This window comes from Heterocephalus glaber, unplaced genomic scaffold, assembly GCF_053883595.1.
Source record: "Heterocephalus glaber isolate CG9 unplaced genomic scaffold, H.glaber_assembly_v1.0 deba00001644, whole genome shotgun sequence".
Lineage (NCBI taxonomy): Eukaryota > Metazoa > Chordata > Mammalia > Rodentia > Bathyergidae > Heterocephalus > Heterocephalus glaber.
In genome coordinates, this window is record NW_028258397.1 from 1 (window position 1) to 109,273 (window position 109,273).

At 49.7% G+C, this 109,273-nt stretch overlaps 2 protein-coding genes and 2 pseudogenes across 3 annotated transcripts; 1 reads left to right on the plus strand and 3 right to left on the minus strand.

The window, feature by feature from the left end:
* The first annotated feature begins 1,142 nt into the window (after nucleotides 1-1,142).
* LOC147822379 (endonuclease 8-like 1 pseudogene) lies at nucleotides 1,143-2,493 on the plus strand (annotated as a pseudogene).
* Nucleotides 2,494-4,743: 2,250 nt separating this feature from the next.
* Nucleotides 4,744-7,340, minus strand: LOC147822380 (sperm motility kinase 3A-like; annotated as a pseudogene).
* Nucleotides 7,341-9,459: 2,119 nt separating this feature from the next.
* Nucleotides 9,460-11,746, minus strand: LOC147822381 (histone H1.10-like). The gene has a single exon (XM_087196925.1). The coding sequence runs from the start codon at nucleotides 10,464-10,466 to the stop codon at nucleotides 9,864-9,866; it is 603 nt and encodes a 200-aa protein (XP_087053051.1). The 5' UTR covers nucleotides 10,467-11,746; the 3' UTR covers nucleotides 9,460-9,863.
* A 13,642-nt stretch (nucleotides 11,747-25,388) lies between these two features.
* Rab7a (RAB7A, member RAS oncogene family) lies at nucleotides 25,389-84,510 on the minus strand. 2 transcript variants are annotated; one of them, XM_087196923.1, is made up of 6 exons: nucleotides 84,290-84,510; nucleotides 37,569-37,629; nucleotides 35,566-35,692; nucleotides 29,398-29,616; nucleotides 28,696-28,824; nucleotides 25,389-26,759 (listed from the first exon to the last, which is right to left on the minus strand). In XM_087196923.1, the coding sequence occupies exons 2-6, from the start codon at nucleotides 37,619-37,621 to the stop codon at nucleotides 26,664-26,666; spliced, it is 624 nt and encodes a 207-aa protein (XP_087053049.1). In that variant the 5' UTR covers nucleotides 37,622-37,629; nucleotides 84,290-84,510; the 3' UTR covers nucleotides 25,389-26,663. The 2 variants fall into 2 exon arrangements, with proteins under 2 accessions (XP_087053049.1, XP_087053050.1); XM_087196924.1 differs by lacking the exon at nucleotides 84,290-84,510 and adding an exon at nucleotides 57,563-57,699.
* Nucleotides 84,511-109,273: the final 24,763 nt, after the last annotated feature.

Genomic DNA, 109,273 nt, shown 5'->3' on the forward strand with positions numbered 1-109,273 from the left:
GCAGTTGGAGTTGATGAGGTTCTCATGTGGTCATTGGCATCCAGGGAGAGAAAACAGGGCAAGAGTACTTCCTGGAAAGGAGCTTTTGAATTCTATGTGGCATACCCACACAAGGGAGCTTCCCCACTACTAATTTGTATTAAATGACCCCAAAAAGTCAGGGGAAGGCATTCATACCCCCTCCCCAGATAATCTCTGGGTCAGGATATTTCAGTGTACATGGAAACTGGGTCTCCTCCTTCTGGGGAAGTTCCACAGCCTCACATCCAAGGCACTGATCTTTGCTCAGCCTTGCTTGTCTATGGAACAGTTCTCTGATAGGAGGTCCCCCTGCAAGATTCCCTGCTTGTGACAGTATTGGATGGCAACTCTGATGTCTTGACATATCCCCCTCTCTCCAGGCTAGGTCCTCTGGCATCCTTTGGTTCCCACTCCAGAGGATGTGTTGCCACAGGTCTCCCCTCGTCACATACTCTAGGCTGGCAGGGCTACGATTGAAGGACTCACTGTGAACTCCAGGGCTAGGCGGGGAAGACATGCTGGGAGCTGCAGGCCTGTGGATGGGAATGTGTTGCTGGGACCCTCCTGCCATTCTGTCCTCTCCAGGCTAAGTCCTCTGGCATCCTGTGTTTTACAGTCCAGTGAATGTGTTGCCACAAGTTTTCCCCCATTGCGTACTCTCAGACATATCCGGGATGATGACATTGAATCCGCCTCTCCATCATCATCCTCGTCCACATGCACAGGCTTCACCTGGGTCCTGAATTCCAGCCCCTGGAGTTCCTGCTTCTGCACCAGCAGGAAGGTGGCCATCTCCTCGTTGTGTTGCTTTCTCCTTATCTGGTTCATGACATTTAGTGGGTTGAATCAGATCCCGGCTCTAAGGATTGAAAATTGCCGTCTTTTGGTTTGTAGGGAGAAGCTGAGGAGGACTGTGTGGTGGTCCACCCCTGAGCTGCCAGTGCTGAAGCACCTGCTGCATTGTTGGCCGCATCCCGCGACTGGAGTTGAGGAGGTTCCTCATGAGGTCTTTGGTATCCAGGTAGACACAGTAGGGGCAAGAGAACTTCCGGGAAGGATCTTATAAATTCAATTTGGCATCCCCATAAAAGGGGAGCTTCCTAGTTACCAATTCCCATAAAATGACCCCAAACATCCAGGTGAGGGCCTTCACATGTCTTGCTCAAGATCATCTCTGGAGCCTAATATTTCTGCATCCTTGGAAACACAGTCTCCTCCTCCCCAGGGAATATGCACAACCTCACCCCTAAGTCACTGATCTAGCCTCTGCTGATGTTTTCTCCTGGGGGATTCATTCCTGGGTAGGAGATGCCAGTGTCAGTGGCAGGCTCACTGGCACCCTTGCTGCTAAGGAGCATTGAAAAAGGCATGACCTGTGCAGGATGATGAAATTTCCTCTGCATCCCCATCATGATCCTAGTGCACATCCACAGGCTTCACCTGGGTCCTGAAGCCTAGCCCCCAGCGTGCCTGGCTCTGTACACGTGGGAAGGTGGGGCTTGGTAGCCCTCTTCCTCCTGGTGGGTGTCTGCTGAGTGGGCTGAGCATCTCTCACTCCTGTGCCTGCTAGAGAGGCCCAGAGTCGGGCAGGGGAGGCCTGGGCGTGGCAGGCCTGAGAACCAGGGCAACAGTGTGGTGTCTGCTGAGCTGGAGACAGGACTGTGGAGAGACACCCCATCCTCCCAAGGGGGAGCTGGGCTGGCTCAGGTGTCATCTCGCCAGAGATACATGTACCAACAACATGGCATTGGTGCCCGGGGGGGAAGATGATGACAACCAGTCATCCAGAGCTTTGGCCACTGGGACCCCGCGAGCAAGTAGCAGCCAGACCTCGGGCCCTGTGTCCGCCTGGAGAATGAATAGTTCAGAGAACACGTGCTGTGAAACCCGGCAGACGAGGCCTTCAACCGGTCCATCTGGCCCTCCCGGACCAGTGGTTCTTCAATGGCCTTGGCAACTACCTTGGAGCAGAGATCCTGTTGCAGCTGAGGATCCCTCCCTTTGAGAAGGCGTGCACAGTCCTGGAGGCCCTGCAGGGACACCAGCCAAGCCCGGAGCTCACTCTGAGCCAGAAGATCAGGGTTAAGCTGCAGAACCTGGACGTGCTGGAACTGTGCCACTCAGTGCCCAAGGAAGTGGTCCAGCTGGGGAGCAAAGGCTATGGGCGGAGCACAGAGAGGAAGTCTTCTCTGCCTTCAGAGCCTGGCTGCAGTGCTATAGCATGCCGGGCATGAGCTCCCTGCTGGACCGGAATGGCCACACCATCTGATTCCAGGGGGATCCTGGGCCCCTGGCCCACAATGGGGCCAGGTCCTGAAAAAAGAAATCCCAGGAAACCAGCCAGCACCTGTGGACGGAATGGAGCACCTTCCACCTCCAATCAAGGCCCCTCCTAAGATGCCAAGGGCCCAGAGACACCTTCCTGAGATGACTGCAGCCCGGCAGCCTGAGAGGTCAGGGGCGTGGCCTTGACAGGGATATTGGTACCTGGCCTCTTCCTGACTCTCTGCTTCCCAGGTGCTAGGAGGTGAGGGGCTTCCTCCTCCAACACTCCTGCCACGAAGTGCTGTGCTGCCCCAAGCGCACAGTGACCCTGGACAGAAACCTCTGCTGATGAATGTCAGGTGTCCTGCCACAGCCTGGAAAGCTATGAACACAGCCCTCTTGGTGCCAATGCTGCCTCTCCTGGTTTGATGCCCTAGCCTGTCTTCCTCGCTAGATGACAGCACGACTGAGAGCTTGGGGGATCCAGACTGGAATCCCAGCTCTACCCTGCTCTGGCTGTGGAAATCTCGGACTTCACTTTATCCCTCCATAATTCACGCTCCTCGTGCATAAAATCCCTGAGATCCTGACAGCAGGAAGAGGAAGAGCAGCACTGGGCACTGAGCACTCTCCGAGGATCACAAGTGTCACTGTGCTGAAGCTCTGCTGACTGTGCTGGTCACACGGCAGAGCTGTTTCTGGGTATTGGCACTGGATCGATCCTCAGCCAGCTGCTCTGGGGCAGAAGCTGCCTCAACTTGATCCCTTGCCTGTCTCCATGTTCTTCAATCCTGTGGCTCCCTCTTGCTGTCACACGCAGAAGCCCTCAGCATTGGCCCTGCACCACTGGTGTCTGTAGTGCCTGAACCATTGTCCTGGCTCTGAGTGTCCCCAACATCTGTGCCATGAACAAATCTCTACAGTGCTGATGGTGCATGGGGAAAAGACAGGCCGAGTTTGAGAGAAGTCCTGGAAGCAGACTGCCTTGGGCTGGGGCCAACCGTGTCCTCAGTGACAGAGGAGGAGGTGGGGAGGCCACAGAGATGTTAGCTATGGGGCTCGGGGCCTAGGACCAGGTCCGTTGGGCTGTGCTGATGTCTGGCCCAGGATGCTCCGTGGGTGGAACTGGGATGATGTGGAGACGCTGTCACACACCTGTCTGGTGACTGGGCAGGGGCATCTCCTACCATGAACTCAGTGGACAGAGGATCAGTGTGGCCTCTGCATATTCCTGGGCTGCTCATGGCATGGCCGAGTCTAGGCTTCTGCATGGGGACTGGGGGAACAGCACAGTGTCCCCATCCACAGAACAGGCAGTACTGCCTCTCTTCACCTGGGCTCAATGTCCTTCCAGTGCCAACTCGGCGGCTTCTTGATGGAAGCCCTCACATGCGGACATGCCAGGAGGTGAGCAGAGAGAAGCTCCAGGCCATGGAGGTCTGTGGGATAAAGTCACAGCTGTGCTCAACGAAGCCCACGCTCACCCGGCCCCCACATCTACCTGCACCCAGTTGGGAGGCTGTGGTCTGGGGGCTCCAAGGTGCCCGGCACTCCCTGGTCCTAGGGGAGCCTCCCTGGGGCACAGGGACACAAGTCAGGGAATCCCCCTCCTGCTGCTGCTCTGTCTTCCTCCCACTGAATCTCAGCTCCTGATGCCCACACAGCCTTCTGTGCTGCACACTCCCCTCCCTCCCACAGGATGCATGGGTGTCCTTGACCTCTCCTTTCCCTCCAGCTCCCTAGACAGGGCTGCAGGGTGACTCACCATGGCTTCCTCCTTCGTGGCTGATCCCCCATGAGCAGGATCGCCACGTCTACGGAGTCACTTCTCAAGGATCTGTACTAAAAATGCAAGGAGATGTGTGAAATGGACACATACCAGACATGTGGAAACATCAGATGCTATTGTTGGCTGTGGTCACCCCCACCCTCCTCTGCATTAGACCCCACAGCAAGTCCTCCTGTCCATCTGAGACTCTTCCCTATGACCATGACCCCTCCATCCCTCTGCCTTCCTCTCCTCCCTGACAATTGAAAAGACATCATCAGGACACAGCCCACTCACAGGAAGCTCTTGAACCTCCCTCCCTCCTTGAGGGTTGTCTGGGTCTCTGCTGGGTACTACTTACATTGGGGCCACCTTGTGTCGATGGTGCCCTGAGGGTGGCAGGCAGCAGCAGCACAGGGCTCTCAGGCAGCCTCTGATGGTCCTCTTCAGAGCCTTCCAGCATCGCCTCCCTCTGCTGCTAGGGGTGGAAGTGGGGCTGGAGCTAGAGGAGGAAGCCCCAGGGCCAGGCTGGCAGAACACCCTGGGCGCGGACAGGGATAGGCTGGCAGGACATGCCAGGAGTTGGGGTCCTGGGGATGGGAATGGGTGGCTGGGAGTCTCCGCCACCCTGCCTTCCTGGGGGCTTCACCCCAGGAAATAAGAGCCCCGTGCAGGTGACAGATCCGCTGGCACTCCTCCGGGGGATGTGAGATGAGGGTGCAGGAGCTGTTGAGGGTGATGCTATTTCCTCTTTAGCTGTATCCTCATCCTCAGGGTGCATACACATTGTTCACACAGATCCTTAAGTGCGGCCCCTGGAGTGCCTGGCTCTGCAACAGCAGGAATGTGGCCATCTCTTTGTTGCATGCCTTTCTCCTCACTGAGTCAATGACCTTCAGCGGGTTAAATCCCATCCTGTCCATCAGGTGGAGGAGTTGCATTTTGACAGGGACAAGGAGCTCAGGAGGACTGGGGGGTGGGACACCTTGGAGCCACTGGTGCTGTAGCACCTCCTGCACTGTTGGCCACATCCTGGGGATGGAGTCCAGGAGGTTCCTCATGAGATCTTGTGGATCCCGGGAGATGGACTGGGGGCAAGAGTACCTCCCAGATAGCATAGCTCAGATTATCTGCTTTATCCCCATTAAAGGGGAGCTCCCCGTGAGCACTTCGTATAAAAATGATGCCAAGGGCCCAAACATCCAGGGGAGAGCCTTCATACCTCCCATGCAAGAGCCACTCTGGGGCACAGTACTTCAGAGTGCCAGGAACCCCGGCCACCTCCTGCCCGGGGAGGAACCGGAGCCCCGCCCCAAAGTCACAGATTTTGGCATGATCTTGGTAGTCGATTAAAACATTTGGTGGTATAGCCCTGAGCCGCCCGTGTTGTGGCACCTACTGTAGGGTTGCCCACATCCTGGGTCTGGAGATAATGAGGTTCTTCGTGAGATTTTTGGCATCCAGGGAGCGAGAATAGGGGCAAGATAACCTCCTGGATAGGATGTTTTTTATTTTTATGTGGTATCCCCATCAAAGGGGAGCTGCCCCGTGAGAAGTTCATAGAGGATGATGCCGAGAGCCTTCATACCTCCCATGCAAGAGCCGCTCTGGGGCACAGTATTTCAGAGTGCCAGGAACCCCAGCCACCTCCTTCCCAGGGAGGAACGGGAACCCCACCCCAAAGTCACAGATTTTGGCATGACCTTGGGAGTTGATCAAAACATTGTGGGGTTTGAGGTCCCCGTGTACAATTCCCTGGGCATGACAATAATCCACGGCTCCCATGATATCCCGAAATATCCCTCGGGCCTCCTCCTCCGGCAGCCTGTGGTTTTCAGTCCTGAGGATCCGTTGCTGCAGGTTTCCCCCCCTGTCACATACTCTAGGACCAGGTATACTTTGTCCTCAGTTTCAATGACCTCCAGTAGCTGTACGATGTTAGGGTACTGAAGGTCCTTCAGGATCCCCACCTCCGATGTAATGCAGGCTGCTGGCATCGTTGCCTTCTCTAACTCCTTCACAGCGACCAGCATCCCTGTGCCACAGGAAGATCCTACCAAAGCTGCCTTGGGCAAAGGGGCCCAGCACCTCATAGTTTTCCTGGAGGTGGTGACTGCTGGAGCTGGTCGTGAGGCCCAGCCAAGATGTTCCCTCACGACACGCACCACCCACACTACACATCTCGATGGAAACAGAAGCTCCACTCTCCACACCACCAACCCGATCACCAAATCACCGCCAACACTCGCCGTCCAACTCCTACGTCACCCACAAGCGATCCACCTGAGCCTCGGCCTTATATAGCTAACAACTGTGACCTCACACTGGCTCCTGTGAGGTAGCGTTACCAATGGGCCCAGGCAGATCTGGCCACACCCCCCAGGGCCACCTCACTCTTGCCCACAAAGACCCTTTGTTTGTCATAAAAAAGGTTACACAGTCCTTGCTTGTGTGGGTTATGGAGATCGACACGTAAGTTTTGAAAAATGAAAATCTGTAGGATGCTCCAAAATCCTTTTCCTTTCTGCTGAGAATCTGTAATAGCTTTTGTTTTTAGAGATCTCATGATGTCTATGCTCAACATATCCAATTCCTTTTTCTTTAAATTCTTACTGGTCTCAGAGTGATGCTACAATTTCATTGCCATTAGAATAATGTAGTGTTCTGTTTATGAAACCTGTCGAGGCACATTAATGCCTATGAAGCTGACAGGAAGATACCTATCATAATCACTTCCCCCCAAAGACAAGAGCAAGAGACTGGGATGCAGGGTCAAAAGCTGATTCCAGCCAGCTTCTGCACAGAGCAGCATGCCACAGGGTGCATGAGGCTCAGGTCAAACCAAGGTTTCCTTTGACTCCCAGTGTGAATGGTGTCACCCACAGGTGCTTTGGGGGAAAGTGGTCACCTCAGGACAGCTGGGAAGCAAAGAGAAAGAAAGCGGGGGCTGGGGTCCCATTGTCTTCCCCAAGGACGTGCCCGCATTGACCTGCTTCCCCTAGCTAGGCTCCACCTCCTAAAGGCTCTCCCACCTCCCATCAGCTGGGATTTTACCAAGCTTTGGCCACCTGGGGCCCTTTGGGATCCAAATTTGGGTTGGCAGGCTGGGGAGATTTGGCTAGGGAGGGACATGAAGCAGGTTGGGGGCACAAACCCCAGGGATCACAGGCAGTCTTGGGGAGCTAACAGGCAGAAAGGGGCAGTGTCTCTTCTCAGCCCCCTCTGAACCTCCAAACACCCCAGGGGCTGGTCAGAAAGCGATTTCCAGCTCTCAGGGCACCATACCCCCCCACCCCCCCCACCCCCCCCCGAGCACCAAGGAGCAGAGCCCCACCCCCACCCCCGCACCAAGGAAGTGAGCCACTTGGGCTCCAGCAGCACCCCCACCACAGCTGTGCCATTACTTGGATCCACACTGCAGAGTTGCAGGGGTCATAAAGAACATTGTTTTGAGCTCCAGATGACAGAGCAGAAGTGAACATCAGAGAGGGCCTCTCTGAGGCTCCTTGATGAAAGTTAAGGCCCACTGGAAAAGTGAGTCCGAAAGAATATCCCTGCAATATGGGCACACCAGACCACCTTAGTTGGGGGAGCAGTGGTGTGGACCAGAGCAGTGTGACTGCAAGCAGATCCCAGCCAGGGCTCCGCCCCGCCCCCATAGGCTGGGGCACACTGGCCCAAGCCAAGCGCACCTGGAAAAGACCTGCACAGGTGCACAAGCAACAGCCAGAGGCTCACCCTAATACCACTGATATGTGCATGAGACCCTAGCCAGAAGCTTGCTCACACAACAGGAACTGGGGTACAAAGCCCCCAGCCAAAGGCCCTCCCAGACAACAGGTACATAGGGGCCTTAGCCAGAGGCACACCTAGATACCACCCTAAGTGTACACAGGCCCCAGCCAGAAGCCCACCCAGATAACAGGTCAGCTCAGAGATCCAGAAGGCCGCCACTGAACCCAGGAATTAGTGTGCTGGTGGGCAGCCAGGAAAAGGCAGCTCAGTGGCTTGCTGAGAATTGAAAACCACTGGGTGAGCAAAAAGTTGCCTCAACAAGGGCACAGCAGGCTGCATCTGTTGAAATGAGAAGACTCGTAAATAAGTCTCAAAACCAGACTTCCAGATCACCTAAGGCAACCCCAAAGGGCAACAAGATGGAATAATCTGATACTCAACCACCTGGACTCCCTGAACTGGCAACAAAAGAGAATCTGGAAGAAAAAAAAACAGAGAGAGAGAGAGAGAGATTTCCAGGCCAGACCCCTGCAACTGTGATTCAGACAACTTGGGGTGCCCAGCAGTGCACACTGAAGGGGTTCTGGTTTGGGGCTGCATGGCGTGTTGCTAGGCCATAGCAGTTACCTCTAGAATCCTGGCTGGCCCTCTGGCCCATGGGCTGCTGGTAGCCTATTGTCTGTTCCCACAGGCATCGAGGGCCACGGATGGCACAGTAGCCTGGCAGCAGAACACTGGGCACATTGCCCCTCAGTGGCAACTGTGAGTCACTGAGCCTGTCACAGGGCTGGCTGGGGACTTGGTCTCAGTCTCTAGCCTGGGCCTATCTTTGTGCAGGGACCCCTGCCCACCAGGGCTCTCCTGGCTCCTCAGCACCTCTGACCTTCTGCCAACACAGCACTGATGGCCGAGGGGTGTGTCTGTGTTCCCTAGAGGCTTGGGCAGGGGGACCCTGGGGACAGGGCAGGCCATGCAGACAGGACACTGAGCCCCAACAAGCTGTGAAGAGTCTTTAAGACAGAGCGGAGTGGCCGCTGGGCCAGGACTGAAGGGCCTTCCCCTGGCTCCATACTTGTGCATCCCTCACTGAACCCTCACCCGAGCTCTCCCCAAGCTGGAGTGTCGAATCCACAGCTACTGTTCTAGAACCTTCTCTGGCTCTCATTGGCCCCAGAGCCTGCCTAGTTTTACAGTTGCCCCTTCCTAGGATACATCAGAATAGACCGCTGAGTGTTCCGGTCTCAACAGCAGTTCTGCCTGCGGGACACCTAAGGCCCCTCATTCTCTCCGGAAGCTTTCAGTCCTCAGTCCCATCTGCTGCACAGGGTGGGACCTTGACAGTGGCAATATCAAGTCTCACCAGAGTTAGAGGCCACTCTGGTAGTGAGACTCTTAAGGGCTGCCCCGCTGGATGGTGTCCTAGTAGATTTTGGCCCGTCGACCTTAGAAGCCCCCAACCCACACTGTGGCTTTGGGACCTGTGCAGGGGTAGCTGTTCTTCCTGGGGACTGAACCGACCAAGCCTGCTTCCCCTCGCGGACATTGCGCAGCGCCCTCATCCTAGGTCCTCTTGGCAGCCCTCACCCTACAGGTACCACCTCTTCCAGAAAGGTCCTGGCCCCCGGCCCCGAATCCTCCCTCAACGACTTCGAAGAAAACGACGGCGGGGCGAAGATTTAAACAATTTATTGCGCCCTGCAGACCCAAGGGATGGAGGGAGGCGCCGCACAGCACCGCGCACAGCCCGATTGTTTCTCGCTGGTCGCTCACTCAGAAGCCGGGAGCAGGGCCAGGCGGCAGCCACATCCCCACCAACCAAACGCCCCGCCCAGGAGGCAGGCGCGGCCTCGGCCATTGGCGCCCAGGGTACGGTAACCATGGCGACGGCCGTTGCCAAGGGCGAGAGCCAATGGAGGCATGGCCAGAGCTGTTTCAAAAATCTAAAGCAAACAACAAAAACGCTGTCGTTGGGGGAGGGGAGAAGGCGGGCGCGCGGGGGGGCGGGGGGTTCGGGCCAGGCCGGCGTGCGATTCGAACACGCATGGGTGGAGGGGCCGAGAGGCTGAGGGGGCGGTCACTTGCGCCCCTTGGGCACTTTGGGCACGCTGGGCTTGGCCGCTTTCTTCACCTTCTTGCCCGCGGCAGCCGCTGCCTTCGTAGCCTTGCCCCCTTTGTCTTTGGCGGCGCCCGCCTTGCGCGCGCACTTGCCGGGCTTCCTGTCCGCGCGCCGCGCCCCGCTCCCACCCGGGGCAGGGGCCGGCTTCCCGGCCTTGTGAGCAGCGGGCGGCAGCGCAGGGGTGGTCGTAGAGGTCCCGCGCCGCTCCCCGCCACCCTCTAGCTTCTTGCGATTGAGCTTGAACGAGCCGTTGGCGCCCGTACCCTTCACCTGCAGCAGCGTGTCGTTCTGCACCAGCGCCTTGATCGAGTACTTCAGGTACGTGCGCCCATTCTGCTGGTCGAACCAGGCAACCTTGCGGGCCTCCGCGTAGATCCGGGCCAGCGATGAGCCACCGCGCTCGCCCAGCCTGCGGATCGTCTCCACAACCAGCTGGCTGTACTTGCCCGGCTGGTTCTTCTTGCTGCTCTTCTGCTTCTTGGCCGCGGCCGGCGCTGCCGCTTTCCGGGCCGGCCCGTCAGCCGAGGTGAGTGGTAGGGCCTTCTCGAGTTCTACCGACATGGTAGCGAGAGGATTGGTGGCGGGCGGCGCGTGGAAGCCGGGGGGCCGCGCCGGGAAGAGGAAGGCCAGGGGCCGCGGCGGCGGCTCCGGGCGGGAGCGGCCGCGGCCGGGGCTAGGGCCGGGCGGCAGGGCTGGGCGGGGTCGGGCGGCGCGGCAAGCGGGAAACAGGACGCGATCCCGGCCGAGTGAGGGGTCCGGGCCGAGCGCGCACAGCCGAAGTCACCACTGCCGTTAGAGCTTGCTGGGAATGCGAGCCGCGCTCTGGCGACGCGGGCGCTCCGCTCCGCTTTTTATTCGTCCACGGCGGACCGCGTTGAGAACAACAACAGCCTGGTCCGGGGGCCGGCGCCAACTTGTGCTTCCTGGAGTCCCTTCCCGGGCCCCAGGCTCCACGGGCTGCACCTCCTCGGTGCCGCTGCGCCCTTCGCCGCGCGCCCTGGATGGAACCGAGCCCGCGGCACGGCGGAGGGCCGGCCTACGCCCAGGACAGGCCCGACCGAGGGCTGCGGAGACTTGCGCCCAGGGTTACGGGGGCGCCGGTGGAGAGGGCGCCCCGTTTGGGAGCCGATAACGCGAGCCTCCAGGGAGCTTCCGAATCCCGAAACGGCGCGGACGGCAGCCAAGAGCGCGCCCCAGGCACCCGACCCCTGGCCAAGACTGCGGGGCCCCCGGCCTACCCACCGGACGGGCTTTAATTTGCCCGAACTAACACAGGGCGCGCCCTCGCGTGGTCGGCTGGGTGACGAGCAGGGTGCGGGGTCTTCGCGGGGTTCGCCCTCGGTGGAGGGGACCACGACTGCACTACGGCGCCCTGTGGGTGCGGCACGGAGACCTTGTGTGGGACTGTATGATTCCAAATTCAATTACTCCCCTAGTCTCTATTGTATTTAAAAATTAATGGTTAAAATGTGCTTGTTAGTTCTGGGACAATAGATAAAATCTGTAGCAAAACAAAGTTCCTAAGTAAATTACTCAACCCCTTGTTTGTCTGGAGAACGAATGTTCCCGGGCCCACTGTCGGTAGAACAATCCATCAGTGTGTCTGCCGACCATCAGTACGTGAGGGTCGTGACCATATGGTCGTGACCATTAGTGTGTGTGTCTGCTGACCGTCAGTACATGACAGTCGACCACTAACCTTTGTTCTTTTTTTTCGTAAATCTACATGTTAACCTCCCCCTCAACCCCCTATAAAACAGCCTCGGACTCTGAGCCAGTGCCTCTCTAAGCTGTTTTGCTTTGGGAGGGCCGTCTGGCCAGACTAATAAAGGTCTGTTTCACTTTCCAACTTGTCCGGTGTGTTCCTTCCCGGGTGTTCGTCGCTGCAGTCAGCTCCTCGGAGCGGTTGGTAAGGCCCTCGGTCTTACACTTGGACGCCACACGGGAGATGGGGACGACCACAGGCGTCTTTCTTAGGACATGGCCTCGCCACTTCCTCATGCTCCAAGAGCCCCATTTTGTGATGGGTCAGTGGTAGCCACCATCCGTCCCTCCAAAGCCACCGGGGGCCCGCGGTGGGCAAGTGTGGAGTTGCGGGGGTTGAGGGGCTCTTAGTTGCCGAGCGCGCCCTCCGCCTCTCGTCCACGCGGGAAGAAGAGCGGTGAAGGGAGCTGGCCATCAGGCCTCCTGGGATCATGCAAGTCCGGGGCCCTTGAGGTCTGTTGGTTCCAGCACTGGGTCAGGGGCGTTGCCCTCCACTTCGGGAAGCTGAGAGGAGATCCTTCTGGACAAATGAACTTAGGGTGCAGTACTACAGGGAGGCCTTGGCAGGGGTGCCAGTCGCACCATCTCCTGTATGATTGAGGGGCAGGGCAGGCTCCCAGTGTCCCTTTAGCCTTGTTGGGGAGCCTCAGGGCTTGACTTCCAGTAAACCATTCTTGATAGGGAATCCTGGTCCTGGGGCGAGGGAAGCGCTTCTACAGGCAGGGAAAGCAAGTGAGGCCGCCAAAGAGGGTGGGTAGGCACACTGGGGGCCCTCTGATGAGCCCTGGCACCCCTCCTCAGTTGCCCCCTCAGAGATGGGTGAGGCTGCCTGGGAGGCAGCCAGCAGCAGGATCTGTTTGGTTATAGAGGAGTCTGCACCCAGGGCTCTTGTCTAGGAAGCAGGACCATGGGGCGGGCCCTGTGCGGAGAGGCAGGGGAACTTGGGGGCCTCAGGCCCCAAGCCAGGGGGACCAGAGACCATCTGGATTTCCCAACAGCCAGGGAATGGACCCTGGAGCTGGCACTTGGGAGCAGAAAGGGTCTTGAGAGGCTTCACAGCTGGCAAAGAGTCCTGAAAACACAGGGTTTTTCTGGGCCAGTCGTCACGGGGGCTGCAGGGCAGGAGAGGCCAGGGCTGGGCCCACGGAGCTGTGGTTCCAGGGCACAGTTGCCATGCAGTGCTGGGCGAAGTGGAGCCACCTTCCCCCAGGGAGGTGACCGTGGTGGACACATCTGAGTGTCCCAGGGTGTCGAGAGATGTGCTTGGAACACTGTCATACAGACTGAAATGTGTCCAGCCACCACAGGGAGAGGGGGTGGCTGGAAATGTGAGTGCAGAGGCTTTGCAGTCCTCTGTCCAGGATACACTCCCCGGCCACCGCTGGGTCAAAAAGGGCCACATTTTTCCACACTCTAGCAGGGGGCACCCTGCTGGAGACTGAGGAACAAAGGTCAGAGAGGAAAGAGAAGCCTGGTGTGGCTTGTGGCTTGGAAGTGAGGAATTTCAAGCCAGATGGGCTGGCCCTTCACCGTCATGCTCGCGTGGCCGTGCTGCCATGTGACCCCAGCTGGACCCTGTTCCACCTAGAGGTTTACAAAACCTAGAAGATCCCAAGAAGGAAAACCAGGACTCCTGTTAGCAGAAGAGCATCCTGGGAAAGTTACACAGGCCTGTCTCCCATTAGTACCCTCAGTCCAAGGCATGGATGTTTTTCTTAACGAATGTCCTTAATGTTGCTTTTCAGAAGTAATGCCCCACAAACTACCCTGAGGAGCATTCGTGGGTGACACAGGGACAGCCTGACTTCATTACAATACCGGCATCTCTGCCATTGTTCCTGGCTCGCTCAGAAGTGTGGAGTCTGTTCGGATGATGCCTGTGCACCAGGTCCCTTGTTCTACAAGTGAGGACACCTTTGGATCGGTGTGACCCAGGGTCTAATGACAACTTCAGACAGATGTCCTGAGATTCCCTGAAGCTGTCTGAAGATTGGGCCGAGGGACCCAGCCTCCAGCCCCCCTCAGTGAGGAGAAAGAGAGGACACAGTGGGGCAGGAGACACATGCAGGCAGCATGGCCCCAGCTTTGGTGGCCACGCTAGCTTTGTGGCTCAGGGCCCAGGGGCACTGCCTTTGGGATTTGGGAGCTGAGTAGTCTCATCCCTCTGGTATCATTCTGCACATGGCGACATTGAGGCCTGAGGGAGGCAGGGGGGGACCATAACTTGGGCTGGGGTCCTGCCAGCCTTCAGGGACATTGAACACCACACTGCTGATAGCCTCATCCCGTGCCATCCCAAGGGACCCAGAAGAAAAAAGCATACAGAAGTGCCCCAGGCATAGCCCAGACCAGCACCAGAGGTGCCCCTGTGCCAGGCCAGCCAGTTGGGGACAATGGGGGCGCTGTGGCTGGGGCCTTTTCTGCTGAGCCTGGGACTTTGACACTATCCATGGGCCAATGACTGAGAGAGGGTGACTCCTGGTACCAGCTGCTTCCTCCCATGGGCATTGGGATGCTGCGAACTGTCACCACATGTTTTGACCAAAGACGTGGATCCATGCCCCTACTTTCTGTCCTCTGATCTCTCCTCCAGCCCAGTGATTCTTGCCTGCCCACTCCAAGCCACTCCCCTTATCCCTCCCTGCCACCTGCTGCCCACTCTCCCCATGCCACCCCCGCATCCCTGCCCCCACCCCATAGCCTCTGCACCCATGTCCATGGCGGGGGTGCAGTTGGCTCCTCCAGTGCCTAAGGTGCTTCTGAGACTCAGGTGGACCCAGCTTGTCTTTCTTCAGCCACCTGAACCCATTTGTCTGTGACTCACCTGCTGTCACTTGCACTCTGCACAGGCCCTGCCCTTGACCTCAGTGGCCCTGCCTGCACCCTGTGTGGTGTGCAGGTGGCCAGGACACACACCACTCTCAGGAACAAGGCTGGGTCTTCCCTGCTCTCTGTTGTGCCCCCAACACTGGGCTGTGTGGATGAGTGACAAGTGTGTGGTCACACCTCTGACCCGCACCCAGCCTGGCCTCCGGCAGCAGGCTTATTTTACCAGCATTTCTTTAAGGTCATGACTGAGGTACAACAGTAACTCTCCAAGGGCCTGGGATTTAGCTCAGTGTTTCCAGCGCCTGCCTTGAAAGTGCAAGGTCCTGAGTTCAATCCCCGGTACCAAAAAAAAACTCTCCACCTTGAAGCTATAGGAACTACAAGGGGCATCAGGACATGATCTAATTGCTGGTCCTGTTTCCCCCCATCCCAATAGAACATCAAAACTCCCTTTTTGTGCAAATACATACATGTATTATTTTCCTATTGATTTTTTTTGGGGGGGGGTACTGGGGATCAAACTCAGGACCTTGCGCTTGCAAGGCAGGCAGTGGGACCACTGAGCTAAATCCCCAGCCCTTATATGTATTATTTTAACCTTCATCACTATCCCTAGCTAGCCTATACACATTTTGCTAATTCTACTTGGAAGGACTGGGGCTTGTTGTTGTTGTTGTTGTTGTTGTTATTTATTTATTTAATTTTTTGGGTTTGTTTTGGTACAGGGGATCGAACTCGGGTCCTTGTGCTTGCGCAGCAGGCGGCGAAACTACTGAGCTAAATCCCCGGCCCATTGCTTTGTTTTTTGAGACAGTCTCACTAGGTAGTTCAGGCTGGTCTCGAACTCACTACGTATTCCAGGCTGGGCGCAAAATCTAGTGATCATCCTGCCCCAGCCTCCCAGGTGCTGACGGATGTTTTTTCTCCCAGTTGCTGCAGTCCTCTCTTGGATTCACCTGCTGTTGTCCTGCAGTGTTATCAATAAACTCTTCCCTCTCTGTCCCTTGACGATTGGTGAGCTCTTTCTACCCACAGCACCAGCCCCTGCCCATCTGCCTCCCCCATCGCACTCACAAACCCCCTTGCGCCCGACTCAACCTCTACCCCGTTTTTTTTTTTGGTATCGGGGATCGAACTCAGGACCTTGCACTTGCAAGTCAGGCACCAGAACCACGGAGCTAAATCCCCAGCCCCTACCCCGCTTTTTTTAACCCTTTTGCTGCCAGCCAGCCATCACCACTGGGATGGGGATCTGAGGGACCCTCCAGTGTCACACTGGGCTTCTGTACTGAAGACATGGCCTCAAGGGAGATGAGGAGCCACCAGAAAGAGACCCAGCCTGGCAGAGAAGGACCCACACGGCGGGTAACAGGGGAGGAAGCCACCTACATCCGCAAGTCCAGGGCCCATGTGCCCCATGGGCTGTTACATCTATGAAGGGGTACGTTGGGGGGCATTGCCCACCGGGCATCTTAAGGCCTGGGCAGGAACCCGAGGGCCATGGGGGACTGAAAGGAGGAGGGGACAGGTCAGGTGCCTTACTGCCACCCCCAGTTCATTCAGGGGGAAGGTACAGGCCTGCCTGTGGGGCAATATCAGTCTTTCTCAGGCTTGAAACAAAAGTGGAGCAGCCTGGCCTGGGTGGGACGAGGGTGGCTGGACTGGGATTCAGATTGGAGTGGACAGGAAGTAGATTCAGTGTAAAGGGGAGCCGGGAAATTCACTGCCTTTAAGATGCAAATGAAATGCATTGCAAACCCTGCAGGGGCCGCTGTTCGAGCTCAGGCCCTGGGCCTCCCTGCATCTGGGCAGCACTTTTGGGGTCTTAGGTGCCCAGAGAGCCCAGGAACACCCTGCCCTTGCCTCAGTGCCCCTGCCTGTGCCCTGTGTGGTCTGCAGGCGACCAGGACACAAAGTGGCCCCTGCCTTGCTTTGCCCTGGAAGTCACCCCTTGGTGGTCGGTGACAGGGTGCCGTTGGGGGCCCTGACATCTTCCCTGGTGCCTGTGTCCCACCTAGAGTCTGTGCCAACTTCTATCACTGCCATCACAATCACCAGCCTTCTGTGGGCTCTTGCAACTGACAGAGTCGCAACAGCTGAAGGATCAACAAACTCCTGGGCCCTTAACCTGTTACTCATTTGATTGTTTTGAGACAGGGTCTCACTTTGTAGTTCAGGCTTCCTAGAACTCACCAGGCAGCCCAGGCTGGCTTAACTTGTTAGCCATTAAATGTACAGTTTGTGTTTTCTGCTGAGGTAATCAGACTTAAGAGCAGTTTCTGGGTTAAAACCTGTGGCTCTGCTCAAGCCCAATAGGTAACTAAAAGGAGAACAAAGCTTGACCTTCATTTTGTAAAATTCTGGGTCAAATTCTTCTCAGTTCCACATGTTAGACATGTTAGACAGGTAGGAACTATGTATCCAAAAGTTGGCGAAACCCGACCTCCCGGCACACACCTGTAATCCCAACACTCTGGGAGACTAAGGCAGGAGGATCACAAACTCAAGCCCAGCCAGGATAGCTCAGTGACTGTGAGATCTGTCCCTTGGGATGTAGCTCAGTGGGAAGGCCCTGGGTTCAATCTCAAGCACAGACAGAAAAAAACAGTCGGCCAAACAAAGCTTATTGGACCTAAATTTACCTAGCCTATCTCAAGAGGCAGGTCACCAAGACAAGAGGAACTAACGTAATCCTCAGGATTCAGAGGGACATTGGATCACCAGCCAGTTCCAGGCCCTTTCCCCTTAGAGGGACTGGACTGTCCTGAACTCGAGTCACCTGGGTCCCGGGACAAGCAGAGCCTCACACGACCTACACAGGCACACAGGCACAAGCATTTCCTGGGGACAAAATCCCCACCTCCAGCCCCTTGATGCCTCCAGAACCAGGAACCAGCACTGAGACAGGGACTAAGCGCCCCTGCCGCCTGGGCACCCCTCAACCTGGGCCCTCCTCTTTCAGGGTAGCCTGCCAGGCTCCACTGAGCCGCTCAGGCCGGCCTGCCCCACTTTCTCTTGCTCTCCCTTGCTAAGGAGCAGCTACATCCTTGTCCTCTCATTTCCCATTCACAGCTCTTCCTGCCAAGCCAAGCTTCCGTTCTGATTTCCATTGTCTCTAATAAAACAAGGACCCGGGACAAGGAGTATTATACACAGATGAGCTAGGTAGAAATATTACAGCCAGTCTGACAGGGCTAGGTCCTCCAGAGGGTCAGGACAGAGGTGAAACACCACAGCTGCACAGGAGACACGTGGGCTGCAAACCAGGCCTCGGATAACAACAGTGGGCCTAGTGAAGCCGAGACAGACATCGGCCACCCCGGTGGGTGACCAGAGACCTCTGGACCCAGCACTTCCTAGGAGAATCTCTTTCTTTCCATCCACGCTTGTTCCGTGACTTGTTTCCCAGTGGGACACCGTTACCTAAGTGGCTGTACTTGGAACCTTATTGGTCAGGGCTGTGGCCCACGTTGTACCCACGTGGTTTCACCCTATAAAACTCCTCTGTAAAGTGGGGTCCCGGGGCTACCCACCCAGGTCCCCCCTGCCCCTCAGGAGCTTTCCTTAGCTATGCCTTCCTACTCTCAACCTCCATTGTTCCTAGGACTCATTCTTTGATTTCTAGAAAACAAGAACTCGGCGTATCATACAGTTAACAGGCTGGGAGATAGAATATTTCATATTTCATCTCTGGTATTTCTTGTAACAGAGGGACTGACCTGGGACTTCAGACACCCTTGAGACCTGGCTTTCTAACTTCATCTCCCACTGGAAGCCCCTGCCAAGGTTCTGTCCCAGGCCCGGCCACCCATCCTTAGCCCCTGGGGTTTGCCTGTGAACCTGGAAGTCCCCTGGCCTGCTGGACCTCCCAGCTCTGGAACTGTACACCACAAAGTTTTGCTCAGGAGTGAGGGGTGGGGGGACTCTCCCTCGAGAACCCCAATGCCAGGAGAGCCATCTTTTGGTGGACCCTGTGGAGCGGAGCCTGGCCTGGCTGCCTCTGGACCACAGCCTGCTCACCATCTCCTTACTTTGGGGCCCAGGGCCTCCTAGGACCCCCACTGCACCCCTCACCCTCATGAGGCCCTGCCTGGCCCCTGAGGGGCCCTCAGTTTGCCCCCCAGCCTTGCCCCTGCCCACAGGAAGGGGTCCAAGGGTCTTGGCAGGTGAGGTCAGGCCTGTTTCCGGCTACTGACTGTTGAGTCTGACATCTCTGCTCCAGCCCTTAGGGAGCTGAGATGAGATGGAGGTGGAGAGGCCACCTTGGAAGAGGCTCCAGCCGCCAGGGTGACACCTAATGCTGGACAGTGGGGCCAACACCCTGTGTCCACTGGGGCCCAACCACAGTCAAGGGAGTTGCCTGCCTCACCTGCAGACCAAAGAGGAAAGGGAGGAAGCAGCTGAGGCAGGGCAGCCCCTAAAGCAGAGCTGGCAGCGGGCGGTGAGGTGCATCTCCATTTTCTAGGCAAGGAAACTGAGACTTGAGAGAAACTGGGCAACATCTCCAATGACACCAGCCAGGAACAGGGACACACAACCATTTTAGGGTGCACCCGGCTGCCTGTGGTGCACCCCCCCTTTGCCATCCCTAAGCTAGTCATCATGACTCCTTTTCACCTAAACTTTCTCCAGCTGAATTTTCTTTCCTGCTAAGATGTCCCCCACCCCAGATCTCGGCCATCTTGAGAAACAGTGGTGGAGACTCTGCTCTGCAGACTTGACTTTTTATTTGTGAAAGAGAAGGAAGACAAAGCAACCCCCACTAAGCAATACTAAAGCTGGCAGAAAATGACCCTCAGAAACATCCCCTCCCTTCCTTCCCTTGTGACCAGGCTGCTCTTTTTGCAAGAGGTGGCCCTGGGGTAGTGATTCAGAGGCATCTTGGGGTGCAATGCCAGGATCCTTGAGGCCTGTTATGTCCACCCCATGCCTTTGAACCCTTTTCCATGAAGAGGTTCAAAGAAGAGGCAGGGCTGTGCCGGGCCTGTGGATTTTTGCTCCAAGTCTGATGCCCAGCTCAGCACTTTTCCCCACAAACCCCTTTCCTGCATCTGTCCAGGTTGCAGGAGGCCAGGGACAGCGCTGGGCAGGTGCAGGGCTTGGAGAAGCCACGGGGTGTGGTTGACACCACCCGCCTCGGAGCTTCTGCTGCTTTAGCATGAGAAGCCTTCGCAGCATGTTGTCCCTCGACAGCGCCCCAGGATCCGCAGCCGGTGGCCAGGACCCCAAGCAGGGCCGAGCACCTCTTAAGCGCCACCAGGCCCCTCTGCGCATGGGCCCCGCACAGTTGCGGTGGCCTCTTGGTGGCCCTGCTGCTGCCACACTTGGCAAACGTTTCTTTGTTACCTCTCTGCCCGACCCGCTCACCCAACTTTCCACCCTGAGCCCCCAGGCCGGCTGCACTGCTGCTCGGCTTCGCGGGCCTGTCCCTGCTTCCCGGCCTCCTGCCGCGTCGTCCCCACAGCGCTCGGGGTTTGCGCCTTCGCCCCTCCGCCGCCCCTCGCCGAGCAGTGGTCGTTTGCCCCAGTGTCACGAGGTCTGGGAACCCGAGCCCCACAGGTCAGAGCCACAGGCGCCCAGGGTGAAGAGTGGGACACAAAAATTAAAGCCAGGTGACACGGGCCTGACGAGGGTCGGATCAGGAAGCGCGGGCAGCGTGGCCGGGCGCCGGCGCCCAGGAAGCGACTCTGTGGCCCGGGGTGAACAACGACCCGGGTGTCTCACAGCTCGGGGTGGGGGCTGGGGCGGGCCTGGAGCACGAGGTTGCTCCCAAGACCCCGGGGAAGGCCGCGGTGGCTCCCGGCGGCCTGGACCAGGGCCCTGCGGTTAAGAGCTGCCCCGCTGCTGTGGCCTCGCCACCCACTACCGCACAGGGACGCTGCCTGACCAAGCTGCTCGGGTGCTGGGTGCGGCCCTTAGGGCGGTGGGTGCGGCCCTTAGGGCCCTTAGGCACCAGCGCAGCCCCACCCAACCGCCCCTGCCCTGAGGGCCCCGCCCCGCCCCTCGTCTCCATGGAGACTGCAAGCTCTTTTTCCAGTGGCTGCTCACGCGGCTGTCCGCGCACTTTCCGCCCATCGGGGTTTGCTAGAATTTCCCCCTGTGCAGGTTTTTTGGAGGTCCAGAGTCCCAAGGGACGATCCACGGCAGTTAAATATTTTTTTGGCCAGGAATGGTGCCGCACACCCACCCATAATCCCAGCACTCCGTGCCAGAAGTAGGAGGATCTCCAGGAGTTCAAGGCCAGCCTGGGCTTCGTGAAGATACCCTGTCTCAAAGAAACAAAAAATAAAATAGGGCGTGGCAACACATGTCTGTGACCCCAATATTCTGGGAGGCTGAGGCAGGAGGATGGCAAATTCAAATTCAGCCTAGGGATTTTAGAAAAATTAAGAAGGCTAGGGATGTGGTTCAGTGCAAGGGCCCTGCCTTCCATCCCCTCTGCCACACATTTTTTTTTTAAATGCCCTTTTTGCCAACTCCCTGGACACCCCACCTCCATATGTGGCTGAGACAGCTGTTCCCAGGGCTGTGTGGCGCGGCTCTGTGCCCTCTTGCGGGCGGGCCCTCTCTTCCTCCGCGGTCTTCACGTCCGCTGGAGAACCTGCTCGGCACCGACGAGCAGCGGCTGCCACACCAGCACATACACCGGGTCGTTTTCCGGGCCTCTCCCCACTCTGTGCCGTCTCTACCCTCTATGGCCAGCAGGGTGCGCTCTGGCTTCCCGTAACTTTTCGCCCCAGGCCTGGCGCTCCCCCTAGCTCCACTGAGGAGAATAGCAAGGCTGTGGACAGAGGCCAGGCCACCATCACAGCCCTGGCAGGGACCCAGGTCCCCACGTGGCCTGGACAGCTGCAGCGACGTCGCGGGCCCCTCCTTGGCCAGTTTATGCCTTCACTAGTGCTCAGCTCAGGAGCCCCATTTTTCCACGAGCCTTTGCCTCCTGCTTCCCAAAAGGATAAAAGAGTCATAACTTCCTCCAGTAACCATATTCATAGACTTGCAGGAGGGGTCCATCGAGAAGAATCCTTCCATGAGCTGCAGACCTTTATTTTTTATTTATTTTTTAGTACCGGGGATCGAACTCGGGTCCTTGTGCTTGCGCAGCAGGCAGCGAAACCACTGAGCTAAATCCCTGGCCCAAACAGTGGTGGAAGACATTTATTACCTAATTTTCTTTTGGGGGGGGGGCGGTACGAGGGATTGAACTCGGGACCTTGCGCTTGTGAGGCAGGCGGTAGAACCACTGAGCTAAATCTCCAGCCCTGCAGACTTTTATTAAGACAGAAGGAGCCAGGGATTTAGCTCAGTGGTTCCAGCGTCTGCCTCAAAAGCACAAGGTCCTGAGTTCGATTCCCAGTACCCCCCCCCCCCGAAAAGGAAGCTAGGAGAGCGGTGCCAACCTGTCACCCCAGCACTTGGGAGGCTGAGGCAGGAGGATCTCAAATTCAAGGCCAGCTTGTGCTATACACAGTGAGACCCTGTCTCAAAATTTAAATCTCATTATTACATGTACCTCCCGTGGGAGGTACATCCCACGTGGGAGGCCCTGGGTTTCATCCCCAGCACCGAAAACCAAATCAAGCCAAGACCTCTTCCCAGACCAGTGCCCTTGGAAGCTCTGAAAGTGGTGCCCAGTTGGGGAGTTTCCTGGAGCTCAGGGGTCTGGGTGCTGTGGTCTGAACACGAAGTGTCCCCCAAAGGGGGTGCGATGCCCCGTGCAGCAGGGCTGGAAGGTGGCTGAATCACAGGGACTCTGGCCTCGTCCATGACAGCCAGCAGTGGGCACACAGCTGAGTGGGCCTACCCCTGGGGACCACATCTGGCCCTGCCCCTTGCTCTCGGCTGATGGCCCTGAGGTGAGCAGTGCTCCTCCATCCCGATGTCCCTGCCTCAGGGCCAGCTCCTGGGCACCAGCTCCCTGGGCCTCCCACAGGATGGCAGGCAGCTTTCCCATCACCCCTTCAGGAGGCAGAAGCTGGCAGGAGATGCAGGCAGGTGTTCTCAGAGTACTGTGGCCAGAGAAATTCCCAGCCCTGTCCTCATCCCCCACAACCATCACACTCTGCAGCAGATGGCAGAGCAGTCAGAGCACAGCCCTGGACCCCAGTGCACACCCGACCCGGGCTCAAACCCATGGCCGCTGGCACTGCAGGGAGGACGTCTGGGGTGAGGGGACAGTTGTGGGGCACAGAGGCCGGGGAAGGCAGAGCCTGCCTACAGCAGGAAACAGAGCTAGGCCCTGGGCAGTGCGGAGACAGCTGGGTTTTGGTGAGGCTAAGCCTAAATTCAGGTTCAAATCATCTTTGACCTTCTTACAGGATTTAACCCCAGCATGCTCTACCACTGAGCTACATCTCCAGCTTTTTTCTTTTTTTTTTTTTGAGACAGGGTCTCCCTCTAATTCTGGTTGGCCTTGAACTCATTATGTAGCTCAGGTTGGCCTTGAACTCATGGAGATCCTCCTCCCTCAGCCTCCCCCGAGTGCTGGGATTATAGGTGTGTGCCACCATGCCCAGCCAGCTTTATTCCTTTTTGGGGGGGTGGGTACCAGGGATCGAACTCGGGACGTTGCACTTGCAAGGAAGGTGCCGGAACCACTGAGCTAAATCCCCAGCCCTATTCTTTTTGATGCTCTTGTAAATGAAATTTTTTTGGATTGCTTATGGTTTGTGTAGAAGTGCAACTGACTTGTGGGTGGATTTTATAACTGCAACTTTGTTGAATTAGTTTAACTCTAACAGGTTGGGTTTTTTCCCCCTCTTTTTTACAGTCCTAGGAATGGAACCCAGGGCCTTATGGGTGCTAGCAAGTGCTCTATCACTCAGCTACACCCCTGCCCCGCATCCCAGCCCTCAGTGTTTTCTATGAAACACTGTCATCCATGATAGATACGTTCACCTCTTCCTTTCCAGTCTGGATGCCTTTGCCTTTCCCTTCTAGAAGGCCCAGTAGTATGTTGAATGGAGGCAGCAAAGCAAGCATCCTTGCCTTTTTCCTGATCTTACGGTGGAGAGTTTTCACTGTAATTAAAATGTTATCTCTGAAGTAGGCATGGTGTGTATGTACCCTGTAATCCCAGCACCAGGGGGGCTGAGGCAGGAGGATTGCCGCCAAGTTGAAGGCCAGCCTGGGTTATACATGAGTTCAAGACCAGCCTGGACTACATGAGCTTTGGTCAAAAAAAAACAAACAAAAAAACCAACAAACTTTGAAGATTTCATATGTTGAGGACATTTCCTTTGATCATAAAAGGCTGTTGGATTTTGTGAAATGCCTTTCTTGCATTAATGGAGAATGTGTTTATCCCCTGTGAATGTGATGGGTCCTACCGTGGGGAGCTGCCTGGCTTCTCAGAAATGAACACCCTTGGCTGTGCTGTAAGGGACCTAACAGGGTTTGGTGCTCTCCCCAGTAATCCTGGTCCCTGCCACTCACTGGGGCTCCAGCCAAACCATGTGTCCCCAGGGCTGGTGGCGGCTTGGTGCAGGGCAGTCAGTGATGGGGGCCCTTCAAATGCTGCTTGCCCCCCAAGGAGGCAGCATGTCTGCCATGGCCCAGGAAGAATTCCTTCCTCTGAGGGGGGCGGGAGGGGGTGTGCCAGGCTGACCCTCCGTTACCCCCTCCCCAGCATTATCCAACGGGTGTGAAGCTCAGGAGCAAAGGGAATCACAGGGAAGTGGTAGCAGTGGTGCTGGCACTAGCCTGCCCCTTGAGCAGGCTTCCCCGACTGTGCTCAGGACCCAATGGGCTACTCTGGTGTCAAATTTGTAGCAATCCTCCTGCCTCAGCCTCCTGAGTGCTGGCTTCAAGCTGGCTAACCCAGGAGCCAGGTGGGGAAGGTTCGGCTCCTCCGTGAGCCATCAGTAGGAGACATTCAGGAAGGCAATGGCAGGGTGGGGGTTCTCCTCTGGGTTTCTCAGAAGCCAGCTGTCTGGCTTGGACTTGGTACACTACCTCAGTTTGCGAATGCATACAAGGCAGTGAGTCATACAAGATACAGAGAGGGCTGTCTTCAGCCTCTGTAAGGGCCTTACAAGCCTAAGATACTCGGGGCAGTTTATTTGGACCAGTCAGACTCTGGCTACATCTTAGAATGACCTGGATATTTTTCTTTCTTCCTGGCAGTAGGGATTGAACCCAGTGCCTTTGGACAGAGCTACCTCCTGAGCCCATTATTTTTAAATTTGGGGACAGGGTCTCATTATTTGTACTGGCTGGGCCTCAAACTCCTGGGGTCAAGCAATACTCCTGCCTCAGCCTGAGTAGCTGGGACTACAAATGGTACCACAGCAACAGGCAGGAGAGTTATTTTTCAAAGACAGAGATAGGAGCCTCAGAAGAGGATACAGCAAAGGGAGTAAAGGGGGACATGAAGAGCTAGGTTAGTGGGTGCTTCTGCAAAACCTAGAGGGACCTGCCAGGTGACCCACCAGCACTTTCCTGAAATCACTCGGTGGCATCTGATCAGGTCCACCTGGTGGCTTACACACATAGGGGTCAGGAGCTTTGCTCTACTTTCCTGCCACATGACACCCGAGTGTTAGCTACAGGTGACAACGACACCCATAGGGTAGACTTGGGCTGCGGCCACCAGCACTTTCTGCTGCTCCTCAAAAGGGATGAGGCTGGGCCGGGGATTTAGCTCAGTGGTTCCACTGCTCGCCTCACAAGCGCAAGGACCTGAGTTCGATCCCTGGTACCCCAAAAAAAATAAAAGGGGGATGAGGCTGTCTCCACTCAGGTTCTCACACCTAGTCCCGTGATTAGAAACCGCCCCCACACCTCAGGCAGCACAGAGCGCCACACAAGCCCAGTGACATGGGCCCTCCGTGTGCCGGTGCAGTGAGGGTCAGCAGGAAGGAAGAACACAACACGGTAGAGGCGGCTTGCTTTGTTCTTGTTAAATTTTATTGGCATTGCGTTCATCTCTTTACAGAAGAACTCAGCCTGCACCTAGCACGTAGACCTCTGGAAAGGTGAGGGGTGTGCTCTGGGCAGGGCTCCGGGCAGGCTGCCCGGGGCGGGGGCAGAGCTGTGGGTGAACCCGAGGCAGGGGCGTGGGGGGCAGTGCAGGCCAAGGAGGGACAGGCCAAGGTCTGCAGGGAGTGCCTTCTAGGACAGGGGGAGGACACCGGGACAGATGGCCGGTCCTTGCCTGGTCCTTGGCTTGGAGAGGGGAGGCTGATCTAACAGGAGTTCTTGTGTGAAGCGGGAAAAGAAAGAACTGAAAAGGGAGAGTGACCTTCAATTTCTGAAAGGACAGCCAGGGATCCATTGCACGTACTGCTGGATTATGCAAATCAACCTTGGGGAAAACTGAGACCCAGAGGGAGCCAGGCTGCTCCCCCAGAGGTGCCAGCTTTCCGGCTTGAGTCTCTGAGAAGAGGCACGCATCGCTCAAGTCTGCTGTACACAATACTGCTGATAGCTGGATGTTGCATCCAGGTCGCCAACCCTGCCATCCGGAAGGGGTCCGACCCTCCACCTTCCACGCCTGCATCACAGGACTTCAACACGTCATCCAAGGGTTTCTTACACTAATTTATACATTTTAATTGGTTGCATATATTAACATGTACTATAAGATTCTTTTCTAAGAAGCATTACATAATAAATGGATACTGTAAAAAGATCTGATTAGTTAAAAGTAACAAGCATTAACAGATACATACAAAACTCAGCCTGATCGACTGGGTGCATTGGGATGAGCAGGGGCACCAGCCTTCCCAAGGGGCCTTCGGGGACATGGGGTCAGGGCGGGTAAAAAGACCACAAGACCGTTAAAAAAAATCAGGCAACTAATTAGACACAGATCAACTGTAAACAGTTCTCTCTCCAGTGGACAACAAGCCTACGCTTCCCATGCTGACTGCGCACCAGAACGGTTTCTACAGTAGCCGGCCTGCCTGCTGCCAGGCTCGTGGAGGGCGGCGGACCTGTGGGCCATCAAGGCATGGGCTGGCGCACGTGCGTGCGTGTCTGTGCGTGCGTATGTGTGTGTTCGTGTGCGTGTGTGTGTGTGTGTGTGTGTGTGTGGAGGGTGGGGCGGGGTTCCTTTTGGCAGCTGGCTGTGAGAGATCGATGTCTGTTGAGAAGAGGGGCTGTGTTGAAGGCCTAAGTGTGTTCTTGGTTCTGAAGGACTCTGTGCTCAGCGCCCACTGCCCCTCAGCAGCTGCAGCTCTCGGCCGAGGGCTTGGCCCGGTCATTCTTGTCCAGTTTGATGGGTTCGGGGAATTCATTGTACAGCTCCACCTCTGTCTCCTGCAGTGGGAGGGGGGAGTAGGGGAGCGGTTATTAGGGCCTGAAGGACGGTGATGGAAGGCCACCCTCGGAGGGCAGCAAGAGGTGCCCGCTGCATGGGAGATGCTGGCAGCACTCCCTGGATGGCGCGGGGCTGCCAGGACTTCAGCAGACTTCACAGTGGTCTGCACTCCCTGGGTGACAAGGCCGGGGCACCGGCTGCCCCGCCACGCTCCAACCTCGCACTTGTCTTTCCGGGCCACCAGTTTTCTTTTTCTCCAAAGGCTAAGGAGAGGTCTGCCTCTCAAACGCCCCCATGTGCGGAGCTGTGCTCTGTGCCTGGCTTTGGAGGGAGAGCAGCAGGGGCTGTTTGCAGTTGAGGGCTCTCTATTGCTGGGCTGTGGCCCAGGGCAGAGTGCTGGCCCAGTGTGCACAGGGCCCTGGGCTCCATCCCCAGCCTGCAGCAGAAGAACTGCCGAGAAAGAACTGTTCACCTGCTATAAAGTGTACAGCACAGCAGTTTCAGGTACTTACAAACTGGGCAGCCATCGCCACCGTCAGTCCAGAACATTCATCACCCCAAAGAGCAGCCTCTCCCCACCCAGCCCTGGCCCTGGCAGTCACTCAGCTACTTCCTACCCCACAAGTTTCCTCTTCTGACCTGCCGTTTGACTTCAGTGCAGGGGCACAGAGCCCAGGGCTCCTCCAGCCATCCAAGTCTCAGGCCTAGACATTTCTTTAAATGGTACTGTACAGCATAAGGTCTCTGAACTGTCCTTTCTGTTCAGCATCCTGTTATACCACTTCTCAGCTCTTTCCTTCTTACGAGTGAATAATATTTTAGTGGACAAATCTTTGTTTCTTTTTTTTTTTGGCTCTTGACATACTCTGGATTGACCTTGAACTTAGTACGTGGCCCAGGGTGGCCTTCAACTCTCCGTGATCCTCCTGCCTCAGCCTCCTCAGAGCTGGAATGAGAGGTGTGAGACTCCACACCTGGCTTAGACCATGTTTATTTACTTATTAGTTGGTGGACATTCGTTTCTACTTTCTGACCATGACAGATAGCATCGTTTTGCATTCCTCTGGTAGATAGGAGTGTAACACAAAAGGCAAAGGACCTGAAAGCATAAAATCTTACTGGAGGGTGTAATACAGCACCTAAAATAACAGCTGCTGGGGGCAGGGTGACTGCGTCCCCTGAAGTTCCACACCAAAGCCTTGCGCCATTGCGCCTGTGTCTGGGCCACATGGTGGGTCCCCAGAGGGTGCTGTCCTCAGTGTGACCGTTCCTTAGACACATGTAGTCCTGTGTCTCCTGGCGAGGGCTTCCTTTGTCCCTAGACGGAACTCTTCTTCCCAAGGCTTCTGGTCTGCAGGATGCCCCCCACCCCTCCCCACTAAACCAGGGCTTCCTGCTGGTGGCAGACCCTGCCTTGCCCTTCACAGCCCACCTGCTCCTCCAGCGCTCACCTCACCCACCACGTGTGGTGATGCCACAAGCCCACCTTCAGGTGCTACAGTCCCCAGCAGAGCTGCTCCACCCACACCACCTTTGTCACACCTGTGGTCACAGTCACTGTTGGGAAGAAGGCTGGCCGGGGCTCCGGGACCTGGATTCCTTGCCAACATTTCCCTAGATTCCTTTCCTGCCTGTGTCGCTCACTTAACTGTTCCCAGGGGAAAGCGACGTGCCGTCTGAGTTGAAGCAGCTCAGAGGAGACAGCAGCTCAGAGGAAATGAAAGCCCCAATAGTGTGACTGACTGCAGAGCTGAGACACGGAAGCCACCATCTGTCACCTCCCCACAACACGGGAAGAAATCGGGACACTGCAGACACACGATGGTCTCAGCCACAGTTTGTGTCTTCCACAGGATCTCAGAGTGGGGGCGCTCCCAGGAACGCAGCGGAGCTCACCGTCACCCCAGGAGGGTGGCAGAGACAGCCAGGACCTACCTGCTTGAGCGCATTCCGTGCAATCGTCTGGAACGCCTGCTCCACATTGATGGCCTCCTTGGCACTGGTCTCAAAGTAGGGAATGTTGTTTTTGCTGTAGCACCAGGCTTGTGCCCTCTTCGTGGCCACCTGGAAGAGGAAGTGGGGCCGAATGTGCTGTAACACAGGTGGCTGCACTAACTCAGGAACAAGGCTGGGGGGACCCCAGACCTGCCCTGGCCACCTGACACCTGCAGGCCAGCTCAGACCTCTGGCCGAGGCTCCCTTATAGCCACTTGAGAGGGAGCATGGAGCCAGCTGGGAGAAACATGGCCTAGGGTTTGCAGCCTCCCCATTACTCCTGCCTCATCCATCACCTGCACCACACGCTCTGGTGCCAGTGCTCTGTAGCTCCTGCCCCTCACACTTCGCTGTCCCTGCCCAGGACTAAGTCTTGGTGGATGGCTGAAAGGGTGCTGTTACCAACGTAAGTGCCCATCCCCACAAGGACACGCACCCGAGGTGCACAAGAGCTGCTGCCCACACCTGAGCAACCTCCTGCACACAAGAGACCCTGGCTGCAGGTAACAAATCAAATCTCCTCCTCCCAAGTGCAGAAAGGGGCTCCAGCTCCGAGAGCAAGAGGGCAGCCAAAGCCACCAGGGATGGGACCTTCCAGCCAAACCCCTAACACACCCAGCGTCTTCGGTCCTTGGCACTTACTTGTCTGTTTTCGAGGTCGATCTTGTTCCCCAGCACGACAAAGGGGAAGTTCTCTGGGTCCCGGGGGCTGGCCTGGATGAGGAACTCATCTCTCCAGCTGTCCAGGGTCTTGAACGTGTTGGGAGCTGTCACATCAAACACCAGCACGCAGCAATCCGCGCCTCGGTAGAAGGCCACGCCGAGGGACTGGAACCTTTCCTGACCGGCCGTGTCCCATATCTGCGAGAGAAGGGCAGCGGCTCCTGGGGACACGGGCAGGGCGCCCTGCTGGTATTGGGAATGCACCAGTGGGATGCGCAGGCTGTGGCGCCACCTGAGACAGGGACTCCAGAACTCAGAATGGGGCTTAGGGCTGCAGTGCCCAGAGCACCCCTGCATTCCAGACTGAGTCCAGGTCTATGAGGCGGCAGGGAGCTCATCTCTGAGCCACTAGAAAGGTTTTCATACTTTTTCAGTGTTGACAATAAAAACCAAAGCATGGCACGGCATGGCAATGGCATGGATTAGTAAAGCCACATCCCCAGTGTAGACATTTCCAAGGCTTCCTCCCTCAGCCTCGAGAGTAAGTAGCTGGGATTATGAGCATGCGCCGTGAAGTGCTCACACGGGAAGATATTCTCTGGGCAGGAGAGGACTTGCCTATACGCTCAGCCACTCGTGAGGCTAGGGCAGGAAGACGGCAGGTTCTAGGCCACCTCAGGCAACTGAGTGGGACCCTCCCTCAAAACCAAAAATCAAAAGTAATGGGGGTGTAGCTCATCCCTAGGGTGAGTTTGTCCTCCAATACTGCAGAACAAAACAAACTTAAACTGAACAAGCACCATGACAGAAAGAGAGGGAGAAGGAGAGAAAGAACTGCAGCACACACAGCGAAGATGAACACCAGGTCCCACTGGCCCACTGAAGGCTGTCGCCCTCGAGGCCATGCTAGGTTCAAGAGGGAGGCTGGCACTGGGTTCGGAGACTCACACTGTAACTCCAGCACCCGGCACAGGTGATGCAGAAGGGTCAACTTAGTGCAGGTCAGTATGAAGGCCCTGGGTTCAATCCAAAGAACCACCATAATAGAGGGCTGGGGGAGGGGACGACAAAGGTTTTCTTTTTTGGTACCGGGGATCGAACTCAGGACCTTGCATTTTCGAGGCAGACGTTGGAAACACTGAGCTAAATCCCTGGCCCTAGAAAACAAAGTTTGATTTCTGCAGTACCGGGGATTGAACCCAGGGCCTGCACAATGAGGGACAAGCCCAGATCTTTTTCTATTTTTTATTTTGAGGCAGGGTCTCACTAAGTCTCTTAAGTTTCCCAGGCTGCACTGGAACTTGCAATTGTCCTGCCTCAGCCTCCCCAAAAGCCAGGATTATAGGTATGTGCCATCACATCTGGCTCAAAAGCTTTAAAAACAAAACTTGAGGCCTGGAGATTTAGCTCAGTGGTTTTGCCACCTGCTGTGCAAGCACAAGGACCCGAGTTCCATCACCAGTACCAAAATAACCAAAAAACAAAACAACAAACCTTGAATCCATACTCGAACATATTAAAATACACACACACACACGCACGCACGCACGCACGCATGCACGCACGCACACAGAGACTTCATTAGGGAAGTAAGTGTCATGCAAACATCTGGGAAGTAACTAAGCAAAAGCCAAAACCAAAGTCAAACAGAAGCCCCCACTCCCCGGTCTTTAGGGCTCATGCTGCCCGCAGTGCCAAGTGGTGGCCTTTCCTGCCCCCTCTCTGCATGTCTTCATCCTGCAGGATACATGCCACTCTCCTGAGGCTTGGCCCAGATTCATTCCTGCTTTTAGAAGAATACTGCCGCCCATCGTCTATGCTTATGAACAGCTCAGGATGAACAGGTATGCACAGCACTCTTCTATCACCAATGGCTTTTGCCAGGAGTCCTGGGAACGAGACCCCAGGGCTTTGCTAGAGCTCCACCCCCAGCCCTTTCCATTTTGACAGGCTGGTCTTGAACTCAAGACCCTACCTTAGCCTCCCTCGAGGCAGGGATTCCAGGGATATATCATGTGGCTTCCTCTAGACAGTACCCCTAGACTGGCATCACTGAGAACTCTGCCCTCCCAGGAGGACCCATGGTTATATGGAATTCAGATACACAGAGAAGGCCAAGGAACAGCTAAGAAATAAGCTGAAACACTGAGGGGCTCTTCCCAGCAATTTCCAAAGTTAATTGAATTTCAAATTTATCAATGTAAGTCTCTAAGCTGCCCAGGCTGTGCTGGAACTTGCAATGTCCTGCCTCAGCCTCCCCAAAAGCCAGGATTATAGGCATGTGCCACCACACCTTTGTCTGACTGGTCTTTTACGTTTAAAAACATTTTTTTCCTTTTTTCCCAGTACCGGGGATCAAACTCAGGACCTTGCACTTTCGAGGTAGGCACAGCACTACTGAACTAAATCGCCAGACCAACAGGTTTTTTTTCAAATTTTTATTTATTTATTTTTTATTTTTGGGGTACCGGGGATAGAACTCAGGTCCTTGCGCTTGCGAGGCAGGCGACGGAACCACTGGGCTAAATCCCCCGCCCCAGACCAACATTTTAAATATTTTAACAGAAACATTTTATTTTCTATATTCAAAACTATTCTGTACATTTATCTACTCACTACTTTGATGTGACAAAACAAACTTCTGAGTATGGCACTGGGCACGGAGCGCCACGCAGGCCTGGCCTAAGCACACTCTCTGGCACCGTGCTGTGTTCCCTGCCCCGAGGTGACCAGCTGGTGCCGACACCATCCAGGGTTCAGGGTCACCTTCTCCCTCCTTCCTCCCCAGAAGTCAATGGCCCCGGGGGACAGCTTATTCACGGCTCTCCTCGCAGCTGCCCTCTGCTCACGGGCGCTATAAGGCCCAACACGCTGTGCGTACCCACCCCAGCTGGCAGCCAAGAGCACCCTTCTGTCACTCCTTGCCTGCCCAAGGGGACTCCAGGCCACGGCCAGGACCGTGACACTGTGATACTGCCCCTCGGCTCTGGGACCCACTCTCCTCCCTACCCACCCCACCGTTCAGGGGCTCCTCAGGACCCAGCGGCTGGCCACCAGCACTGCCGCCCGCCATCCCCAAGGCTGCTTGTCACCTGGGTCTGTCTGCACACTCCTGCTCTGTGCTCCGTCCGCATTCTTTGGCAGTCTTGTTGTTCAGATGTTTAATGTGGGTTACGACCCATGTTCAACCTTTTATGATTGGTGTTTTCTCAATTCTAAGTGCCAGAGGTCTGCTGGCCTAGCGTGACAAGGCCCTGGGTTCAAGCCTCTGCTTCTCTCCCCACTCCATGCCAAAGGTTAAAAAAAAAAATCTATTTTTAGTCAGGCGCAGTGACACATGCCTGCTATGCTAGTATTCTGGGAGGCTGAGGCAAGAGGATCACAAGTTTTAGTCCCACCTGTGCAATTTAGCAATGCCCTGTCTCAACACAAAAAGGGCAGGGATATAGCTCAGGGCAAAGGCCCTGTGCTCAATTCCAGGTACTAAGAAATAAGAGCCTGAGATTCAACCAACTGCAGATCGTGATGCAGTCACACACATGCCGTTTTTCTTTGTTACTCATTACAGTACATGCACAATGTACTGTGCCCACTATTTACCTAAGGTCAGGTCTTGTGAACCAGTATATGCACAGGAGGCTGTGTCCGGATGAGCATACCAGGTCAGTTAAGGGACTTGAGTGCCTGCAGGGATGCCATGGGGACCCAGGGACCAACTACAGTAGTTTGGAAGTTACACACCTACCTTCCTTCCGTTTTTTTTCATTTTTGCAGTCCTGGGGATTGAACCGGGGCCTTCACAGTGAGTTACATCTCTAGCCCTTTTCAGTTTTCCTTTTGCGTCAAGGTCTTGTGACCTCCTGCTTTAGCCTCTCAAAATGCTGGAACTGCAGACACGTAGCACTGCACCCGGTTTTGTGTGTGTGTGTGTGTGGGTGGGCCTCACACATGCTAAGCAAGTGCTCTTCAAGTGAGACATACCCCCAGCTCAGCAAATTATACTTGTGTTTCTTGAGACAGGGGCCTGAACTCACTAAGTAGCCCATGATGGTCTCAAACCCAGGATCCTCCTGCTTCAGCATCCCAAGTGCAGAGATTACAGGCTGTATGTGCACCCCCACTTGGCTGCAAACCCTTACATACAGAGCACAGTAATGAACAACAGGCACCATGCTATGCAGCACTCTAGCATTTATTCATCCTGGGTGACACAAGAGACTGGATCTTGGTTATTTCTTTAAATGAAAACCACTAAATTACCAGGGAGGATCTGCTGGTCTTCTTCATAACACCTGTTTTCTAAAAGCCCTTAAAAAGCATGTGGAGGGGCAGGGGATTTTAGCTCAGTGCTTTTGCCACCTGCTGCGCAAGCGCAAGGACCCTTGGGCAATACCTGACACCAAAAAAACTCAAGCATGTGGAGATCCCTTGAGATCTCAGATGATAGCTGGGCATAGGCTGAGGAAGATCACAAATTCAAGGCCAATCTGGGCAACCTCAGTGAGACCTCTCAAAAAAAAAAAAATTAAAATTAACAAATAAAAAGAGGCTGGTGTGGTGGTGCATGCCTGTAATCACAGCACTCGGGAGGCTAAGGCAGGAAGATCGATGTGTGAGGCCAGCCTGGACTACACAGTGAGTTCAAGAACAGCCTGAACTACATAGTGAGACCCTGTCTCAAAAAAGAAAAACGACCCAAAACCTGGGGTGATGCCTTGCCCAGAGACGATGGTTTTCTCGTTTCCTGTCTGAGCCCGGCTGCAGCCTCTCCAAGGCCCATGGTCCAAGGCATAGGGCCTCGAGGTGGCTGGGCAGCACAGGGCCAGGCAGGAATCCCCCAGAGCACCCAGCTCAGCAGGGCCACGGTGCACAGGACCCAACTCCCAAGCTCTGCTGTCGGAGACGGAGGGCATCCTGCTCCCTCTGTGGCCTAACTTCTGTCTCTAGATCGGTCACCTGTCCTTTCCCTCTCTAGCTGCTCTTAGGGATTGTGCCTTTGATCTTCTGCAATTTTAAGTTTTCTCCTAGGACATTTGCTTGGCTCTGAGAGTTTACTATGTTTCTTTGGCTGTGTGTAATCCAGAGGCTAACTGTTGATTATGTTTATTTCAGTAGTCGTTTTTCGGTCCTTGAAGATGTTTTTTCATATCCTCATTTTATAGTGTCTTTTCCCACTGAAGACTTCCCTCCAGAGGTCTTTGTCATTATGAACATTTCTCCTGGCATACATTTCCTCATTAGCTGTACGCATGTCTTCCCTAGTTTCGGGGTGTCCCTACAGAGTTGTCTTTGCTATGTTAAACTCTTCAGACAGATTTCCATTCCTGGCAGAGTATGAACTATGGAGAGTGGGACCACGAATCCTTCTATGAGAGGGCAAAGCCCCCAACCTGTGGGTCCATAAGCCTTGTCCACCTCCTCAGCCTGAGAGACCCAGCCCTGCCTTCCGAGCCTCCCAAGGGCTGGGTGGGTGGGCAACTTAGCAGTGCAGCAAGGTCCTGGCTCCAACCCCCAGCGCCACAAAAAACGGATAAAAACTGAAGACATTTTGGAACACAGGCAGGAAGGCGTAAGATGCCAGATTTAGCAAAAACCAAAACCTCAAACCCAGGACAAACTACAACAACAAATAAACCCAGGAAGCCCAGTGAAATCTGAATTTCACAAAAACCATCACCAAATTTTAGTATGCCTTATATGAAGTTCTAATTTAGGGCTGAGGTGTGGCTCAGTGGTACAATTCCTTGTTTTTAATGGTGCTGGGAGTGGAATCTAGAACCTCAAGCACACCAGAAATGTGCTCTACCACTGAGGTACATCTGCAGCCTGAGGCAGTACAGTTCCAACTCTGCATGCAGGAGCCCTTGGGTCCATTCTTGGTGTCACAAAGGGCGGGTGAGGGGTGGGGTGTAAACTTAACCCAGGTGTCTGGTGTATGTGTTTGATAATTCTTTTTGGGTTTTGGTACTGGGCATCGAACTTGGGTCCTTACGCTTGCGCAGCAGGTGGCAAAACCACTGAGCTAAATCCCCGGCCCATGTGTTTGATAATTCTGCCCACAGCCAACTACCCACAAATACAACCGTGAGGTCTGAGAGCGGGGAAGGAAAACACCGAGATAGCGAGCAAGGCGGGAGGCAGGCCTACCTGCATGGTGACTAGTCTGTCATCCACCATCACCTCCTTGGTCAGGAAGTCTGCTCCTATTGTGGCTTTGTACTGGTTACTGAATTTCTTGTTCACATACTGGTTCATAAGTGATGTCTTGCCGACCCTGAAATTGGAGAAAAACCACAAGTCTGAGCCAAACAGGAAGGGGGTGAAACAGACCTGGACATGTGCAACTTTATAAGGAACCTGCTGGTCCTGAAAGAGGAGGAGGAACTGTCCTCACCAGCCGGGCAGTGCCAGCAAATGCCAGCAGCACCCGAGATCCGCTGCACTTTCTCCTGGGTAAAAACACAGTGTGGAGGTGGAGCTCAGCGGAGAGCCCTGGCTTAGCATGGCAAGGCCCCAGCAGGTGGGGCCCAGCACTAGGGGGAAAAAAGAAAATAGTCTTGATGTGTGCCAGATGCTGAGAAGTTCTGGTACAGGCTACTCAGTGGTAGAACCTAGTATTATTCTTTTCCCTTCCAGAAGGAAGTCAGCAAATCACTCCTTCTAAAAGAAGCTGCAGTAATAAGATCTCTCCACTATTCCAAAAATATCCCTGCAGTCTGGAGTGCATCTCTCTTTGGTGGCTGTTACTCAGCTCGATGCACTGAGGCCAGGAGGAGGATGCTGCCCTGGAGCTGGAAATGCAACCTGGAGAAAACACCCAGCGGTGTCATCGGAGAGAGTCTGCTGCAAGGCAACACTCCTCCCAAGGGCCCCCACCCCGCCAAGCTCATAGGCGATGGTGGACGGCCTTTTCCTGGCCAAGGCCAGGGCAGCCTGAAGAAAAGACAGGAGCCCCTGAGCCAACAGCACCATCTGTGTCCCTCAGAGGGACAGGTCACCTTCATTCACAGGGTCCCTGGACAGACAGCGCCACAGCAACTCACTCTACGCAGACCAGAGCAGCCAGGAGGGCAAGAGTGAACGCTGCGACAGAAGCTGTAATGGGATGGGGCCGGCTCATTCTCTTCAGGCCCGTCTGGCAATGCAGGCCAAAGCAAAGTATCTGTCCGTCCTGGGCGGGGGCACGGACACGGGACAGGACAGGATGGGACGGGGCACTTCAACCCCACCCCAGTGATCTGGGGCTGGGCAAAGGCTAGCTTATTAAAGGGGCCTCAAGTAGTTCATATAAGCCCACCAAAAAAGAAAAATCACTCACTTCTTGAAAGAAAGGGTGGGAACTTTGAGACACAAGGGCAAACCTGTCTACATTTTTATTATTTTGAAGATGGGGTCTTGCTATGCTGCCCAGGAAGGTCCTGAGTTCCTGGGTTCAAGTGACCGCCTCAGCCTCCTGAGTAGCTGGAACTACACGTGTGTGTATACAAGATCCAGCTTATTACTGTTTGTTTGTTTGTTTATTTATTGGGTACCGGGGATTGAACTGGGGTCCTTGCACTTGTGCAGCAGGCAGCAAAACCACGGAGCTAAATCCCCGGCCCTTATTACTGTTATTTTAAATATGTATGCCTCCAATGAACTAAAGCTATCCTGAGTCATGTCAGACACCAAGTCTGAAAAGCCTACCAGTCAGTTGCTCAAGAGTTAGTGCAGATCGAAAAGTAGCAGCCAGGTCCTCCTCCACAGGCCTGACCAGGCACAGGAGGCAATGCACCAGACACCCGCCCTGGAGGAGAGCCAGAGGCAACCAACCCCTCTGCAGCAGTGGCAATGCATGGGCATGAGCAGCCTCCCGGGGTTGAGCAACTTGGAGCAAAGGGGCTTCATGAAAATGCCCACATCAGCTGAGTGCAGTCAGCCACCTGTTCCCTAGCAATCATACTATAAAAGCCATGTAGCCTATGAAGACTGCACAGTAAGAGACCATTCATACTTCTCTCTGTACCCCAACAGCAGGAGAAGAAGAGCCCAGAGCAGGACACAGTGATGTCTACACCAGCCCAGGGATGGAGGGAACGTGGCGGGGAGATCCCCGGGAGTGAGGCTCAGCTCTAAGCCAACATGATGGCTCAAATACAGGTGACACTTACCCCGAATCGCCCAGGATGATAACCTTCAGTAACACTTTCTTCCTCGAGGTCATCCTTCAAACTGCAGGAGAAAGGAGAAAGCACAGTGAGCAAAGACCACCAGGAGGAAATGCCCCTTGGCACAGCTCCAGGCCCTCAGGACCCTTCTGATAAAGGGCCCATCCCCAGAACTTGGGACCAGAGAGCCCGGCAAGTGTGGGAGGGGAAGGAGGGGGAGGAGGAAGGCTGCATTTTCCCATTCGATCACTTGGTGGGCTCAGCAATTAGAATCAAAGCTCCAAGCTTCTCTGGCAGCTCCAGGATCTGCGAAGCACCTGTGAGGCACGGTGTGGCAGAGGAAACCACTGGATCTGAACCGTGGCCTCTCCCTGTTCCCTACCCTGCTAGGCTACGTCACTCCCCAGCACAAGCAGCACACATGCCATCCTTACACTGTTCTTGTCTGTCCTCTCTGTGAGGACAGGGTCATTCCCTGGGGCACGCTCGCTGCCAACAAAAGAACACTTATGTGCGGACTCTGTGGATGAACAACGCTGAAGCTGCAGCTAGGCAGATTCCTCTTTGCAGAAACTGGCAGCCTTCCCTGTCCGAGCACAGTGCCGCTCTCTTCCAGCATGGGCCATGTCAGTCTATGGACTCAAGGAAAGTGGTCTCGCCCTGTGTCTTCTATCACCAGAGCCTGCATGTTGGCTGACTAGAATCTGGTAAGCAGCTGGGAAGTATTGGCTGCTAATATTTTTAAATGTGCCTAAAGCAGAGATGAATAAAGATGGAACTAAGCCCAACAGACAATGGGGAAGAAGCAGCAGATCACAGGGTTGAGGCCAAAAAACTGAGCCTCACCTCTTTTCCTGACACCTGCTCTTTCCCAGCAGGTGGCATTGTCCCCAAGATTATGGACTGACAGGACATGTTAGACCCCACTGATCCCACTGTTGTCCTGCAGGCCAGGGAGGGTCAGGTAAGGGCCCTGTGCCTGGAAGTGACCTCCACAGCTTCCAAATCCATCTCTGGCTATGGGGACGGGACAGTGTGGGAAAGGGAGCCAGGCCTCGTGACCACCCATGAAGGTGATGCTGTCTCAATGCCCAAGGCTGGGAGCCAGGGCTGGCCCAGGAAGACACTGCATCTCAGCTGCCTGGCTTTGCCCAGACAGCTCCTCATGGGTAGGGGCAGCAGAAAACGGCCTCAATCTTTTTTGGTCCTAGCTGGGCAGTGAGGCAGAGGCTGTACCCATACCCAAGCCCCTAATTGTATGTGGAGCCTCACTGCCCCCTCCTCCCCAGGGACTGCATTGACCAACGCGTGTAGGTTCTGTCACCCACTCACTGCAAGCTGGAGGCCACACATGGCGCCAGCGCGAGGTCCAGAGCCAAAGATGGGCAAACTGCAGAGATGAGCAACTCTACAAGCTTTGATGAAGAACACGCATGAGCTCGCCACCCAGTGTGTGGGGAGGCTCCGCATCACCTGTCACCAATGTTCCTGGCACGCTGACGCTGCTGGCTAAGGCTCCAGAGAAGGGAGGACTGCTCCTCTGCCTCTGCACTCTGCACTCCCACAGGACCCGTCCCTGCCTGTTTCTTTCCTGAGTCCCGGCCCTCACAGCCCACCAGCAATACCCATACAGCACCAAACATGGCTGACCCTCCTGTGCAGGGGACGTGCCACCCCAGACCACTTTCCTCACCTGTGAACCCCAGCAACATTGATCCCAGAAACTCTGAGGACGCCCAGGTCCTCCAGATCCTGCTACAGCAGGAACCCATGACAATGTTCCTCGTTTAAAACAGACGAGGGAGTGGGCCCCCATGAAGAACACCGTGACCTGCCTGTGGGGTCTGCAGGTGGTGCCTGGCAGCAGATGGCCCACGCTCCAGGAGACTAGAGGCCCCAAGACCTGACCCAGGCCCCTCCCAAGTAAGCAAGTCCTCCACAGAGCTCCATGGACTCCCACGACGGATGCCGCCAGCACAGCAAGGGCACCTCGCCCCATGCAGCACACACGGACCCCTGGGTGCTGTGCCAACCGGGAGACAGAGACTGCCAGACACAGGGCGCTGAGTCTGCCTGGACCAGAGGGAAACAGCTAGAAAGCGAACCAAAGGCTACATTTTCAGGCTGGCCCGAGGTTTCTGTCCACCAGGGCACACAGATGCAGCTCGGGAACGGAGTTACTGAGTTGAACTTCAACATCTTACAGACCTCTGCTAACTCACTTCTTGAAGAATGTTCCAATTTTTACTGCACTCATCACTGTAGTGGTTCACTGGGGTACAAGGATTAAATGACAGAAATTATTATTCTACTGTGATGAAGAAAATCTGAATAAAGGAAGACATTTTTTAAGTAGGAAACCTTAGGGCCGGGGATTTAGCTTAGTGGTTTCACCGCCTGCTGCGCAAGCGCAAGGACCCAAGTTCGATCCCCGGTACCAAAAAAAGAAACTTTAGTGTAATGAGGTGAACTCTCCCCTATTAAAAAAAATTTAAAAAAAATTCTATCGGGCCAGGGATTTAGCTCAGTGGTTTCGGTGCATGCTACGCAGGTGCAAGGACCCGAGTTCGATCCCCAGTACCAAAAAAAAAAAAAAAAAAATTCTAGCAGCTGAGCAAGGTGGCAGGCCCCTGTTACCCTAGCATTATGGGAAGCTGAGGCAGAAGGACAGAAAGTTTAAGGCCAAGCTGGGCATGGTGGCACACACCTATAATCCTGGCACTCAGAAGGCTAAGGCAGGAGGACTGCCTCAAATTCCAATGCCAGCCTGGGCTACATAGTGAGTTCGAGGTCAGCCAGAACTACATAATGAGACACTGTCTCAAAAAAATAAAAGTTCAAGGCCAACCTGGAAAGGGGGTGGGAGTGGGAGCTGGCAGTGAAGCTTGGTGGCAGAGCGCTGGCCTAGGGTGCGTGAGGCCCTTGGCTCACTCCTTACTCCTCGAAGAAAAAAAATAAATCTAAGGGGTTTTAATTTAATGAAGTAGCTCTAACTGTACTCATAACTGTATTCAAAATGGATGTATAGTAAGCCCCCTCTTTTCTTCCCCACCACAGACAGTAATGGCAAGGGATTTGCCCTAATTGTCTTAGAAAGTATGTTACAGAAGCAAGCTGGACATGATGGTACCCACTTCTAGTCCCAGCTACTGAGGAGGCTGAGACAGGAGGATCACTAGAGCCCAGGAATTTGAGATCAGCTTGGACAATATAGTGAGAGCCTGTCTCAAAAAAAAAAACAAAAAAAAAAACCAAAGCAAAACAAAACAACACAGTATACATAGTGTGAGGTGGGAATAAGATTAAATAGATTAGTGAAAGAGACTTCAGAAATTTAAAAATTTTTCTTTTCAGTGCTGGTGATTTAGTCCAGGGACTCATCCGAGCTAGGTAAGTGCTCTATCACTGGCTACATCCTTAGCCCTTTTCATGTTGGCCTTAATATTGAGATCTTTCTGCCTCAGCCTCCTGGGTATAGCTAGAATTTCAGGTATGTGCCACCATGGCTGGCTAGAAATGAATAATTTTGACAAATACACCATTATAAGATTCAGGTAAAAAATGGACAGTTCACCAAGTGGTGAGAGCCAGAAAATTTCAGTGAGAATTAAGATCCCTATACTTCATCTTTTTTTTTTGTACCGGGGATCAAACTCGGGACCTTGCGCTTGCGAGGCAGTCGGTGGAACCACTGAGCTAAATCCCCAGCCCTATACTTTATCTTTCAAAAAAAGATTTGCAAAGGAGTTTTTAAAGATTTAAACATAAAAATGGTTATAAATGAACTGAAAGGGATACACAAGTCCTAGCAAGTTTATCTGGGTAGTAGAATTACGAATGGTTGTTTCCTCATACAACATGAGCTTACTGCAACTTTTTGAGGGGGAGGGTGTTTTTGTTTTTTTTTTCCGGTACTGGGCATCAAACTCAGGACCTTGTGCTTGCAAGGCAGGTGCGGTGCCACTGAGCTACATTCCCAGCCCTGAGGGGGAGGTTTTTTAAGACAGGGTCTTGCTATGTAGTTCAGCCTGGTCTTGAACTATGTAGCTCAGGCTGTCGAATTTGTGGTAATCTTCCTGCCTCAGCCTCCTCGGTTCCAGGATTACAGCTGTGCCCCACCATGTCCCACCCTTACCACAACTTTTAGAGCAGCACGTTACTTTTTTTAGACAGAGTCTTGCAGTGTAGTCCAGGCTGGCCTTGAACTCACCTCGAAGCCTAGACTAATACTGAACAGGCAATGATCCTCCTGCCTCAGCCTCCCAGGTGTTGGGATGACAGGCCTGTGCCACCATGGCTGGTGAGAGGAACATTACTTTTACAATCAAAAAGCTGTCAAGCTAATTTTTTCAAGTAAGACAAACTGCCCCAAAGCAGACCCACTCTAGGGCCTGCTAAGCACCTGGGAGCTGATGCAAATGGCACTGAGCAGCAGGCTGGAGGAATCCCACATCTCATTCACCAGGACACCCATAGTTTGAAACTAGAGAAGTTCAGGGCTCTGTTAGTACTTCATGTTCTCCAGGATTAAGAACCAGGCTCTTGTTTATAGAAGAGCGCTACGAAACAAACCCAAACCCAAACCTAACTAAATAAACACATATAACTTCTCCACAGGAGGCAGCCCAAGCAGAGGTGACTACACAATATCCATTGGCAATTTCTGCTTCTGTTACCCACTTCTTGGCTTTTCGTTTGTTGGTTTTTGAGATAGGGTCTCCCTATGTAGATCACACTGGCCTCAAAGTAGCTGCAATCCTCCTGCATGCTCCACCATGCCCAGCTACTTTTTTGTTGTTGTTCTGGGGGATCGAACTCAGGACCCTGGACTTGCCAGGCAGGTGCTATGCTGCTGAGCTACATCCCCCCCACCCCCCAACCGCCACCCTTGTTATACATTTCTATTACCACTTTCAGGGATGTCCCGGGACATTATCATTTAAAATCCTACCATGCTGGGGCCAGGGATTTAGGTCAGTGGTTCCTACCACCTGCCTCGCAAGAGTTCTATCCCTGGTACCAAATAAATAAAATAAAATAGTAAAGTAAAGTAAAAGTAAAAAGTAAAGTAAAATAAAATAAAATAAATAAAATCCTACCACGCTGAGATTTCTAACTGGCAAACAGCTCTCCAAAGCACAGACCACTTCCCCTGGAGGAGTATGCGGCAGGCTGAGCAGAAAAGAAGGGAGGGTTTCTCCAGGCCTGACAAACTTCTGTGGCAACTGTATTTTGGATTAAGGCTTGATAATCATCTCTGGCTATCTCTGATAATCAGACTCTGGGCTAGAGAGTGAACAAGACTGTTTTGCTACCATAGAAATTTGAAGTTACAAACATGTAGCACATACCAGGTGTGGTGGCACACACACTTGTAATCCCACCACTCAGGAGGCTGAGGCAGGAGGATTGCCACCAGTTCAAGGCCAGCCTGGAGAGTACAGCAAGACCCTGTCTCAAAACAAAACAAAATCTATCATAGACCTAACAAGGAGATCTAAGTAAAAAATGTTTATGAATTTGATAAAAACAGGAAGTTCCTATGATCAGTTTGAGAATGAATCAGAGGAAGAGATAATACAACTATGTGTGTGAGCTCCAGTCCTAGAGGAACTCAGGTGACTTGTTCACAGATGGAGCCCCCAGCCAATGCAACTCAAGTGGCAGCAGGAGCAGCTGGACCCCCCAGAGGCGCCATGACGGGGCAGGAGGTGAACCCAAAGCGATCTCAACACCACTGTCCACAGGAGGGTAGGCAGGAGATGCAGAGAACCAGGAAATCACAGATACCAGGCTTGCACGGTGCCCTCGGGAATCCAGATGACAAGTGAAGGAAGACAAGAGCTGTGTACCTCAGGGAACTCTGTCCCCAGCTGCCCCTCCTGGTGCCACTCCTCTAGGAAATGAGGGTCCTGACACTCAATGCCACGGGGCGGGGAGGTTAGGGTGTCACACATCCACTAAGTGTGAGGTTGCAGATGGCCACTTTAACCCCCAAGGGTTAGCATATCCAGGAAAAAACTACTTGGGCAGGAACACGATGGGTTGATGTGAAAATAAAAATGGCTTAAAATTTCTATGCCCAAAGGAAAGGCAAGAAAAACAGTATCACGCACACCTTGAGATCATGCCCAAGCTTAAACAGCACATCATTTCTCTTATATGAGAAACCCAAAATACAGCTTTTAAAAACAAAAGACAATAGGAAACAGGGAGCTAGATCTTTTGCAAATGGGAAGGGGATGGGGAAGTGTGGTAATGGGGACCTAAAAAAGAATCAAGATCTGCTAAGTACTGTACAGGTACTTTCTCCCTAAGATTTCGAATGTAAACATTACTACTATTTGCAAACATTTACTAAAAAAAATTTAAAAGAATAAAGATAGTATTAAATTTAAAAAAAGACAGAGACTATCATTAAATAATGGGAAGCTATAGAATTAAAACTCAAAGGTCCCAAGTTCAATCCCCGGTACCTAAACAAAGCAAAACAAAATTGAAGTCATAAAGTCAACCATCAGCAAAACTGTTCCAATGATTACAAAAATGAGACAAACCGGAGATGCCTGCCAGCAGCAAATGCAGGTGCTGTGCAAGGACATGAAGAAGAACAAAAATGTGGGCTGCAGAGCAATATACTAAAGGGGACAAGAGACAGGGGGCTCATTCTGGGGAGGAGGGCAGAGCCAGCTCAAAACACTCAGAAGGCAGAAGGAGCAACTGGTCAGGACCAGCGAGTCTACCTCTAAACATGCAACAGTTAAACAGTGATTTCAGCAATTCGGCCATGCGTACTTTTCTTTTTTGGACAAAGTCTTGCTATTTTCTCCAGGCTGGCTTTGAAATTGTGACCCTCTTGTCTATGTCACCCAAGTGGCTGGATTACAGGTGTGCACACCTGCTTACCTGTTTGTTTTGTTTTTTTGTATTACAGGAGTTTGAGCCCAAGGGCTCACACATTCTGCCACTGAGCCACATCCTCAGCCCTTTTATTTTGAGACAGGTTCTCATAAAGTCACCCAGGCTGACCTCAGGCCTTTGCCTCAGCCTCCAGAGTAGCACGGATCACAGGTGTGTGCCCCCACACTGCTCCCCTGCTCCCCATAACCAGCCTTAGCCTTGTTCCTATTACTCTGCTCTCCCCTAGGTCACTGCTGGGCCCAGAGCCTTCCATGCTTGTGTGTGGTCAATCCCTAACTTCCCTTCATCCAACACAACTACTTTAGAAGTCAAACACTCCGGGGTCTGTCTGTGAGCCCCACACCTTCCTTCCAGCAGTCTCTACTCCACTGCTTTGCACTGCCCTGGGCACCAGATGATCCACACCCGCCCTGGGCCACTCGACCAGCCCGGGAGAGGGGGGTTGGTGTGAGAAGGGTCCCCTTCAGGGATGGTCCTCTGCCACATGGCCCACAGGCAGCACAAGACTGGGGTAAGATGATGTCCCCCTCTGCGGCGGTTCCTGAGTCAGGTCCTCCCCCAGAGCTCTGCTGCTCCTCTGTGTGATTCTATGGAATGACCCCCCACCTCAGGTACTGAAATCTATGCCAGTAGAAATCAAGAGAAATAGCATCAAGTGCACCAAGTCAAACCTTGCTGTGAGCAGGACATACTACATCTATGTCACTGTTTACTGGGGAGGTCCCTGTGGGGAGGAAAGCACGGCAAGTCTTCCCAGCAAAGGCCCGTGGGCAGGATGGAGGGAGAGCCTGATAACTCGAGGGCCACATCACAAGATCCTAAAGCCACCAAGCAATGAGGAGCCCGCCCTGTGGAGGGTGACAGGTGGGAGTGTCTCAGGTATGGAGCCATCACCCTGCTGGGTGGTGAGGAGGCCACTTCTGCTTCACCGCTGTGCCAGAGGAGTGTGGAGGGGAGGGAGGCTGGGGTGCTTCCGGGGCAAAGTCAACGTGGACAGCAGTGAGCAGTGGGCTGATCCAAGTGGGTGGGAAGTGGGAACACCACAGACCAAGAGGGGGCCACGGAACCCTGAAAAACAGCCAGGTGGTTTTGGGGAGGGATTATTTAATTTTAGACATGCTACATTTTAGCCTGTGCTCGCCATCAGTGGTTTTGGTTAATGGTCCGTCAGTGTCTGGCAAATAAATCGGTATTCACATACTCCAGGAGGGGTGAGAGGAGTGATAAAGGGCCCCAGAGCCATTGTGGGTGGAGCTATCTGTGACCTGCAAGGGTGGAACCAGCCCAAAGAGGGAGCCTCCTCTCAGGGGCACATCTGTGGCCGGGGCAGGAGCGGGGATTGTGGCATTCCTTGCCTGCTGAAGCTGAGCGTGCTGTGAGAAGTTCAAGAGCCGCTGCTTTTGTGGAGGACTCAAGGATCTGGTAGGGAACACTTACAAATGCGTACTCAAGTGTTTCCACACTACCACATACAGGAATTCCCAGACTATGGAGAATCTCATCACCTGGGGTGATCGAGCAGCTGCATCTATATTTATTTATTTATTTATTTATTTATTTTATTTAGGTACCGGAGATCGAACTCGGGTCTTTGCGCTTGCGTAGCAGGCAGCGAAACCACTGAGCTAAATCCCCGGCCCATGCATCTACTTTTAAAGATACAGACGTATTTAGTTGTATCTTCAGTGTCACTGTAACAGAGGGAATGGTTATTTGGGCTATGATTTTACAACTGAAGCCTAATGCCTATGCTAAACTGGGAAAGCTAGCATTCAGTAGACAGGGAACAATACAGAAGGCAACACAAAGCAGGCCCCGCCTTCTAGAGGTACACTGGTGGGCCAGACGACCTCATCAAGGCACAGGGCAGCACAAGCACTACCAGCAGCGCTTCCCAAGGGTCCCTAAATGCTACACCGCAACACTGAGCCATGGTCCCTGCAATGCCTGAGGAGGACTGGGGCTTCTCAGGCAGTCAGAATCAGTGGAGACATTTTACTTGTTGTTAATCCTTACAAGCTTCAGAGCAGCCCTCGGGAAGCACTGTGGGAAATGTTAAAGGGACTGGGATAAAAAAGAACAGACTGGGAGGGTCAGGTCAGAGAGCAAGAGGTTAGAGTATGGGGGCCTGGACCAAGGAGACAGCTGGGACACAGGAACAGGGCCTGAGGGTATGGGCCACCAATGCCTGAGCTAGCAAACAAAAGCCATGAACAGTCAGACCTGACAACCTTTCTCCAGCAGACTCCACCCACAGCCCCAAAAGCCTCGGCTCAGGGGAGCAAGCCACTCCTCCCTGGGGTCCACCCACGTTGCACCCTGACAGCTGCTCACTTGGGAGGGGGAGGTCCCCTGCCACACCCCAAACCACACCCCAGGCGCTTGTTGCTCTCACTACCCACTCACCTGGGGTCACCCAAGTCAGGAGTGGGGCAGCTGGGAGGAGAAGCACTACCCCTGCTGCCCTCATTACAGATGTCACCTTAGGTTACTACTTCCAGCAGGGCCTGCTGCAGGCAGTGGCTTGGTAAACCACTGCACAGAGGGGGCGCACACACCAGAGGCCAAAGGAGGGACAATGGCACGTGGTGGTCCTCTTCTATTTACACGCAGGCTTCTAGGTCTCTGCCAGGCAGGGGTCACTTCTAGGCATAACTGAGGGCAGAGAGCCTTAGTTTCCTCTTGGGATTCAAACAGATTTTAGGCCTCCTGTCCATTACGACAGTCACACACACCACAGTAAGTAAGAAAAGCTGGGTGCACAGCGGGAGTAACAAGTATTGCCCTGCTCTCACTTAAAAAGACTGAAACATAGGTCAGATCCAAAGGGTCACCCAAAGTCTCCTGTGTTCAGAAGTGGGGCCTGATTAGAAGAGAAGAGTGACTCGGGGCGTGGCCCGGAAGGGTCTGCTTTTGTCCCTGGCTCCTCCCTTTGCTCTGCTTCCTGACTGCCCTAAGTTGAGCAGCTTTCTTCCACCAGGCTCTCCTCCATGCAGTTTCTGCCTAGGAGTCAGCATATCACCAACTAAACCCTCTGAAGCTGTGAGCCAAAAATAAACCTCTCTGCCTTTTAAATTGTGGGTGTTAGTGTTTTATTCCAGCAACAAGAAAGTGGACTAATTATTTTTGTTTTTTAATGCTGGGGTTGAACCCAGGCCCTTGAGCATGCCAGGCAGGCACTCTGCCACTGAACTCCGGCACCAGCCAGAAACCTTGTGCTCAGCAAGCAGCCGTGATCCTTCAACAGTAAAGGGCTGAGCAGGTAAAAATCCAGAAAGCTCATACAAGGCACTCTCCCTCTCCCTCTCCTCACCACATCCCAATGAATTCTGTCAGCAGTCCCATGTCCTCCAACTGTAAGACAACAGGGGCAAACTGCGAGTGTTCTGCTCTCATGACAGAGTAGCCTGTGGGACTGCATAACCTTTGTTCCTTTTTCTCCAGCCCCACTGTGATTAAAATGTGAGTTAATGGATGGAGATGCTTGTTAGTCTAGGGATGCTAGATAGGGATCTGTAACAGACCTAGAGTCCCAGAGTAAACTACTCAACTCTGTTTATCCGGAACTGATATTCCAGGCACCACAATTGTTAGAACAAGCTGCAGATGTCTGCTGACCATCAATATGTGACAGTCGACCACTAACCTTTGTCCCCTTTTCTTTAATATGTTAACTTCCCCCTCAACCCCCTATAAAAACAGCCTCGGATTCTGAGCCAGTGCCTCTCTAAGCTATTTTGCTTTGGGAGTGCCGTCTGGCCAGACTAATAAAGGTCTGTTTTCCAACTAGTCCGGTGTGTTCCTTCCCGGGTGTTCTTCGCTGTAGTCAGCTCCTTGGAGCGTTTGGTGAGGCTCTTGGTCTTACATTCTGAAGGCACCGCTGGGATTCCTGGGTGTGCTTCAATAGTCAGCTCCTCGGAGCGTTTGGTAAGGCCCTCAGTCTTACAAGCCCAGTATCAGAAGGTATCACCACTTTGGTAGTTACTCAGCACCGGGAGGCCTTACCGCTGTGAGAATAGTGCTGTCCCCTCAGTGGCAGCTCAAAGAGTGTATGTGGTGCCAGCCCTTTGGCACACTGCTTGTGAGGAAGTAAAGGGGCAGGGCAGCAGACAGAAAGCCTAGCTACCCATCTGGCACCTGCCTGTGCTCCCAGGGAGAAGTGTTCTGGAAATCACAGTGGTTGTTCATTTGGCCTCAGCTCAAGTGCCAATTTCTCCCTTAGACTGAAGACACACAAAGGAAAGAAAGGTAGCCTCTTCCAAGGCCACATGCAAACACCCAGGCAGTCGGGCTCCAGCAACTGTGCTCTGAAATGATGCCTTTCTATGAGGACCCTTCTCTAGCATTCAGACACTCAGGGGCCAGGCCAGGTTCTAGTCCAGTTCTGCTGGACCATCTCATTCAAAGATGCTTGAGGATCAGAGGCTGTGACATCACCACAGCCTGCCGAGGGACTGCTCCCAAACTCTCAGGCTAAATGGTTGTATGGACCACTGGGAAAAGAAGCATGGCCAGAAATCACCAACAAGGCAACTGAAAGCCTACTCTTTGGCAGTGGGCTGTGGCACTGGTTCAAATCCCATCTCAAACACATGCAGCTGTGGGAGCATCCTGCTCTCCTGTGAAAGTCATGGGCCCTCTACAAATAAGGCCCAGAAGGCTCCTGGTGGCTCACCTGGCACAAGAAATGTATTTCATGAGTGGCTGTGTTACAAAAGGGTTAGGGTTAGAATCTCACTCCTGTGGTCTCTTGTGCTAAGTGTGACCTCTGCTGTCCTCCAGGTTAACACCCGAGGACACCTATTCCGCCTCCCCGTGTCAGTGACACCCTAATACACAGCACACGTTCATCCGTGCACTGCCCAAAGCCAGGCCACGATCAGCACAATGCACTGCATTCACAGGAGAGCAAAACCTGAGGTGGCTCAGGGGTCGTCTAAGACCCCTGTCAAATGAGAAAGATGCAAGACCTTTATGACCCCTAACTGGCCACGACCAGAAGCATAAAGCAGCACTGAACGCATGGCAATGGGTCACTCAAGTTCCAATTTGAATTCTGCCACTGGCACAGGCCCCCAAGGGCACGGGTGATGCTCCCATGATCCTACCTACCTGAGGCTAGCACCACAGCTGGCCTGATACCCCTCCCACAGCTCCAATCCCATGCTCCATTTAAATGCTGGTGCCGCTGCTGCAGTCACTGATACAACCTAGTTGTGAACACACCTAAGTACCCAAAAGTGATGGCTACTATGCTGCTGGACGTCGGGGAGGAGCCATAGACTATGCAGTTGAATACTTTCTTACACCAAAACAGGCCACCTTAATTCTCTCTAAGCTGATAAATACAACATTCTGTTTTGTGGCTTTGCAAATGTTAAACTGGAAACCTCATTGGGCAGATTTAGTGGCTACTTCACAACTCCCAGAGAGGACAAAGGGACCGATGTTAATCCTAGGAATTTACAAACACAGGCTAATTGTAGGACAGAACCTAAGCACTTTAAACTCAACCAGAACAGACCCTCAGCAGTCACTCGATCTCAGCTCTTCACTGTCCCGACACTTGGTCCACAGGACTGACACAGGGCCCAGTTTCTGCCCAGTGACCATAAGCGGCCCACCTCCTGAGCAGGGCTTGTTCCCAGACAACTCCAGCTGCAAAATGCCACCACTCTCTAGCTCTTCTAGATGCTCTGCTGTTCCGTGAGGCAACCTGTGGTACATAATCGAACTGTACAGTAAGCACATAGCAGCACAACTGTGACCATGTCCAGGAGACACTGAGCTATTTGTTCCCATCAATGAATGTCCGAGGTCCATTCATTATCTGTGAAAGTTCGCAACTCAAATGTTGTAAGTCGGGGACTTGTTGCAGTGAGCCACTGTGGCAGTGTACAGAATAAACAATTACTCGGAGACTTAGTTCAAGCACTGTGAGGGGCAGAGGGGCTACTCAACTGAGAGGACCCAGAGTTAGGGAGACTCCCAGGAGTAGGACCAAAGCTGAGAACTCTCATGGTTTTATTGAGGATATTAGTGAAAGCAGCTTGGGCAAGGCGCTATCTCAAGGCTAGGCAGTTTTTTTGGGGAAAGGAGTAGAACAACAGCCAGAAACAACATGCCTCACTAATCTAAACTTGTCTAACCATTCACTCCTCACAGAGCCTGCGGGGGGCTTTTGCCCTGCAGTTTAACCGTTTGCTCCTCAGCTGCCAAGTTCCGCGTATTTCCCCTTCTTTTGTTTTACAGGATCAAGGATGGGGAGGAAGAGAGAAATACAGTGTAGATGGGTATTGAGGAAGGTCACATGGGGAACTTACTGTGTATATACACATATAAACACACACTGCAAACTTTAAAACTGAAAATTGCCAAGAATAGATTTTCAGGGCCGGGGATTTAGCCCAGTGGTTTCGTTGCTGGCTGCACAAGGGCAAGGACCCAAGGTCAATGCCTGGTACCAAAAAAAAAAGAACACATTTTCAGTGTTCTCACAACAAAAAAAGGTAAGTAAAGGGTAAGCATGCTAAATAGCTTGAGGCAGCTGTTCTACAAGGCACTCACAGCAACATCATGCTGTACACCATAAGCAGATTTCATTTTCACTATTTTGGGGTTTGTGTTTATAGTCTTTGGGATTGGATAATCCAGGGGTGCTCTATCACTTGAGTTATATTCTTAGCTCTTGTTTTATTCTATTATTTTGAGGCAGGCTCTCATTAAATTGCCCAGGCTGGCCTCAAACTTGTGATCTTCCTGCCTCAGTCACCTGAGGAGCTAGAATTACAGGCATGTGCCACAGCACTCAGTTTTACTTGTTATTTTTTAAAAGCTAAGCGGTGGGTGTGGCAGTGCACACCTATAATTACAGAACTCTGGGAGGCTGAGGCAGGAGGATCCCCAATTAGAGCCCAGTCTGGTATTTAAAAGCATTTAGTTCAAAAGTGGTCCAGGGCCGGGAATGTAGCTCAGCAGTGCAGCACCTGCCCGGCAAGTGAGAGGCCTTGGGTTCAATTCCAGGTACCAAAAAAGAAAAGTGAAAAAAAAAAAAGGGGTCCAGCTAGAAGACTGTTTCTTTGTTTCTTCGGAAGGGAAGACTTGGATATCTGGATGTCTTTCAGAAAGAGAAAGATGGGATCTGTCCCCCTTTTTTCATAATCATATGGACTGGCTCCAGGCGCTTGTGCAGTGACACAGCCAGCCCGAGATTTGCCCTCCTAAATATGTTTTTCGTAAGTTGTTAACACCAGTTCTTTAGCTACATGCATTCGCTTTATTTTTTTTTTTGGAGACATGGTCTTGTGAGGTAGTCCAGGACTCTCCTGTCTCAGCCCTGCAACACCACCCCTGAATCTATACATTCAGTTGACAGCAAACAGAGCCATGAACCATGGAAACCAAGGGCAGAGATGAAGACCCTACATCAGAGAGCTGGCTGACAGGGCACACTGAATATGAGCAACAGGCGACTGCCCAACTGCCCGGACAAGCTCCTCCACCCTCTTCCTCACACCTGGAGGCTGGAGTGAGTGCCTCGAGAAAGGTCACACACGTGAATTTCTGCTAGGAAAGGCAGAGACTGAAAAAATACTGTAAACCAAAAAAACATATAAAGAGCACTCAAACTCAGTAAGGAAAAATGATAAAAGGGCACAAGAGTTAACAATCCTGATGCTTCACCAAAGAATGAGCATAAGAAAGGCCCTGCCGTGTGTGTTATCACTCACAGGGGAACCGGGAATCAAAGCTTTGCAACACCGTCACACACCTACGAGATAGGCACAAACTGCACCACTCCATATGCTGTGGGGTGTGCAAAACAGTAACCCATTTAGAAGCCAGACATGCATTGTTTCAGGCTGGTGAAAACGTTCTCTAATTATACAGTGCTGATCATTACATAAATGTGCATGGATACTAAAAAACACTGAAGTACACACTTCAAATGGGCAAACTTTACGGTAGACAAACTGTTTCAACTTTTTAGACTAAGTTACACATACACCTCACACCTGCCCTCTCAACTGGCCTCTGAAGTATCAAGGAAGCCAAGGGCACAGCCAGATAGACCAGTGCACTTGTGTAGATGGCAGCTTTTACCTAAAACCCAGTGGCGAGAATTAGCCTGGATGGCCATCTGCAGAGGAAGGCCGGGTGGCCTGTGGCTGCACAGTGAGACACCTCTGGGGTGAGGGCGGAAAGGCGCGAAGGTAGACCTAAGGATGATGATGTGGGAGAGCCCAGACCAGCCCACAGTACACACAGGGGTCCCCTTTGCACGAGTGTCAGGAAACACAAACCAGGAAGCACAGCAGTGGTCACCAAGGGAGGTGTGCAGAAGGGCAGCAGGCAGGAAGTGGAATCACAAAGGAACCAGGACACTCTGGGGACAATGAGTTTGTCCACATTCTCTTTACTGTGGTGACAGCTTCATAGATACACGCAAAAGCCGAAACTCTAAGTGCCTGTGACTACCTTCATACAATCATGAAAGTTATCATGTATTACACTAACAGTGAGACAACTGTACATTAGAAAGTACACCTGTATCTCCAGCACTCTGGCACGCTAAGGCAGAAGGAACACCACAAGTTCGAGGCCAGCCTGGGCTACATAGTGAGCTCAAAGGCAGCCTGAACTACAGAGTGGGACCCTGCCTCAAAAAAAAAAAAAAGAGGGAGAAAAAGAAAAAGCACCTCTTAAGAAATCTTTTCAAAAACATATAATACGCTGGGGCCGGGCAGGGGATTTAGCTCAGTGGCTCTGTGGCTGCCTCCAAGTGCAAGGTCCAGAGTTCAATCCCTGGTACCAAAAAAAATAATTATAATTATAATAAAATATATATATATATGTGTATATATATATACATATATATATATATATATATATATACTGTGCACCCCTGTAATCCTGTAGGCAGTCAGATAGGAGTGGTGGAGGGTGCCTGGGTAGCCTTGGAGAGCAGAATCTTCCACCCTGGAAACAAAGAAACTTCCCTCTTTCCATATGCGAGGAGTGCCCTAAAATTAAGGAGACCCAAACTTTTCCCACCCCAAGAGGGCAGGAACGCCCTAAGGCAATGGTGAACCTCTGAGTGCCAAACTGCAACCCACATCCACTTATCACAAAGTGCCAACACTGCAACTAAGCCCGATTACAGGTGTTTCACTTTAGAAACAACAACTCTACATTAATATCTTTTGTCTTAGAGGAAAAACAAATAATACAGGTGTTACAGGTGTGCCACCACTGCCCTCCTGTGAGGGGCCTGGCTCTCCCTTTTTGGCTGTCTTTCCCAATACAATGAACTCTACCTTCTCTAAAACAAAGACTTTGCCATTGTGTGGTCTCTCACTATTCAAGCTGGGCAGGTCGAGTGAAATCTCCTTAGGGTCCCAAGGATCAGGAAAATTTGGGTTACAATCCCAGCCACTTGGGAGGCTGAAGCAGGAGGATCACAAGTTCAAGGTCCTCCAGGGCAAGTTGGTGAGGCCTGTGTCTCAAAATTTAAAATGAGCGCTGAGGGGCCGGGGATTTAGCTCAGTGGTTCCACCGCTTCCCTCACAGGCACAAGGTCCTGAGTTCGATTCCTGGTACCAAAAAAATGAGTGCTGAGCCGGGGATTTAGCTCAGTGGCACCTCACCTGCCTAGCAAGCACAAGGTCTTGAGTTCAATCCCCAGTACCGGAAAAAAACAAAACAAAACAACAACAACAAAAATGAGTGCTGGGCAAGGTGGTGCATCCCTATAATCCCAACACTCAGGATGTGAGGAGCCAAACCTAGAATTTATATGTCCTGTTGGGACAGTTAGCTTGGCCTTGGGAAGAACACTTACCTAGCATGCCCCAGGCCGTGTATATCTACCCTGGCCTTTTCAATGATAACAACATAAAAGGGAGAGCAGAGACCACATTTACAACACTGATGTACAGTGAGTGGGCCCTTGACTTAGGAACTCGATTGATTCCCAAGGACTGAAGTTGGTTAAGTCAATACAGCTGAGACCTGAAACCTGGATGTTTACACACTACAGACAACAAGAGTGGATGAATCTTCCATTAACCAAGTTAGAATTAACCCCAGTTGTTCATTTGTCAGGCCAGTTGTAACTTGAATGTCCACTGTATTTACATGTATGGATTTACAGGTAAAGCACTGTGCTGCCTAATTCACTTTGTGTAGGCCAATCTAAAAGGTAGATAAACCAGGTGTGGTGGTGCACACCATCTCCTTGGGAGATGGAGGCAGGAGGATCTCAAGTTTATAGCCAGTCCTTGCAACCAAGGGAGATCCAATCTCTAAAGAAACTAAAAGGGGCTGGTGATTTAGCTCAGTACAGAAAGGAAAAGAAAGAAAGGAGGGCCAGGGATTTAGCTCAGTGGTTTTGCCGCCTGCTGAGCGAGCACAAGGGCCCTGGGTTCAATCACCAGTACCAAAAACAACAACAACAAAAAAAACAGAAAGAAAGGAGGAAAAGGAGGGAGAGGAAAAGACAAAAAAAAAGAAAGAAAAAAGGAAAAGCAAAGAGAAAGAAAGGAAGAAATAAAAAGGTAGGGAGAACAAATACATAGGTAAGATGTTAACTATTAAAATTATGTAGGAAGATGTACCTCATAGCAAGAGGACTGTGAATTCGAGTCCATCCTGGGCAATTCAGCAATCACTCTAGGTTTACATTTTCAGGAAAACACTTTGAGAGATGGCTGCCTCAGACCACCTAACTTTAACCAGCAAACATGCCTTGAGCCAAACCTTCCAAAGCACCAACTCCTTAGGGTGCCCTTAGCCAGGAACAAGGTTATCATTCCTGCCTACTCAGGAGGACAGAGGAAGTTTCACTTCTCTTTCAGACTCAAGTGGCCTTGTGTCTTTGTGTAATTACTTCCAAGGGCTGTTTTTCGGAGGGGGGGGGCTGCAGGAAGTTAAGAAAAAAGAGGCTTAAGAATGAATAAATAATATGATCTGCTCCTGTGTTGAGAGAGGGAACTTGAAAGGGGAATGGAACAATTTGGTAAACATTACTTACAAAGATTAGGGAGAGCAGCGAGAGAGAAACTAACAGGCAAAGAGGATCAAAAGTTTGACCCCAGCTGGGCAATTTAGTGACTTGGTGAGACCCTGATTCAAAATAAAATGGGCTGAGGCTGTAGCTCATTGTCCTGGGTTTGAGCCCCAGTGCTGCAAAAAATATGTGCATGTACACACACACACATATACATACACATGTACATAAATTACATGAGCTAGGGCTGGCTGTGGTGACACATGCCTGTAAACTCTGGGAGGCTGAGGCAAGAGGATTGCAAGTTTGAGCCTAGCTGAGCCAATTTAGTAACTTAACAAGATCCTGTCCCAAAAACACACCAAATAGCTGGGTGTGGTGGTGCACTTGGGAGGCTGAGGCAGGAGGATCACTGAGAGTTCGAGGCCAGCCTGGCCTACATAGGGAGCTCAAGGCCAGCCTGAACTACACAGTGAGACCTCTCAAAAACCAAAGCAAGGGCTGGGGATTTAGCTCAGTGGTTTTGCCGCCTGCTGTGCAGGCGCAAGGACCTGAATTTGATCCCCGGTACCCCAAAAAACAAACAAACAAACAAACAAAAAACAAAGACATGGAGCCAAGGGCAGGGGCAGGTAACAGGCCCACTAGAGGGCAGCCGTGAGAACACTACATGCTCGATTTCCTTCAGCAGCGTCTAAACTCTCATTCCCATTATGAGTTCCACACTCAAAATGAGGTCTGTGCAGTCAGCCCGTCCTCATAATTTAAAACTGCTATTATTTTTAAAACAATTTACAGATTGACAGCTATGGCTTGAGGGGACGTGTCTCCCTTTTAAAGAAGAACTCTTACAGAGAACTAAGTTGCGATGATCTAAACAAAGGACTCTAGCTTGGAGGTCAAGTGGATTTGCAGTGCCAGGCCCCGACACACAGGCCTACCCAGAGGCCAGTGACCTTAGATTTCACAGAGATTCATTTCCCAAGCACCTGCACCAGGCAAACTGCTCAAGACACAAAGATGACTAAGAGATTCTCCCTTTTTGAGCTTGGTCTAGCTACTGTGGGAGCAAATATGGAGACTAAGCATGTGGTGTTATAAGATAGTCAAGGTTTTCTAAGAGTGGGATGTGGGCAACAGAAAAGGCTCTGGGGGAAAATAAATGTGTGTGCGTGTGTGTATGTTGCCATAGTTGAACTTCTTAAATTAATGAGCAACTGAACTCAAAAGAAATCAACACAAAACAGGGGACTGCGGGCCAGGGATTTAGCTCAGTGGTTTCGCCGCCTGCTGTGCAAGCGCAAGGACCCGAGTTCGATCCCGGGTCCAAAAAAAAAAAAGAGGGGACTGGAGGCGACCAGGAACCTGGCCCCAATCTAAGGTGAGGGCTTAGAGACCACGCTCCAAAGAGGGAGGGCTCAGCGCTAGTTGGCCGGCTGTGGTTCACAGTCTGTCTTCTAGGTGGAGGAATCCATCAGAAAAGAGTGTGCCTGTTTTCCTGAAGCTCTGGTAAGATAAAAACCTCGCACTGTGCATTTGATCTTGGTGTTTCACCTGCCGTGGTCGCTGGATGAACTGCTTCACTGTCACACACAGGCTTAACAATGAAGGAACAACCTGACCTTTCAGCCAGTACATCTGAGTATTCAGACCTTAGTACCCTAAATTGTGAAGCTGAGGTACAGAAATTAGCAACAAGGATGATCTGGGACAGAACCTGTCTCTGGGAAAAAGTGACTCTATTAATGCTGGGCGTTAGGGTTCTCTAGAGGAAAAAGAACAGGAGATTACATATGAAGAGGTTTATGTTGAGGAACTGGCTCGAATGACTGTGGAGGCTGAAAGGTCCCACGATCTACAGTCAGAAGGTCTGCCTGGTCCTCACCAGAAGTGCCAGAGTGTGAGTGTAAGTTTCCGATGAGACCCAAGTGCCAGAGAACACAGAAGTCTCAGCTCAAAGACACCCTCCTGCTCGGCCTTTTGTGCGATCAATCAGGCCTCTGTGAGAGGAGGCCACCCAGAGCAAAGGGCAGCTGACTGGACTTGGGATACCTGTTCAAATACCCACCTCATGCAGAAACACCCTCACACTCAGCCAGAGGCTGGCAAGGTGCACACAAGATGACAGGCAAGCCTCACCGAGCTCACCCAGGTTATGGTCAGGTAATCCAAGGTGCTATAATCCTCAGGCACAAGCCAAGCTCTTCAGGCTGGGGAGGAACCGCAAGGACAGAAGGTTGAGCTGCACAAACTCTGCTTCTGTACAATTGCACTACTGTAAACTAGGTTTAAAGGGACTCAAAAACCATTCTCACACTTGTGCTTGTGAGGACTGGGCTACACAGAGGACCACCCCAACTCCAAGAACAGCCCGCACAGCTTCCTTCAGGGGCCACTGCTAAGCACTGAGCTGATGACACCGAACGGCAATGGTGACCCATGGAAAGGGACTGTCGTTCTCCCCAACACTGCTCCTGTGCACACTGGTTTACTCAACTGTGCCCCCCTCCCCAGCAAGTCCACTTGCTTTTCAAGTTCTCGGTTTCCCCAGAGCTACTGGACAATCTTGACTAACTACTCAACCACACCTCAACAGCCACAGCTCATCGCCACACGACATCAGCTTGGCATTTGCGAGGAGGAATTTAAGGAGGGAGAACACTTCCCGTCTCAATTTCCTCTTTTATAAAACCAAGGAGCTGCAGGGTAGAGACTCCTTTGAGTGTCCATAAGGCTGACATCAAGTTCTAGTTTGTTTATTGCTTAACCAAAGTTTGAGGTGCTTTTGCAACCAGAAGGCCCTTGGATTTTGTTTCTTTGTGGCAACACCCTCATTTCAAATGAATTTTCAAAGGAAACAGTAGAGCTTTGGGCCAGGGATTTAGCTCAGTGGTTCTGGCACCTACCTCACAAGTGCAAGGTCCCAAGTTTGATCCCTGGTACAAAAAAAAAAAAAAAAAAAAAAAAAATATATATATATATATATATATATATATTCTACAAACTGATTCTACACAGCCAGGTGTATTGGCGCACGCCTGTAATCCCAGCACTTGGAAGGAAGGCTGAGGCAGGAGGATCACTGTGAGTTCAAGGCCAGCCTGGGCTACATAGTGAGTTTAAGACCAGTCTGAACTATAAAGTGAGACCCTGTCTCAAAAAACCAAACCAAAACCCAAATAATGAACAAAAATCAAACCTAATTGATTCTAAATACATATAAGTTATAATGAATAGTTGAGATATATTACACAATGCAGAATGAGAAAATCAGCTAATTAACATATGTATAAAACCTCAGAAAAATAAATACTACAACCATCGATCTCACTTCTAGGTAGAATCTAAGCAGAACTCACAGAAGCAGAAAGTAGGATGGTGGATACTACAGGTATGGGGGCGCTGCTGGCCAAAGGATACAAAGTTTCCGATGGACGGGTGGGGAAGTTTTCAGGTCTTCTGCACAGCATGATAACTACAGTCAAAATGCCCAAGAGAAGGACCTGGGATTTAGTTCAGTGGTTCCAGTGCCTGCCTCCAAAGCGCAAGGTCTGGAGTTCGATCCTCAGTACCAAAAAAAAAAAAAATGCCCAAGAGAACCAATTTCATTTTGAAGAGAAAGAAGACCTCGACTCCATGAATCCTGACATCAAAGGTGGGAAACAGGACATATGTGGGCTCAAACAGCCTTGGGAGACCGGCAGGCAGTAAGTGCAGGCTGCCGTACACCTCTGTCCAGGGAAGGGGGGCAAACAAAGGTGGCACAGGATCCAGTATGAGGCACCAGGCGCCAGGGCCACGCTGCTCTCTAGTACGTCCTATGGGAGCTCCAGGGGCCTGGCGCGTCTGGGGCGGGGGCGGGGGGCGGACTCCTATGCCCCACGTGGGGCGACCCGCACTGCAGCTTCCCTTGGACACCGCCAAGGCTGCTGCTCCTGTCTTTTCATCCCTGTTCCTGGGGAAGGGGGAGGTCCTTAGTCAACCACTGTTTCTTCCAAATCTTAAAGCTGATGCTCCAGAAAACTGGATGCGGGTATTTCGCTACTTAGCATCCTCCTTACAAAGCCCTCAGTATGAACACTGTGTAGTATAATCTGAAAAATTAAACTAGAAAGAACTCTTTTCAGGCATATAGCCCCAGCATAGACCACTCGGGAACACCAGGGATTAAGCCATCATAGCATCGCAGGGCTTGTGCTAAAGAGACTCTTGTTGCACTTAGCAGTGGCCCCAAAGTTCAACAGCAATGGCACTGGTAATTCAAATAGCCAAGGAGAAGCACGCACAGCACTCTCTTCAAGTGGAAAGGTCAAAGCTCTCAACTTAGTAAGGAAAGGGAAACAATCACAGGCTGAGGCTGGTAAGATGTCAGCAAGAGTAAATCTTCTAGGGGCCGGGGATTTAGCTCAGTGGCACCGCACATACCTTAAAAGCACAAGGTCCTGAGTTCGATACTGGTACCAAAAAATAAAAGAGAGGTAAATCTTCTATTTGTGAAAATGTGAAGAAGAAAAAAGAAGCAGGTGGGTGCTCGGGTTTTTGTCTGCTATTTCTGGTGGTGCTGGGAATTGAACCCAGAAACTTGTGCATACTGGGCAAAAGCTACTCAGTCCAAGCTCACACTATTTCCTGTTGCACTTTGTCTTACTTTCCTATTGCTGAGATGCAATCCCCAACATCCACAGCTTACAGGAAGACAGGTTTATTTTGGCTCAGTGGTCACAGTCCATGGTGAGCTTGCTCCAAAGAAACATCATAGCAGAGGGGCAGAGTAGAGAGCCAGGGAGGGAGTGCACCCTCCAGGCCACACCACCATTACCTGCCTTCCCCCACCAGGCCCCACTTCTCAAAGCAAGTCAGCTAGACCACCCCTAAAACTCTTCAAAACCCTAGCTATAAGCTCATGGTGCTTGCGGGGGAGGCATCTAGAGCAAATACCTAACTCACCTCAAACTGCAAAAGTTCTATCCGAAGGACATGATTAATGCTCAGTTAATTAAAGTGGGAAAGACATTCAACTTTAGCCATGCATGACTGTGTGTGGCTGTAACTCAACACTCTGGAAGGTTGATGCAGGAGAACCACAAATTTGAGCTCAGTCTGGGCAACTTAGTGAGACCTTGTCTTAAAAATACATATAATATATCCCAGCATCAGAAAGCTGAGGAAGGAAGATCTCTACAAGTTCAAGGCCAGCCTGGGCTACACAGTGAGTTTAAAGTTGGCCTAAACTACACAGCAAGACTCTGTTTCAAAAAACAAAACAGGGCCGGGGACGTAGCTCAGAGGCATGTCACCTGCCTGGCAAGCACCAGAGGATGAGTTCAATTCCCAGTACCAAAAAAAAAAGGAGGGGAGGAGGTTAGGGATGGAGCTCAGTGTGAAAGTCTTAGGTTCAATTCTAGTACTGCCCCTCAAAAGACGTGGAAGAGATGAACAGAAATTTGTCCGTGGAAGAGATGAACAGAAAATGTGCTTCAACCAACAGCAACATACCAGAAAGCACTACACAAAACGTCAGACACTTCTGAATGATAAGATTAAGTTTTGGGAAATGTGCCATTAGGCAACTTCTTCCTTGTGTAAAGATCATCAGGTGTGCTTACACAACCAAGGCGGTTACACAGTCACCAGTCAATAGACTCTTCCGAGATCTCCCCTGTCATAAACGCAGCCCATTGTTGACAAAAACATCATTATACGGCACAGGACAAGATGGGGTCCTTCAGGGTTTTCGGAATCCACACACCTCTGTGGAGAAGCGGGACTACAGTGCTGTGTTGTGCTTCCATGATTCATACTCTTTCACTCCTGTCTTTCTGTTCAGAGACTGTACTCCAGATCTCCTTTAGCTCTCTGTCCATGGTTTCCTTTAGTTCTTTAATTATATGAAGACAGTTGATTTCGTGTCTTTGTCTAGGAATCCCATTACCTGGACTTCCTCACAGATGCAGAAATTCCCTGAGGGGATCATACTCTCCTGTTGTGCGTTCTGTCATGCTGGGACATGGATGCTCTGAGTTGAATGCGGTACTCTGGAAATCTGGAAATTTGAAGTCTCCTACTTTTCTGAGTGCTCCTTACTGCTTGTTGTGCACTCACAGCTGAGCACTGGCTCAAAAGTAACAAACAGCCTCTCCTTCACAGAGCTCTCCCGGTTGCTGTAGTGTCCAACAGGCTATGGAGTCCCAAAATAGTCCATGTTGATCACTCTTCCAGCTCAATCTGGCAGAAAGACTGATCTTTCCGCCTCCCTATTCTGCCCTTTCGCCCTTCTGCCCTCCCAGTCTGGAGTGCTAATTCATTTTTTTGTTGTTGTTTTTTGGTACCGGGGATCGAACTCGGGTCCTTGCGCTTGCGCAGCAGGCGGCAAAACAGCTGAGCTAAATCCCCGGCCCTGGAGTGCTAATTTAAATGGCCTGTTGTAATGTCAGGGCCTTGACCCAATCAGCCAGTTCCCATATCACCTCTAAGGGCCAGGGATTTAGCGCAGTGGTTCCGGCACCTGCCTTGCAAGCGCAAGGTCCCAAGTTCAATCCCCGGTACCAAAAAAAAAAAAACCCATAACACCTCTAATTCTCTCAGCACAAAACGCCAGACCTGTGCATTCCCAGCGGACAAACAGTCACAATCAGTTTCCTAACCTCCTTAAATGTCTTGTAAGCACACAACACTACACAGGAAAAGGATTTGAAATGTGTTCAGAGCAATCAAAGCAGACTCAATCCATCAAACCAGTGGATCTTGGGTGTAGGCACTGTTGAAAATACTGAAGTGAAATGTCATCCCAGCACTCTGGGGAAGACAGGAAGATCAAAAGTTCAAGCCCAACTTGGGCAAAAGTGATTTATACCCCCCCACACACACACAAAAGAGCTCCAAGGAAGAGACAGAATTTACGTCACGGGGTTTTTGGTGTTGTTATTACTTATTTTGTTTTTAAATTTTCCCATACTGGAGATTTGCCCAGGCTGGGCTCAAACTTGTAATCCTCCTGCTTCGGCCTCTCAAGTGGCTGGGATCACAGGTGTGCACCACCACCCCCGGAAAGGTTCTTTATTCTAGAAATAATCCCCACTGTTCTGAAGTCGCAGGTGGAGTTAATACTTCTAATTCTGTGTCCAGCACACATCAGAATTTTGATTTTTTACTGAACTATTTAATTTCCTTTGTTTTACTAGAAGCACATGGGGGAGAGAGTACAAAGAATGCTATCCGCAGGGAAAGTACAACAGTATGTTCTCTAATCTCTCTCTAAAAAACACGCCTTTCTTGGGATGACTGATTTCTAGCAGCAGGGTAAAACTAGGACTTAGCACGGCTGGTGATAATGGCAGTTCTCACTCTAACCCCAAGGGAGGGACCAGTCTGCGACTTGTGCAAAAGCCAACTCTGGCGAGTGGCACAGTGGACACTGACATGGAGTGATGCCCATGCTCGCTCCCCACCCCACCCCCACCCCCAGCACCGTGGGCCCACAGTGGGCCTCACCCCAGAGCTTCAGAGCACATCAGACTTGAAACCCTCTGCTGTACTTGCTGTGGCACCTCAGGCAGGACAGTCTTCCTCAAACATCACCTTCTTGTCACCTCCTCTAAGTATCCAAGGGCAGATCACCGGGACAAAAATGCCTTACTGTGAAAACTTAACAAAGCGCTCTGCCTTCCACCACATCACGGCCCCTCCCATCCAGGCTCCCAAAAGATAACACACAGGAAAGCACCAAGCCCCTGAAGCCATCTGAGAAGCCAGGCTTCTATGCTTTCTCACCCGGCCCCAGCTCTCCCCTCACCACTGTCACTGTTGGATGGTGGCACACACCTGTGGGCCCAACCACTTAGGAGGCTGAGGCAGGACGACTGTAAATTTGAGGGCAACCTGGGCAACTTAGGGAGAGCCTCCATCAAAACAAGAGAGAAAAAGGGGTGGGTATGTAGCTTGGAGGTAGAGCACTAGCCTGTTAAACAGATGCCCTGAGCTAAATCCTCAGTCCTGCCAAAAACAGACACATACACTTCTCGCTTGGAGAGGTGGATGCCAGGTTATGTCACACTCCCATATGTGGACAGTCACAGATCCACCTCTCCCCTTCCAAACACATGCTCTTAAAAAAGCAAAAGCTGTGTGCGGTGGTACACATCTGTAATCCAGAACTCAGGAGGCTGAGGCAAGAGGATTGCCATGAGTCAATTCAAGGCCAGCCTGGGCTACACAGTAAATTCGAGGCCAGCCTGAATTACATAGCAAGACCTTATCTCAAAAAAAGAAAAAGTGCATGTATTGGGGGATTCCCCCACTAACATCCAAAACACAACTTTTGGGTGCAGCTGACTTACACACTTATCATCAGTGAACATTCCAATGTATATATACTGATGTGTGTCTGTGGCTGGGACTGGCGACTGAACCCAAGGCTTCAATAGCAGGCAAATTCTCTATCGCTAATCTATATTCTCAGGCATTTAAAAAAAAAAGTTTTGGGGCCAGGGATTTAGCTCAGTGGCACCACACCTGCCTTGCAAGCGCAAGGTCCTGAGTCTGATCCGCAGTACCAAAAAAAAAAAATTTTTTTTAACCCAGGTGTAGTGGTGCACACCTGAAATCCCAGCATTTCAGGCTGAGGCAGGAGGATCACACACTGAGTTCAAGGCCAGCCTGGGCTATATAACAAGACATTGTTTCAAAGAAACAAAAAACTGAACCAAGCTTTTTAATAAATGGACTCAATAGACGTCTACAGACTATTTCACCCCACAAAATCAGAATATGCATTCTTTTCAGCTGCACACGGGTCATTTTCCAAAACAGACCACATACTAGCTCAGAGAACATGTTTAAGTACATGCAAAGGAACTGAAGTTATCCCGTGTATCTTATCAGACCACAGTGCAATTACACTGGAGATCAATAGCATATGAAACTGCAAGAACTTCACAAACACATAGAAACTGAATAACACTCTCCTGAACAACCAATGGGTCAGAGGAAATTAAAGAAATTAAGACAGTTTTTAAAAATAAATGATAATGCCAATACAACATAAAGAAATCTATGAGACAATGAAAGCAGTTCTACAAGGGAAATTCATAGCAGTGAATGCTCACACTAGGAAAACACAGCAAGCTCAAATAAACAACCTAATGCTGAATCTTAAGCTCCGAGAAGAACAGCAAGACAAACCCAAAGCTCGTACAAGGGAGGAAATTATGAAGATCATAGCAGAAATCAATGCAATGGAGACTAAGAAAACGATACAAAAATCAATGAATCAAAGAGTTGGTTTTTTGAAAGAATAAATAAAATTGATAAACCCTTAGCCAACCTTATCAAAAAAAGGAAAGAGGGCCGGGGATTTAGCTCAGTGGTTTCGCCACCTGCTGCACAAGCACAAGGACCCAAGTTCAATCCCCAGTATCAAAAAAAAAAAAAAGGAAAGAAAAGGCTCAAATAAATGCAATTAGGAATGAAAAAGGTGAAGTCACAACAGATACAACAGAAATCCAGAGGATCATCAATACCTTCCTCGAGAACCTGTACTCTAATAAAAATGGAAAACACAGAAGAAATGGACATATTTCTAGATACATATGAATTACCAAAGTTGAATGAAGATATAAAAATTCTGAACACCCCAATTACAATCAGTGAAATTGAAAACGTAATTAAAAATCTACCAAAAGGGGCTGGGATTTTAGCTCAATGGTTCCACCCCCTGCCTCACAAGCACAAGGTCCTGAGTTTGATCTCTGGTACCAAAAAAAATTTTTTTTAAATGAAAATCTACCAACAAAGAAAAGCCCAGGTCCTGATGATGGCTTCAATGCTGATCTCTACAAAACATTTAGAGAACTACTGCCACTACTCTTTTAAACTTTTCAATGAAATTGAAAGGGAAGCAATACTTCCAAATTCATTCCTGGAAGCAAGTATTACTTTAATTCCAAAACCAGGGAAAGACCCAACCAAAAAAGAGAACTACAGGCCAATCTCCCTAATGAACATAGATGCAAAACTCCTCAATAAGATACTGGTAAAAAGAATAAAGAGGGTCATCAAGAAGATCATACACATGACCAAGCTGGATTTATCCCAGGGATGCTAAGATGGGTCAAATACATAAATCAATAAATGTAATACACTATATTAACAGAGTCAAGGACAAAAACCATATGTTCATCTCAATAGATGCAGAAAAAGCATTCAATAAAATTCAACATCCATTCATGATAAAAACCCTGCAGAAAATTGGAATAAATGATCTTTATCTCAACTTGATAAAGGCTATCTGTGAAAAACCAACAGCCAATATGATACTAAATGGTCAAAAGCTGAAAACCTTCGGGGCCGGGGATTTAGCTCAGTGGTTTCGCTGCCTGCTGCACAAGCCCAAGGACCCGAGTTCGATCCCCGGTACCAAAAAAACCACAAAAAACTGAAAACCTTCATGCTAAAATCAGGAACAAGACAAGGATGTCCACTATCACCACTCCTGTTCAATACAGTTTTGGAAACATTACCCACAGCAATTAGACAAGAGAAAGAAAGAAAGAGAATAAAGATAGGAAAGGAAAAGGTTAAACTGTCATTATTTGCTGACAATATGATACGCTACATAGAAGACCCAAAAAACTCTGCCAAAAGACTTCTAGAGTTAATTAACAGATTCAGTAGAGTAGCTGGATACAAGGTCAACACTCAAAAATCAATACCCTTCTGGTACCAAAAAAAAAAAAAAAGATTAACTAGATCCCCTTTCGGGCCAGGGATTTAGCTCAGTGGTTCCGGCACCTGCCTCACAAGCACAAGGTCCCGAGTTCGATACCCGGTACCAAAAAAAAAAAAAAAAAAAATCCAATATCCTTCGGGCTGGGGATTTAGCTCAGTGGTTCCAGCACCTGTCCGGAAAGTGCAAGGTCCCGAGTTCAAGCCCTGGTACCAAAAAAAAAAAAAAAAAAAATCAATAGCCTTCTTGTCCACAAATAACAGACTCACTGAAAGAGAAATTAGAGAAACAATCCTTTTCACAACAGCAACCAAAAAACCCCAAAATATTTAGGAATCAATTTAATGAAGGAAGCAAAAGACCTCTACATTGAAAACTACAGCGCTTTGAAAAAAGAGATCGAAGCAGGTATAAGAAAAAGGAAAGACCTCCCCTGTTCCTGGGTAGAAGAACCAATACAGTGAAAATGGCCATACTTTCAAAACTGCTATACAGATTCAATGCAATCCCGATTGAAATCCCAGCAGCATATTTCACAGAACTAGAGAAAGCAACCCAAAAGTTCATCTGGAACCATAAGAGACCTAGAATAGCAAAAGCAATTCTAGGCAACAGAGTCATGGTAGGTGCTATCACAATTCCCAACTTAAAACTGTACTACAAAGCCACTGTGATAAAAAAAAAAAAAAAAAGCATGGTACTGGCAAAGAAACAGACCCGAGGATCAATGGAATAGATTAGAAGATGCAGAAACAACTCCAGACACACTCAGCCACCTCATCTTGACATAGGAGCCAACCATCCTCACTGGAGGAAAGATAGCCTCTTTAATAAATGGTGTTGGAAAAGCTGGATGTCAACTTGCCAAAGATTAAAACTAGACCCCTATCTTTCACCATGCACTAAACTAAGATTGAAGTGCATTAATGATCTAAATATTAAAAGAGAAACACTAAACTTGCTGGAAGACAAGTTAGGTACAACTCTCGAAGACATTGGCATAGGAAAGTGCTTTGTGAACAAATCCTCAGTAGCTCAGGAACTAGCACAAAGAATCAACAACTGGTATCTCATTTATTAAAAAGCTTCTGTACTGCAAGAGAAACCACCCACAGAGCTAAGAGACAACCTACAATGTGGGAAAAAAATTTTTACCAGCTGTTCCACAGACAAAGGTCTACTATCTAGAATATATAAAGAACTCAAAAAAAATCAGTCCCCCCCGCCCAATATAAAGAGCCAATTCAAAACTGGGCATCTGAAATGAAGAGACATTTCTCAGACAAAGAAGTAAAAGCAGCAAATAAATATATGAAAAAGTGTTCAACATCACTGGTCATGTGAGAGACACAAGTGAAAACAACACTGAGATTCCACCTCACCCCAGAAAGAATGGCTGCTATCAAGAAATCAACCAATAAGAAATGCTGGAGTGGGTGTGGGGAGAAAGGAACCCTTCTCCATTGTTGGAGGGAGTGCAGACTGGTGCAACCACTGTGGAAATCAGTATGGAGATACCTCAAAGAGCTAGGACTGAGATTCCCATTTGACCCAGCTCTTCCCCTGCTGGGTATCTTCCCCAAAGAATTAAAAGAATCATATCACACTGATATATGTGCAACCATGTTTATAGCGGCACAGTTTGTAATAGCCAAAGCTTGGAAACAGCCCAAGTGCCCATCAACTGGAGACTGCATAAAGAAGATATGGTTTTTTTATAAAATGGAGTACTACTCAGCCATAAAGAATGAAAAACTAGAGACTTTTATAGCTAAGTGGCTGTACATTAAGGCCATACTCTTAAGTGAAATAAATAGGACACACATGTATAAATACCAAATAGTTTCTCTGGTGTGAAAAATTAAAAGTGTAAATAAGAATGGGCTGGGGATTTATTAGCTCAGTGGTGCCGCTGCCTGCGTCAAAGGTGCAAGGTCCTGAGTTCGATCCCTGGTTAAAAAAAAAAAGAAACAAAGAAAAATCAAAATGTGTAATTGATACTGTGAAATAAGAAAACGTTTAAAGGAATAGGGGAAGTGGGAGGGGAAGAGGAAAGGAAAGAAGGGAAAACAAAAAATACGAGAAGAGGAAAAAATGGAAACAAAGTCTTTGTAAATAGGGAAGGGTGAAGGGGGTGAAGGGAGGGTGGAAGAATGGGAAAAAAATAAGAACCAAGATACATCACATAAAGGTACAAGATCCCAATGATCAACGTAACTGTATTGCATACCTAAATGTACCAATAAAGTTAGTGGGAAAAAAATTTTTTTTAATTCTCAAGTAGGGTCTCACTAAGCTGACTGGAATTTGCAATCATTCTTCTCACCCTCCGGAGGAGCTGGGACCACAGGTGTGTGCCACCACGCCCACAGTAATGTATACACACCTTGTTAAATGTGAGACGGAGACCAACCAAGCCATGCTCCCTTTGTGTTTCTTAACCTATAAACAACTGTTGTTTTTGTATGTCAAAACACAGGAATCCTACAGCGCTCCACACTGTCTCTTACTAGCACAGACTGAGATGGGCCAAAGACTTATTTTCAAGATTTCCTTTTGTACAACTGGGCCTACCAAATACCGTTATTCACACATAAAATGAAAAACTATCCAAAGGCTTGCTATCAAATTTTAACTTTTAGCTGGTGCACGCCAGTAATCCCAGCACTCTGGGAAGCTGGGCACCTTGTCCTCATCCTCTTTAGTAGGTGGCTCTTCAATGTCCAATAGCCACTCAGAAAAGTTCCTATAGGGCAGACAGCCTCACCAGTGGGCACAGCACTGTCACAGAGCACTGAAGGGCATTTTCCTGAAGGCTTCACACCCTCCTCCCCTTGATCCGAGGCAGAACCTGGCTGATCCTGTGCAGCCCTCGAAGCTGAAAAAAACAACCCATTTCTCAGCCAGGGCCAAGCACTGTCTGTACTGGTGAGGTTGCTAGTAACCGTGTGGGTACAGCACCTGTCCGGGGCGGGGGCCACCCAACAGCCTCAGGAGGGGACACTTTAACATGCCAGCAGAAAGGTGGCTCCACACTCCACAGAGACAGTGAGTGGCTGTGCTCCAACTTCAGAGGATGCCACAGGCGCCCTGAACTGCAAGCCACGAACAGAGCCATTTGGTGGCGACAGCGTGTACACAGGGGTGGTAGAACAGCTTGCAGAAGTGATTAGCTACACCTTCAAGAGATGTCATAAGGGAAGGACTTGAGGGCCGGGGATTTAGCTCAGTGGTGCTGCCGCCTGGCCCGAAAGCGCAAGTTCCTGAGTTCTATCCTCAGTACAAAAAAAGACAAAGCTCTGAAATTACAAACTGGCCCAGTGGTTTATTCATCCGTGAAAAATTAACTCTCAAATATATTAAAATTAACAGCAAAGCAGTAAAGGAACATTTTTAACATATGCAAAGCCTGGGATATATCTTTATGCCCATCTATTCTGTAGGTTGAGTGGATATGTATGCTCAAATCAAACAAAAAAGCCAGAGAAAGCAAAGCAGCGAATGCCTGGAAGCTTAAACCTAACACTGGCTTTCCCGGGTCCTTTTGAACCTATTCCCTCCTCTGGGCTTAGGAATATAGGATGAAAAAGACTGGCACTACTACAGCAAAAAGAAAGGCAGCAGGGCTAGGGATTTAGTTCAGTGGTGCCACCAACTGCCTTGCATGCGCATGGTCCTGAGTTCGATCCCCCGTACTAAAGGAAAGAAGGAAGGCAGGCAGGCAGGCAGGCAGGCAGGCACAGGAATGCAAGCAGGCAGGCGGGCAGCCAGCCGTGAGGAGCAGTGTTATCATAACTTTCCATGATAGCCCACGCTGTGTTTCCCAGACACAGTGTGTACTTTTATCTTTGCTCTGTTCCCCTTTTCCTATTAACTCAGTCTAAGCTCATTCTTTACTTTTACTTTCAAGAACGGGGCCGGGGATTTAGCTCAGTGGTTCCAGCGCCTGTCTCACAAGAACAAGGTCCCGAGTTTGATCCCCAGTACCAAAAAAAAAGAATAAACTGTGCCACTGCTTTTTGCTCATTTCATCCAATTCTTTGTTCGAGAGGGAAGAACCTGGAATCTAACTCTACGAGAGGCGAGCAACCCCAAACTCGGTCTGCGCAAGCAGGCTGAGAACAACGGGGCGCAGCTAATTTCCTTGGTGACTGAGTCCGCCAGCCAAAATGACCAGGGGCCAGGACAGGGAGAAGACAACCACCACTTTCATCAGAAGCAAACATGCAGACCCGGCGTGGTGGCACACCCTGCAATCCCAGGACTGGGGAGACTGGAGCAGGAGGATCGCCAGGAGCTTGAGGCCAGCCTGGGCTACACAGTGAGACCCTGTCTCAAAAAAACAAAGAAAAAAGGGCCGGGGATTTAGAGCAGTGGAGAACAGAAACTAGAGACATTAATAGCCAAGTGGATGCACATTGAGGCCATACTCTTAAGTGAGACAAATAGGACACACATGTGTAAATACCAAATAGTTTCTCTGGTGTGAAAAACTGAAAGTGTAAATAAAGATCAAAATGTATAATTGATACTGTGAAATAGCAAGAAAAGGTCTAAAGGAGTAGGGGAAGTGGGAGGAGTAGAGGAAAGAAAAGGGAAAAGAAAAAAATAAGAGAAAAGGAAAAAAATGAAAACAAAGTCTTTGTAAATAGGGAAGAGTGAGGCTGGGGATTTAGCTCAGTGGTTCCACAGCCTGCCTCTGCAAGCACAAGGTCCCGAGTTCAATCCCCGGTACCAAAAAACAAATAGGGAAGGGTGGAGGGGGTAGAGGGGGTGGAGGGAGCACAGGGAAATGGGGAAAAAATAAGAACGAAGATACATCATGTAAAGGTACAAGATCCCAATGACGAATTTAATTGTATTGTATACCTAAAATGTACCAATAAACAATAAAAAAATAAAAAATGGCTTTGCTTCTAAATATATCAGGAAGCAGAAGTAAGGCAATGAAACAGGCCCAAAGACCAGGCATGAAGCATAAGAGCTGAAAAAAGATGCACGTGGTGGGAAATTATTGTGATAAAATAATCTAGAGTCAGTGAAAGGGTAACAGAATAAAATACTGGGGCAGTGATGCATCTAGAAAAAGATCCTGATGTCATACAGAGGAGCTCCAACTGGGCTAAGTCCTGGAAGAATTCGTTGTCCTGGAGATGAGGAAGCAATAAAACAAAACCCAGAAAACAAAACTAATTGACAGATGGGACAAGAGAGAAACAGACCAGGAACAATGTTTGCAAAACAGGATCAAAAATTCTTGCCATATGAAAAGCTTACAGTCAGGTGTGGTGACTACAGTATAGTCAGGTGTGGAAACAACTCACCTATAATCCCAGCTCTCAGGAGGCTGAGGCAGGAGCAAATTTCAAGATCAGTCTGGGCTACTCTGCAAGACTCAGTCTCAAAAATTTAAAATACAAGAAACAGTTTATAAATGGAAGGGGTACTCTCAGGCTTTAGAGAACAAGAGCCAATCCACAAAAAAATGTAAACAACTGGGAGTGGTGGCTCACACCCATAATCCTAGCACTCCAGGAAGGAGAGGCTGGAGGATCCCAAATTCTAGCTGGGCATGGGCAACTAAGGAAAACTCTATCTCAAAATAACGGCTTAATAATAAATAAACAAACAACAGGACCTAACTAGGAGTGGTGGCACATACCTGTGATTCAAGGGGGCGAGGCAGGTGGATGGCTGTGAGTTCCAGGCCATTCTAAACTATACTGAGACTCTGCCTCAAAAAACAAAATGAAGGGCTGGAGATTTAGTTGTGGTTCCTCTGTACCTCGAAAGCAGAAGGTCCTGAGTTCAATCCCCAGTACCAAAAAAACAAGAGCAGGACACGTAGCTCAGTGCAAGGGCCCTGGGGTCAATCTCCAGTACTGCAAGCAAACACACACTGGGGGAAGGGGGAACCACTAATATATATTCTTGAACATTAATCTAAAAGAAAACTATCAAAGAAACTAGTATCTATTTTTGCGGTATTGAGACAGGAGACTGGGGTGTGGCAAAGCTGGCTGGGGTAGCAGGCATGACCTGTTAATTACAAAATCCCAGGACATATGCACAGAACAGTTCCCAAAGTCCTACATGTAGACTTCTGGTGAGAACTCGAGCAGCTAGCTTTCTGACAGGATGGCCTAGACCTGACCTCAGCCTGGGGAGCAGGTGATACGAAAAGAACAGGCACCTGTGTTCTCTCTTGCATGGTGGCCTACTCTCATGCTGTATGGTGCACCTCTTGTCCTACTTTTTTACTTGGCCTAAACTCTGTAGAGCCTGCTTCTTTTCCTACCTCTAATAATACTTTGCTACTGTTTGTGCTTGTCTTAACCAATTCTTTGCTCAGACACAAAGAACTTAGAAACCACCTCCAAAAGGAGACTCCAGTACCCCAAAACCTGGTAACGGTACTGGGGATGGCACCCAGAAATTTGCACTAAGCTATATTCCCAGCCCTTTAAAAATTTTTTATCTGAAATCACTATCTTGGTCCCACTAAATTGCTAAATTACCCAGGGTAATTTACCTTTCTTCTGGGCCAAGGATTTAGCTCAGTGGTGCCGAGCTTGTCTTGCAAGGGCAAGGTCCTGAGTGCGATCCCCAGTACCGGGAAAAAAAAAGAACCCAGATAATGGGGACTGAACCCAGGGCCTTCACACTAAGCCTCCCGAGTACTGGGATTAGAGGCCTACCTTACCATTCCTGGCCCATTTACATTTTATAAAAAAATAAGTTCTGAATAGTAGTCACCAAGTTATCCAGAAGGAATAATAGGAAAAACTACTGCCCCTTTAAAAAGACTTCTAGGGCCAGGGATTTAGTTCAGGAGTTCCGCTGCCTGCCCCGAAAGTGCAAGGACCCGAGTTTGATCTCCCATACCAAAAAAAAAAGTTCTAGCCGGACATAGTGGTGCAGTCTGTTAATTCCAGCACACGGGAGGCTGAGGCAGGAGACTTGCCATGAGTTCAAGGCCAACCTAGACTACATCGTGAGACCATCTCAAAAGAAAAAAAAAAAAGACTTCTATTGTGCTACTGTAATTTAGAAACAGGCCCATGGCCCACTTTTTAAAAGAAAAACCTAAGGGCCAGAAAAACCTAGGTCATCCTCCCCTCTCATACAAAATGCATGCAAAGCTTCATGCAGGTGATTCTAGGATCCTTAAATTTCTGAGGTGTCACCCTGCCTGTTAGGTTACTATGAAAGCCAGAGCCTATGACCAAGAGCCAGAGAGTTTCAACATTCACAAGGCTCTAAGGCTGGCTAATGCCTCCTTTTTTACAAGGGGAGGCAGAATCTCAGTAATGCCCTTGAGAACCATTCTGCAGCCCTCCTTGAAGCTCTGACAATCCCATAGCTCCAGACCTTGCTGCTGAGCTCAGACAATGTGAAGAATTCATGGACACTGCTTTTTTCATTCAGCGAGAAATCACAACAGATGTGTTTGTCCCTACCAAAGGCCACATGGGTGGCTCAGTGACATGAGTCAAATGGCTCAGAACCTTTGGGGGAAAAAAGATCAATCAACCTGTGGGCTGTAAGACACACAGATGACACCCAGTCACAATGTGATCTGTCACAAGTCACAAGGGTTTAGGGAAAGACAAGACTGGCATGAATTGGTCAGGAGAAGCTGAGTCCGGCAGGGTGCCAACAGGCAGAGTACTACAGCGGGGACAGAGACAAACAGAAGCCCCAGACCAAGGACAGGAGAGAAAAAGTATGGAAGGGAAAAGGTAAGCAAAGCAACCAGGGCAACCTGAGGTCTGTGTCAAAAAAGGGCCAAGGTGGAGGCAGTTTGTGCAGAGCCTGAGGCCAGGGCAATGGAAAACACAGGTAGGGTTCTGAAGTCAGAGGCAGGGGCCTAAAAGGTACCCTGTACTTGGGACTACCTGGGGCAGGCCATGCTCCACAGGAAGCTTGGGGGTGCTGCACACAAAGGGAGAGGTGTTCTGCTCCGGGCCACTGGGGGTGGGGAGCAGCAACTGTCCTTGGGATGGATTCCAAGGCTGCTAACGCAGGAGGCCTGGCCCAGATTACTTCTTCATACCTACTTTGTGTAAAGGATATTTCAAGGCATGGGAACTGTGAAACTGACCACTTAAAGGAAACAGATTTCTTAGGATAGGAAGGTGAGAAAAAGTGAAGCCAACTCTGCATGCAGAGGTAAGCTCTTCTTAGCAATTACATCACCCAATGATTGGAATAGGAAATCTACAAGCCAGGGATTCTTTCCCCCAACAGTTAGAATAAGCCAAGTCTGCTGCTGGTGCTGTTTCCCAAATAGTCCCGGCTCTGGGCCTGGGCCTGGGGTGCACAGTGGGGCCCAGTTCTGGACTCCTATCGTGGTGTGAGTGCTTGCAGCCAATGGGTGGCCAGCAGAAGGGATGTGTCACTTCTCGGCTGGACCAGCTAAACTGTAAGACCGAGAGCCTCCAGCAGTTCTTTTTCTCTCTGCCAAGATGCCAGCTATGTTCCACATGGCAGCGGCTCCTTCTGCAGTAAGGAGTAAGGACAGTGCAGACAGAGCCTCCAGGGAGCCCATGCTGGACACCAGCATAAACAAGAAAGGCCAGTGTTGTCCCGACCACTCGGGTTGTCACTAGAGAAGAAGGTGGGCTGGACCATGGATACTGCTGGGAAACTCACCACTCCAAAACTTTGCTTCACAGAAACACACACACGAGTCCCAGCATCTCTTTGAAAAACTCACATGCCACTGTCACCTAAAAGGCCATGCATCTGCGAACGACGCTATTCTTCTTGCCATCATGAGAGCTACACCCACCAACTCGGACCCAGGAGCAGTCTCAGCCCAACTGCATACTGGCACCATAACACCAGCACAGCATGTCCTCGAAATCATTTTCTTCATCTACAAGAAAAGGAGACCCACCACACACTGCTGAGTTGGAACCTGTGAAGCCTAAACAGGGAGACACTGAGCTCAAGGAGCAGGCAGGGCTTGTTCAACACAGCACTGTCTGACAGGTCAGAACTGTCTCTGTTACTCTATTTAACATACACACTCCAGTGTCACATTCCCACAAAAAACAAAGGTGGCTTTCACAAAGAAACCAACTCCCTGGGAAGCAGTTCTTGTTTGGAGGGCTCTGCCACCTAGAACAGCCCCTAGAGTATGAAAATATGATGCTGCATACCGTCCTAGCCTTTTCCTTCCCTCTGTGCTAAGGATGGAACCCAGGGCCTCCTGCATGCCAGGCAAGCGCTCCACCACAGAGATGCGTCCCCAGGCCTGTCCTCAGTTTTCTAAACCCAAACACTAAGCCAAGAGTTAGGAGTCTTCAGTAAGAAATGGAGGATGTGCCTTGACAGACGGGAGAGCAGAGAGGTGGTAGCACAGATGGTTACATAAGGCATCAGTCACTGCAGCAGCTCAAAGCCTTTGCCCTAGATGCCCAACAGGGCAGGATTCCCGGTAAACACCCTGCCTGTAGCGCCACAGAGCCCACAATGGGCTGGCGGGTGAAGGAGGAAGGCCAGAGCGGCTGCTCTCTTCCTCCCCCACCTCAGCAGCTCCTGCTGCTGACCTGCTGTCAGGGCAAGGTCTAAGCACATCACCAGCTCCTCAGCCGCGGTCCCACTCACTCATCTCTGAATTGTGTCAGGTCATCTCTTCCAGAAGAAAGGGATCACCTTTCAGCAGGACCGCAGAGGCCACAGTACAGCATTTCCAACAAAAGCGTTACTGTTAAACAGAAACCCTGCGACAGGGCACGGAAGCAAGCGTCTGTGGTCCTCACTGGTCTGGTCCCGGTACTATGATGTTCCCAAATCAGAGACACTGTGGTCCCTGCATCCTTTCTCCCCATCTCCCATCCCCCTTGGCCCCTCCCTACCCACCCCAGTATCAAACAACACTGGCATTTTCGTTGAGCTATTTTTATGCCTCTCATCTGCCCTGTTTTCACAATAATTCCCGAACCTCTAGGGCTCTTATTTTATATTCCCCACAGCTGCCAGCAGCGTTTTCTGTAGTAGACAATAAAAATCTGTCAAATGAGCACAGAACACATAGTTTATCATTCCTGAGAGCCATAAATATTAGCCATTGGCTGCATGCGCTACAAGCAGCAACCTACTGTGCAAAGCCAGAACTGTAAAACTGTATAAAACCAGTTTAGCGAGTAACACTTCCAGATCTTTTACAGAACAGTGATTCATCCCTGCCCTCCTGGGGCTCGGAGATGGGATGGGGCAAAGTCATCTGATAATTCTCTCACTCAAACTAAGGTCTGAAGCCTATGTTCAAAGCTCAAGATCAAGCAGTATGGTGGTGCTGTCTGTAATCCCAGTACTCTGGGAGGCTGAGGCAGGAGAATCTCTAATTTTGACTAGGGGAAACAGTGAAATTGTTTCAAAATAAAAAAAGGGCTGGGGATGTAGTTTAGTGAAAAGTCCCCAGTACTTAAACAAACAAGCTAGTGGTAGAATACACAAACAGGCAAAATAGATTCATTTCTAGTATATGTACAAGGGAACCCAGTATTTTGGGGGGGGGGGGGTACTGGGGATTGAACTCCGGTCCTTGTGCTTGCGCAGCAGGCAGCGAAACCACTGAGCTAACCCCCCGGCCAGGGAACCCAGTATTTTAAAGACTCAAATCATAAACTAAGAAGGCAAATGAAAGCAGTGTCTACTTGGCTGGATTTACAGATGGTAAAGCTAAGTACCCCACAGGGCCAGCGTGGAGGGTTCCCTGCTCCCTCACCGACTGAGCCCGCTCTAGAGCTCTGTGTTCCTCCTCCCAACACATTGAAACAGCATCACAAGGTGTCCTCAAACCATGACACACCTTGCTCAAGGTTACTTTCTCGCTCAGCCCCTCAAGTTTTCCCTCTATTACAAGAAAAGAAACAGGCTGCACCTGGGGCTGTAAAGAGACAGGCTCCTACCAGAGTGGTGGAAATGAACAAGAAAGGAAGTGTTAGCAAGGATGTGGACTCAAAGCTCGCATGCACTGCTAGCAAGAGTGTAAACTAGTGCAACAGTTGAAACTGTCCCTATTCAGAGAAGCCAAAGATAGTTACAACCCACACAACTCACATGTGACTACTTGCAGACATGGCCTTAAAAGGAGGTCCTCAGGGTGGGCCCTTACTCAGTGTGAGTCCCCAGAAGAGAATGAGGTCGGGACACTGGCATGGAAGGAGACCAGCTAAAGAGCTAGCATCTACAGCCAAGGAGACTTCAGAAGAAACTGGTCTCTCCAGGAGCCTGACCTCCATACTTACAGCCTCCGGAATTGTGAAAAAAAATTAAAACTTCTGGGTTGGGGATTTAGCTCAATGGTGCCACCACCTGCCTGGCAAGCGCAAGGTTTGATCCCTGGTACCAAAAAAAAAAAAAAAATTAACTTCTGCTGTGTAAGCCACCCATAAACCTTAACTTGCTAAGACACACATGCCCTGTGCCAGTCCTCTCAGCTGTCACTCTGACTGGAATGAAAGGCTCCAGGAGAGGGGACTGGAGGGTACAGTGCTGTGCTCAGTAGTGGGCTCAGATGGAGGAGGGTCTCTAGGGTGTGCCTTGGGAGGGTGTACTCCTTCTTGTTTTTATTTTCTTCCTCTCTGGAGGGCCTATCTCTTGCTGGCTGGGGCTCTCACCTTTGCTCTGCGTCCTGGCCACCATGAAGCAGGCAGCTGGGCTCCCCATACCTTCTGCCAGGACCTTCCTGCCATGGAGCTAGCCAGCACTGAACCCTCTGAAACCATGAGCCAAACACACCATTTCCTTCTTCACGCTGGGTATGTCAGGCATTCTGTCCTTGCAACAGGAAAGCTGGCCAATACACACCCTAAAATTCAGCCTATTTAATTCTGAATACATTATGATCTAGCCAATCCTGGAATACTAAAGAGTAACAAAAGAGGAATTAAAACCACAAGTAAGAACACAAAGTTTCACAAATGACCTTAAGAAACCAATTAAAGAAAAATACATAGTATATGGTTTTATTTATATAAAGTCCAGATCAACCAAAGTTAGTCTAGTGTGTGAAATCAGCACATTAGCCAGGGCAATAGATGTTAATGGCTTAAAGGAGACACAAAGGGGTTTCTAGGTTTATGAAAATTTTTCAGGGGGTGTAGCTCAGTGGTAGAATGCTTCCCTAGCATGCGTGAAGTGCTGGGTTCAAGTCCCACCATAGCAAAAAGAACTGATAGCTGGGCATGGTGGTGCAAACCTGTAATTCCAGCACTCTGGAGGCTGAGGTAGGAGGATTGCCACGAGCTAGAGGCCAGCCTAGGCTACACAGTGAGTTCAAGGCCAGCCTAGACCACATACGGAGGCCCCTGTCTCAAAAAACAACAAAAAAAATTTTTCTAAGTTGTTCCTTTATTTGTGCACTTTTCTATATAGATGCATGTTTACTGAAATATAGAAATGACAACCTGGGCCCAGCACACACCTGCAATCTCAGCACTTGGGAGGCTGAGGAAGGAGAATGAGAAGTGTGAAGCCAGCCTAGGTGACACAGTGAGACCTTGTCTCAAAAATACAAAAAGTTAAAATTAAAAATAAAGAGGGGCCTGGGATTTAGGTCAGTGGTTCTGGCACCTGCCTCGCAAGCACAAGGTCCCGAGTTTGATCCCCGGTAACAAAAAAAAAAAAATTAAAAACAAAGAAAAAAAGGCTGGGGATCTAACTCAGTTCAAAGGTCCTGGGTTCAAACCCTGGTATCACAAAAGAGAAAGAAAGAGAATGAACCTTAAAATAAGGGCAACACTTTTTATTTACCTAGTGTTACCATGGCAAATAATCCTCACTCTGATCCTTGGTTCTTTACCTATTGAGATTAAACATCTGAAAAACACAGGGCATGGTGGCCCATCCCTGTAATCTTAGCACTGAGGCTGAAGCAGAAGGATCCCCTTGAGTTCAAGGCCAGCCTGGGCCACATAGTGAATTCAGGACCAGCCTGAACTACACACTGAAACCCGGTCTAAAAAAATTAATTAATTAATTAATAATAATAATCTGAAAAATACTGCTAGCTGCATGCTCCCTGGCTTTCTGTCACCATCACCAGGTGTCTGTTAGAAGTGGCAGGGATCAGGGCCAGGGATTTAGCTCAGTGGTTCCGTTGCTTGCCTTGCAAGCGCAAGGTCCCGAGTTTGATCCCTGGTACCAAAAATAAAAAAATAAAAAATAAAAAAAAGAAGTGGCAGGGATCAAAGGAGAGGTCAAAAGATCCAACACTGCCTGACTCCTCCACAGTCCAATGCTCACACTCCTGGGGAGAGGGGCACTCAATTTAATTAAAGGAAAGATGTATTAAAGTATATATTCAAAGGAAAAAATAAGCAGTTAACAAAAAAAAAAAAAGAAAAAAGCATCTACAGGAAAATGTTGTGTAACCAAGTTCCTACAACAGCATAACAACCATCCCCTGAGTGGCACAGGTCCAAGGACATAAGAGCGGTTCTCTACCCGGGGCTGTGCTGATGACCCCAAGTTTCTTTAGGGTCCCCAGGCACGTGGTGTGTGGAGAACTGCTTGTGGACTGACCAAATAGCAGATATACAAGAGAATAATTTTTCATAAAGTCTCTGCTGGGGTTCTTAATGATTCATTCACAATAGCTTTGTCATTATGCATGCTCAATTTCAAACCTTTAAATGGAAATCAACTTTTAAACAATTACAATGACACATAAAGAGGAAAACAGTGAGGGAAGTGTCTGCCCTATGCAGTAATTCTCAAGCGAGACAGTAGCACCCAGGGACAGGGAGGAGACCCTCCAGTATCCACACCAGCCCCTCTAGTGGCTGCAAACCTACACAATTCCCAGGACCCACTTCCTCGTCCTCAGACCTGCTCTGTGCCAATAGTAGCAGCCAGTCCCAGGCTGAGACAACAGGGAAAGGGACAACAGAATGAGGCAGGCTGGGCGCTAGCAGTAGTGACGTCACCTAAACAGAAAGCCCTGGCAAGGTGTCTTTCCAGCAAATGAGCCGCCCACCTGCCTGGGCTGCTGTCACTGCTGAACCAACTACTCCCAGGCTCCCCCCCCCCCCCCCGCCCGCCCGCCCCAGCAAAAGGAGACATTTCCAAGTAGCTATTCTTAAATTTGTTTTGGGAATCACAATATGAACACTGAAACCAGTCACAGAGACTCCTAAGAAGGCTGTTCTGACTTCACCTATCAGATCACCTTTACCTTTCACTCACAGACCACTGTCCCAGCCACCCTTAAGAGGCTTAGAAAATTTAAATTGTAAAACATAAATGCAAACTATGTCCCAGCCATTAATGCCATATATATATATGAAAGGGAAAAAAAATCCAGGGAAGATGTGAGAGCCAGTAACTAAAGACATAACACCCTGCAAAATGTTCCTGCAGCAACTGCAGTCGGGGAGCATAGACCTATTAGTTGACATGCACAGGCAGGTGTGTGATGACACAAAGGAAAGGATCCCCAAGAACACCAGCACAGCCTCGGATGGCACAGAGTCAGCAGCAGCCAGGAAGCAGGAGAGCAGTCCATGTGGACAACTTCAGACCCCTTAGGGACACTGTTTACCCTCCACCTACTTCCCCAGGAAAACCCTGCCCACTGCTCCCAGCCAGTATGGGGCAAATCCATCTCAGCCTCGAATGCTAATTTATATAGATGGACACTTGGACCATTTATCACAGGAAAAATATTTATGTAAAATCCCAGAGAGGATCAGTGTACATAAGACAACTGCCACTCCTGAGGTCTGGATTTGCTCCATCTGTGCACTGAAAGGTTAATGCCAGAGGGCATGGTGGAGGGAGCACACCCATAATCCCAGCTACCTGGGAAACTGAGGCAGGAGGATTACAAGTTTGAGGTCATCCTGGGCAATTTAGCAAAACCCTGCTTCAAATTAAAAATGTTCTATTGGGCCAGGGATTTAGCTCAGTGGTTCTGGCACCTGCCTTGCAAGCACAAGGTCCCGAGTTCGATTCCTGGTAACAAAAAACAAACAAACAAAAAACCAAAATGTTAACAGTGCAGATCTTTTTGAAGACTGATTAAAAAGCTAAACAAATAACCAAAACTTTGCACTTCACTTGGTGGAGTCAGACTCAGAAGGCTGATTCAAAGCCACACTTGAAGGCACAACTCTTTAATCATAGAATTTAGGGGCTCTGATTATGAGATGCAGTTAGCACAAAAGAAAAAAAAAAAAGAGAAAGAAAAGAAATCTGCCCAAGTGGCTGCTAGCAATTACCTGAGGGTGATATTAATAGAACTATTTTTAGAGTGCCTTCTCCTAACTGCACCCTGTTTGTTTACTCCATGCAGCTCTAATACAAATGTAAAACTCAAATCTTGCTTTGAAGAAGGGACCCAAAGGGCCTGGAGACAAGGTGGCATTGGGTTTCTCTGAGGATGGTACTGATACCATGACTGGCAGGTGCCAGCTGAAGAAAAAACGCAGCATGCAAAATGTCTCTGCTCCAAGACATTGCAGTGCAGTGTAATGACAGTGACAGATTCCCCCTTGAATGAACAAAAATGCCACTAGAGCAAAAACAGAAGTTTGCTAAAGGTTACTCTTCAAAAGACGAAATCAGCCAGCCATGGTGGTGCATGCCTGTAATCCTAGCACTTGGGTGGCTCAGGCAGGAGGATCACAGCAAGTTGGGCTACAAATACAAAGTAAGTTCAAGTTGAGTTCAGTCCCAGTACAAAAAAAAACAAACAAAAAACCAAAGTAAGTTCAAGGCCAGCCTGAACTACATAGTGAAACCCTGTCCCAACAAATAAACAAACAAAAAGACAAAATCAGCCAATTGTGGTGGCGCACACCTGTAATCACAGCCCTTGGGAGGCTAAGCATCGAGGATCACTCCAAGTTCAAGGCTGGCCTGGGCTACATAGTGAGTTCAACACCAGCCTAAACTACATAGTGAGACCCGGTCTCAAAAAGCCAAAAGGGGAAAAAAAAGACACGATCATCAGAAAATCAGAAACGGTAATATCTTCTGCTGTCTTTCAGCAGCACACCATACAAATGCTCTTAACATGAACAAAATTTCCCAGTTAGCCAGACTATTTTACCAATTCACCTATAGAAATGTCTCAAGGGGCCGGGGATTTAGCTCAGTGGTTCTGTCGCCTGCCCTGCAAGCGGAAAGACCCGGAGTTTGATCCCCAGTACCAAACAAAAAAACAAAACAAAACAAAACAACAAAAAAAAAGAAATGCCTCAAGTTCTGTTGCCAAGTTATTCCACAACAGCGTGCCTGGCCATGATCACTCACCATTTTACAATTCCTTGAGGACAGGAACCATGCCGACCTCCCTGAGTCAATACCCAGCAATCCAGACACATGCACGGTAGAGCCTCAAATCATTTCATGAATGAATGCAAAGGTGCTCATCATTACACTCTTCCAAATGCAAACAAGTGAGGCTATAGAACTTGTTCCTGACATGAACCAGGCTGGGAAGCAAAGTGTAGTGAAATAAAGAAACAAACCCGGATAAGCTAGAACATAACAGGTTTGAAAGCACTAGCTTCACAAGCACTCATAGCTCCCTTTCCAGTTGTAGAGTCAAGTCTGAACAAAACCCAAGTTTGAAGAGAGGAACACACTAACAGGAGACTTATTAATCAAGGATGAGAAGTCATGCAGTTAATCAGCTGCTTAAGTCACAAGGAGGAGACAAGAGCCTGTTCTTTTGGAATCCAAAGCTGCAGTACGTTCAATAGGGAAGAACGAACAGCAGGCAACCCATCAACTGTTTCTGACTGGAAGGTTCACATGGCAGGTTTGCCAGAGCTAACTCAACTGAGAAACAATTTAGATAGCGAGATCTTTCAAAACCTCAAGTCCTCTGCCAGAATTCAAGAACCTCTCATGTAGTGGCACTACACTACAATATCATGACTTATAAGACCCAACTGCAAATAAATGTGACTTTAAGACAGAACATGGAAGTGTTTTTAAAATCAGAAATTTATATCAAAATAAAATTTTAAATCATTTAAAGGCAAAAAAAAAAAAAGAAAGAACTAAAACAGACCGGCTCTCAAATGTCATCACTAGAAAGAAAAGAGGTGGATGGTGGGGGTGATGGACAGAAACCAGGTGGAAAAAAATCCAAAGCTTTAGGGGCAGCTGAAAAAAGTTCAACCCAAAGGCTGGGTACAGTGCCCTGGAGTCGGAATCCCTGGGCTTGAATCTCTGCTCTGTACCTGATCAGCGACCTGACCTTGAACAAAAGGCTCAGCCCCTGGTTCTTCAAGTTCTCCACTCTAAGAGGGCACAACTATGGTACTTCAGATTGGTCACAGAACTAAACATAATAACGTGTAAAAGTCGTGCTGCGCTACCCAGCATACAACAAATACTGAAACAAATACTTTGTAACTATTTTTCTCAATATTCTCACTTCCACGAACCCTTAGGTACCCAGCCAATGGTCCCCAAGGCGGCCAAAATACAAACACAGCTCTACGAACCACCACCATCTTCCGCTATTAACTTTGGAAACTTCTCTCGGGATTCGCCATCCATGTGGTGACAAAGGTTCCCTCTCTCGCGGGGACTGGGGAGCCTCGCAGGGACACAAGTGTCTGGGGCGAGTCCAGCCCACAGGTCCCGACTCACTGCCAGGACTCAGTGATCACCAAGGGCCCTCTGGCATTAACAGGATCCAACTGTTCACAAGGGACACTGATGGGACTAAGCCTCAGCCCTGGGCGCCTGAACCCCGCGCCCGCGATCCGTGACACCGCGGCGGGTGAGGACGGCGCCAACACCCCAAATAGCCAGGGCGCCCGAGGCAGGACACCTTCCCGGCCCGGATCTCGACACCACCCGTAAACAAGGCGCCCAAGATCCGCAGCCTGGGGTCCGCAACCCGGCGGAGGTCACGCCCGGCAACCTCTGACCTCTCCCGAGGGGCGCGGTCAGGCCCGGTCCTGAGGCCTGAGCAACACGGATCTTCCCCCACGGGATGCGAGCCGAACCGCGCGCCGGCCGAGGACACGGTTGGACGCGAGGCCCCGGCGACCGAGGGGTAGAGAGGGGGATGGGGCCAAACCGGCTGCTTACCGCGACCGCAGGCTGGGGACTCCGGGCCGGACGTGTCTCAAGGGCTCCCGCTGAGAAGGAGACGACGAGGGGCACGGGAAGGGAAGACCAAGTTCTGGTTCCCGCAGGTCCCGCAACGCTCTCCCAGCCTCCAACACCGCCGCTGTTGCCACCGCCTCGGGCTTTATGGCCAAGGCTCAGGCCCCGCTCCCACTTCCGCCACCGCCGCCGCCCCGAGCGGAAGAGTCCGTCACGAGACGCTCGACGCTAGGGGGCGGGGCCAGAGCCCCGCCTCAATCTCGCCTCACAGTTCCGGCCACCTCGCCCTTAGGATCGGATCACGTGGTATAAACATGTCTGCTCTCCGTGTGGAAATCGCCATCTATGGGACCCGTACAAGGAGCAGGACGGCGCCATGTTGGACCTGGGAACGCTTTCTCACCCATCCCGTCACCCCAGAATAAACAATGCCAGAGGAGGGACAACGAGGGTGAACTAATCTTACAGCAGTGTCCCTAGCCGGGGATTTAGCTCAGTGGCGCCGCGCCTGCCTCACAAGCTCAAGGATCTGGGTTCGATCCCTGGTACCAGAAAACAAAACAGCAGTGTCCCTCTTGGGAAGGTGCTGATCACTCAACCAAGTAGTCCTTCTAGGTGCCCCAAGCTGTGCAGGTCCTACAAAGCTTCCTGTTGAACTAACCCCAAGGGGAAATCTCCAAGTAGTGACGGTTGGGGGGGTGGGTTGTTTGTTTGTTGAGATATGGTCTCCCTATGTAGTCTAGGCTGGCCTCCACCTCGTGGCAATCCTCCTGCCTCAGCCGCCCCAAGCGCTGGAATTACAGGCGTCACCACCACACCTGGCTGGAGACAGTTCTTTGATGGATTTATCGAGGGAGAAGGTGGGCAATCATTCTTATTGTGCACTTTTATACCACAGCTTTGGACTATCTCAATTTGTCCCTACTTTAACCACTTAAAGGAAGACCGTTATCACCATTTCACTGGCTCCGCCTATCCAGGTCGGCACTGAGCTGATCTCTTCTCAGCCCTTTCCTGCCTAGCTCAGGAGAACCCCGTTCTTTTGAAATCGTTCACTCCTGTAGTGGGTGAACAGAGAACTCTTCAAAGAGGTGGTGCTGCATTGCAGCACCAGTGACTGCGACCTGATTTGGGAAAGAATCTTTACAGATCATGGATCTCAAAATGAGATCATCTGGATTATCCAAGGAGACTAACATCCAATGACAAGCAACCTTAAGTGACACAGCACAGTGGCAAACACCTGGAATCCCTCAACTCTGGGAGGCTGAAGCAGGAGGATTATAAATTCAAAACTACTATTAGCAAAATAAAATTTTTTTTAAAATCTGGGAATGTAGCTCAGTACAAAGGCCCTGAGTTTGATCCCCGGTGCCTCAAAAAAGAGAGGCAAGATGGGCACAGTGGTACATACCTGTGATCCCAGCGCCCAGGAGACTGAGGTAAGAGGATAGCTGTAAATTCAAGCCCTGCCTGGGCTACATAATACAATGCAAAACCAGCCTGAACTACATACCAAGACCCTGTCTCAAAAAACGTACAAAAAAGGAAACAACAGCAAAAACATATACATATATAATAATTCTCAGTCACTGAAAATTAAATGAACAATGGCATAGAGCTGCACCTTTTTTCTAAACAGGAAATGGATTGAGATGCTACTACACAGCAAGGTCCAGAAGAGAATTATGACAGTTAAGCTTCATTGACAACTTCTTGTTGTTTTCCAAGAAAAGATCTTGCCATGTAGTTCAGGCTGGTTTGAACTCACTACATAGCCCAGGCTGTCCTCAAACTTGAGATTATTCTCCTGTCTCAGCCTCCTGAATGAAGAGAAGACAGGTGTGTGTCACCACATCCAGCCCTCAGGCCATTTTGTCAGGCTACTAATCCCGTTAGTGAGAATACATCCTTAATGACTTAGTTACCTCTGGTCCTGGTTTAGATCCAAAATATCCCCCAGCCTCCTATATCTGAAGGAAGGTGGGTCCGATTAGAAAGGGCAGAAAAATAAATAAATAAATAAAAAATAAAAAAATAAAAAAGAAAGGGCAGGTCACTGGGGTCCTGACCCTGAAAGGTCTGTTCTTATCCCTGGCTCCTTCCCAGCTACCTGTTTCCTGGTTGCCGTGGGATGAGCACCTGTCCTCCACTAGGCACTCCCACCTTGGTGGTGGTGCCCACCAACAACAAAACCATAAGCCAAATCAACCTCTCCTCCTTTAAATTGTGGGTATTAGAGGGCTGGGGATCTAGCTCAGTGGTACCGCGCCTACCTCACAAGCGCAAGGTCCTGAGTTCGATTCCCAGTACCACAAAAAATAAATAAATAAATGTTGTGGATATTGGGTACTTTGTCCCAGTGACAAAAAAGACGATTAATACACTTCCCAGAGGCCCCTGCTCTCAAAACCATCACTTTCGGGGTAAAATGCCAACCTAGATATATCTGTGGGGCCAACAAGGGGACACAATTTTTTTTTTTTTTTGTACCAGGGATGGAACTCGGGACCTTGCGCTTGTGAGGCAGGCAGTGGAACCACTGAACTAAATCCCTGGCCCTGGGACACTAATATTTAGACCATCAAAAATGCCAAAGTCAAGCTGGGTGTTCATGCCTGTAATCCCAGTACTCTGGAGGCTGAGGCAGGAGGATTGCTACAAGTTCAAGGCTAGCCTGGGCTACATAATGAGATCTTGTCTCAGAAAAAAAAAAAAAAAGTCAAAATAAGGAAGACAAAAAAGCTGGATACAATTTGGGGCTCCTCTGTCCAGCCATACCATATCCACTTGCTCCCCTCCCTTTCTCTCTTGGTCACCACCCCTACTTGCAGGCTATCACTCTGCTTCATGGAAGGTCACTGCCACCCGGGGCTGGTCTCACCAGAGGCTGAGGCAAAGACGGGCACAGGTCCTCCTGAAAGGACTCACAGGACCTTGACTTGCCTAGTGGTCACCTAGCAAAGCCAGGCAGTAGTGCCCAAGGATATGGGGGGCTGCACCTCCTTGCTAAAGCCTGGACTTTAGATGACCCCCAAAGGGAGGTCTTGACACAGGGTCTTGCTAAGTCACCAAGTTGCCCAGGCTGAGCTTGAACTTGCCATCCTTCTGCCTCACCCTCCTAGAGTGCTGGGATAACAGGCATGCACCATCATGCCAGGCACCTTTGCTCTTTCTTTTTTTTTTTTTTTTTTGGTACCAGGGATCGAACTCGGGTCCTTCCACTTGCGAGGCAGGCGGCGAAACCACTGAGCTAGATCCCCTGCCCTTGGGCACCTTTGCTCTTTACAAGTTGATCATTGTTGGGAGCACTTCTACATAAATTTTTGGGAAAAATCATTTCATAATGAAAGTATGACTATAGCTGTCTAAGGCCCAATGTTGCATTGCGCCAGAGCCTGCGATGGCATTCAGAAACATAACTCCGTTTTACCTCTGGTCACAGCTGAAGCCTCAATGGTCTGTGATGCTGTGGCACTCAAAGGCAAGATTGCATCAGCTGAAGACATCCTGGTTCCTTGAGAATCCAGTAGTAATACAAAAGAGAAAGGTTTCATCTGGGCCAGGTCAAGTTCCTTATCAGTTTAATTTATCCCACCTGCAGAGGTGGGAATGCTCTCCTTTCTGCCCTCATCAGCATGAGATTTGCATCTGCATAGGATCAGACATAAGATCACCACCCCCCTAAGTCACCCAATGCTCCCTCCAATCATTGTATGTACCCAATAAATGCTGGCTAGCTTGGAGAGTCCTTGTCTTTGCCCACTCAGGGGCACTGACCTCCCGGCCCCCCATATACTTTGAAATTTTGCAAGTCTCTAATTGTCCTTTTCTAGGCAGAGTATTTATTATTGTAGCTAGGTAAGTTAGAGTATCCAGGAGGCAGTTAGACAGGGCCACTCTCCAGGCCCCAGCCCTCAAGGAGCCAACATGGAAAATAATTAAGGCACATTTATTGGTTAACATTATAAAAAAGGAAAAGGGGTACTACTTCCCCTAGAGATAGATCCCCATGATCGATATTGTAAAGGGGAAATTCCTTGTATGTGACTTGTTTTCCCATTTGATCCCCATTTAATCAATATTACCTGGGTGACTCTACTTGTAATCTTATTGGTTGGTTGTAGTTTCCCCTACCTCATGCCCACCTTGTAATTTTCCATTGGGTCTTATAGTTTTGTCCCACCATGAACCCGCAGCTCCTCATGGCTTTGCTCCATAAAAACCCTCTGGGAGGGCTGGGGATTTAGCTCAGTGGTTCTGCCTCCTGCCTCTCAAGTGCAAGGTCCCCCCCCCCCGCCCCCGTACCAAAAAAAAACCCTCTGGAAAGAGGGTCCCAGGCAACCCACTTTCCAGTGCCCCCTTCTGTCTTTCTTAGAAGCTATCTTTCTCTATATAAATTTTCCTATTCTTAACCTCCCTTGTTCCTAAAATTCATTCTTCGATTTTAGAGAACACAAACTCAAGTTTCAAATATCTAGTAGGTTTGGGAGTCACATCTATTCCCCCTAATCAAGAGGATATCGGCCTCAGATAAATCATCTCTGATGTTTGCTATAGTGATAGGAAGCTAACACAAATCCCAGGGGGACTCAGGATTTGGAGGAGCAGAGAACTGAAGTTGGCTTTGCCCCTCTTCCGTAGCCTGTTCTGTGGGCTTGCTGGAAACATTCAGGATCTCAGGTGTAGAAACACAAATGCTGGTGTTAAAACGTCATTTCCATCATCTGACATTCAGATTTACTGGCTGCATTTGACCTGGCAGCCTTGTGTGGGAAGCCGACAGAATCTGTGCTGTCTCCTAACGTGGCCCTGGTGCCTGCTTCTCCTTCCTCCAAGTCTTTTTTGGCCTTTATTTGCTGCCCCAAGGTAGGGCTCCCAGTAAAGGAGGCCCTGGACAGCTGGGTGTGGGGCTTTGCTCAGGAAAGAGCAGACAGTTCCAACTGGATGTCTCTCTCATGTCCCTTGGAGAATCCTCACTGCAGAAACATGGCCTCAGTGTCCTCTGCAGTGGGCTGCAGATGACAATTCCTGCCCTTCTGAGGGCCTCAGATGGATGAGAAGATCCGATGACTTTCAAAGGGCAGGGCAGCTACGACACTGCAGTTGCCTCTGTCACCCTGAGCTCTCTGGACTAGGGGATGCTGCAGCTATGTGTTCCCTCCAAGCTGTCACATGGGCTGGTGACAGCTCACCTACCCCTACTGCACCTGTCGATTTTTGTTTTCTTTTTTGGTACTGGGGATCGAAGCCAAGACCTTGCACTTTCAAGGCAGGCAGTGGCACCACTGAGCTACATCCCTGGCCTTGCAAGGGCTTCCGTCTAGCGTCTAGCAATTCCTTCCCTCCAGGGCTCCAAGTATGGTCCTGCCCCTGGGCCTTCACCTGTGGCCCCAGCCCATTTTCTGTTCTTAATGACAGAATACCACTTACAGACTGGGTAGGGTACCTTATAAAGAAAGGATTATTTATTTACTTTGTTCTGTTTTCTTTTGTTTTTGAGACAGGGTCTCGCTGTGTGTTTCAGGATGGCCCAGAACTCCCTATGTGACCCAGGCTGGCCTTGAACTCCTGCCTCAGCCTCCTAAGTGCTGGGATCACAAGTGTGCACCACCGCATCTGGCTCATTCCTTCTTATGGTTGAAGAAGATAAACTGTATTTTGATTATTTGCTCATTGGCTGGTGGACATTGGAGTTGTTCTGCTTATGCCATTAGGAATAGCAAGATTCTGCATCCCCACCAGTGCCCAGGCATGTGCTTAACATACAAGGAGTCCAAAAGAAAAAAAAAGAAAAAAGAAAAAAGAAACATACAAGGAGTCCAGTGTTACTGAGGATAGAAGCAGATCCTCAAGTGATAGGGACAATCATGCTCATCCCCCCACACACACCCCAGAGGGACCCGAAGTGCCTCTGCAGACCCCTAACCCAGTGCCCATGTTGGAACTGGAAGTAGTTAAGGCTCAGCTAGCTTGGTCATTCAGGGAGGTGCTGATCCCACAGGACCTGTTCTGCTACTGGGTGGAGACACCCGAGGGCCTGCAGCGTCAGCCCTCCCAAAGCCCATGGAAAAAGCCATGAGTACACCAACAAAGAAGGCAGCACCCTCTGGAAACCCAGTCTGCCAGCACATTTACACGGACTCCAGGAAACTGCATTTTGTTTTTCTTTTTGCTTTTGAGGTGGGTCTCTCTAGAAGGCCCAGGCTGACTTCAAACTCACTATGTAGCCCAGGCTGGGTTAGAACTTGCAATCCTCCTGCCTCAGCCTCCTAAGTGCTGAGATCCAAGTGTGTGCCCAGCTCCTTTCTTTCCATCTGAGTCTCAGTTCAAGTGGCGCTCCAGCAAGGCCCTCTGGGATCTCCTGCACTGCCCAGCCACTCTTCTCTAAATTCACACATTTAGAAATGGTCCTTTGCCAGGCATCATACCACATGTCTGCCATCCCAGCACTTGAGAGGCTGAGGCAAGAGGATTGCCTCAAGTTCCAGGCCAGCCTGGACTGCATAGCAAGACCCTGTTTCGAGAAACACCAAACCAAAACCAAACAGAACTCAGCTCCAGGAGGGGCTATGACCTCTGTGACCTCTGTGCTCTTCCTGGCCCCTGCTCCCCACCCTTCCCAGAAGGAATTCCTGCTTTTCCTGTAAGAGGAGTCTGGCAAGGTGCCTTCTGCATTCACTCATCTGCTGGACAAGTGGCTCCCAAGGGTCCCCGAAGACAGGACAGAAGGGTGCCTCCCTGAAGACCCAGTGTCCAGCCTCCTCACCTGGTGGCTGCCATTCCCCGGGGCCATCATTATCTCAACACAGCTGGCGCAGGGCCACGCCCACTTTGTAAAAAGAGGTGTGGAAGTGACACATGTGTCACTGCTCACATTCCCTCGGCAGGAGCCAATGTATGCCCACACCTCCGAGCAATTGGGAGAAATGGGGTGGCAGTCCACATTTTGGTGGACAGCTTTCTTCTTGTGCCATAAACACAGCATAATAAATGCCAAAGCTAAGAAGCAAGGTGCCAGGGTGTATCAGGAGAGGTACCCAACATAGCTCAGGAGACAGATGTCAAGACACATGACAATTTAACATCAGCAGGGCATGGTGGCGCACACTTGTGATCCCAGCACTGGGAGGCTGAGGCAGGAGGGGATTGCTGCAATTTCCAGGCCAGGCTGGGCTACACAGTGAATTCCAGGCCAGTCTGAACTACACAGCAAGATCCTGTCTTGAAAGAAAGACAAGAAAAGTAAAGCAAAGAAAAGCTTACACATGTGACTCAAGAAAGGTGACTGACTGCCCTAAAGAAGGCTAAACTTGACACATTTCTAGCTAAATGGATGCACCTTGAGACCACACTCCTAAGTGGAATAAATCAGACACACTTATTTAAATACCACATTGTTTCTCTGGTGTGAGAAAACAAAAGTGGAAATAAGGACCAAAATGTATAATAGATATTGGGAAATGGTACGAAAATGTTCAAGTGACAAGGGGAACAAGGGAAGGGAGGGAAGGAAAGAAGGGACAAGAACAAAAGAGAATAGAAGGAAAAAATGGAAACAAAGCTTTTGTAAATAAGGAGGGAAAGAGGGATTGGAGGGAGGGAATAGGAAAAAAAAGAAAGAAGATATATCATGTACATGTACAAATTTCCTATGATGAATGTTATCATTATTTATATCTAAATTGTACCAACAAATGTTTTGCTTAAAAAAAAAAAGAGGGCTGGGGATTTAGCTCAGTAGTTCCGTCACCTGTCTGGAAAGCACAAGGTCCCGAGTTTGATCCCTGGTACCAAAACAAAAAGAAACTTTTTTTTTAAGTGAATAAAATTGCTGCCACCAGAGTGACACCGTGTGAGGGGCTTGGAGGAGACATCGCATCACACTCATTCTGGAAAGTGCTGACAGATCCGCAAACCAACAGTCAGAGGGAAGGAAACCCAGCTGGAAGGCCCAGTGGTGGGCCACAGGAGCTGGACTCCACGTGGAGAGGTCTTCCTGCATTCCTGGGTTGATAAACAGGGTCAGGACTGAGGATGGAGGGAAGGACCCTGTAGGGCTATCTCTTCAGACAGGAAATGGATGAGTCCCATGCATAGGGAGGTGGCAGAACCAGTCCCGTGGCAGCGGCCCTCTGCCTGACACCCCCAGATGAACAAGAGATCAAGAGATCCCTCAAATCACTGCCATTGGCAGGTGGCAGTTTTGTTGTGTTCTTTCCTCACTGTCCTCAGATCTGGGGGTGGGCACAGTATGTCCATGGGCATCTCACCTCCAGGGATCCTGCCTGTCCTGCTTCTGCCTCCCTGGATGCCGAAGGAGGCTGCAAACCCCCTGGGGAGGCTGAAGGACAGGACTTGGCCAGAGCCCACGCATTGCTCCAGAAGGGCCCTGGACTTGAGTCACTGAACTGATAGTCTATTCCTGCATAGCAAAAACTCCTCACTGGGTAAGTGATGCACACCTGTGATCCCAGCACCCAGGAGGCTGAGTCAGGAGGACTGCTGTGAGTTCAAGGCCAGTCTGAATAGCAGAAACACCACCATCTCAGAAAAAGTCTAAATAAACAAACAAACAGAATGAATGAATGAACCAGGTGTGATGTAGCTCAGTGAAAAGGCCATGGGTTCAATCCTTAGTCTTTTTTTTTTCTTGGCATTACCAGGGATTGAACTCTGGACCTTGGGCTTTCAAGGCAGGCTTGGCACCACGGAGCTAACTCTTCGGCCCCAATCCTCAATCCTATTAAGAAAGTCAAGCTGGGGATTTAGCTCAGTGGTGCTGCCGCCTGCCTGGCAAGCGCTAGGTCCAGAGTTCAATCCCCGGTACCAAAATAAAAGAAAAAGAAAGGGAAAGAAAGAAAGTCGCACAAAGTGGTGTCCACAGAAGCCTGCTGTGATGCAAGTGGGCTCTGGTTCAGGGAGGGGGCAACAGATCCGAGCATAGGAAAGGCAGGGGTTGAGGACCCCAGCCCATAGGGAGCTGGAGACCACCCCATTGCAGATGTTGATTTGCCATCTGTATGGCAAGACAGGGAGGCTGGGTAAGGTACAGAGAAAAGCGGGACACCTGGTCCCAGGCTTGGAGGGGACCGTCCAAGGTCACATGGGCCTCGAAGTTCAAAGGGTCCCTGTGCCTGGGTCCCATGGTGGCACACAGTGACACACGGGGAAGCCAGTGAGTGTGGAGGGTGCCCCATCCCTCTGTAACAAACCTCACTCCTGAGTAGCCAGCCAAGTCCACAGGAGCCACCTTCCTGGCCTCCCAGTTGCCTTCCTCAGGCCCCACTCCAGGAGGAGCCCACACCTCTTCAATTGCCATGGTGAGGACCAGGTCTCTGAGGCCAGGATCCTATAGGCACTGCCACACAGTTGTCCATCCTGCTGATGACAGCACAGAGGTAGTAAGGTCGCTGGGTCATCTGTGAGCAGGACCAATCTTTCCCAAGGGGCCTCCACTGTCACATCCATACCCATCCCCTGTGACACCATGGCCTGGGGTATGACAGATGGGTGCAGGAGACTTCAGAGGGTGCCTGGAGTCCTACTTGGGAGGCTGAGACAGGAGGATCACTACTTGACCCCAGTTCATAGCGAAACTCTGTCTCAAAAAAAGAAAAGAAAAAGAAACTGGAGGTTGGGCTGGGGATTTAGCTCAGTGGTTTCGCCACCTGCTGCGCAGGCACAAGGGCCGAGTTCGATCCCCGGTACCAAAAAAAAAAAGAAATTGGAGGTGGCTCTAGTCTTCCTCTACCTTTCTGGGTTGAAATTGACCATACAGAGCCTTTGAGCTGCCTAGGGTGAGAATAGAGAAGACACAACACCTACTCACCGACACAACCTGACCCATCCCCTCAGGAAGCAGCACCACACACAGACCAGGGGAGCCTGCTGGGCCCCAGTCAGTTACCATTGACCGTGCCTTTTTTTTTTTTGAGACCAGGTATCACTATGTAGCCCAAGCTGGCCTCAAACTCATGGTGATCCTCCTGCCTCAGCCTTCCCAGTGCTGGGGTTAAAGGTATGCACACAACCATGCCTGGCCTTGTTTTTTTAGTGCTAGAAATTGAATCCAGAGCTGCACACATGCCAAACAAGTGCTCTGCCAATGAACCATGCCAGTGTAGTTTTATAGTATTTTGTTGAGAATTTATTTCTAAAATGATAAAAGAACTTGGCCTATAGTTTAATTTTCTGATTTTTTTCTTTTGTGTGTACCGGGGATTAAACTCGGGACTTTGCACTTTTGAGGCAGGTGGTGGAACCACTGAGCTAAATCCCTGGCCCTCTTGTGATGTCTTTATCTGGTTTACATATCACATAACAGTGCTCTCACAGAAGGAGTTGGATGCAGGGCATGATGATGTATGCCCATAATCTCAGCATGTAGGGAGGCTGAGGCAGGAGGATCACCTCAAGACTGACACCAGCATGAGCTACATAGTGAGTTCAAGGCCAGCCTAGTGAAACCCTGTCTCAAAAAACAACAACAACAACACACAAAAACAGAATGAATTTGAGAGTTTTCACACTTTTTTTTTGTTGAAAATTGAATAATATAATAGGGCAACTGTAGAATTCACTTCTAATTCCTTGTCAGGATTTGTTGTTAGCACTGCTGATGGTAGCAGTTATTATTTAGGAGTAGAGGGTAAGATGAAGTCTAACTACATAAAATCCAACTTGTACTCCTGAGCAGCTGGGATTCCAGGCATGCACTACGGTGTCTGACACAGTTATTGTTTTTATAGGGAATAAAAATTGTGACACCTTTTCTCAGCCACTGCACGATCGTGGCAGCTACACCCTATAACAAAAGGCAGACTAACAAGAGAAAAACGCAACAGAGTTATTTAATCAAAGTTTGATGTGATGGGGAGAGTTCAGAACAAAGATCCAAAGACTCAGGGAAAACTGACTCACTTGTTTTGTTCTTCGAGACAGGGTCTCATTATGTGGCCCAGGCTGGCCTTGAACTCATAGTGATCCTCCTGCCTCAGCCTCCCCAGTACTGGGATTATAGGCACGCAACACCATGCCTTCCCTCTCTTTTATTTACTATTTTGAGATAGGGCCTCCTTAGGTTTCCTTGCTTCTGGGCTGGGTTTGAACTTGCAATCCTCCTGCCTCAGCCTTTATTCTTTTTTTTTTTTTTCAGCCTTTATTCTTGAATAATATGCTTCAGGTTGTTGCAAGCTTTCCATGGCTTTCCAAAGTTCTCAGAGTGCTGGTTCTGACATTTTTGCCAGTTTTCTGGTTAATTTTGCAGGGAAGATGATTTTTGGAATTTTTTAAGACTGCCATTTTCACTGACCTCACTTACCACTACATGCCTTTTAAACTTCAAAATATACCCTGAACTTCTCCAAATGGGACTAATTAGTCTAAAGTGTGCCCTTCCCTGAGTGATCAGCATTTCCTTCTGTGTACATTGCTGTTTTCACCACCGCCTGGGGAATGTGGCCAGCAGGTATAGGAAGGCTCCGGGGAGGGCTCTGAGTACTCTCTCTAGAGCCTCCTGCGCACTCTCCTCCTGACCTTGTGCTCAGGGAATTAGCAGCAGCAGCTTGAAATCAGCAGTGCAAGTCTCCACACCACAGAAACTGGCAAAAGCTACATAATATTCCTCCCCACCTCTAATCAAGACAGCTTTTTTTTTTGCTTTGTTTTGGATTTAGTTTTTTGGAGACAGGGTCTTTCTGTGTAGTTTATTGAACTCACTATGTGGGCCAGGCTGGCCTCAAACTCATGGGGATCCTTCTCCCTCAGCCTCTTGAGTGCTGGGATTACAGGTGTGTGCCACATCTGTCTGGATTCTTAATCTGAGTCCCATTACATAATCATTCTTCACTTAGCATGACTTTACAGATTATACACTGATGTGTAATTGTCACCATTAATGTTTGCAATGTCATTTGAATGAATGAACCACTATTTCTTTAACCCCTCCTATGGTGACTTCCAGTTTGATTATTTCTATTGTTTTACCATGGGGGACGTCTTTTTTTTCTTTCTTTCTATTTTTTGGTACCAGGGATCGAACTCAGGACCTTGTGCTTTTCAGGCAGGCCCGGTGCCACTGAGCTAAATCCCCAGCCCAAGGGATGTCTTTGTGTAATGAGCTTTCTGTGACCTGTTGAACTCCCTTGAAGCTTGGGATGCACCATGTAAGGTGGTCACACCTGTAATCCCAGTTACTCAGGAGGCTGGGGCAAGACAATTATAAATTCAAGGCCATCCTGGACAATTTAATGAGACCCTGTCTCAACAAAATAAAACAGGAAGGACTGTTGATGTAGCTCAGTGCTCCCTGGGCTCAATGCCCAGTACTGGGGGGAGGAGGAAGAAAGAGCTTAGAACAGGCCATCTTCCCAAAAGGGCGGTCAAGACAAAAAAAAAAAAAATACACTGCCTCGTGGATCATTAATCCCTTTATTTAGTGAGTGTCTGCTGTACGACTGAGCAGAGCACCTGATGCAGGAACCCTGAAAGAACATGGACCTTTGTGGATGTTCACACAAAGGTGCTATATTTATCTTTTTCTTTCCTTTTTTTTTTTTTTGAGACAGAGTCTTACTATGTACCCCAGGCTGGCCTCGAACTCGCAGCAATCTTCCTGCCTCAGCCTCCCAAGTGCTGGTATTACAGATGTGTGCCACCACACCTGGCAAAAATTAATTTTTTCTGGCCTGTGAATTTAAGTATCTAAACTTTTCCTCCATGTATTTTGAAAATATCCCAGTTAAGAAAAAAATAAGAACTAAGGAAAAAAAAAAAAAAAAAGAACTAAGATACATCATGTTCAGGTACAAACACCCAATGATAAATGTAAATGTATTGTATACCTAAAATGTACCAATAAATATATAAATAAAAAAAATTTAAAAAAAGAAAATATCCCAGTTATATTGCATCATAAGATACACATATATTTAATGTTAAAAGCATTCAGCTGTTGAATTTAAGATTTTTTTGCGGGGGGGTTAGTACCTGATGGAACTCAGGACCTTTTTTCTTTCAAGGCAGGCGGTGGCACCACTGAGCTAAATCCCCAGCCTGATGTTGAATTTAACATTTTATTGTATTTTTTTGGTACTAGGGATCGAACTTGGGTCCTTGTGCTTGCAGGGCAGGTGTTGGAACCACTGAGCTAAATCCCTAGCCCCTAAGATTTTAAACTGTACCAAGAATTTGTTGTCATGGTTCAGTTGTCATCTTCTACTTCTCTGGCTCTATTCTTCTCTTCCTCTGCTTCCTCTTCTCCCTTCTTTTTCTTTAAGAAGTTGGAAACTAAATTGGCCCAGACCTTGCCCATTTTAACAGACCTTGATGATACATGGTATTTGCTCTCCTAGTCAAGTGTGGGAGGCAAATATGCAAAGAAATCAGTAAAGATAGTGCACATGAAAAGCCACAGGAAGCAGGATGCTGTGGTAAAGGCCTGTAATCCCATCACTGATGGAAGCTGAGGCAGGAGGATCAAAAGTTGGAGTCACCTCTGGGCAATTTAGCAAGATCCTTTCTAAAAAAAATAAAAATAGATACATTGTACTAGTCACGTGCCTCAGTGCAGGAACAAAATACCTAACAGCCACAACCTAAGGAAGGAGAGGTTTATTTTGACTAATGTTTCAGTCCCTGGCCAGCTGGCTGCAAGGCAGAAGCTGGATGACTGAAGGGCCTGAGGGAGAGAGCTGCTCACCTCATGAGCCCAAACAGCAGAAGGAGAAGGGCGGCGCCAAGGAGGGAGACAAATTCTCCACGCCACACCCCAGGAACCACCTCTCCCGACCAGGCCCCGCCTCCAAACTGCAAGTCAGCTAGGGCACCAATAATCTACCTCCCCCACAGCCTGGCCCATGGCTGCAGGAGACTTTGGGAGACATCTTAGATTTAAACCAAGACATGTCAATGATGTAGCTCAGTGGTAGGATACACTTGGGTTCAATCCCCAGTATGACTAAAAGTCAAAGGAAAATAAAACTATAGGATGCAAGAATGGGACTTACTCTCCCGGAGGTCAGGAGAGCTTATTAGAAGTGGCAGAGGCCAGGGATTTAGGTCAGTGGTTCCACAGCCTGCCTCACAAGCGCAAGGTCCCAAGTTCAATCCCCGATACCAAAATAAATAAATAAAGAAATAAATAAAAGAGGTGGCAACCACAGTTTTGGGATGGGAAAGCAAGGAAGAACATTCCAGCAAAGGCACTGAGTGTTTGAAGCACCCCTAGAGCTCTGTCCAGTTTGTGCTACCTAACAAACTGCCTAAGACTGACTATTTTTTTTTTTTTAGACAGGGTCTCGCTGTGAAGTCCAGGCTGGCCTCAAACTTCCAGTTTGACGCCTCAGCGTCCCCAGTGCTGGGATTACAGGCATGTGCCACCAAGTCTGGCAAGACTAACTACTTTCTAAAAAGATGGAACTCAGGCTGGGGATTTAGCTCAGTGGTCCCACCACCTGCCTTGCAAGTGCAAGGACCCGAGTTCGAGCCCTGGTACCCCCCCCCCCCGCCCCGCAAAAAAAAAGAAAGATGGAACTATGTTTCTCACAGGTGTTGGAGCACCAGCAGCTGCAGTTGCTGCTGTTGAAGGGTGCTGTGTGTTTCCAAGATGGCACTTTGGTGCTACGGCCCAGGCAGAGGATGCAGACTTGCACATGGTCCAAGGAGAAGGGTAGGACACCTGACTACATGTGATGCCTCTTTCAGAAAGGCCTTGATGCCATTCTTGGGAGAGGAGCCCTCCTGGTCTGATCACCTCTTAAAGGCCCCACTTTTGATTTTGTTTGTTTTCTTTCTTTCTTTCTTTTTTTTTTTTTTTTTTTTTTGTGGTGCTGGAGATTGATCTCAGGACCTTGTGCTTGCAAGACAGGCATGGTGCCACTGAGCTAAATCCCTGGTCCTATTTGTTTGTTTTCTTAAATCAGGGTCTTGCTATGTAGTTCAGGCTGGCATTGAATTCACTATGTACTCCAGGCTGGCCTGGATCTCACAGTGATCCTCCTGCCTCAGCCTCCAGAGTGCTGAGATAACAGGCATGTGCCACCACACCTTCCTAAGCCCCTGTTTCTTTCTTTCTTTTTTTCTTTCTTTCTGGTACCAGGGAAACTCAGGACCTTATGCTTGCAAGGCAGGTGGTGGGACCACTGAGCTAAATCCCCAGCCCTCTTTTTTTTTTTTTTTGATATGGGGTACCGGGGATCAAGCTCAGGACCTTGCACTTGCAAGGCAGGTGCGGTGCCACTGAGCTAAATTCCCAACCCCATTGTTTTGTTTTTTGAGACAGGGTCTCACTATGTACCTCAGGTTGGCCTTGAATTCAAGGTGATCCTCTTGCCTCAGCCTCCTGAGTCCTGGGGTCACAAGTGTATGCCACCATACCAGGGATGATGATGATGATTATTATTATTATTATTATGATGATTTTAAATAGGAGCTGGGATTGTACCCAAAGCCAGGCAAGTTTTCTGCCATGGAGCTACATCCCCAGCTCTGATGAACATTTTGAATTTTAATCATTGTCTTTTATTTTTAGGTAGAGTAGGGATTTATTTAACCTGTGAAAACCAGTATTTTATAGCCAAGTCATAAGCAATACTTGGCTATATTTAAAAGGAAGCCTACAGAGATGAATCTACAGCCATGTTTATAGTGGTTCAGCTCATGATAGCTAAATCTTGGAAGCAGCCTGTATGTCCATCAGCAGATGAATGGATGAAGAAAATGTGGTGTAGGGGCCGGGGATTTAGCTCAGTGGTTCCGGCAGGCACCCTCCTCTCAAGGGCAAGGTCTCAGTTTCGGTCTCCGGTACCAAAGAAAAAGAAAATGTGGTGTTTACACAGCATGGAGTACTACTCTGCCATAGAGAAGGATAAACTTGGGTCATTTGTAGGAAATTGGGTGTACCTTGAGACCATAATGTTAAGTGAAATAAATCAGACACACAAGTTTCAATATCGCATGTTTTTTCTCATATGAGAAACTCAAAGTATAAATAATTTTAAAGCAAAATAAATGACAGGTAATAGGAAACAGGGAGACAGATGTTTTACAAAAGGAAAAGGGACAAAGAGATGAAAGGGAGGAGGAGGCAGAAACTAAAAGGAAGATGTATGATTTCCCTGTACTGACTCCCCACCATGAATGTGATCATCATGTACTGCAACATGTACAGTGCTAATAGTAATAATAATAATAATATTAATAATAAGTGAAAAAAAAAGTGAGCCCATCTTGGGGCAACATCGGGCAAACACCAACAGAACTGATGGAGGCCTGGCCCAACCCTGATGGGGAAGGCTTATCCCCGGCACTGACCGCCCCCCACTGCAGGACCATATTTAGGCCTCACAACTGTAGGAGCTGCTCATTTTCCCCACATGTTGGGATGGAAATTGAGGGCCCAGAGGCTGAAGTGAGCTGTGAGGACCGTGTATTGCTGGGGGTTAGTGGCAGGTTGGGAGCCCGTGTGTGCTTCCCTGGCTCCCTCCTACATCTTATTTGTTTTATCCAGATTCTGAAAGCTCCCAAGATGAGTACCTTTGTTTTTTGTTTTTTGGGTTTTTTTGTCTTTTTGAGACAGTGTCTGGATATGCAGTCCAGCCTGGCCTTGAACTTACAGTGAGTTCCTCTTGCCTCAGCCTCCCCAGTGCTAGGATTATAGGCGTGTGCTACCACACCCGGCCTAAAATGCATATCTTTGGAGAACAACTAATACCATTTTCTTTAAAATCATTCCAGAAAATAAATAAAAAATAAAATTATTCCAGAAAATTGAACAGGAAGAAATTCCCCCAAACTTAATCTCCAAGGCCAGCATTACCCTGTGTGTGATTAACTAATGGTCAACTTGTAATGCCCAGCTGAACTGAATCAGTGTGTGGATGATTCACCTGAGAATTGTTGCCAATAGCTAAAAAGAACTGGCAGGGAAGATTGAAGGCTGTTGATTTTCTAGGAGAAGCTTGCTGTGGATGGTTTTCCTGGTGTGAATTTAGCTGTTCTCATTGGAGGAAGAGCTCAGGCCTCGCTGTCCCTGGGAATGCCTGTTCTCCTTTGGGGGTCTCTGATCTTCACCGTGAACATCACTTCCTGGCTCCAGTGTGGATCACTCAGCCAGGTGGCACAAATCCTTTAATCTACCAGCGCAGGTTTTCTGGCTTCCACCACTGGCCTTTGGGGCTTCCTGATGCAGATCCTCGATACATACAAGTATGAGTTACTGCCATGGGTTCTAGGTTACTAGCTGGACACATGGAGGACATTGCCTCGGACTCTAGGCCTTCAGCTGGACTTATGTGGGACATTGCAATGGAATCCAGACCATTGGTTGGGTTCCTTGGGTCTCTAGTGTGTGGCTAGATCTCTTGCACTCCTCAGCATTTGATTTTCTTGGTGAATATTATAAAATCTTATAAATTATGTGTCCTACGTTAAATCAATTTCCCTTGCAAAACCCTAACCACAACACCCTGATACCAAAAAAACAAGCCAGGCCAGGTGGCACACACCTGTAATCTCACCACTTGGAAGGCTGAGGCAGGAGGATTGCCACAAGTTTGAAGCCAGCCTGGGGTGTATAGTGAGTTCAAGGCCAGCCTGAATTACATAGTGAGACCCTGTCTCAAACCAAACCAAACCAAGGGGCCGAGGATTTAGCTCAGATTTCGCCGCCTGCTGCATAAGCACAAGGACCCGAGTTCAATCCCCAGCTCCAAAAAAAAAAAAAACACAAGCCAAAGACCCAAAACAAAAAGAAAGCTACAGCCCAATATCCTTGATGAACGCTGAGCCCAAAATCTTCATCGAGATACTAGCAGATGCAAACCAATAAAACATTAGGAAGAGTATTCACCACGATCAGGTAGGATTCATCCCATGGATGCAGAAAGGGTTCCACATACACCAAGTGATGAGCAAGACAGACTGCACCAACAGGATGAAGGACAAAAGCCCAGCAATCATCTCCATAGACACAGGAGGGCATTGGGTGAAGTTCACGATTAAGATCTTGAACAGATTAGGTGCATAGGAAAGGACCTCCACATAGCAAAGGCCCTGGCTAATGAGCCCACAGGCTGACATCATTCTGTGTGAGGAAAAATGGGAGGTTTTCTAAGATCAGGAACAAGTATTGTAGAATAGGTAAGTTAATTAGATATCTATCTATCTATCTATCTATCTATCTATCTATTTATTTATTTATTTATTGGTACCGAGGATCAAACTCTGGTCCTTGTGCTTGCAAGGCAGGTGATGGAATCACTGAGCTAAATCCCGGGAAGTTAATTAGATATCTTGTAGGCAGTTAGACAGGGCCTGAAACAAGGACTATCAAGACACATTCACTGAAGGCCAGGATTGTAAAAGAAGAGAAACTACCACACCCAACTAGGATGAATAGCAGTGATTGATATTTTAAATAGGTATCAGTCACCTGGGTGGGGAACCCAGATCTTCCAAGAAAGATCACTGACCCATCCCTTATCAAAAATCCTTGCTAGGGGCTGGGGATTTAGCTCAGTAGTTCCGCTGCCTGCCTTGCCAGTGCAAGGACCTGAGTTCGATCCCTGGTACCAAAAAAAAAAAAAAAAATCCTTCCTCATTCCTTATACGCCTGCTATATGACTTGCTTTCCTATTGGATCCCATTTAATCAATATTACCTAAGCGACTGTACTTGTAATCTTACTAGTTGACTATAGCTTTGTCCCACCTTGAATCCGCCTCACCTCATGGCTTTGTCCCATAAAACATCTTTGAGAAGCAGGGTCAGCGGGCAACCCATTTTGTGGTCCCCCCTCTGTCTTTTAGACAGCTTTCTTTCTCTCAGTGAATTCTTCCTACTATTAACCTCCGGTGTTCCTAGAATTCATTCTTCAATTTTAGATTATTTTTGCGGGGGGGTTACCGGGGATCTCAGGAGGACCTCGCACCTGCCAGTCAGGCGCTACGCTGCTGAGCTAAATTCCCAGCCCTCATTCTTCAATTTTAGAGAACACGAACTTGTGTTTCGGATATCTGGCAGGTTTTGGAGTTACATCTATTCCCCCTATATCACAAGGATGCGCACATTTATCTTTTATGTAGTATAGTACTGATGCCTGGCCAGAGGCATTGCATCGGGCAGGAGGAGGAAATAAAGGGCAACCAAATGGGAAAAGAGAAAGTCAGGCTGTCACTATCTGGAGATGACAGAATCAAATATTCTACCAGAAAACAATTAGAGTTAAGTGAAGTTGTAGGATACAAAATCAATATACAAAAATCAGCACTGCTATATACCAATAACCAAAGTACTTAAAATAGAAAACAAGAGAGCCATCTTTTTTACAACCCTTCTAAATGCTGGCCGTGGTGGCGCACACCTGTGATCCCAGCACTCTGGATGCTGAGGCACGAGGATTGCCATGAGTTCCAGGCCAGCCTAAACTACTTAGTGAGAACCTGTCTCAGAAAAACTAACAAACTGGACCGGGGATTTAGCTCAGTGGTTCCACCACCTGCCTCCCAAAGCACAAGATCCTGAGTTTGATCCCCGGTTCCAAACAAAACAAAACAAAAACAAAAACCCACAAAAAACTAACTAAGATCATATCTTTGGAGAAGTGAGACACTCTCCCAGTCCACTTCCTCCCTGCGGTGATGGTCACCCACTGATCTTGCTTCCCCTTTGATCAGCGGCTCATCTCCAGAGAGCTCCGGAAATTCCTTTCCTGCACCTTTCTTCTCACCTCCCTGACAGCACTACTTTTACATCTCTGATTATGCAAGTAAATAAAAATGCACAAACATGTAGACACTGACAGCCGACTGGGGTCTTTGCTTTTTGTTTTTGGAGATGCTGCAGACAGCTACGTTAGTTAGAAATTATTATAAGGCAGTTAGACAAAGCTCGGCCCTCAGTATAGAAAAACAATTGAGGGGCCGGGGATTTAGCTCAGTGGTTCCGCCGCCTGCCTCGCAAGCACAAGGTCCCAAGTTCGATGCCCTGGTACCAAAAGAAAAAGAAAAACAATTGAGGCACATTCACTGGTTAGCATTATAGAGACACTAAAACATCCACTTATTTCTCCTAGGGATAAATAGCAGTGATTGGTACTCTAAATAGGTATCAATCACCTGGGTGGGGGACGAAGACCTTAACCCATCCCTTCCAGGGAAGATCCCTGACCCATCCCGTATGGAAAACCTTTGTTCACTCCTTCTACACTTGCTACATGACCTGCTTCTCCCTTTGTTCCCCATTTAATCAATGTTACCTAAGCGACTCTACTTGTAATCTTATTGGCTGACCATAGTTTTGTCCCACCTCATGTTCACCTTCTGATTTCCCATTAGATCAATATTACCTAAGAGGCTACACTTGTAATCTTACTAGTTGACTACAGTTTTGTCCTACCTTGAACCTGTTTCGCCTTGTGGCTTTGCTCCATAAAACTCCCCTGGGAAACAGGTTCCCCGGGAAACCCACTTTCTGGTTCCCCTCTGTCTCTCTTAGAAGCAATCTTTCTCTCAGTAAGTTTTTCCTGCTCTTAACCTCTGTTGTTCCTAGAATTGTTTGATTTTAGAGAACAGGAACTCATGTTTCCAATATCTAGCAGGTTTGGGAGTTACATTTATTCTCCCCATAACAGAGACAGGGTCTCACTATGTGGTCCAAGGTGGCCTGGAATTTATAGCCACCCTTCTGCCTCAGCCTTCTAAATTCTGAGATTACACGTGTAGGTTTTTTTTTTTTTTTTTTTTTTTTTTGAGGCAGAGTCGGGCTGTGTTGCCTATGTTGCCCAGGTTGGCTTCAAATTGACGATTTTCCTGCCTCAGTCTCCTGAGTAGCTGGCACTAGAGGTACACACTGGCCTTGCCATTTGAATTCTAGTTTTTAAAATTTTATTCTTTTTTTTTTTTTTTTTTTTTGCAGGACTGAGGATTGAATCCAGGGCTTTATGCATGCTAGGCAGGTGCTTGACCATTGAGCTCCATTTTCTAATTTGTGTGGGTATAAATTCTCTATTTTTTTAATCAAAGTGAATGCATAGGATTAAAGAAACCTAAACAGCACTAAAGAATTTTAATGAAAGAGCTGTCTCACTGTTACACTAAACTGCGAGAGATTATACAGAATCACCACAGAGTCCTTTTATCGCTGGTGGCAGTGGTGAAGAGAGCAGCTTGCACTGGGAAAAGTGGCTGGGGGGGGTCTTTTAAGCAGCTCTCCTAGTTGTGGAGGGCTCAGGGAGAGGGGAGCGCAAGTGAAACTTCACAGGAGCAGAGCTTTGCTAAATTACTGAGGGTCAGGGGAAGTTTCACACAGTTTAGTTGAAACAAAGTATCACACAGGTGCTGAGTATTCTGTTTACAAGGTTGTAAAGACAACATATGGCAGCCGAGGATTTAGTTCAGTGGTTCCAGCACTTGCCTCGCAGCACAAGGACCTGAGTTCGATCCCCGGTACCAAAAAAAAAAAAAAAGACAACATGGTTGTGCAGACTACTCTACCAAACAGGATGCAGTGGCAAGGAGGGAAGGGGGAGGCAACCACCCAGAATCACTGACTTTACACAGACGGAGTCAGGTTGACAGGACTGCTACTCAGGGGAGTCATTCTGACAGCTGCTTCTGTTTTTTTTACTTTTTTTGAGGCAGTCTCACTATGTAGTTCAAGTTGGTCTTGAACTATGTAGCCCAGGCTGGCCCCAAACTCACAGCGATCCAACTGTCTCAGCCTCCTGAGAACTGGAATTAAAGGCAGGCACCCCCACATGTGGCTGACAGCTGCTTCTTTGGTTGCTGTCATCTGTGTTTTTTCCTGGGATTTGCTTTACAGCCATAAATAATGTGCTTATCCTGCTATTTCTGGTGACATCAAATTTCGATGACAACTGATTTTCAACTCGGTGAGTGAGGATTTAATTTACCCTGTCCACCCCCACTCTTTCCAATAGTTTTCATTACTATTTTTAGTCATTGTAATTTAGGGCTTAGGGTTTTGTCTCTTTTTTTTTTTTTTTTTAAGACAAAGTCTCACTATGCAGTCCAGGCTGGCCTTGAACTCAGAGATCCTCCTGCCTCAGCCTCCTGAATGCTGGGATTAAAGGCATGCTCCACCATGTCCAGCAGAAATGGCCTCTCCCTGACTTCCTCCTGTCTCCTGTGCCCTTCCTCCCTAAAGGCAAATCAGATGAAGAACCTTCCCGTTGTGGGCAGAGAAGCTGAACCTTGTTCCCCAGAGCCAGCCAGAGAGCTGGACATGTTGCTGGAACCTTACCCTCCTTGCTCAGAGCTGGCCAGGAAATGGATTCTGCTTCTTGCCAGGCTGATGGTAGATCTCAGGGCTGAGGTCCAGGGCATCCTGCATCATCCTGGGAGCAGGCACCACAGAGGCTTGAGATCCAAAAGGTGGGGCCTTGCTGTGTCCCCTCCCCCACCAGTAGGTCCTGCTCTTTGTCCAGTCCCATTCCCACAAGGCTGTGCTTTCTGCCTCAAACCTAAATATAAAACATTTTCCCTTTAGTCTTTGGGTCTTCTGAAGACTCCTATGTCCTATGTCACATAAAACTTTTTCAGTACTGGGGCTTGAACCCAGGCTCTCGACGCTGAGCTACATCCCTAGCCCTTTTTTCATTTTTCATCTTGAGACAGGGCTTTGCTAAATTGGTAAATTTCCCAGGTTGGATTTGAACTGGAATCCTCCTGCCTCAGCCTTCCAGACTACTGGGATTATAGGCGTGCACCACAATACCAGGCAACACTTTGACTATATTTAAATTCATGGCACGAAGTACTTTCACACTGCTGTGGGGTCATTGCTGTTGCAATCCATCTCCAGAAAGCTTCCATTACCCCTCCAGGCTTTGGGTGTAGTTTGATCACCAAGAGCTCTGGTCCCACAGTGGTGGTGCTGGCCAGGCTGTGGCCCTTTCAAGAGGGGAGGCCTAGGGAGGACTTTGTGGGTAACAAGGGGTGCGTCCCCAAGGGATATGGTTCCTTCTGTCCCCCTCTCTGCTCTGCTCGATCGATCCTTAGCTCTTATCTGTGCTCCCATCATGCTGCCGAGGCCAAACCATGGTGTGCTTGGTTTGAACTCTGAACCTCCAAAACTGTGAGCTAAATAATGTTCTCTTAGCCAGGTGCAGCAGCACACACCTGTAACCCCAGCCATCAGGTTGAGGCAGGAGAATTGCCATGAGTTCGAGGCCAGCATGAGCTGCATAGTGAGTTCAAGGCCAGCCTGAACTAAATAGTGGGACCCTGTCTCAAAAAACAAAAGAAAAATTATGGTCTCAAGGTATATCCATTTTCCACAAATGATTCAAGGCTTTTTCTTTGTTTATGTCAGAGTAGTACTCCATTGTGTATTGATGCCAAATTTTCTTTATCATCTGTTGATGGACATACAGACCACTTTCAAGATTTGTCTGAGTTGTTCAGCTATAAATATGGGAGTGCATGGATCACTGTAACATGATGCCTTTAGCTCTTTCAGGAAGATATACTTCTTTTTTTTTTGGTACTGGGGATCAAACTCAGGACCTTGAGGGAGGTGTGGTGCCACTGAGCTAAATCCCCAGCCCCAGGAAGATACACTTCTAAGTCATGCTCCTTAAAATGAGGATATAAAGCCCTCTTCTTCCTTCATCCCAGTGGCTGGAGTTAGACGTGGTAGCAACTAATTTTGGGGTTTTTTTGTTTTGTTTTGTTTTTTTGGTATCGGGGATTGAACTCAGGTCCTTGTGTTTGCGCAGCAGGTGGCAAAACCACTGAGCTAAATCCCTGGCCCTCAGTTTTTGTTTTTTGAGACAGTCTCGCTACATAGCCCAGGCTGGCCTCAAACTCATGGCAATCGTCCTGCCTCAGCCTCCTGAGTGCTGGGATTACATGCAGGCACTACCATGCCCAGCTGGCAACCAGTTTTAACTACCTAAAACATGGTGACACTGAGGAAGTGCTGAAGCACTGTGACACATAGAAGCTGCATGCCTGTTTTCTTGGACTTTTATGATGACTCACTTCACTTTGATAACATCACTGGTATTCACACCTTGGCCCTCAGCTGGATGTGTTTCCAAGTTCTAAGCTTTGTAAACCGTGAGCCTTGGCCAGGAAGAAGTCAACCACAGCAGAAAGGCAACACAGCCACAGTGTAGAGACTTCCTTATGCAGCAACCTCAGTGCCTGCTGGGTGCCAGGAAGGTAAATGGGAAGAGAAAAGCAGTGGCCTTGCTGCTGCTGAGATTTATAGTCTCAAATCTTAAAGGAGGACACCCACACAGCTATGTGTGTGTGGAAACACACACACACGTGACAGAAATACCTCAACATGTGAAGCATGAAGATTCTGATCCGAGTCCAGGTCCTCGGGAAAGAAAAAAGTGCTGAAAATGACCAGGAACTTTTTTTTTCTGTACTAGGAATCAAACTCAGGACCTTGCACTTGCCAGGCAGGCAAAATTTAGCACTGAGCTAAATCGCTGACCCAACCAGAAATTTTGTAGACTCAAAGTTGAAGAATAATGATGCTATTTTATGAAGGTCATTAAGAGCTGAGTTTTTTTTTTTTTTTTTTGGCTTTGATTTTTTTTGTTTTGTTTTGTTTTTTCAGACAGGGTCTCGCTATGCAGTTCAGTCAGGCCTTGAATTCACTGTGTAGCACAGGCTTGCAGGAGACTGCTCCACTGATTATGCCCAAAGCAGGCTGTAAGGAGTTAACCCCACAACTGGCTCATTTTAAGAAGTGAGTTGGACTGAAGCCTGTGAGACTCACGGAAGCACTGTGGTGGTGCACAGGTTAACCTCTCTGCCAAAGGCCACAGCAGAGACCAGAGACACAGCCTGCGAAGCTGTGGGACTCAATGTGAGACAACACAGTAGCTGAGGTCGGGTAACTCGCATCCAATTCTGTTCCCACAATTAAAACCTTAACTAGAGGCACAGGTTATTTGCCAACTCTAACCCTGTCATTTTGTCTGTT

Excerpts from the sequence above, each read along its gene's own strand:
- LOC147822381 (XM_087196925.1), bottom strand. The coding sequence starts at position 10,466 with ATGTCGGTAGAACTCGAGAAGGCCCTACCACTCACCTCGGCTGACGGG.
- Rab7a (XM_087196923.1), bottom strand. The coding sequence starts at position 37,621 with ATGACCTCGAGGAAGAAAGTGTTACTGAAGGTTATCATCCTGGGCGAT. Across the intron at positions 35,693-37,568 it reads ATCATCCTGGGCGATTCGGG|GGTCGGCAAGACATCACTTA; the intron begins GTAAGTGTCACC and ends CTCCAATTTCAG. Across the intron at positions 29,617-35,565 it reads ACAGACTAGTCACCATGCAG|ATATGGGACACGGCCGGTCA; the intron begins GTAGGCCTGCCT and ends CTTCTCTCGCAG.